The 121,896-nt window shown below is 51.6% G+C and overlaps 6 protein-coding genes across 21 annotated transcripts; 3 read left to right on the forward strand and 3 right to left on the reverse strand.

Moving 5' to 3' along the window:
• Positions 1 to 546: 546 nt before the first annotated feature.
• Positions 547 to 7,920, reverse strand: Tspan17 (tetraspanin 17). Of its 3 annotated transcripts, none has more exons than XR_015045424.1 (9): positions 7,640 to 7,920; positions 4,640 to 4,690; positions 4,413 to 4,559; positions 3,933 to 4,103; positions 2,137 to 2,262; positions 1,857 to 1,900; positions 1,210 to 1,326; positions 1,074 to 1,135; positions 547 to 724 (listed from the first exon to the last, which is right to left on the reverse strand). XR_015045424.1 is itself a non-coding variant. In XM_021180246.3 (9 exons), exons 1-9 carry the CDS (start codon positions 7,724 to 7,726, stop codon positions 688 to 690), a joined length of 846 nt encoding a protein of 281 aa, XP_021035905.1. In that variant the 5' UTR covers positions 7,727 to 7,920; the 3' UTR covers positions 547 to 687. The 3 variants fall into 3 exon arrangements, 2 of the variants coding, with proteins under 2 accessions (XP_021035905.1, XP_021035906.1); XM_021180246.3 differs by having other exon boundaries at positions 1,857 to 1,904; XM_021180247.3 differs by lacking the exon at positions 547 to 724 and having other exon boundaries at positions 799 to 1,135.
• A 996-nt stretch (positions 7,921 to 8,916) lies between these two features.
• Eif4e1b (eukaryotic translation initiation factor 4E family member 1B) lies at positions 8,917 to 13,083 on the reverse strand. Of its 3 annotated transcripts, none has more exons than XM_021180817.2 (7): positions 13,069 to 13,083; positions 12,581 to 12,768; positions 12,239 to 12,334; positions 11,607 to 11,670; positions 10,432 to 10,545; positions 10,174 to 10,313; positions 8,917 to 9,877 (listed from the first exon to the last, which is right to left on the reverse strand). In XM_021180817.2, the coding sequence occupies exons 1-7, from the start codon at positions 13,081 to 13,083 to the stop codon at positions 9,766 to 9,768; spliced, it is 729 nt and encodes a 242-aa protein (XP_021036476.1). In that variant the 3' UTR covers positions 8,917 to 9,765. The 3 variants fall into 3 exon arrangements, with proteins under 3 accessions (XP_021036476.1, XP_021036475.1, XP_085686869.1); XM_021180816.2 differs by having other exon boundaries at positions 13,066 to 13,083; XM_085830743.1 differs by lacking the exon at positions 8,917 to 9,877 and having other exon boundaries at positions 10,180 to 10,283; positions 10,428 to 10,545.
• A 20,972-nt stretch (positions 13,084 to 34,055) lies between these two features.
• Sncb (synuclein beta) lies at positions 34,056 to 41,796 on the forward strand. 4 transcript variants are annotated; one of them, XM_021180889.3, is made up of 6 exons: positions 34,056 to 34,342; positions 34,955 to 35,084; positions 37,678 to 37,719; positions 37,878 to 37,996; positions 40,691 to 40,780; positions 41,115 to 41,796. In XM_021180889.3, the coding sequence occupies exons 2-6, from the start codon at positions 34,964 to 34,966 to the stop codon at positions 41,145 to 41,147; spliced, it is 405 nt and encodes a 134-aa protein (XP_021036548.1). In that variant the 5' UTR covers positions 34,056 to 34,342; positions 34,955 to 34,963; the 3' UTR covers positions 41,148 to 41,796. The 4 variants fall into 4 exon arrangements, with proteins under 4 accessions (XP_021036548.1, XP_085687185.1, XP_029340877.2 ...); XM_085831059.1 differs by lacking the exons at positions 40,691 to 40,780; positions 41,115 to 41,796 and having other exon boundaries at positions 34,059 to 34,342; positions 37,878 to 38,221; XM_029485017.2 differs by lacking the exons at positions 34,056 to 34,342; positions 40,691 to 40,780; positions 41,115 to 41,796 and adding an exon at positions 34,597 to 34,732 and having other exon boundaries at positions 37,878 to 38,221.
• Positions 41,797 to 51,547: 9,751 nt separating this feature from the next.
• On the forward strand, positions 51,548 to 64,544 carry Gprin1 (G protein regulated inducer of neurite outgrowth 1). The gene is made up of 2 exons (XM_021180986.2): positions 51,548 to 51,652; positions 60,641 to 64,544. The coding sequence occupies exon 2, from the start codon at positions 60,795 to 60,797 to the stop codon at positions 63,585 to 63,587; it is 2,793 nt and encodes a 930-aa protein (XP_021036645.1). The 5' UTR covers positions 51,548 to 51,652; positions 60,641 to 60,794; the 3' UTR covers positions 63,588 to 64,544.
• A 39-nt stretch (positions 64,545 to 64,583) lies between these two features.
• On the reverse strand, positions 64,584 to 99,090 carry Cdhr2 (cadherin related family member 2). Its single transcript, XM_021180083.3, has 32 exons — positions 98,967 to 99,090; positions 87,979 to 88,041; positions 87,653 to 87,724; positions 86,595 to 86,734; positions 86,412 to 86,465; positions 85,125 to 85,211; positions 83,492 to 83,581; positions 82,795 to 82,920; positions 82,572 to 82,718; positions 82,401 to 82,476; positions 82,181 to 82,296; positions 81,853 to 82,086; positions 80,911 to 81,066; positions 80,644 to 80,805; positions 80,325 to 80,386; positions 79,468 to 79,711; positions 76,184 to 76,423; positions 74,652 to 74,721; positions 73,765 to 74,370; positions 72,675 to 72,746; positions 72,160 to 72,209; positions 70,018 to 70,166; positions 69,753 to 69,861; positions 68,003 to 68,091; positions 67,591 to 67,659; positions 67,425 to 67,502; positions 67,265 to 67,325; positions 67,048 to 67,172; positions 66,533 to 66,646; positions 66,375 to 66,452; positions 66,059 to 66,116; positions 64,584 to 64,797 (listed from the first exon to the last, which is right to left on the reverse strand). The coding sequence occupies exons 2-32, from the start codon at positions 88,028 to 88,030 to the stop codon at positions 64,654 to 64,656; spliced, it is 3,930 nt and encodes a 1,309-aa protein (XP_021035742.1). The 5' UTR covers positions 88,031 to 88,041; positions 98,967 to 99,090; the 3' UTR covers positions 64,584 to 64,653.
• A 6,176-nt stretch (positions 99,091 to 105,266) lies between these two features.
• Positions 105,267 to 119,823, forward strand: Rnf44 (ring finger protein 44). Of its 9 annotated transcripts, none has more exons than XM_085831065.1 (11): positions 105,267 to 105,288; positions 114,711 to 114,861; positions 115,049 to 115,238; positions 115,439 to 115,606; positions 116,004 to 116,180; positions 116,274 to 116,435; positions 116,523 to 116,644; positions 116,809 to 116,896; positions 116,989 to 117,110; positions 117,190 to 117,289; positions 117,412 to 119,823. In XM_085831065.1, the coding sequence occupies exons 2-11, from the start codon at positions 114,755 to 114,757 to the stop codon at positions 117,472 to 117,474; spliced, it is 1,299 nt and encodes a 432-aa protein (XP_085687191.1). In that variant the 5' UTR covers positions 105,267 to 105,288; positions 114,711 to 114,754; the 3' UTR covers positions 117,475 to 119,823. The 9 variants fall into 9 exon arrangements, with proteins under 9 accessions (XP_085687191.1, XP_085687186.1, XP_085687192.1 ...); XM_085831060.1 differs by lacking the exon at positions 105,267 to 105,288 and adding an exon at positions 105,382 to 105,529; XM_085831066.1 differs by lacking the exon at positions 105,267 to 105,288 and adding an exon at positions 105,382 to 105,529 and having other exon boundaries at positions 116,007 to 116,180.
• The last annotated feature ends 2,073 nt before the right edge of the window (positions 119,824 to 121,896 follow it).

Below are 121,896 nucleotides of genomic sequence, written 5' to 3' on the forward strand. Positions count from 1 at the left end.
TGCAGAACTGCAGGTGTGGAAGTTTTTAAACCAACCATTGACGGATCTCGAAACGGATTTCCCTCACGGATACCAGGCATTCACTGAGTAGTCCTCTTGCCCTTGTCCAGCACTCAGTCACTCTCATGGGCATTCTGACACCCACCAGCTGTACCCTCTTAGGGGTGATCTCCAGTTCCCTGTTCTTCAAATCTTTATGCCTTTCTTGAGGCTGAGACATAACAGCATTGAGGTGTATGCCAGGAATAACCTACAGAGGTTGGAAAGGTCAACTCTCAGATACTAGCAGTCAGGTACATAGAACAGACCAGGGGAGCTGCCTGTGTGTCCCATTGTAGATGACACAGCCATTGCCCAGGGGGAACAGGAGATGTGACATTTAAGGCAATATACCCGTTTGAAAGGCTGTCTCAAATGCATAGTCTACCCAGACCTAAGAGGCCTTGGTTGGATTCAGGCCAGGGTCCTCCTCACTGGAGAGCCCTGTAGAGGCCACGCTGCCAACAGAACCTTCGACGACGACGGTGAACATAAATAAACCACCACTGTTTTTCAAAGTGTTGTTTATTGAGTCGTTTGTAGCCATCGCCAAGTGTGATCCTGAGAGGCAAGCGAGAGAGAGAATTCTTGGACCCGTTTCAGAGGCTGTGACACTGAGGCCAAGGCAAGCTCCAGGCAGGCTCAAGGTCATGGTGAGTATGGAGAGGTCTGAGACAGCAGGCTCCTAAGCCACACACAGATACATCCCACAGTAGACCAGGGGACACAGGTGCCTGCCCTACCCTCCACCTGCCCCCCCCCCCCCGAGCTCTGGAAGGGCCACCACCTCACAGCAGCAGGGTAGAGACTCTAGGTGCACACACACAGGTACAGAGCTCTGTGGCAAACAGCCCCAGTCCAGTCCCCAATGGTTTCCTCAGCGGGTAATGAGCACCAAGGCCACAAAACCTCCAGCTCAGGTTATAACAGACATCTCACAGGCCTTGCCATTGTGACCGGGACAGAGTGTCCTGGGAGGCCCCCACTAGAGCCCCTCGGGCCAGGCACGTGGCCATCACCCCTGGCAGCCTCACCAGTTGGCCTTCACCGCCTTGATGTCACTCACGAGGTTCTGGGCCAAGCAGAGGCCAAATATCTGCAAGACAGAGAGCAGGTGAGGAAGAAGAAAGAGCTTCAGGCAGGAGGAGGGTGGGCAAGCCAAGGCTGTACCTGGAGGAGGGCGATCCCCACCAAGACTCCGGCCACCACGATCAGGTTGTCTTGTAGCCACTTCTCAAACTGGCCCACACAGCCTTTGGTGTAGATGGAGCCCTGCTGCTCGAGCTCCTGAGGAGACATGAGACCAAGCTCGGCCTGCCTGCCTCAGCTTAGCTCTCCCGCCCCTCTTCCACCTTGATCAGCCCACTCCTGCTCCAGTGCCCTCCCTGACAATGTCAGCTCCTTGGAATTCTGCCACAGGGCCTTTGCACAGACAGCTCCTTCTCTGGGTCTTAGCCTGGCTGTCTCCTCTGAAGAGGCTTTCCCTGACTCAGACTCTACCTGTCAACCTTCTAAATTCTCTCACCTGAGCTATCTCGGGACTGTCCATTTAATGAGCCTACAATTTCACATTTTTCTCCACCTATTCCCTGAGTGCAGAAATGACCCCTTAGCTCTGGATCAACCAAGGTCTAGAGCGATGCCAACCACAGCAGGTGCTCCACAGAGGTGGAATGAGCAATCCAATACCTCAAAACTACCCAGGGCCAGTTCCACCCTGAAGAAGCCCTTAGACCTTTCCACAAGACCTTAGGAGAGGTCCCCATGTCACCCCCTGTATTCCAGGCTACCCTCAACCCTGTCCCCACCCTTCTCACCAGTTTGAGTCGGATGTCATAGCCACACTGGGTATTGAGGACATCTTCCTGAGGGGAGACAGGCCATTAGCAATACGCTATGGGGATACCCACGGGCTCACCTGGGTCCTCAACTCTAGTGCCCCTCCTTCACAGAAAAGCAAACGGAAGCTTGGGTTTACCATGTCTGCTCATCTGCAGTGAAACCCCAGACTTCTTCGTTCTCTCACGGACACCAGAGCACACTGGCATGCACCTCCCTACTGCTAAGAGGTCCTCCCTCCTCCCAGGGCCCACTTACCGCTGGGTCCCTAACACAGCAGGAAAAGGGCACCCCACAGCGCTCACGGCTTGGGTTCAAGTCAGTGCAGTTGAAGTAGATATTGAGGTTCCAGTCATTGGGCCCTCGGGCGCCACAGCAAGACCACTAGGGGGAGAGAGGAGTCCAGAGTGAACAGCTGGAAACCAGGCCCAACCCTAGAGTCTCACCCAAAGGAGAAGGCTGGCTGGCTGGCTGGCTGGCTGGCTGGCTGGCTGGCTGGCTGGCTGGCTGGGAGAGCCAGCTTCCACTCCCCCCAACAAACAGGCCTGAGCTCCTAAGAATCTGAGCGGGTAAGGAGACCTCGAGAGGTGAGGCACTGAGTTGCAGGTTGTGGCTTCCTCGTGGACTCCCCTGAGGGTCAGGAGCAAGGCCAAGCCCTTCGAGGATCGAGGCATTCCAGACTCACTGCGTGGACAGGAGAGGAAGCCCAGACAGATTTCCCTCCCTACCCCCCCTTTCCACTCCACAAATGCTTGCTGGCATCCTGGTGGAGCCCCAGTTCGCCTCCCCAGAATGCGCTTGCTAGTCTTGCCAGATGTGGCCATGGCAAGCCCGAGTCTGTGGCACAAGAGCCTGGGACGGGGCAGAGCCCCGAGTGAGCCGTGCCAGCTGCTGAAAAGCTGGCCGTGAAGCTACAAAGGCTCCCAGGTGAGCGTGGGATAGCTCTAGTCACAGACTCAGACCTTGTGAGCACAGCCGGGGGTGTGACGCCTGGCCATGTGGCTTGTGTGTGCAGGTCTCAGACACAGCTGAGCCAGCACCTGCCCTGTCACCTGCCAAGTGCCTGCTGTCCCTGCTGGAGAGCCATCCTGTTCCTTATACCCCTCCTCACCGGAGGAGGCAAGGTCACACAGTTCAGAGGCTGCCCCGCCCTGCTGGCTCCCTTTCCACCCTCCCTGGTACGTTTCCCTCCCTCCTGCCCCCACCCCCAGCCCTAGTTTATATGTTCCGCATCCTCTCCCCAACACGCTGCCTTCACGAAGGGAACAGGCTGCACATTTTTAAACCACTGAATCTCCCCGCACCTGGCTCGGGGCCTGGTGTATGCCAGGCCTGTCCCAATTCCATACTGAATAGAGAAAGGAAGTGCAGGCTACAGGATTGCCTCTGCCCTGCACAGCTTCAGGGCACTGCTGAGCCCCAGAGCCAAATCTTGGTGAAGGTGACTGGGTGTGACAGGGGGTGGCCCTGGGGGATTATAAGGACTAGAATGTGCAGGTGGGGAGGGTTTCCGTGGCTCTAAGTACAGAGCGTGCAGTTATAGATGGTGCATGACGCTGGATGAAAATAAGCTAGGCTGGGGCTGGAGAGATGGATTAGTCATTAAGAGCACTGGCTGCTCTTCCTGAAGACCCAGGTTCAATTCCCAGCACAAACACGGCAGCTCACAACTGTCTGTAACTCCAGTTCCAGGGATCCAGTGCCCTCTTCTGGCTTCTTCAAGCACTAGGTACACACACACACAGTCAAGGGACATCAGCAACATAGCCCTGGCAGATACTCTGGGTGCACACTGAATAGAAAGAGAGACCTGGACTGTATACTCCATTTCCTCCTCTGGCCACAGTTTCACAAGCCTGTGTCTTTCTAGGACTAGGCACAAGGAAGCCTGCGGAATAAGCAGCAACTGGCTTCTCCTGGGACAGGGTCTCTCAAAGTTTCCTTCCCTGGCATTCGCTGGCCTGGGTGGGTTAGGAAACAGTCCGTGCACACACAGAACTTGCTCCCTCTCTTGTGTGTCCATCAGGGGTCACACGCACGAGGCCCACACTCACGTATTCCTGAGCAAAGTCGATAAGGTTCTGAAGATCGAGATCATCCCGGTAGGCTTTGACATTGTTGTTGATGAAGAGATTAAGTTGGTCTCGGATCCAATCCTTGAAGACGAAGGCCAGGATCCCCGCGGCCAGCTCCAGGAAGAAGATGAGGCCGAGGAACACAGAGAACTGGGTTGGGGGCACACAGATGATGGGCATTGAAGAGGCGTGGCTTCTGTGGACAGGGAAGAGCTCCCACTACCTCTGCCACAGGCTACAGGCTCCACCCTCTATTACTTAAGTGCTGCCCCCTACCGGCCCTGTTAGGCTACCACTGAGCTTGCTCCCTGCCCCTTAGCACCTTATTCTGTTGCTAAAAAACAGCGCGGGTTTTACCTGTTCCTTGCCTGGTCACCCTGACTAGGCAAAAACTGAATGGAAAGAGGTTAGGAGTCTCTGGTGGATCTGGGGTAGAGAGAGACTTAGAGAAAGACTCACGAACTTGAGCAGGAAGGTGTTTTCCCGGAGGGCCCCAATGCAGCCGGCGAAGCCCAGCACTGACATGACTCCCCCCACCACCACAAACAGCCACACGGGGTCAAGACCACCCAGATCTGTCAGCGCCGAGATGTTGGAGAGAACGCCCTGCACCGGGGAGCAGACAAGTGTGAGGGAGTGACACCCCTCCCCCTCCCACCCACCCCCCGGCAGCCCCTCCCTCTTACCTTCTCACCCCAGGCCCAGAGGCCAATGGCCAGGAACAGGGCTCCCAGCACCTACAAGAGCAGGGAGAGTTCAGGGCTGGGACCCAGCACCAGGGCTCTTGACCACCCTTGACCCATCCTTGGCCATCAGGAAGCTGAGAGATATGCCCCACACCCACCCCATCCCCAAAGCTGATGGGACTTAGCCCCGCCTCCACTCCCAAAGCTGTGCATGGAACTTAGCCCCGCCCCCACTCCCAAAGCTGTGCATGGGACTTGGTAGTGCATCAAGCAAGGACACTGTTCAGGGAGTCTTTCCCGCAGGAACAGAAGCTACCTCAAGCCTCAGGCTGGACAGCAGACTCTTCCTGGAGTCTCTGAGGACTCTCTCAACACGGAGGAAAATCCAGAGAGGCCCCAGTAAACATCAGAAAACATCTGGCCTCAGGCATGCTTGTACCTTTGTTTTGGCTTTTTTTTTTTTTTTTAAGATTTATTTATTTAAAGTATATGAGTACCCTGTCACTGTCTTCAGACACACCAGAAGAGGGCATTGGATCCCATTCCAGATGGTTATGAGCCACCATGTGGATGCTGGGAATTGAACTCAGGACCTCTGGAAGAACAGTTAGTGCTTTTAACCCGCCCCCTCCCCCAGCCATCTCTCTAGCCCTTATTTTGGCTTCTTGAGACAGGGTCTCATCGCAGTAGTCAAGGTTGACCTCACTAGGTAGCAAATGATGGCCATGGGGTCTTTGCCTTTTCTGGATGCTCTGCCCGGAACTCTTCTCCCTCTTGGTTCTCCTTGCCACTCAAACCCCAGCTGCCCACCGCCCTCTCCAGACACTTAGGTGTCTGTTTATTTGCTTGGTATTTCCTCTATGCAGGGGCAGAGAGGGCAGAGAGCAGGGCTAGCCTGTCCTCTAGTGTGCTCACAGGGCTAACAGTGCTAGGGCAATGAGGTGTCTGAAACAGGTGAGGGTGGGGTGTAGACGTGCGTGTCTGGAGCCAGGGAGATGTCAGGGTCCCGGAAAGCTGAAATAACTGTGGAGAGGAACCAGGTAAGAGGCTAAGCCCGGGGTGAAGAGCACAGAATGGGCAGAGGGAGGCTGATCAGGAGGCTGGGACATTTGACAAAGCAGCAGGAGGAGGAATGGGGTTAGGTTGAACAAGGAGGGGTTTGGGGAAAACAAAACATTAGCTGGTCTCTTGTCCAAAGATGAGGTGAATCAGACAGGATGAGGCAGGCGACATGATGCTTGGGGTAAGCCCCCAGAGCCAGCACAGAGAAGTCATTTCCAGAGAGCATACAGTAGGGGACAGAACCCAGCACCAGGGAAGGAAAGGGTAGGTGGAGGTGGAGTGCTAGTAGTCTCTCTACTCTGATGGTGTGCCTTCCTCAAAGGAGTTGCTAGGGGGTCAGAGATGAGAGGGTGGCTTGCCTTGACCATCAGGGCTCTCCAAGCAAGGAACTGAGGCTAGACAATGAGAAAGATTAAGGTGCCATCGGGAGAACAGGCTGCCCAGACGACACCTAGGTGGTGTCCAGAGGGCATACGTAGAGCTGGGCAGAGAGGCACAGACCTATAATCCCCACATTTGGGAGATGGGACATCAGGAACCCAAGGTCCCAGATTCCTTCCCATATCCAGATCCTCTGTCACCTGCAGCCACTGAGAACTGACCCCACCCTGCTTTAAAGCCCTGCCTGCCCCATGCCACCCAAGCATGGGACCTTAATGTTCTGTCCATCTTTACTCCCCTGCACAGACGCCCCACCCTCACCCAGGAACAAAGCTGGGGCTTTCACCCCCCTACCCCCAGAGTTACTTAGCCTCTCTTCCTTCCCTCCACCCACTGATAATCACCTGTTTCTTGAGACAAATAATTTAAGCTCTTACCGTCTATTCATTCAGTCCCCTATCTGTAAACTACAGATAATAATAAGGCAGTCGGGATAAAGTGCCTCATCAGAACTCATTTGTTACTAAGCTGGGTGTGATGCCTCACACCTGTAATCCCAGCACCCAAGAAACTCAGACAGGAAAACTGCAGCAAATTCCAAGCCAGAATGGGCTAGAGTGAGACCCTGTCTCAACAACAAAAAACTCTCGTTTAATCTAACAACCCAGAAGGATAAACTCCAATACTGGCCCCTCCCAGGCTGGAAAGCTAAAGCTGAGAGAGAGAGCAAAGAGGCTCGCCCAAAAGCCTCTAGACAAGGCCTGCTACACTCAGGCCCTTTGACTTCCAGGCCAGCGCTCCCTGTAGTTGCCCACACCCTACAGAACAGAAGACTGCTGAAATCCAATGACACCCACCACAGGGCAAACCCAACGGCTCGTGGGTGGAGAACAGAGCCGCTGAATCCTGCTGAATTCAAGTGGGAAAGGCCTGGCATAAAGGACAGCAAGCACAGCCCGGCTTTGGCATAGGATGGGGGAGGGAGAAGAGAAAGATGACTTGGCAGGACCAGGACACAGATGCCACACAGAGGGAAGCCTCTGTTTGTTTGGTCAGCTATGGAATGCTGAATTCTGTTCCCAAGGGACAGTTCCCTGTTCTCAACTGGAGTTCCTCTCCCTGCAGAGGCAGAGGCCTTGGCTTTCCTCTCTCCTACCCTCCTGGCTCACAAGCTTCTGAGCATCCGTAGGGTAGACTCGGGCTAGGACCCAGCCTCCCGAACCTCACCGCACCACGCTGGGAGCTGGAGTGGCCGGGAGGCGGGGCGGGACTGGTCCGCAACTACCGCGCCCCTGCAGTCTTCCGGCAAACGCCGCCCCCTTTTTCGCCCAAACTTGGGGCTGCAAAGAGAGACTCCCAGCACCTCCTGCTGAGACTGGGTCCCGCCCCCCAGCTATTCCAGTAGCTCCCCAGAATAGTTGGGGACAGGGCATCGGGGTGGAGGGGGTGGGGGACAGTCCCTGGTCGCAAGCTCCTGGGAAGGGATCTCCCTCACCAGCAACTGAGGCCCCCTCACCCCTATCCTCAGCGCAGAGCGAGAAGCGGACCCGTGCTCACCCAGAAGACAATGTTGAAGCCAAACAGGAAGTATTTCCCGCAGCAGCCGACCTCAGGGTCCTGGAATTGCTGGTGCTTGCCGGGCATGGTGAGCGGCCACCTGCCGCCCCGGGAACCCGAGCTGGGGACCGGCCCAGCCCTCTGCGGGCTGCCCAGGCCTGGAGCAGCCCCGGGCCTAGCCCGGTGGCTGCGGCTTCATGGTCAAAGCCACACAGCTCACCGGCTGCCCCGCCCGCTATGGCACCGCCCCCGGCGCTCGGACCGCCACACCCGGAGTGCGGTGCCCTCATCCCACCCCGCCCTCCAACAGCGCTCCGGCCCCGCCCACAGTGTCAGTCCACACCCCGCCCCAGCAAGGCTCGGTCTTCTTGGAGCCCCGCCCACGCCCCGTCCCAGTCAAGTTCAGTCCTCACGGGCCCCGCCCATAACCAAGACTCCGCCCCCGAGCCGGGCTTAATTCTCTCAGGCTCCGCCCATGCCTAGCCGCTGTCCTCCCGCAGTCCCGCCTACGCCCCGCCCAAGGCTCTGCCCTAGCCAACGTCTGTTCTCGAGCTCCGCCTCTAAACCGGGTCCCGCCTCTGATGAGCCCCAAACCCCGCCTCCAACCGGCCTCAGTCCTCCTGGAGCTCCGCCCTACTCAGCCTCAGTTCTGAGCCACAGTCAGCCTCCTTGGAGCCACGCCTAAGACATCGGGTTTTTTTTTTGTTTTTTGTTTTTTTTTTATGGTCCACAGGCCTCACTCCTCCCCAAGACCGTGCCTCTGGGCCAGGCTTTGGCTACACCCCAGCCACACTCAACCCCTCGCAACCCCCACCCCTGAAGAGTCCCCATCTCTCTAAGTCCTCCAGTTAGCTTCTCTCAAGTTCCCCAAGTCCTCCAGAGGCCCCAGATGAGCCAACTGGCAAAGCTGGTGAGCCAAGTGTGAATAATTACCGTGGATCTCCAGTCTAAGATTCAAAAACCAGAGGAGTCCACTCCCCAGGAATAAGTGGTTGGAAATAGTGGGACCAATGAACAGTGCCATGCATCCACACACAGTGTAGTTGAATACAAACAGGCTGGCGTGCCACACCTGTTCTGTTTTGCCTATTCGTATGGTCACCCCTGTCCCATACCAACTTGGGCTTTCTCTGGCTGCCTTGGTAGCTGGGACTCACCAGAGTCCTTCTGATGCAAAACAGGACAGGGCAGATGCAGGTTGAGGTATGTCTGATCTTAAATATTTAGATTCCAAGTTTGTTCCAGAAGTGTTTATTTAGATACAGAAAGGGCCTTAAGCATCATCAGTGAATCCCTTCTAACAAAACCACGGTGAAGCCCAACTACCACTGTAATCTCTTCACTCGTGAAGGTTTAATCCATCCATCACTTCAGCAGGAGGAGGCACACAGAACCCACAGGACTGTCTCCAGATGGGAAGGCTGTGCAGGGCATTCCCAGTTCCCAGTCCTACCTGTCTTTACACAAATTCCTCTCTAACCTAGTCCATACTTGGGGGCGGGGGGAGAGGGAGGGAAGGATGGAGGAAGGGAGGATGGATCCAATCACAACTGGTCTAGGGAAGAACAGGTTTTAGGATGGGTACCCAAGCTACAGATCTGATGAGGGTAACCCCATAATAAGCCTTTAAGCTCATGGAGAACTGAACTCCTAACCCTTAATATCAGTGGCCTGGAACCCTTCTCCCAAGACAGAAGAGCCTGCCTCAGGAGTCTGCTGTCCTTGTTTGGCAAGGTTGCGCCAGGACTTTGCTTTACCCTGCCCTTGGCAAATGTCCCGTACAGGGCTAGCGATTGAGAGTAGCTCATAAGCATTGGCCAGCTGCCATGAGGCCTGAGCCCAATACATGCTGAAGAAGTTATTATGGATGCAGGCATAGTGATGAGCTGTGGCAGTCCCAGGTCTGTAGGCTGAAGCAGGAGAGTGGCTTAAGTCCACAAATACAAGGCCAACCTGGGCAACAGGTGAGACCTTATCTAAGGAGTGGTGCTTATACTGTTCCAAGAGAGGTAAAGAACCAGGCTGTCTGCCTCCCCCAAGCCCTGCCCCAGAATCCACAGTGCAGTCTTCCTTGTCCATCAAACAGCAAGAGGAGGGTGCCCACTGAGTAGTGGCTGAAACCGGTCTCACACCACAAACTTGTTTGCTAAGTTGTTGCTCTTGGCAGCAGTGTCTGCATGGGCCTGGTACCCAATGATGGTCTTCGTAGAGATGCCCAGGCGCTCTTTGTATATTTGCCTAATGTTGGAGACAGGGTAAAATGGCAGACATAACCCAAGCCCACTTCTTCTGTTCAGATATATCTCCTTGGTTCCAGCTCCAGCCTCACCCGTTTTGCATGTCTTACTCATAGACCAGTACCCATCATAGAATCCCTCAGTGAAACTGACAACTTTCATTAAAAATAGTTTGGGTCTAAATTCCTACTTCTTTTATACAAGAGGGTGAGGAAGAAGGGAGAGCAGGTCTGAAGGGTGCCAGAGGTTTCCCTTGCAGCCCCCCAGTACCACCGGGGGTCAGGGGAGGATTCTCACCCGATCTGCATCACTCCGGCTTTGTCCTCTGCTTCACTCGTCCACAGGGCAATCTTGTCCCTCTTTGTGCGGATGTTCACAACAGCACCGCACACTTCCCCGTTGTATTCCTCAAAACAGTTCCCAACCAGACACAGCAACTAGGCCCCCAGAGAGGAACAAGCAGTAAGTGCCCCGGCTTGGATATGGGGTCCACTCCACCAGCTTTGAGACCTCCTGAGACCCACGCCTCTATCTCTTCACCTGCCCTCCACTCACCGTCTCCAGCCACAGACGGTCCAGTTCGAAGTGGCGCAGTTGTTTGTCAATGCTGAGCAGCCAGCGGCCACCCTGCTTGTTTCTGTTGTCTTCCCACATGGGCAGGATGCCTTCCTGTGGGGAGAGCCTGATCAACCGCCTCCCTTTGGCTTTTTTGTTTGTTTGTTTGGTTGGTTGGTTTCTCAAGACAGGGTTTCTCTGTATAGCCCTGGCTGTCCTGGAACTCACTCTGTAGACCAGGCTGGCCTCAAACTCAGAAATCTGCCTGCCTCTGCCTCCTGAGTGCTGGGATTAAAGGCGTATGCCACCACGCCCAGCCTCCCTTCGTTTAAAGGGAAGTGAACACCAAGCTTCCTCTGCACAGAGCCTAGTCTGCTCTGTACCCCGGCCTTAATTAAGCATGCTTCTCAGGGCTGGCGAGATGGCTCAGCAGGTGGGAGTACTGACTGCTCTCCCAAAGATCCTGAGTTCAAATCCAAGCAGTCACATGGTGGCTCACAACCACCCATAATAAGATCTGAAGCCCTCTTCTGAAGCATCAGAAGACAGCTACAGTGTATTATATATAATAATAAATCAATCTTTGGGCCGGAGCGAGCAGGGACTGAGCGAGCTGAGTTGACCGGAGCGAGCAGAAGTCCTAAAAATTCAATTCCCAACAACCACATGAAGGCTCACAACCATCTGTACAGCTATAGTGAACTCACATACATAAGAAAATAAACAAATAAATCTTAAAAAAAAAAAAAAAGCATGCTCCTTTTACCTACCCCCTCCCCCGCACAGCAGGGGCCACCTCCAACCACTCTGCCTTCCACAGAGGCCCCTTCCAAGACCCCAAAGCCTGCTGAACCCTGCTGAGCCCCACAGCCCTTGAGCTCCCCTGTTGCCACCTTTGGCAACTTCCTGCCTGAGCTTGTCAACTTTACTAAACAGGATTAAGGTGCTGATGATGGTACCTCCAAGGTGAGACCAGACAGGTGAGGAATACCCCCAACCCCCAGCCCACCCTGAACATGCATTTTTCATGTCCACACTAATTTAGAAGCCAGGCCAAAAACTTGGGCCCCAGCCTTGAGGCCCTCTCCTCTCCGGACTCACACATCCTTAGCTGCCCACGCCCCAGTCATCCATGAGAGAAAAGCCGGGGAATCACTTCCTGGAGCAGAGCCTACCTTGAACAGGGCATAGTCACAGCCAGAAGAGAGCTTGCTGGCCAGCTTGATATGGCTGTACATCCTGGAAAGACCCCACCCCACACAGAGGTTTTGGGGCTTCGAAGCACATGGTTCACCTGACTGTCTTTCCAATTCCTCTCTAGACCTAGTTTCCAGCCACCTGCTTCCTACCTCCCAGGGCCTCCCCACACCCTCCACATGCCCAAGGGCCCTGCCACCTGAAATCCCTTCTCTGGGAACTTATCTGAACTAAAAAAGCCTGGTGAAGTCTACCTCATTAGGGCGTTCCAGCTGGGCTTCCTTCCTGGGTTAGCCTGGCCTTTCTCAGCTTTCTTTGGCACACACACTAAGGCAGCGGCCTAATAATCCTTACTATAGCTGAGCCAAATTTCTAGAGAGGAAGAAACCCCGTTAGAGCCACAAAGCCACAGAGTCTCAGGGCTCACTCCTGCTTCTTCCAGTCCCCAGGTTCTCCTTAAGCCCTGAGAAGTTTTCAGGGGGGTAGACCATGACCTGGCAAGAACCCACCAACCCTCAGCTCCCAGCAAATGTTGACAAGGCCCTGAGAAGGTGGCAGGCTAAGATGCCTTTGGCCCCCAACTCAGCGCTCCTGAAGGCAGAACACTCACGCCCAGAAGTCCTCCACAGTGTTAAACTTGGTGACTAGCTGCAGGTTGTCCTGCCAGGCCCGGCTTCGGTCATTCTTGAAGAACCACAGAACCCACCTGGGGATTAGGAGATAGAGGATCAAGGTTCCCAGCCCTGCAGTGCCTGGACTGCCATGTTTGTAAAGTAGAAGGTGAGATCTGGGACACGCAGTCCCCACAAGGTGTGGAAAGTCAATTATCCCTACAGGCAGGGTAGTAAACCTCCAGTCTCCACATGGATAAATCCACCGAGTGGTGGAAGGCAGGATCCAAGGTCACAGAGGCTGGCCTCTCAGCAGGACAGTGTCTCTGTGGCCGCCTCACCTGTTCTGCAAGGGGTGTAGCTTGCTCAGAACCTCCGGTGGATGTTCTTTGTGGGCCTTTCTCCTCTGAGACTTAAGGGAGCCAGGAAGGTCTCTGGCTTCTCCTGTTTGGACTCCCTCCGCAGTTGCTTCTGATGGCTTTTCTTTCACCACCTCCTCCTTATGCCCTTCACCCTCAACTTTGTTCATCTGACCAGAGAAAGAAATAAGAGTGAGCTGTAGCCAGATAGTGGTGGCATACCCGCCTTTGATCCCAGCACTCAGGAGACAGAGACAGGCCCATCTCTTGAGTTCAAGGCCAGCTGGGTCTAGAGAGTGAATCCCAGGACAGCCAGGATTACACAGAGAAACCCTGTCTCGAAAAACAACAATAACAACAAAAGTGACTTGTAAGCTCTGATTCTAGCTGACCCCTGAAACCTGACACCCGCTTTTTTCACCCCAGCTACTCATTTGCTCTGGGAAAGGCGGATGGGGTAGACTCACAACCTCAGAAGTGGCCATGACAAGGCTCAAGGCTCCACCAGCAACTAAGAGGCCCACAGCTCCTTGCTTTTAACCTACCAGAGAAGAGAAGCCAGTCCCACCTGGGCAGACAGGTGAGCAGAGGAGATGGTGTGAAAGGGGGGAAAGGGGACGGGGAGTGGAAGAGGGACCTGTTAGAAGGTAATAGTTCATCACCCTACACAGCTGGGTCAAGAAAAACCTGTCCTCCAGCAGAGGGTGAGACTCAGAGAATTAAAAGTAAGGGCCAACATTTGGGGTCTGTTATTATGGTACTTGGGACCTACTCAGGAAAGCCTGAATTTGAAGCAGTCTAGGATGACAGAGGTAGCAATACACACACACACACACACACACACACACACACACACACACACACACGCTGGAGAGCCCTGTTCCATTTACACACTCAGTTTGTGCCCTCGATATTATCCAGTGGTATTTATCTGGCTCTAGAAGCAGCTGAGTTTGTAAGGGAGCGACCAGTGAACAGGCAGGTACAGGCTTTTGATCCTAGCCTCTGGGAGGTAGAAGTGTGGGCATTGGGAGTTCAGGGCCAGAACCAAGTACTGAGGGAGGGAGTTACCAGCCAGCCAGAGCTGTAAGAGAGCTTATCTCCAGAAAACAAAAGGGTAACCATTTGCTAGTGTTTAAAAGCACCATTTGTGATTTGTCTGAGAATTTAGAGGGTTTGGTACCCTAAGGCTTTCTATCTTGCAGAGCCCCCATCCATTATGTGATTGCCCTCTGTTCTGGCTGGCTTTGTGTGTCAACTTGACACAAGCTGGAGTTATCACAGAGAAAGGAGCCTCCCTTGAGAAAAAGCCTCCGTGAGATCCAGCTGTAAGGCATTTTCTCAATTAGTGATCAAGTCTGGGAGGGTCCATTGTGGGTGGTGCCATCCCTGGGCTGGTAGCCCTGGGTTCTATAAGAAAGCAGGCTGAGCAAGCCAAGGGAAGCAAGCCTGTAAGTAACATCCCTCCATGGCCTCTGCATCAGCTTCCAAGTTCCTGTCCTGTGTAAGTATCTGTCCTGACTTCCTTTGGTGATGAACAGCAACGTGGAAGTGTCAGCTGAATTAAATAAACCCTTTCCTCCCCAACTTGCTTCTTGGTCATGATGTTTTGTGCACCCTAAGACACCCTCCTTGCCTCTTGCCAAAAACATTCACCTGAGTGTTCTTCACCTGGATGTCACTGGCACAGTGGCACTGTCACCCAGCACGTTAAGTTCTTCCCTATGCTGATCCACATTCCTGAACCCGGGGAGCCTCGTTCCCCTCAGCTTAAAGATCAGGAGGTGGATGTGAGATCCAGAGAGTAAGGCCTGGCTCACTGCTCAACGGAGATCAGGTGAGAGCTCTCCCTGGGCAGGGGGGGGGGGAACAACTAGGAAGAGGGGGGCAAGAAGCTTTGCAGCCTCCCACGATCTCAAACGTCTCAACTGGAGGCACACATACACGGTTGTCAACCCACATCTCTAACCACACCATGGTACCTGGGGCACAGGGCTCTACACTGGCATGCAGCAATGAACACTAAATTCGTGGGTGGAGCTGAGCAGCCCTGGGTTCCAGCCCTAGCACGGTTTATTGTTGTTGTTGTTGTTGTTGTTGTTTTAGCCGTACCCTCTGTGCTGGGGTCTGGTGGGGACCTGCACAGACCTCAGTCAGCACAAGCCTCTAGGGCTGTAAAGAGATCAAGTCTAAGATCTAACCTGAGCCTTGCTGCAAGGCTTGTAAAATTCACTGCTGGGGGCTGACACCATGGCTCAGCAGGTAAAGGCACTAGCCACCAACCCTGAGGATCTGAGTTCATCCCCTGCCACCTACACGGTAGGAGAAAATCGGCTTCCTTAAGTTGCCCTCTGACCTTTCAATGATAGCCCCCTGTGCACGCACGCTCCCAAGTTTCTGGTTTCTTAGGTCTGGGCTCAGCCTGAAGACTTGTGTTTCTGAATAGTTCATTTGGCTCACACGTCCCAGGAATCAGTCTTTCTTGTCTGGGAAGGCACTGCCCACATTTTCACAGACCAGAAAGCAGAGAAAGGCAAACATACTCAGCTGGCTTCCTTCTCCCCTTTTCTTCACCTGTGACCCTCAGCTAGCCCACAGAATGGTGCTTCCCATATATAGGCAGCCTTGCCCTCTCAGCCAGTCCTCTCTGGACATGAGTTCACAAACACACTCAGAGGTCTATGTCACTAAAGCCTTGGGCATAGCGGCTTATATTCCAACTAAATAAACAAGCATAATTAACCACCACAAAACTGGGCATGATGTCGAATACCTTTAACCCCAGCACTTGGGAGGCAGAGGAGGGAGGATTTCTGTGAGTTCGAGGCCCGGCTAGTCTACAGAGGGTCTACAGGACAACCAGAGCTACACAGAGAAAGCCTTGGGGGGGGGGTGCAGGGGTTGGGGGGCAGGGATTAACCACTTCAGTCAGGTTCTCAGGCTACTGCAGGAGACTGTCACCATGAAAATAATTGAGGGCGCCCACCAGGTTGTTAATATGTGTCAGCTGGCAGGAGCAGCAGAGAAGATGGGAAGGTGTTAAGTCCAGACATATGGGAAGAGGAGAGAAGAATTGCAATCCACTTACCCAGTGCCACATAGCACAGCCAAGCTTAGTAGCCTACAACAGTATTGTGCTTGCAGATCTATAGTTTGGGCAGTACCTTTGGGTGGGGTCAGCTCATCTCTGCTCCAAAGCAAGATAGGCTAGGCTGGCTCACAGCTCCGGGCTGAGGGCGGCTGTCATCCACACGGAGTAGCTAGTGTAACTGTAGGCAGAAACCTCAGCTCCATGTGATTACTCATCTTTCACAGTGTGGTGGCTGGGTTCCCAAGGCAGACGTCCCCAGAGGCAGGAAGGACATGCTGCCAGACCCTTAAGTCTCAGGTCTGAAACTGGCTCAACCCCAGGCCTGCTGTGTTCCCCTCAACTACCAGGATCCAAATTCAAGGCGGGAATAGAGCCCTTCAACAGTCCTGTGGAATGCCTTCAGCACTGGCAGCCCTGGAGGAGGCCAGGCAGGGCGATGCAGCGGATCTGTATTTGGTAGAGAGTAAGGGAGCAGCTCTCTCTAGGGCTGGGCATGGTCTCAGCTGCCTCAGAGCCATGACCTCTTCCTGGCACCAGAGTGGCTTCCAGGCATAACACCACCTTTTACATTGACCAGCCTGGAGCAGCCACTGGATTGTGGTGACTAAGGAAAGGCACTAAAAGCAAGTCCCTAAGCCTGCTGGGAATCTGGCTCTTAGCCAAAGTCAGCCTGGCCTGTCTTCCCAGAGTAGCTCAGTGAGGCTGATGAGCTGAGGCTCTTGAATTCCAGCCCTGCTCTGAAATTCCTCTCTTTCTTTTTAAAACTTTTACTTTGTTTCTATTTACGCTTTTGGTCAGTCAGTATCAGACTATGAGCCTTTTGTTTAGGAAGCCTGAGCCACTTAGTATTCTAGTCCCTCAATGATAACCATCCCCCCTCAGAGTTCCTTATCCTTTGTCAGTTTGCCTTAGTCATGGTTTATAAATGAGGACTCGTGTGTGTGTGTGTGTGTGTGTGTGTGTGTGTGTGTGTGTTGGGGGTGGGGGTGGGGGGCGGGGGAAGTTGTCCGAAAACCAAGGGTCTATATGGCAGTGCACAAGCCAACAGGAAAAGGTAGGTAAACCTGGACTAAAGTCCTGTGTCAGATGGTGACACTGACCCACCATTACAAGAAGAACCATGTGCCTTGCTGATGGCGGGAGAGGAGAGAGTCTTCGGGATTGTGAGAAATGTGGCAAGGGAGGTATGAGGCATTTGTGACTTAGTGGATAGAGAGATGGCTCAGTGGTTAAATGCACTTGCTGCAAGTCCTTTGATTCCCAATACCCTCATAGCTAACAGGCATCTGTAGCTCTAGTACCAGGAGATCCAGTACCCTCTTCTGGTCTCCATAGGCACCACTGCATGCATGTAGTGCACCTACAGACCCGCAGGCAAAACACTCTCCTATACTTAAGATACAAATAAGTAAATCTTTGTATAAAGACATGTCAAGTAGCTGAGCAGTCAGTGGTGGTGCAGACTTTTAATCCCAGGGCTCCAGAAGGAGAGACAGGCAGATCTCTGAGTTCAAGGCCAACCTGGTCTACAGAATGAATTGTAGGACAGCCAGGGTTACACAAAGAAGCCCTGTCTTGATACGCTGCCCCCCCAAAAAAAGGTCAAGTATATTTTAAAGCATACATTAATGAATTGAACACTCAGCTAGTTCCTTTCTTCAAATAGCCTGCATATTTAGAAAAAAAAAAGTTTTTCAATCTAAGGTTTTTATTTTAAAATTTATTTATCTGTCTCTATCTGTGTATATTTATGTGGGTGTCCAAGGAGGCCAGAAGGGGACATCAGGTCCCCTGGAGCTAGAGTTATAGATAGCAAGTGCTCTTTACTACTGAACCATCTATCCAGAGTCAAGTTGCTTTATTATTATTATTATTATTATTATTGTTATTTAAATGACATTCATTTTCATTTTTATCATTTATTATTAAGTGGTTGTGTGTGTGTGTATATGTGTATTTTAGTTAATTTTATATTACTATGCAGAGACACATGACCAAGGCAACTTATATAAAGAAGCATTTAATGGGGGTTTATTGTTTCAGAGGGTGAGTCCATGTAACTACAGCAGGAGCATGGTAGCAGGCCAGCAGGTATGGTGCTGGAGCAGTAGCTAAAGGTTTACACCTAATTCACGAGCATGAAGTGAGAGAGAGCTAACTGGAATAGGCTGCACTTTTGAAACTCAAAGCCTGCCCTCAGTGTCACATTTCTTCCAATAAGGCCACAACCTCCCCCAACAGGCCACACCCCCTAATCCTTTCCAAACAATTCCACCAACTGGGGACCAGACATTCAACTATATGAACCTATGGAGGCCATTTTCATTCAAACCACCATTTTGTGTGTGTGTGTGTGAGTGTGTGTGTGTGTGTGTGTGTGTGTGTGTGTGAGAGAGAGAGAGAGAGAGAGAGAGAGAGAGAGAGAGAGAGAGGCAAGAAAGCACCTTTAATCACTGAGACATTAAACTGGTCCTATATTTGCTTATTAATTATTTGTAGTGGAGATTAGTGTAAGTGGGTGAGCATACCCAGCACACATGCAGGGGTCAGAGGACAACTTCTGGCAGTCAATTATCTCTTTCCACCATGTAGGTCCTAGGGATCAAACTCAAGTCATCAGGCTTGCCAGCAAGCACCTTTACTTGCTGATCCATTTATGGTCCCTCTGTCAAGCTTTGAAGTATAAGTAAGTTCAGAATATCTGGTAAAATTCACAAACTCCACAAGAATTGATAAAAAGGAAAAAAAGTCATTCTGAACAGCTCTCAACTACATTTTGACATCCAGGTCCGATGGTCACTTGGAAGAGTTTTGTGACAAGCATCAACAGAATTTCTGTAGTGGTGCCTGGAACTGACGCTGCATTGTGGGACTATTTTACCTCTCACTTAGAAGAGGGCCTGGTGCTTTGAAACTTAACAAAATCACTAGAACGGCTAAGACTGAGGGGAAGAGCTTGCAAGCCTCTCGGGGTTCCAAAGAGATAGTGGTGGATGCCTGTGCTCCGGGCAGCATCTCATGCAGTGTCTTCCAGATTGCTCTTCAGGTTCATCAGGAGTTACAAGGTATCTCTGTTCCCAGCTCCAGGATACAAGGAGGTCAAGAGACTTTCTGTTTGGGAGTTAATGTCTTCATCATGCTGAGTAACAAAGACTCCTCTGTTTTCTTCCACACAGGAGTGTTACTGTGCTACCTCCACTCCAGTAGTGACAAGCATGACAGGCCCCAAAAACCTGGGCGCTGTCCTGAGGCAAAAAGTTCAAGGAAACTTAGTCTCCTGGAATTGTGGCATCCTGTATAAAGAATGCTCCAATGTCCTTGCTTTAGTTGGTAAATGGATCTGTGTGCTTTCCCTTAATATTGCTTTATTATTGAAGGAAGAAAATTACTGAACTCTTCCTGAACTCTTCAACTCAGAGTCCTCCTACCCCTCCCATCTAGAGATTGTTCCCGGAACACTCCTGAACTTCTCACCCCAGAGTACATTCCTGAACTCTTCACCCCAGAGTCCGACCCCCTCCCAAATGAAAACTGTTCCAAGAACATTTTTTAGATTAGGGTCTCCTGGAACAAACCTAGTCCACCCCTCCCAACTGGGGACTGTGCCAGGAACATTCTTGAGATAAGGGAATGTTCCAATAGATCGGGTACATTGCCAAAATATAGGACACGACCCCTTGGTTACGTAAAGCCCCTTAGAAAGCCCCTTGGAAAAACCCTTGGCAAAACCCCTTAATGACGTAAATTTGTACTTTCCCTGCCCTGCTCCCCCCCTGGCTTTTTCTTATATAAGCCTGTGAAAAATTTGGGCCGGTCGTCGATTCTCCTCTACACCAAGCTTGGTGTATGAGTTTCGGCCCCAGAGCTCTGGTTTATGTGCTTGCTTATTGTTGCTATATTAAATCTTGCTCTCTGCATCTTAAAGTTCGGTCTCAGTGTCTTCTTGGGTTCGCGGCTGTCCCGAGACTTGAGTGAGGGTCTCCCTTCGGGGGTCTTTCATTTGGGGGCTCGTCCGGGATTTGCGCGACCACCCAGAAGTCCTAGACCCACTTAAAGGTAAGATTTTCTGTTCTGTTTTGGTCTGGTATCTGTGTTCTGTTTCCGTATCTGGTGCGATCGCAGTTTCGATTTTGTGCGACGCTCTGTGCTCAGTACGAGCACCTGAGACCGCGCTCCAGGCGGAACAGGGGAGGACCAGGGACGCCTGGTGGACCCCTCTGAAAGCCAAGAGACCATCACTTTGGTGGAAGGTCTAAATTGGCCGGCCTTGGAGAGGCCATCTGATTCTGTAAGTTGCCTGTGGTCGACGCGAAGTCGCCGCCGTTTTTGGTTTCTTTTTTGTCTCAGTCTCGTCTCCGCTCTTGTTGTGTCTGCTATTATTCTAGAAATGGGACAATCTGCCTCCTCTCCCCTGTCTCTAACCCTAGAGCATTGGAGAGAGGTGAGGGTCAGAGCTCACAACCAGTCGGTGGAGGTTAGAAAAGGTCCTTGGCAGACCTTCTGCACCTCCGAGTGGCCGACATTTGGAGTGGGCTGGCCACCAGAAGGTGCTTTTGACTTGTCACTAATCGCCGCCGTCAGGCAAATTGTTTTCCAGGAAGAAGGAGGCCACCCTGATCAGATCCCCTACATTGTGACCTGGCAGAATCTTGTTCAGTTCCCACCTCCGTGGGTCAAGCCATGGATCCCAAATCCTTCGAAACTGACGGTCGTGGTTGTCCAGTCCGATGCAGCTGAAAAATCCAGTCCCTCAGCACCCCCCAAGATTTATCCAGAGGTTGACGACCTCCTCTGGATGGACTCCCAACCTCCCCCTTACCCCCTGCCCCAGGAGCCGCCTGCGGCTGCCCCGCCACAGGAACCAATAGCGAGAAGGGCTCAGGGACCAGCGGGAGGGACTAGGAGCCGCCTAGGCCGAAGCCCTGGGGAGGAAGGGGGGCCAGATTCAACAGTCGCTTTACCACTTAGAGCACATGTGGGAGGGCCAGCGCCAGGACCTAATGATCTCATTCCTTTGCAGTACTAGCCTTTTTCCTCTTCTGATTTATATAATTGGAAAACTAACCACTCTCCTTTCTCAGAAAACCCCTCTGGGCTTATTGGGCTCCTTGAATCGCTTATGTTCTCCCATCAACCCACTTGGGATGATTGCCAGCAACTTTTGCAGGTCCTCTTCACCACGGAGGAGAGAGAAAGAATTCTGCTGGAAGCCAGAAAGAATGTCCTGGGACAAGATGGGACCCCCACTAATCTCCCCAATCTCATAGATGAATCGTTCCCCTTGACTCGCCCTAATTGGGACTACAACACCGCGGAAGGTAGGGAGCGTCTCACGGTCTACCGCCGGACTCTAGTGGCGGGGCTCAAAGGGGCCGCACGGCGACCTACTAATTTGGCCAAGGTAAGAGAGGTCCTTCAGGGACCAGTGGAGCCGCCCTCTGTTTTCTTAGAACGACTAATGGAAGCTTACAGGAGGTATACACCATTTGATCCCTCTTCAGAGGGTCAAAAAGCAGCCGTGGCTATGGCTTTCATTGGTCAGTCCGCCTCTGATATCAAGAAAAGGTTACAAAGACTAGAGGGGCTCCAAGATTATACTTTACAGGATTTAGTGAGAGAAGCTGAGAGAGTGTATCACAAGAGGGAGACAGAGGAAGAAAAGCAAGAGAGAGAAAAGAAAGAGATGGAAGAGAGAGAAAATTGGCGTGATCGCCGCCAGGAGAGAAATTTAACTAGAATTTTGGCCATAGTAGTAGGTGGAAAAAAGGCAGAAGAAGGACAGTCAGGACACCTGGGCAACAGGGCAAGAAGACCTCCAAAAGAACAGAAACTTCCACTTGAAATAGACCAATGTGCATACTGCAGAGAGAAGGGACATTGGGCCAGAAGTTGCCCCAAAAAGAAGTCAAGAGAATCCAAAGTGTTGAATATGAAAGAAGACTAGGGAAGTCGGGGCTCAGACCCCCTCCCTGAGCCTAGGGTAACACTTTCTGTGGAGGGGACTCCTGTTAATTTTTTAATAGACACAGGAGCAGAACATTCAGTCTTGACTAAACCGTTAGGACAATTAGGAAGTAAGAAGACTATGGTAATAGGAGCTACTGGCAGTAAATTTTACCCCTGGACTACTAAGAGAGTTTTAGAAATAGGAAAAAATCAAGTAACTCACTCTTTTCTTGTGATTCCTGAATGCCCTGCGCCCCTCCTGGGACGAGACTTGTTGACCAAGCTTAAAGCTCAAGTTCAATTCACCTCAAAGGGACCAGAAGTTACCTGGGGAGAGACCCCTATAGCGTGTTTGGTTTTAAATTTAGAAGAAGAGTATCGCCTCCATGAGCAGGGTCCCAAACAATTGCCAGACCCTAAATGGCTATCCGCTTTTTCTGGAGTCTGGGCTGAGCAGGCAGGGATGGGATTAGCTAAACAAGTACCACCAGTCGTGGTAGAGTTAAAAGCCGATGCCTCCCCAGTCTCGGTCAGACAGTACCCTATGAGTAAGGAAGCTAAAGAAGGCATCCGGCCACATATTCAGAGACTGATAGAGCAAGGAATTCTAGTGCCTTGCCAATCCCCTTGGAACACACCTCTCCTGCCAGTACGGAAGCCTGGGACTAATGATTATCGACCAGTGCAAGATTTAAGAGAAGTTAACAAGAGGGTGCAGGACATTCACCCTACTGTTCCAAATCCTTACAACCAACTAAGTTCCCTCCCACCAGAGCGGACTTGGTACACTGTTCTAGACTTAAAAGATGCTTTTTTCTGCCTTCGATTACACCCTAATAGCCAGCCACTGTTTGCTTTTGAGTGGAGGGACCCAGAAGGAGGACACACGGGCCAGCTAACCTGGACAAGGTTGCCCCAAGGATTCAAGAACTCTCCTACTCTTTTTGATGAAGCACTCCACTGTGACCTTGCGCCTTTTAGAGCTCAAAACCCTCAGATTTCTCTCTTACAGTATGTAGATGACTTACTGGTGGCAGCCTCAACCCAGGAACTGTGCCTTGAAGGAACCAAGAAGCTCCTGAATGAACTGGGTGAGTTGGGGTACCGGGTATCAGCCAAGAAAGCTCAGCTATGTCGTACCGAGGTGACCTACCTAGGATACACCCTCCGAGACGGAAAGCGGTGGCTCACCGAGGCCAGAAAAAAGACTGTGATGCTGATCCCAACCCCTACCACCCCGCGCCAAGTACGTGAGTTTCTGGGGACGGCGGGCTTTTGCAGACTCTGGATACCAGGGTTCGCAACACTGGCGGCCCCTCTATATCCACTTACTAAAGAAAAAGTCCCATTCACCTGGACTGAGGAACACCAAAAAGCCTTTGACAGCATAAAGGCAGCCCTGCTTGCAGCCCCCGCTCTGGCCTTGCCAGATTTGACTAAGCCTTTTACCTTATATGTTGATGAGCGGGCTGGAGTAGCCCGCGGGGTTTTGACTCAGACTCTGGGGCCCTGGAAGCGGCCAGTGGCCTACCTATCTAAAAAGCTTGACCCAGTCGCCAGCAGTTGGCCCTCCTGCCTGAAAGCCATTGCTGCAGTGGCCCTGCTTGTTAAAGACGCTGACAAGCTTACTCTGGGTCAGCATGTGACTATAATCGCTCCCCATGCCCTGGAGAGTATTGTACGACAGCCCCCTGACCGGTGGATGACTAATGCCCGGAAGACCCACTACCAGAGTTTGTTGCTAAATGATCGAGTAACTTTTGCTCCACCTGCCATCCTCAATCCTGCCACTCTCCTCCCCTTGACGGATGACTCCACTCCTGTACATCAATGTGCTGATGTCCTGGCTGAAGAAACTGGAACGAGGAGGGATCTGACTGATCAGCCTTGGCCAGGTGTGCCTGCCTGGTACACAGATGGTAGCAGCTTTGTGGTAGAGGGAAAAAGAAGAGCAGGAGCAGCGGTGGTGGATGGAAAACAGGTAATTTGGGCGAGTGGTCTTCCAGAAGGAACTTCGGCTCAGAAGGCTGAACTCCTGGCACTAACCCAAGCCCTGCGGTTGGCTGAAGGTAAGGCGATCAACATTTACACTGACAGCCGCTATGCTTTCGCTACAGCCCATATCCATGGGGCCATCTACCAACAGAGGGGGCTACTTACCTCAGCAGGTAAAGACATTAAAAACAAAGAAGAAATTCTGGCCCTCCTAGAGGCTATACATATGCCAAAGAAAGTGGCTATTATCCATTGTCCGGGCCACCAAAAAGGACAGGATCCTGTGGCCCGAGGAAACCAGATGGCTGATGTAGCAGCAAGGCAGGCAGCTCAAAGAGTAACAATAATGGTAGAAAAAGGCAGGCCCCTGCCAGAGCCCCCACCGGCAACCAGTCCTAATTATACCTACTCTGATGAAGATTTTAAACTATTAGATTCCATGGTTTGTCGCAAACAGGCGCAGGAATTCAATTTTAGGGGGCTAGCGCGGACTGTAGATGGGCGTATTATTTTACCTACAAAAGAAGGAAGAGACTATGTCCAAAAATTACATCAACTGACTCATCTGGGATCTGATAAACTCCTACAGCTGATCAAGGGTTCAGATTATTATATTTTGAAACTTAACTCGGTAGTACAACAGGTGATTGACTCCTGTCAGGCTTGTGCTCTCACCAATGCTGCCCGACCTTACAAAGAACAAGGAAAGAGACAACGAGGAGATCGCCCCGGAGTTTACTGGGAAGTGGACTTCACTGAAATTAAACCAGGAATGTATGGCAACAAGTACCTGCTGGTGTTTATAGACACTTTCTCTGGATGGGTAGAGGCTTTTCCCACTAAGTCTGAAACCGCTCAGGTGGTGACCAAGAAGATCCTTGAAGAAATCCTACCCAGGTTTGGGATCCCCAAGGTAATTGGCTCAGACAACGGGCCCGCATTTGTTGCCCAGGTAAGTCAGGGATTGGCCTCACAATTGGGGACTGATTGGAAGTTACATTGTGCTTATAGACCCCAAAGCTCAGGACAGGTAGAAAGAATGAATAGGACTTTAAAAGAGACCCTAACTAAATTAGCTATTGAGACCGGCGGTAAAGACTGGGTGACCCTCCTTCCCTTTGCGCTTCTTAGAGTCCAAAACACACCTGGACGTTTCGGTCTTACTCCTTATGAAATTCTACATGGGGGACCGCCCCCCTTGACTGAGTCTAGCGGGATATTGGATCCCTGTGTTGACTCTTCCTCACCCTCTGCTCTGTTTACCCATTTAAAGGCTTTAGAAGTTGTCAGAACACAGATCTGGGACCAGATCAAAGAAGCTTATGCACCGGGGACTACGGCAGTGCCCCACGGGTTCCAGGTTGGAGATTCGGTCCTTGTCAGACGACATCACACCGGCACTCTTGAGCCTCTGTGGAAAGGACCATATCTGGTGCTGTTAACAACTCCCACGGCAGTAAAAGTAGACGGAATCGCCGCCTGGATCCACGCCTCCCACGTCAAGAAGGCTCCTAGCCAGAGTAAAAGCAACCATGAAGACAACTGGATGGTGGCAACTACTGACAATCCTCTTAAATTTCGCTTGTGTCGCGGGTGCCACCCTAAGCCTAGGGAACCACAACCCTCATGCCCCAATTCAACAGTCTTGGGAAGTGCTTAATGAGGAGGGAAACATTGTATGGGCAATCACTGCAGTCCTTCCCCCTTGGACTTGGTGGCCTGATCTCACACCTGACATCTGTAGGTTAGCAGCAGGATCTCCCAATTGGGACCTCCCCGATCATACTGATCTTGTTAACCCACCCCCTGAACAGCGATGTGTTCCGAATGGGATAGGAAACATGATGGGATGTTCGGGGCAGTTCTACCGAGCTAATCTTAGAGCTGCACAATTTTATGTTTGCCCCAGTCAGGGTCGGAGCGGAAGGCTTCAACAGGAATGTGGAGGGGCATCAGATTACTTTTGTGGTAAATGGACATGTGAAACGACAGGGGATGCCTACTGGAAGCCTTCCTCTGACTGGGACTTAATCACGGTAAAACGAGGTAGTGGTTATGACAAGCCAAACCAAGGGGAAAGAAACCCCTATAAATATCCAGAGAGTGGGTGCGCTTTTAAAAACAGCCCCCCAGGACCATGCAAAGGCAAATACTGCAACCCTCTACTTATAAAATTCACCGAAAAAGGGAAACAAAATCGGTTGAGTTGGCTAAAAGGGAATAGGTGGGGTTGGCGAGTATATATTACACCAAGAGACCCTGGGTTCATTTTTACGATCAGATTGACAGTGAGAGACCTGGCGGTAACACCCATAGGGCCTAACAAGGGACTAATACTTCCCTCATGAAGCCAACCTTAGTTTCCCCACCGCCCCTAGACACAGAGAGCCGTCTGGTCAGTCTAGTCCAAGGAGCTTTTTTAGTTTTAAATAGGACTAATCCTAATATGACTCAATCATGTTGGTTATGCTATGCCTCTAGGCCCCCTTATTATGAAGGAATTGCTCAGATCAGAACTTATAATACTACTTCAGATCATTCTCAATGTCTTTGGGGAGAAAACAGAAAGTTGACTCTGGCAGCAGTTTCAGGAAGTGGGCTTTGTTTAGGCCAGGTACCTCAGGATAAAGGGCACCTCTGTAATCAGACCCAGAACATCCAGCCTAACAAAAGTGGTCAGTATCTAGTGCCCCCCATAGACACAGTATGGGCTTGCAATACCGGTCTCACTCCTTGTGTATCTATGTCTGTTTTTAATAGTTCCAAAGATTTCTGCATTTTAGTTCAACTTATTCCTAGACTCCTGTATCATGATGATAGCTCCTTTTTAGACAAATTTGATCACCGGGTCCGCTGGAAAAGAGAACCCGTTACCTTAACTCTGGCAGTACTTTTAGGATTGGGAGTAGCAGCAGGAGTAGGTACAGGGACCGCTGCCTTAATTAAGACCCCCCAATACTATGAAGAATTACGTACAGCTATGGATGTTGATCTTAGAACTATAGAACAGTCTATAACTAAATTAGAAGAATCTTTAACTTCCCTGTCTGAAGTAGTGCTGCAAAATAGGAGGGGATTAGACTTATTATTCCTTAAAGAAGGAGGACTTTGTGCTGCCCTAAAAGAAGAATGTTGTTTTTATGTTGACCATTCAGGAGTAATCAAAGATTCTATGGCCAAACTTAGAGAACGCCTAGATACACGTAAAAGAGAAAGAGAAAGCCAACAAGGATGGTTCGAAAGCTGGTTTAATAAGTCCCCTTGGCTCACCACCCTCCTCTCCACCATAGCAGGACCCTTAATTACACTTATGCTTTTGCTCACTTTTGGCCCCTGCATCCTCAATAAGTTAGTAGCTTTTATTAGAGAAAGAATAAATGCAGTGCAAGTTATGATACTAAGGCAACAATATCGGGTCCTCCAGGAGGCCGAAAACTCGCTCTAAGATTAGAGCTACTTACTAAAAAGGAGTGGGGAATGAAGGAAGAAAATTACTGAACTCTTCCTGAACTCTTCAACTCAGAGTCCTCCTACCCCTCCCATCTAGAGATTGTTCCCAGAACACTCCTGAACTTCTCACCCCAGAGTACATTCCTGAACTCTTCACCCCAGAGTCCGACCCCCTCCCAAATGAAAACTGTTCCAAGAACATTTTTTAGATAAGGGTCTCCTGGAACAAACCTAGTCCACCCCTCCCAACTGGGGACTGTGCCAGGAACATTCTTGAGATAAGGGAATGTTCCAATAGATCGGGTACATTGCCAAAATATAGGACACGACCCCTTGGTTACGTAAAGCCCCTTAGAAAGCCCCTTGGAAAAACCCTTGGCAAAACCCCTTAATGACGTAAATTTGTACTTTCCCTGCCCTGCTCCCCCCCTGGCTTTTTCTTATATAAGCCTGTGAAAAATTTGGGCCGGTCGTCGATTCTCCTCTACACCAAGCTTGGTGTATGAGTTTCGGCCCCAGAGCTCTGGTTTATGTGCTTGCTTATTGTTGCTATATTAAATCTTGCTCTCTGCATCTTAAAGTTCGGTCTCAGTGTCTTCTTGGGTTCGCGGCTGTCCCGAGACTTGAGTGAGGGTCTCCCTTCGGGGGTCTTTCAATTATAAGTGCTTCTAAGGATTGATTTTTTTTGATATATAGCTAAGTTAGTTTCTAGGCAGTCCTTGAGCCAACCCTGGGCATGGATAGCTAAGTCACTGCCCTACACAGGAATTTACCATTATCTAGGAAGAAGGAAGTTTGTGATCTAAGGAGGAACCAGAGTAGATACTTAGAACTATAGATAGCTGAGTTACACCCATACACAAGTATTTACAATGGCCTAGGGGGAAGGTGGACTATACAATAGACTAGAATAGGAACTATGGCAAGGGCACGAAGCCCTTGCCCCTGACTTCTAAGATTAAGTGGACCTTATGTGGGGCTGCTTTTGATTCCCAGTTGTTAACATTGAATTTTATCTCATTTGGTTCCTGCCAGCCCTTCTGTGTTTGCATTCCTCTGTTTTATGTAAGAATCCAGTAACCTCATTGTACCTTGCCGGTGTGTCACCTTACTTCCCCATTTTCTTCTGTATAAAAAGTTTGATGCTCGATTTGACAAATTACATTCAGATCCACACTCCCTTGTGTTGAGTCTGTTTGTCATGCCTTCTTCTAGCTGACTCTTTGCCCACTTGTAACCGGAACCCAAGTTTTGCCCGTGGATGGAGAACCCAAGTGAGGTTCGTCTGCGGCATTACTGCAAGACCCCTACGCCCCCGTGCAAATCCAGCTCATGGACAGTGGCTAAGCGTCCACTTTGGCTGCTCAGTAAAGAGGGCAATGTTCATCTTCACCCGTCGTGATGTTGTTGTGAGTGGTCCTCTCGGACAGTAGCCTCCTCTGTCCTGAAGCCAGATAATTCTTCCCAGTGGACCAAAGAAGCAATCTGCTTAGATCTATCTTTGTGTTTCTTTCCTAGAAACTGAAGCCACTCCATTTTCTTTATCTCATGCCTCGTCATCCTCAGAAAGGGCCAACAAAGTCTCTGCACCTGGATTTCCATTGTCTATTCTGTTGCTTTTCTTTCTGTTTTTACTAATATTCTAGACCAAAGCACACCAGTTCTAGGGAATCGTCTTTCTGGAGATGGGTTGTCTACATTATTTTATCCATTCAAGCCTCACACAGAGAGAAGGTCTTCTGTGAACCCCACTTCCTGTTCTGAAACTTTCCTGTTTGCTTATTCCTCTCCCTGTGCTGTCCCCACCAGCTCTGGCCTTGGCCACAGCACCACCGCATGAGTCTTTCTGAACACTCTGTCCTTGCTTTCCATTTTGCCTACTTACAGAACATTCTTTGTGTGTCTCAGAGAGGTCGTCTGCTATTGATCTGAGAGTTTAACTTTTTTGTTTAAGGCCTTCCTAGACAACCAGAATGGGATCCACAGTTCAGGCTTGAGGCCAGCGTGATCCCACCTCACAGGGTCCATGAGATGCTCCTCCCACAGGCCAAGGCCATTCTGCCTCAGCCTTTGCTTTTGAAATTCTCTCCCTCTCCCTCCCTTCCTTCCCCATCTCTCCCTCCCTCTCCATCTTTTCCTCCCCTCCTTTCACCATCCCTGTCTCATGGCCCGCGCTGGCCACAGATTCAAACTTGTTATGTAGCTGAGGATGATCCCAAATTCTGATCTTCCTACCTCCACCTATGTACTGGGATTACAGGTATGTGCCACCACCCCTTATATACAGGGTGCTGGAAATGAACCCCAGCTCTCTATCCACTGAGCTATACCTACAAGCCCAAATCTTTTTAAACAATTGATTTTCCCTCTTTGTCCTTCAGAGTTTAGTTAGCTTAGTTAGTTAGATAGAGTTAGCTCCTGCCCACTCTATCTAAAAGACTTACTGTCCCCAGGATCTCTTCAGGCCACCCCTCCTTTTGCATCCTTCTTAGCATTGAGAACCACTCATTGAACTATTCATCAGCAAATAGAATACCCACTTGAGCCAGACAGACAGATCACCAATGACAGACCAAAGACAACTCCACCATGTCCAGCTCATGAACTAATGGGTTTATTGGGCTTATCTACAGGAGGGTGGGTAGCCCCAAAGAGCCACGTTATAGAAGAGCCCCACCACAGCATGGGTGACAACCCCCCAACCAACCTTCTACCTAATATTATCGTAGGGCTCCAGAGATTACAAGAAGACCATATGCAGCTGGGGACTGGGCAGAGAGAGACTCACTATTTCTGGTGACCTCCCCATCTGCTCTCACACAAGAAAATGTTAGGAGGCCCAGTCTTGAGAGGGTCTTGTGAGTACTGCTCTGATTTTCAGATGTCAGTGGCCAGGTGCTGCCAAGAAAGCTGTGCCCCACACCACAACCTACCAGCTCCGCTGTGTAGGCTCTCTGGAGAGCACAGCCTCCTCTTTGATCTGGGAGGTTTCTTAAGTACTGTCTTAGTTGCATTTCACTTCTGTGAAGAGACACCATGACCAAGGCAACTCTTATAAAGGACAACATTTAATTGGGGCTGGCTTACAAGTTCAGAGGTTCAGTCTATTTTCATCAGGGCTGGAAGCATGGCAGCGTCCAGGCACAACCAGGCAGACAGGGTGCTGAAGACGGAGCTAAGAGTTCTGCATCTTGATCAGAAGGTATCCAGGAGAAGACTGTCTTCTAGGCAGCTGGTCGGAGGGTTTGAAAGCCCACCCCCACAGTGACACACCTACTCCAACAAGACCACACCTCCTAATAGTGCCACTCCTTGGGCCAAGTGTTCAAATCACCACAGGTCCTTTCTACTCTGTCTCCATGTATCTTTTCACACCCTCCCTGGGCCTGAGCATCACTGACATACAAATGGTGATCTCTCTGGCCCTGACCTAAAATACAGAAAAGCATATCCAACCGCCTGTATGAGGAATCCTTGCGTGTGTCCTGGTGACTCTGAGCCAGACCCAAGCTGCCACCCATGCCCAAAAGCTGCTTTCTCCCAACACAGCAGCAATTACAAAGTGAAAGTGAAGATCAGCCATGATGGTCCAGACTTGCGATCCCAGCACTCAGGTATAGATGAGCAGGAAAGTCACTAGACTCAGAAAAGCTGGGACTACAGCAAGGTCCCATCTCACAGAAGGAGGAGAAAAGAACAGAAGATAGGAAGAGAGAGGAGAGAGCCCCATCTCCTATGGCCACACAGTGTTCCCACATGTTTCTGGTCCTCCTCCTGCATCCTCTCTGGCTACCTGCTCTTTGCTGTGGTCACTGTGTGACCACAGGCCTGCAGCTCTCATTGCCATACCTGCTCCCACACCACAAGGGACTGTAGCCTTAAACTAACTTAAACAGTAGAAATTTAGTCAGGCATCCCTTTAATCAGAGCACTCGGGAGGCAGAGGCAGGTGAATCTCTGCAGTCTGGACTATATAGTGAGATCTTATCTCAAAACAAAGAAAAAACAACAACAAAACCACAAACTCCCCAAATCATCCCATGTCTTGCTGTTCCCTACTCCGAGGCACAAGGGTCCATCTTTGTCCCCTCCCTTCTCTGTCTTGACCCGCTTTCCTGCACTCTTCCTCTTACCAGCATTCTGCACACAGGCCACAGAAACTCTGACCAGCTCATCTAATAGACATCCACAACCAAACACCGACTGGCTCCACCTCTGGGAAGACAGAAAGCTCCACAGCGACCGTGCAGCCTGCAGTGATGCTGAGCCCACTGCCCGGCAGTCCATGGGGGGCTTCCCAGACACCAGGGTTGGGGTCAGCAACTGTGCTTGCTCTGTTGATGCTGGACACTCTAGGAAGGGTGGCACTGCTGTCCATGGCCACTAGCAAGGGCTGTCACCATCACCTCTACCCCTCCTCATCAGAACAGACCCCTGTGTTCCTGCTGAGACTAGTCTCCAGCCACAAGTGCCAGCTGTGTGTCCTGCATGTGAGGAAGCTGAGGTAGCAGAGGTTGGCAATGTCTGTCTGTAGAGGAGGAGGGGGTAGGCTCTGCCTCAGAAGGTAGTGAGTCCCCAATCACAAGAGTGGACAGTTGCAATGTCATGAAGCTACGCATCTCCCAAGCTAGGGAAAATAACCACGCAGCACAAAGAAGAAAGGTGATGGAAGCAGAGCCGTCTATCCTGGGCCTGCCCTTTTCTGTCCACTTCCCAGGCAATTCAGTTATAATTTTGTGGCTGTCATTAAAGAGTCCTGTCTTTCCTGGCGATGGATGTGTACAGACATCCCTGGGTACCCTCAGAGATTGATTCCAGGACCCACGGCAGGCACCGAAATCAGTGGATGCTCAAGGCCCTTATGTATAATGGTGTGACAATGTACATAGGCTGCACCCCACCTTCTGCAGACTCTAATCACCCTGGAGGACTTCTACGACCTGACACAGCAGGGTGCTAGGTAACTATCACTTAAAAGATAACGACAAAAAATTATGTGTTCAGCATAGATAATGCTTGTTTACATAATTTTCCTTCTTATTTAAAATTTGTTTTTTTAAATTCTGTATATGTGTGTGTATGTGTGTGTGTGTGCGCACGTGCGCGCGCGCCCGCGCGCGCACACACACACAAGAGCACATTCCACAGGCCTGTATAGACCAGAAGATTCCCTTGAGCTAGAATTATACCTGGTGGTGAACAGCCTCATGAGGGCACTGGGAACTGAACTCTGATCCTCTGGAAGAACAGTCACTGGGCCACCTCTCCAGATGGTCTTCTTGATTGGTTGTTGGTTGAGTCTAAGGTTGCAGAACCTTTTGATAGAGAAGATCAACTATATGTGTATATTTGTATGGCACATGTTTGTATATAATACATATGGTCTGTGATAAACACTTATAGTGTGCGCATATACACTTATTATATCTAATGTATACAAATACATTACATACAGATACAATAAACATATTGCTATGCATAAAACTATATTCTTACATATAACTTGTTAAATATGTAAGTAAGTAATATAATTTTCTATGTATCGAAATTAGCTTGCTCAACACCTACAATCTTTGCACTGGCTTCTCACTAACGCCATCTTGACTCATTAGTGTGTTGTTGGTACATGGAGGGGGGGCAGCTCATGGTTCCTAACCACACCATCACACTGTGCCACTGGGTGGATGTGCTATAAGGAAGTAACCAGACCTCTAAGAGGACGTTTAGAACATTGTCAGTGTTTCCTACAGTGACTGTCCCGGCCCACATGTCAGTGTGCACATGCAAGAATAGAGATCTGCAGGGTGAGTTCCTGGAAGGGGCACTGCTGATCCAAAAGGAGCGTGCATTTATAGTCCTAGGAAACACTGCCAAACTGCCCTTCTTAAAGCCTCTGCCAACTTACAGCCCTACCACAGCCATGAGCATTTTCCCACCCGTGCCCTACTGTCTGCCGTTGGCACACCTCATCTCTTAAACGCCCAGACCAGCACTTCTGCCACCACTGCCTTCATCTGTGTTATATATCGTTAGCTTAAAACGCTCTTCTGCTCTTGTTCCCGAGGGAAAACCTTACCCACCCCACAAGCCCCAAACTAAGCGCCACCTCCTTTTTACTTCTTTCCCTGACTCCCTGAGCTCACAGGGTCCCTTTCATCTGGGATGCCACACCTGCGTGGGTATAATTCTTTTATAGAATTGACTGAGGTCCTGCCGTGCAGCTGGAATGCCCTCCCATAACCATAAACCAGATGCTCTTGTCTGGGTCTTGAGCAGGCTGCCCTGCATCCTGACTGCCCGTCAGCATGGTGGTGCCTCCCGGCCTTTGCCCTTGAGGGTCTGGTTCTGTGGATCTCACCCTCGCCTGTCTAGGCCTATCTTGTTGCTTCTCCCGGATCTCTCTATTCCAAGTCGTTTCTTGGAAGAGGCCTTTGCTGTCTACCTACTTTGCCTCAAGTCCATTTCTTACATCAGCATTTCTCTGTCTTCCTAACTCCTCTCACAGGCTGAAGTAACCCTGTATGATTCAAGTGTGGATACATTGATTTTGTTTCCTGCCTCTTGTCTCTGCACAGCCATGAGCGCATCTCCCTGAGATACGAACCCTGCTTTTCTTTAGCACTGTTTCCACCCAACCTGCACCACCCATCCAAGCGGTGCCTAGACGGGCATTGACTCCCTCCTTTGGTTCTACAGAAGAGGAACCTGGCGTTTCAAAGGCGAGGTAGGCAGTTCAAGATCCCACAGCTACTAACAAACGCAGCTAGGATTGGAATCGCTCTGAACTTCCAAGCCAACCGTATCATTTCTACATCAGTCCTCGCTCGCCGCATTGCCACCTCCCACCCTCCTCAAAGACTACTCGTCTCCAGCACTAGGGTCCCCGGCTGCACGTCAGAGGCCCTCCCCTGGAGGCTCGCCTGCTCTGGGGAGATGTCACCCTCCCCGCCCCCTGTCAGTCAGGCGGAGGGGGCGGCGCGGCCACCAGGGGGGAGTGCTGAGCTCAGAGCTGCCGCAGCGCCGGAGCAGGAGCCGGAGCGGAGCCGGAGCGCGCGAGTAGCATCCTTGGTGGCAGAGCACCCAAGGCCGGAGCACTGCTGCGCTCCAGCTCAGGGAGGGTGACTCAAGAGCCTGACCACGGCAGGACCCCACTGGCCCCGAGTCCATCCATACCCAGCGTAGCCCAGCCCCGCGCATCTGCTCGCAGTAGCAGCCGCTGCGGCCACCACAGCTCCATCCCCCAGCCCGGCCCCGAAACCCAGGTGAGGCTCCGGAAAGAGCACCGAACTGGGGATCCAGGGGGATCTGGGGTAAGGTGAGGAGCGGGATGGAGATTGCCCTGGGAGAAACGTGGGCACAGAAAAGGAAAGCGCTAAGCGGGCGCGGGCAGGTGCACTGCAGGATGCGCGTCTGTCCTCTCTGATTGCTACAGTCTGGGTGGACGTGCGGACGTGCGTCCGTGCCCGTGTGCCGGAGTGTCCATGCGCTTCTAAACGCCCCGTGTTCTGTGTGTGTGCACGTGAGCATGTCCGTGGTGTGTGTTTGTATGCAGAGCGTGTGACTGTTGTGTGTACAGACAGGCCCCGGTGTTCGCGCCGAGCCTAGCTTCCGGTTCTGCGGGCCTGCAGGTTGCAGATCTCCGGATAACTGAGGTGCTGGCCCCTCCCCGCATCCCGGGGTTTCAAGGACGCTAGGACTCGCCGCAGCATAGCTCTGAGGCCTAGACCTGGGGAGTGGAGAGGGTAGGAGGGGGCTCCCGGCCCAGAAGCGCGCCAAGTCTGAGGAAGGGAGGGAGGGGGCACCAGGTCCCCCGGGAGGGCCCGAGTGAGGGTGCAGAGCCAGCGCCCCGGCACTTGTGTGTTCGCCCTCCCCAGGCCGCCAGGATGGACGTGTTCATGAAGGGCCTGTCCATGGCCAAGGAGGGCGTTGTGGCTGCAGCTGAGAAAACCAAGCAGGGGGTCACCGAGGCAGCAGAGAAGACCAAGGAAGGCGTCCTCTATGTCGGTGGGCAAGGGGCTGCAGGGCTGGGTATCTTCTGAGGGTACCAGAAAGGGTCCTCAGAGTGATTGCGGGGTCTGGGCATGAGAATATGAGTCAGCAGATGGGCGAGGTCAGTAGGGGTCACTGGGGACACAGCCAGTCCATGGAATTGGGAGGTGGGAATGGGATGGGAGCTGGTGGAGATGATGTTCAAATGAAAGACCAGGGACCAAGGTGGTGAGCTCTCCAGGGTTTCCTTTTTCTTACCCCGTCATCACTATTAATAGTGACCTGATGGGGAACCTTTACTTGAGGCCAAGTGCAATGAAATGCTATAGCATCTAACATTCTTGGGCTAGTCTACAGATCAGCGACTCTGGGGCCCTCTGTTCACCACTCTGCCCAAGGTCACACAGCTGGTAAAGCCAGAAGCCCGGGTATAAATCCCGCTGGAAAGCCCCACTTTCCTGGTTATTGGCGGGCTCTCTCCAGCTACCAGCCCCCGCCCCCCCCCCCACACACACACACTCACAGCCTGTGGTTTTACCTTGGCAGTCTCTCCAGTTCATCCTCCCAGCAGCTGCCAGCTGGTATCAGGACAAAGGTCGGGAGGTTAATATCTCTCACCCAAAGTGTGAAAGGGGAGTTTGTAAGGGTTATGCATATAACCCTTAGAAAAGGGCTGGAAATGGAAGCTCACCCCTTGTTTCGGGGCTCAGATCATAGGTTAGGGCTTGCTCTTGTGGAAAAGAGCTGGATGTTTTGCCCAAGGTCATTTGCAGGCTTGGATTGTGACCACTAAAAGCATACTGTGTCTCGAGCGAGCGTTGTGTGGATGCTGAGAGGACAATGGAGTCGGAGCCCTGATCTCCTCATGGCAAGGCGCAGCATTTCAGGGGCAGGATCTGACATGGAGCAGCAAGTGTGGGGATCATTTGGGGGAAGAGAGCAAAAAGGGGAGCTACTGTCAGGTGGTGCGCAGGATCAGCCCTGCACCTTACTTAAGGGTCCTGGGAAGGCAGAGAGGCAGGATGCAAAGAACCATAGAATGGGCGGAAAAGCTCTTGCTGGAAGAGCTCAGATGGGCAGTCAAGAACCAATCCGTAAGAAGGCCACATAGGCCAGGCTGAAGCATCCTTGTGATTGCTGTTAGAGGCTACAAGTGAGAGACTGACATGATCTGACTAGTTCAGAATAGTTCCTTGGACCTTTGGGGACCAAGCAAATTGCAGGGAGGCCAGGACGCATTGCCACCTGAGACAAGAGCAGTAGTAATTAAGCCCAGCAGAAGAGTGTCTTGAGCTCACATCGGCCTAGCAATGCCAGGGCCTCCCTTCTTTACCTGTCTCTCCTTCCTATCCTTCCTTAAACCCCAGGACCACATTATTGACTCTGCTCATAGGCTCGGCCTCTCCCGGCTGTGGTGTCTCCCCCCAGTAGGTGCTTTCTTCCTTCCTCCCGTGCCCAAGGGAACCTCTGTGTTATGGCCTCTGCTCCTAGTGCCTGGCATGATGCGTCCATCATGTCTACCTCCGCCTACATTCCCAGCATGGCTTTTACCATACATACCTGGTCCTCAGGTAGAGTCCTGCCTGCCTGCTTTTGGGTTCTTCCTCCCTAATCTCTTTTTAGAATACCCACGTGTTCCCCATTTCTCAAGGCCTAGGCATTGTCCCCACCTCTTGCAGTCCCTTGGAGTCTAAATATCCTCTCCCTACTAATTAAGGACAGAGAGCGAGCCATTGGCCCAGGCTTTGCACATAAAATGTGCAGACAATCTGTTGGTGAGTGAATGAATAGCATGCAGGCAGACTCCTGTCCCTTGGGCCTCCAGAGTCTTGTTGGCCTCGCCTTTTCCTCTAGCCAGCTTAGATTCATCCCCTCTGTGGTGGCCTTAGCCTAGCCTTTGGTTGCTAAATCTTCACACAACAGATTCCCCAAGCCCTGGAGGATACATACATTGTGGTCAGAATGTCTTGCCTCTTCCAATGCTACCCAACCATCCTGGTGAAGACACAGCCAATGGCATGAGTGCCTTCTGCAATCTGAACCTCACCTTTAGACTCACCTGCACCTAACACTCTCCACTTTAGCCAGAGGAAGAGCTGGCCCTTTGTTTGGAAGAGACAGACTAGCAGAAGTGCAGCAGGGGCCAGGGCATGGGGCAAGAGCATGGCCATTCTTCCCAGCATCACTACCTCCCATACTGGGCTACACCGTAGCTGGGAACAGTTTCAAGTCGGCCTTGGATGCTCACCCAGCCACTAACTGCAGGGCCCTTACTGTGCTTCTGTTTTCCAACTATGAAGAAAGAACAACACCCCACCCACCATCACAGCCCAAATGGTAAACTAAGAGACGCTAAGAGCTTTACCCTGGTACTCAGTCGGCCGCTGGCCTCCACTGGTGGGGTGTGGGTACTGGGATAGGGAACCAGAGACCTAAGGAAGTATGTATAGGGACTGAGTGTAGTTAGCATGGGGGTGAGAGATGTGGGATGGATGGGGTTCATGGAAGGGTTCAGGGGACTCATTGCTACCTGGGTCCTCTGCTTACTGCCTAGCCCCAGTGTTAGGTTGGAATCTTTGTTCCATATGTTCTTCTTTCTTCCCCATAGGAAGCAAGACCAAAGAGGGAGTGGTACAAGGTGTGGCCTCAGGTACCAGACCAGTACTAATGCTTTATGGGGGGTGAGGGGCATGGGGACTACTGAGGCTTCTGTTTGGGGTTGCCCCTGGAGAGGGAAGACTCTGGGACACTATGTGGGGGGCGGGGACCTGGCACTGAACCTTTTTCCCAAACCCCTCTCTACTCCAGTGGCTGAGAAAACCAAGGAGCAGGCATCGCATCTGGGAGGAGCTGTGTTCTCTGGGGCTGGGAACATTGCAGCAGCCACGGGCCTGGTGAAGAAGGAAGAGTTCCCCACAGACCTGAAGGCAAGTGCCTACCCCCACCCCAACCCCACAACATGTCACACATATCAGGCTGGCACACACATCTGCCACCATCCACTCCACCTTCACTTCCCCAGACTGGGGCACAAGCTTGCTTGCCTCCCTTCCTACAAGTCTGTATACACTCAGCTAAAAATGAAGCTGTGGGGAGGTGTCTATAGATCCTGTGAAGGGATCCCTGTCAGTGCATAGCTCACTTAGCAGCATGACCTTAGATATTCCCAACCACATCTGCACACACCTATGCTTGCTCTTTTCATTGGCTGACTGTCCCTATCAGTGAAGGTTTGTCCCTCGTAGCTCCACAGTGGGCTCTGTGCATGCTACCGAGGCATTGAGAGCCCAGTGCAAAGCCATCCAGTATGTATGATGATATCAGATGGGGCATGTGTGTGCGGTGAAGAAAAAAACACTGGGGGGGGGGGGCGAGGGAGGGCACACACTGTGACAGGTCTTCTTGAGCCATGAGAGGTTTCCTGGGAGGTGCCATTTGAAGAGACACAGCCCTGAGATGTCCCAGAATGGTATCCCAAGAGGTTTTGAACAGGAAGCACAAAGGTCCTGGGGCAGAAGTTAGAAGATGAAGTATACAAGGGACCTTAGTGCTGCAGTTCCAGAGACCACATCTTGTGAGCTCCTGAGATAGAAATTCTGACCTGCAGACCGAGATCAGGACGGCAGCGAACACAGGGCCTGCCAGGGCTATACAGGGCCTGCCAGGGCTATATGAGGCTCCGTCTATGGGACTAGAGAGGTGGCTCAGCAGTTAAAACCTCTTGTTGCTCTTGCAGAGTAAAGTTCCCATCATCCACACTGTAGCTCACAGCCATCTACAACTCCAGTTCCAAAGGACCGAGTGTCTTCTTCTTTCCTCTTTAGGCACCAGGCATGCACATGGTACACAGATGTACATGTGTCACACACAGACACACATGAGTAGCAAGCACTCACACACATAAAACTTTTAAAAATCTTTTAAAAAATAGGTATAGAATAGAGTTTATTCAAGAGTGGGAGGGAGATGGAGGGGGAGCAAGAGCAAGAGGAGAGAGCAAGAGTGCAAAATAAATCTCTTTTTAAAGGTTGCTTTAATGCTCCCCCCCCCCCAAGACAGACACTTTAGAAAGCGATTTCCTAATGAAGCCAGCGGCCAGTTCAAGACACAAAATGCCTCCAGCATTCTTGCACTCTGCTGCCTTTAAAGACTCTTACCCTATCCAGGACTGCACGTGGCAGTGGAACATGCCTGGTTCATGGAGGGAGTGCCTCCCAAGCATTTGCATCGTGTGTAATCACTTAGCTTCCTTCTGCTGAGGCCCTGCCTACCCCACCCACTCACCACAGTCCAGGGGTCCCTGCTTCCAACCTCCATCATTGCAAACTGTTTGGGTGCTCATCAATGTCATGTGCATGTCACCGAGAGGAGTGTGCGCTCCTCTACATTCTGTTTGTCCTACTCTACAGCGTGACTTCTAAGACTGCCACTGTCTGAGAATGGCGATTCTCCATTCCTGCTGGGCCATGCTCCACTGTGGTTAGGCCCAGAGCATTCTACTCTCCTGCTGTGTTCATTTCCAAACAAACGGCTCCAGTTGGGGGTTATTTGTGGGCAGGGATGCTGAAGATTGAGCCTAAGATCTTCAGCATGCCAGACACACATTCTAGCCTGAAACTATACCTTCAAGGCCTGGAGCTGGGACTTTGAACACTGTGTCTTTCCTGGGTTCCCATCACAACTGGGTAACTTGGGACAAAGCGACGTTTGTTATTGCTTTGGTCATCTCCACAGAGAGAGGAATGAGCCCCCATGCTCATTTACGGGAGATGCAAAGCTCTGTGCCCACAGAAGCAGCAGTAGACAATACTCCAAGGGGCTAAGGCAATGGGCAGTGCCAACTTCTCAGTACCACAGCTCCAGGGTCCTCCTAGTCACGTGCCAGCCCAACGTGTGGTCTTCTACAGCCATGAATACACCCCAAGTTATCCTGTGTTTACATATATGTGCTGATCTGCAGGCGGCCAGCCATGTGTCTAGCAGACCTCCACATGCGTGCTCATTGGTCTGTGCCCATCTGGGCAGCAGATGCAGGGGGGAGGGGAAGAGTCTTAGCTCACACATCCAAGCAACACCATGAGCTGTTGCTTCCAGCTTATCTTAAAATAGCTACAGTGAAGAAATCAGGCCAAGCTCAGCCCTGGGGGAGGGAGGGATGGGTGGAGGCAGTGGAGGGAACCGCACAGAGCCCCTTTCCAGCCCCATACCTGAGACTCCAGTTCCCTTCAGCCCTGGAGGGGAGCTACCAGAGTTCTCTCCTGGGTCCTATAGTCAGTCCAGCAGCTTGTGCCTAAAGGGAAGAGCCCTGTGCTGTCTCCCCATCTCTCCAGTCTCAGTGATAGGGGTAGAGACTGTCAGGTGGTGGCCTGAGCCCCTCAGAGCTCTCTCTCCACTCTCTCCACTCCAGCTTCCCCTGATGATTGGCTGGGAATTCACTGTTCACAGGTCCCTCTCACCTCTCCCTTCTAAGACCTCCAAATAAACAACTCACCTAACCATACCTGGCACTGCCAAGCCACCCTAGAGATCCCACGCTTCCAAGCAACCAGTAGCACATCATCATGGAATTTCTTTAAGGGCTCTCCAGCTGCCCACCCAGCCCTGCCTTTCTCTGTTCACAGCCAGAGGAGGTGGCCCAAGAAGCCGCTGAGGAGCCCCTGATTGAGCCTCTGATGGAACCAGAAGGGGAAAGTTATGAGGACTCACCCCAGGTGAGAGGGCTGCAGGGCTGGGGTAGAGGCGCCCCTGAAGACTTGAAGCCACCCCTAGCTAGGTGGGTGGTCCCTAGCATAATAAAGCTAGGCGGTGGGGGAAGGGCTTCAATAACTCAGGGTCCAGGAGGCAGAAGAAGGGAGTGGAGGGCAGATGGCAGATGGTGCCTAACGCCAGGCCCCCAGGCACAACTGCCTTGGACTGTCTCAGCTGGCCCCAACTCCATGTTTCTCCCTGCCCAGGGGGTGGGACAAACATTGTTCCTCCTTGATGGGGAGGGATGTGGGCAGGCTACCCTTGACCTCTCAGTCTCCAACCCTTCCTTTGATGCAGGAGGAATATCAGGAATACGAGCCAGAGGCGTAAGGGGTCCAGGAGGGCCTCGCACCAGCAGCACAATTCCTTCTGTCCCTGTCCCTGCCCCATCTCTCTCCCTCCCCACCCCCCACCCCTCCACCCCCCAGAGCCAGGGCTGTCCTTCTACCTTTTCCCCCAAAAAACACGAGATCTTCCTTCGGCTCTGAGGCACTTCCTCGGGGCCTGTGTTAGTGTCTGCCCTGCCCTTCCGTCTTTCCTACTTGCCCGCGTTCATCCCTGAGGTGTGGACTGGAGTCGGGCAGAGAGGTCCGGCTGGGAGCCCCGCCCTACCAGTGTTGCCCCTCACCCTCCATTTGGTCCAGTGTCTGCTCGGATGTAGCATGTTCTATGTATTTTTAAACCAAGATGGGAAAACTATGGCTCCTTCCCCATCCTAACAGAGGTTCTCCAAGGGGCTCCCCCAGCAGCCCCACTTCGACCCCTAAAATGTTTTTGTTTTGTTCTGTTTTGTTTTTAACCCAAACCAGGAGCCAGGTCGTGCCATGCCCCCTCCCTCAGCCCGCTCGGTCCGAGCGCGGGCGTCGTTTGTTGTGATTGTGGCATGGAGAGTCCCCCCAACCCACCGTGTGAGCGTGTCCCGGGGTGGGCGGCCAAGCCGCTCCCCAGTGTGTCCATGAATAAAGCCAATCTGTCTGTAGCTGGCGCCGCCTAGGCAGGACTGGGCTTCTGGGCCCCAGACTGCCCCTTCGTTCCTTGAACTCTGACACACTAAACCCAGGTACAACGCTAGCTACCTGGGATCTCAGCTTCTCCATCTCCACACTGGCCCAGGACCCAGAGGGTGACTGCCCCCACCACCACCCACACTGAGATTGAAGTTGACTGGGAGGTGGGAAGTTAGCATCAGGCGCCACCTCCTGACAGGAATGGGAGTGCAGGACCAAAAGAAGCAACGACCGCACGGGCATCATGAATACGCATGCACGCGCGAGAACCGGCGCCAGTCTCTACGCGCGAGCTCGCATGTCAGCACCAAGGCCAGAGCGCACTTGCAGACTTGCGCTCTTTGGCCCGGTTGCTGACGCGCCGCAGAAAGAAGTCCTTAACCGTTGTCAGACCCCTCCCACTCCAGTCCTGTCCACACTCATTTACTCACACCCGCCCAACGCAAGCAAAACCGATGGCGGCAGGCCCAGGAAAGGGCAGAGCTCCCGGTAGGCGGTACTCTCCTCTTACTGAAAGTTTGAGATTTCAGCTGGAGTAGGAGAGGGTCTGCAGAATACTGGGAAGCCTGCCAGACACCGGGAGCACACCACGATCAGCACTAGGGGGCTCCCGCGGACTCAGAGTAAGATGGGGAACCTCGATAAGATCCGCAATGCGTGGAGGTTCCGCCTCTGCAAGTAGGAAAACGCCTTTATTGGCACAGGGTCCGCCCCAGTCTGCGCAGCGTTTCCAATTGCAGGTGGTCAGGTCTGCGTTCCCTGCGCAAGAGCCATATTCTGGTTTCCTGCAGAGAAGCCCCCCTGAACATCGTCTTGAATCAGCTTACTCCATTCAGTCATCCTCTTTCCCGTCGTTGGCGGAACAATGGCAAGTCTGGGAAAGCCATTAACCCTACAAGAGACCAATGTGTTCTGGTCACCTGGGCTTTCACGTCTGGTAGCAGAAAGCAGCTAACAGATGACCGTGTGAAACAAACCGGTGGGCTTGGATGAGTGAGAGAGATAGGAGCTAGAAGCCCTTTTCGGCTCAATTACCACACTACCTACAACCCGCTGCCTTCCGGCTGAATTTTGGCTTAGATACAGTTAATTTACCAGCACTATATATTTTTCTAAGTTTGAATACCCTTGGATTGTGCACACCTTTTCCATTTGGTCACCAGCCCTGACTGCCCTGAGAAATGTCAAAAGCCCACACTGAGTCCTATGCTTGACTCCAAAGGCCAAGACCTTTGGAATTTCCAAAACCTGTTTTCTCTAGCCTTCAACAGGCTACCTGGCCAGGCCTGATTGCTGAGAAATGTCAAAAGCCCACAGAGTCCTATGCTTGACTCCAAAGGCCAAGACCTTTGGAATTTCCAAAACCTGTTTTCTCTAGCTTCAAAAAGAGACAAATGGAAAAATATGGATGACAGGCAAAGGTAAAAACAGAAAGGTTTTATTACACCTAGCCCCTGCACGTGTGTGTGTGTGTGTGTGTATGTATGTATGAGAGAGAGAGAGAGAGAGAAGAGAAAGCGCTGATATCTGTAAACCAGCACCTGAATTTCCTTATTTATTTATTGGCTCTCCTGTTATCTCCAGCCCCTGGTCCCCATTTTTAGATGTCAAAACTAGGTTTACCATCTGGCCTGTGAAAAGATTTATCTCCTCCTTTCTACTTGCCAAATCCTACACCTGGCCCCACTGAGAATGGTTCTGCTTAGAGACCAACATTCTCACCTGCCAGAGTCACTTTAAATGCATTCCGGGCACAAGTCCAGAAGTGTCAGCAGAAGATGCCAGCCGATGTCTAATGGTGTGTGTGTGTGTGTGTGTGTGTGTGTGTGGTGTGGTGTGTATCCTGCTCATGGGGTCTGAGCCATTTCCCGAGTTCTGGCTGTATCCCACATCCTTGGGATCTTACTTATCTTCACTAATTTCACTCAAAACCGCTCTCTTTTTTTCCCTCCGCTAGCCCCACTCGCTTCTGCCTAAAGAGTTATTTATTTATTTTAAGTATATTAACACACTGTAGCTGTCTTCAAACACACCAGAAGAGGGCGTCAGATCTCATAGGGATGATTGTGAGCCACCATGTGGTTGCTGGGAGTTGAACTCAGGACCTCCAGAAGAGCAGTCAGTGCTCTTAACCGCTGAGCCATCTCTCCAGCCCTTAAAACCACTCTTAATACGTCATTGCTGCAACCTCAACTCCAGTGGGAGAATAGGAGTTGGAGAGGCAGGCTACCTGGCCAGGCCTGATTGCTGAGAAATGTCAAAAGCCCACACTGAGTCCTATGCTTGACTCCAAAGGCCAAGACCTTTGGAATTTCCAAAACCTGTTTTCTCTAGCTTCAAAAAGAGACAAATGGAAAAATATGGATGACAGGCAAAGGTAGAAACAGAAAGGTAGAATGACAGACATGTTCAGTACCTCGGAGACTGTAGTGACACTGTGCCTGTTGAGCCGTCTGTGAGGACTGTCCCAGTGATATGGATGTACATGTGTGCTACGCTCGTATATCTGCTCAGGGTGTTGTCCACACGTGTTGGGTGCACCGTGCTCTGGTCTTACAATTGAGGGCTGTCGGGAAACCCCGGCATTCTGACAGCTCAAATCCCAGGGATCACAAAGTGGTCAATAATGTCAGGTGTGGGGTTGAGCCAGGAGGATGGTGAGTTTAAGGCGAGCCTGTGCTACACAGCAAGACCCTGACCATCTCAAAAAAGAAAAGAAAGGGAAAGAGGATAAAGATAAATCCAAGCTTTAGGAGAAACACCAAAGGGTGTGGTTGAAGTCTGCAGGCGATGGCGATGTGCAACATTGAAAGGCAAGTCACTGAGCAGTGAGGAGGGTGCTTACTGCCAAGCCTGAGTTTGATCCCTGGAACTCAACACAGTTGGTGAAAACCAAAGTCAGAAAACTGTTTTCTGGCCTCCATGAATGTGTCTCCTTACCTACAAATGTAATAAATGTAAAAAAAAAAAAAAAGTCATAAAATTAAAAAAAAAATAAGTTGGCCAGGTCAAGTGTCTGAGGCAGAGCTGAAACTTGAATGAAAGGATGCTCCAGGAGGCTATCTTCTGGAAAGAGTGGATGTTACAGGTAGGGTGTGCCCGTCAGGGGGCTGAGACCTGCCAGGCATCCCCAGCTTCCCTGAATTCCCTGAAGTACCCAGCCTCCCCCTGATGGTCCTGGCTTTCTCTCTCTCTCTCTCTCTCTCTCTCTCTCTCTCTCTCTTTCTCTCTCTCTTTCTCTCTCTCTGTTTGCCTCCATTCTCTCCCCCTAAGCATCTGCTCTTGGCTCTGCCGCTGTGTGGAAGTGTGGAAGTGAAACCCTCTCTCTCCTGAGATTTCCCATCGCTCCGAAGCCATTTCCTCATGGCTGCCTCACCATGTTTGTCCACATCAGCACTCCGCAGACTCCTGCTGAGCAGCAAGCTGGAAAACCACCTCGGTCCCCTAATGAAGGGCTAGGGGCTGTCCCCATGCCCTTATCATGCCGTTTGTCTGTCTCCCCACCCCCACCCCCCAGCCCCAGTGATGTGGTTTCAGGGATTTCTCTGGAACTTTATTTTTGTTTTCTCCCTTTCCCTATTTTTAGCTCTCTCCCCTCCGAACCATCTCTGCATCCATCCCGTTGCCTAGAAACAGACTCCTGGGCTGAGGGTGGGGGAAGGCCAGACACAGCCCAGGCAGGGGGAAAGGAAGAGATGTCACCCACTCCCTGTTCAGCGCCGCCCCCAGGCTTCCAGAAGCCCACTCTGCCTCTGCCCAGCACCCATGGATGTTTGTTAACTGGCAAAGAAAAGTGTGAAAAACAGTAGCAGGCCTTTGTGGAGTCCCCCATAGCTTTGAAAGGGCAGGGTGGTGATTTCACTCAAGTTTCCCAATAGCTTTAGCAGAGGCCTGCAGTTATTTTGTTTTCTTTCAATATACGTTTTAAAAAACAAAAAACAAAATTGAGGTTTCTGGAAGGAAAGTCTCCAAGGCCGAGCATTTTCCAGGGAAACTCCATGCTGTGGATTTATTGGTCTTAGAATATTGGTCTTTGACAATGAAAGATTTGAAGGCACAGATATTTCTATAATCCATTAATTACAAGGAAATTAAAATTTAACAATCTTGCATGTACCATTCTCCATAAGCCTTGCCTCTCAGTGTCCTGGCCCTGGCCCAACTATGCCACACCACGGTATGCCTTTCATATCTCATCATACCCTCCAGGGCCACGCCCCTCGCCTTTCCCATGGCTACACATCACCTCACATACCCCACCCACCGCATTTCCACCAGGTCAGCCGCTCAGTCCTTACCTTCCACCGGCCTGAGCTTTTGCCCTGTGTCTATCACATCACCAACAGTGTGATATTGGCCAGCTCATACGAGCGCTCAGAACTTTGGTTTCCTCTGCTTCCGTGTGAGGGTGTCCATTTCCACCCCCAGATTAAAAGGTGCTTTATAAACTGCAGAGAGAGGGCAGTTAACTGTGAGTGATCAATTAGAATACTTAATGTTGGTGTTATTTTATTAGGGCTATAGGATGGGGGAAGGGAGCCAAAATGAGCTCCGGAATTAGCCAGAGAGCTCCTGGCCTATTTCCAAACAAAAGGAGCCACATTTCCTGGATAAGGAGTACGGCTTCCAGAGAAGCCCTTTTACACTGTGTCTACTTCTTAAGGACTCTGCCCCCTACCATCCCCCAACCTGCTCCCTGTTTCCCACAACACCAAGGCCCACCTCCTGCCTTCCAAATAGACTCTCTGGGCAGAAATGGGAGGGGTTATCAAGGAGCAGCTGGGCCATGATTCAGCCTGAGTCACCCGTCCAAATCCTGGGCCACCCCAGCCTTCAGCTGCTGGGGGTGGAGAGTTGCAGAGAGGTAGGGAAAGGGTCTGTGTGGGCATCAGATTGCGATTTTTCTCTCTTTCAGTACTGGACATCAAACCCAGGACCTTGCATATGCGAACCAAGTATTCTGCAGCTGCATTACAACCTCAGCTCGGGTGTTTGTTTGTTTGTTTACTTTACACAACCTCGGTCCATTGCTGATATCCTAGTCCACGCTAGCCTCAATCCTGCTCGATCCCAGAGCTCTCAATCCTCCTGCCTCCTGAATAGCTGAGATTGCATGCCTCTGCCACCATGCCCAGCTTGTTGGCTCACGACTCTTGAGGCAGCACAGTGAGGGCCTGGGAGCAAGGGGGTCAGGGGTCTTGTCAGGTGTGAGTTGTCTGGGCTAAGTTGGGGGGGGCTGCACAAACATGGGTGCTGCAGGTGTATCTGTAAAGCCACTATAACTCCCTGTCCCTCTGCTCACTGTGTGAGCCTGGTTATTTTTCTCATCTGTCTAAGTGGGTCTAATAATTCTCCATCTCCGTTGGCTTTCCTTAAGAATTGAATAAGATGAGGGAACAACTATGGAACACCTAGTGAGCACCACCATTGTCATGAGGGTGGGGAGCACGGTGTGCAGCCGGAGAGGCATGGAGCCTGAAGGAATCTGTGGTCTGGGTGATGACTTTTCTTTTTTAATTTTTTTAAAAAGATTTATTTATTTATTACATGTAAGTACACTGTAGCTGTCTTCAGACACTCCAGAAGAGGGCGCCAGATCTCGTTACGGATGGTTGTGAGCCACCATATGGTTGCTGGGATTAGAACTCTGGACCTTCGGAAGAGCAGTCGGGTGCTCTTACCCACTGAGCCATCTCACCAGCCCGGGTGATGAGCATGTGGACATGAGCTGTGCACATCTCTCTGAAGCACTGAACTGCGTACAAGAATAGTGCCCAAAGATGGCTCTGGGAGCTACTACACACCATAGTTCTAACTCTAACACATAACACACATCACATGCACACACATGCACACACACACATGTGCATACACACATGCACATATAACACACATACACCACACATCTACACCACACAAATGCACACACATGTACACATATACATATATACATGAATACACCTGCACACACACATACATGCACACAGATATACATGCACACATACACATACATGCACACACATATACATGAACACATACATACATGCACACACACCATCCCTGGAGGTTTTGATTTGCTAAAAAGCTGATCTTCAGCCTAGGTGATATAGCTCGTGCACAGGCAAAGGGGACAGAAACTACAGGTGTTATTAACTGCCCACCTCAAAGCTTTTCCAAAGCTTTCACTTCAAACAAAACTGGGATGGGGTTATCTGGCTAGAGCCCAGGAGTGGGTGGCCTTGGGTGTGAAACACAACTGTGTCTGAAATAGGCATGAACATGATATGGACACGGCAGAGGAGGAAGGGAGAGCATGAGACACACGTCATGTCGTTTGTGAGCATGTGCACACAGGCACTCAGGGTGGCACTGGGGGCCGGTTGCTGCCTCTGCTCTGATACAGTCTGCTTGTCTCCATGGCGCCGGTTGCCACACACACTCTCTTCTCAGAAAGTCATCTCTGGGATTGTTTATTCCACCCCCAGCCTGGGCACCCGCCAAGGAGCTGCAGGCACCTGTTTATCTTCTGGTGCATACGAATGTGGATGGCTCCCCAGCAGCAGTCCAACCTGAGGTATAAGCACATTCGAGAGTGCACACACACTCCACATGGGTGTGGCGGACCATGCAGGTTGGATACAAGGAGCCCAAGTTCCAGGCCTTGGTAGACTCTCCATAAAGGGGCACACATAACTTTCCAGGAGGCTTTAGGTAGGCAAGTCACCTAAAACTGTCAAGCTTGCTATTAACAAAGGTGTTCTCCACAAGATCTATACTCTGCTGGGCATTTGCATACCTCTGGAAGCTAAGTGTTATATACGGTAGCCTGAAGTTCAGAGACCTTGCGGTGACTGGCAAGGAACACTAGCACAGAGCACAAGAGTGGGGGTGGGGCACTGCTGCCACTGTTCTGCCTGTTTTCAGCTCCTCATCTGCTCCAGCAAGTGCCGATTGTCCAGAAATTTCAAAATATGTTCTTGTTAACAAGACTCTTTGGAACAGAAGCAGCCAGAGGATCCAGCAAGAGGACACAGATAGAAAGATGCCTTGACTGTGACCTCACAGCAGACCCTATTCAGACACGCCCACTAAGAGGACTCTCAACCATCTGCCACCTAAGTCTTTATCAAAGAGGCATACTCGTTCTGCTGGAACCATTTTGCCCGGGATGCCAGGGAAGAAACCACAGACCCACGAGCGCCTCCAAGCAGAAGGATTCTGGAGTAGACACTCACTCCATTTTCTAAGACTTCCCCACAGAACTAAGCTCCACTCAGCCACGGTGGCAGCTGGCTTAGCAACCTCACATTGGCTGGTTCTCCGGTCACCCTCTCACTTCCCTGCCAGTGCCCTAGCACCTCAAAAATGAGCTGCATACCCTCCATATTCACCTCAGGGCTCTCAGAGACACCCCAAGGGTCTGCGGCTCACTCTTCCCTCCAAACGCCTGCTCTCCCTTGCCGGCATTCTGTCGCTCCCTTCTGCTCTCTCCCTTCCCGTCTCAGTCTCCTCTGCCTCCGTGAAAGCTGCCACATTCATTTTTGTTCTTCTGTTCTCTCTTTTTCCCCTCTTATTATGACAAGGTCTTATGTAGCCCAGGCTGACCATAACCTCCTCTGAGTGGTGGAATTACAGGTGCATACCACCACACCTCTTTTTCTCTCTCAGGGTCCAGATTTCTTGGGAAAGATGTCTCCTTTCTCACTGTCCTTCCTTCCTCCCGTCTTCACAGCAGCCTTGTGGTCCTTGGGTGGTGCAAGGGCGTCCATGCTTGCCTGTTGGTTTAATACTTTTCCCGCCATGTGCTGACTCCCTCCCTACCACCTGTGTCCTCCACCATACCATCAGCTCTCAGTTGATGGGTTTCCTGTTGTGCCTCCAGCTGCCAAGCAGAAAGCTCAACTGTGAGCTCATATGTTAAGATAATCATCCCACAGGCATCTCCTTTCCCCAACATTCAGAATGTGTCCTTCATCCACAAGATGGAACCTCAGAGGACCAGCACAAGCGTCTCTCAACATCCAAGATCAAGACCACTTGACTTCCCCACAATAGGTAAGAGTCGCCTCCACTCCATCTTATCAAAGGCTTGCGGCTTCGTTTATAACCAGTCCTCACCTGAACCACTGCCACAGACTCTGCAATATATTTGGTTCTGCTCCAGGGTCATTCTGCCTCTGGGGAGACTGCTGTAAATCAAAGCTGGTTCTTGCCACTTTTGTGTGTCTCATGGACCTCCCAAGCCTCGATTCCTTCCTGCTTGCCAGAGAGCCAATAATACTCACCTTGAGGGGGCAGCTGGCGAACGGTGAAATGATGAATGTGGACCAGGGTTTGTAAATTCTGAAGCTAACTAAGGACACTCTTGGGCAGTGGAAGAACCATTTTCAGCACCAAGAAAATAGGAGAGCGACTCTTGCTGTGCGCTGTCCGTGGTCCTGAAAACGGGTCCGTGCTCTCCAACATAAATTCCATTGTTTTGAGTTTTTTTTTTTTTTTTTTTTTTTTTTTTTTTTTTTTTCCTGAGACAGGGTTTCTCTGTGTAGCCCTGGCTGCCCTGGCACTTTTGGAAACAACGTCTTGCTAGTTTTATTATATCAGTCTTGTCCAAGCTGATCAAGTACTCATTATATAGATCAGGCTGGCTCAGAACTCAGGATTACCGACCTCCTCTAGACACCTGAGTGCTGGGATTACAGGCAGTGTCGCTACTCCTGGCTTTTCCTGTGGATTTTAAATGTTCACTTGCCATCTAGATTTTCTTACTCTTATTAAGGTAAGGTAAACAGATAAGCAATGGTTACTAAAACATAAGCCCAAGTGTGGGGCTTCAGAAAGTGGCCTGTATAAATTTGCAACCCCAATTCGACCTACCAAGGAATGGTGTGACCACAAACAAGAAACTTACCCATATTTGAAAAAAAAAAAAAGTGCGTAGACTATTCACTTGGCCTGATTGGACATGGAAGCCATCGACACCTAAAAGTCAAATTTTAGCTCTGTGTCCCTGTCTAAGATTTTCAATTGCATTAGTAATCTAGCAAGTGGCTTCACAGTTCAGGCACAGGTATCTTTTTATCACTTCCAAGATATCACAGAGTTCTCATCTAAGAAGTCCAAGGAGAGGGTCCCACTCCTCTGCTCAAATGTAGAGAGAAACGGGCAGCGAGTCTTCACGCCTTCAGCGGTTCACTCAAGTGGACTCCTAAACACCTTCTTTCAAGCACTTTCTTTTTTAAGACCGCTATGAGGCGATTTAATACTAGTTACAGATGTAAAAACTGAGGCTCAAAGAGGCGAGGTGACTTGTTGGAGAGTATCCAGGAGGAGGAGACCGGGCATACCCAGACCAGAGAGGGTGGGCGGACTCCCCGTCGGGGAGGCTGCTGCAGGGAGGACGCCGAGCGCCTCCCAGCCCAGGGCCGCCACTCGCCGGAGCGTGGGCAGCAGCGAGACAAAGGGCCGGGGGCGGGGCGGAGGGGGCAGAGGCCGGAAGTGCGGCCAAGAGGGACGCGGGAAATTTCCTCGCCGAGGCAGCTGGCAAATCGGGAAGACCGGGATTCCAGTGCGGCCGCCGCCCGTGCGCCCGCGGTGCTCCCAGCTGAGCACCAGGCGGGCGCGCGGTCCCCAGGGCGGGCGGCGTCTGCCGGCCCTCGCGCGCCCCCGCGGCGCCCCCTCCCGGCTCCCGAGTGCGCCCAGCGCGCATGCCCGGGGCGGGGCGCCCAGCCGACCAGGGACGGCGCGGAGTCGGGTCCGCCCGCCAGCGCGGCCGGGGAGCACCGGGGTGGTCTGCGCGGCGCGAGCCGGAGCTACGAGGAGCCGGCGCCGGTAAGCGGCGGGCGCGCGTGGGGCCGCAGGGCGCGCGGACCGGGGCCGCTGTCCAGGGTCCTGGGCCGCGCCGGGCATCGGGCTCAGGCTGCGGGGCGGGGGCGGCGGGGCGGGGCGCGGTGGGGCGGGGCCCCGGTGAACGGCCCCGGCCTGTGGTGTGGGCAGAGGCCACCCCGCGTCCAGCCCCGCTGCCCGCCGCTTTGTTCCGCACCTCGGTGCGGGAGGGGGCGATTCCCGCCACCGGGGGGAGGGGCCGCTCTCATTGATTCATCCCACCCCGTCACACACCCAGTGTGGCACACAGTCCTGGACGTGGTCACACACCGCGTTCATGCCTGGGAACCTCATTTTTGGACGATGCCAAAGGTATACACACACACACACACACACACACACACACACGGGCTTTGGTCATTCCATCAGATTCACACATCCGGCCACCTGTGCAACCCACCTAGTGCAACCCAGGTGAGGCTACGCACTCAGAGCATCAATCCTGGATCCAAGTCAGCAATACTCTAACCGACATCCAGCCCCACTGCTCCGGCTAGTGCTTACGCCCCTCCTGTACCCTCCACCCTGGAGCAGGCTGTGACCCTGTGCACACCCTTGCATTGTCTCTTAGCCTGCTGCTCTTCTTCAACTGGCACTAGCACAAGTCCGCACACCCTTGAACATCCATCCTTGCCCTTCTGTGGCTTGGATGAACACATGGACAGATGGCCTGGGGAGTGTTTCTCAAAGAAGGCCTTTTGTTACAGACTCCTTCACCTGCGGCAGCTGCCAGGGGGGTGGTCGCCGTGGGGGGGGGGGGCACTAGGAGATGAGAGGACAAGTGGCAGAAGACTGGGATTTTTTTTTCAGTCACACTCACAGGCATACACAAGCCTTTGTCAGTCTTGTTACCATAGCAGGAGATGTTTGCAGGTGCCTAGAAGCTCTGGCCCTGGCTGGGGGTGTAGAGATGACTCCAGACTGGGAAGAAATCCTAGAGGAAATGGGAAAGCCAGGCTGGCCTCCTATCTCTGCATTCACAGGACTGCCCTGCATGTGAGCCAAACACAAGGACCTATGCACCCAGGCTAGCTCCCCCAAGGTGAGACTGCAAGGCACACAGGATCCCAGTGACCCTCCACAAGGCACACATGCACAGTACACACGGGTTATACAAAAGGCACACCAAGGTCTTCTTGATTAGGACACAGGAGCCAGGTCCTGGGCCCAGATGGGCTACTGCTGGTGTCTTCCACGAACAGTCCACTCACTCATTTGCATACCAGGTGAGCCGGCCATTCACCTACACGGTTATTTCAGCCTGCTGCCAATTCTGGATTACACACCCCAACAGTGAGAGGGAAGAGAGGAGAATCCCTAGGAACTGAAGGGCCAGTTAGCCCGGTGTAGAACAAGAAGACCTTGAGAGACAAGAGCTGACACCTGAGGTCGCCTTCGGACTTCCACGTGTGCATGAGAATGTGCGCGCCCACGTTCACACATACACACAAAGATTAAAGAAGAGAGCCAAGCATTAGAGTGTAGATGTTGATTCATAAACTGGGAAGAATCCAGGCTTTGAGATCAGACTCAATTAATTCTGAACCCCAGTCTTCCTCCCTTCAGCTTCATGCCCTTGGTGGTCTTTCCTCCCGACTTCTGTGTCCTCGTCTGTGGTACAAAATGGACAAGGGGCCCCATTGTGAAATTGCTGTGGCTAGAGTCTAGATGATAAAGTGAGCCTGAGAGTACTGAGTGCTGGATCCAGGGCTAAGCATGAGGAGCTAAGAAGGGAGCTGTCTTCTAGAGGTAGCGTGGAGGGAGAGTATGTGGGCCCCTAGCCTGGGCGCCTAGTGTCTGAAAGCTACTAAGAGTTCCTCCCAAACCAAGAAGGATTCAGCAAACTGGTGAGCAGTAGACCCTTTGGAATTTGTCTCTGGGGCACTGAAATGGGAGACAGAGGCTCCGAGTGTGGAAAACCCACACAAAGTCACAGAACAGATTAGTGACCAAGTTGGGGCTTCTACCCACATCTAGCCAAGCTGTCTGTCCCCTGTACCGGACCTGATCCCATCTCAGAAACCTAGAACTTGGAGTGGGAATTGGGACACCAACCTCTTCTTGGGAGGTTTTACAAAGTGGGGTATGTCAACACGTGGCCATGCCTGCCTGTCAAACTTTCTGCTTCCTTCTTGGAAAACAGGAGCATGTCACCTGCCTGACATGTGTACAGGCTGTGTATGTAGTAAGCACTTAGGCAAAGTCACTTCCTGCTTTTATTGGCATGTGAGGAATGTGTCAAAACTTGGGCTTCTCCGGAGCATGCAGGAGAGGCTGGTGATAAGAGAAAAGGCATCCACTCTCAGAGACTGGTGGTGATGCGCAGTTAGAGCTAGCGTCCTGGACACCAGAGGGCGGGTGGGGATTGTGGCTGCTTGCCTCCTCAGGCCATTCTATTCATCTCCAGCTGGCCGTTGCTCTGCAGGAAGCACACTCAGCTTGCCAAATTTTAGTTTGCCAGAATAACCCGGACATCAGATTTCCACATGAACTCTATCAGTGTTTAGATGTTGACGTGTTTGCTCCTTTATTTAAAATTGACTTAAAAGGACTAGAGAGAGTTGATGCCCTCCACCCACGAGAGAAAGAGAGAGAGAGAGAGGGAGAGGGAGAGGGAGAGGGAGAGGGAGAGGGAGAGGGAGAGGGAGAGGGAGAGGGAGAGAGAGAGAGAGAGAGAGAGAGAGAGCTGTGAAGAGCCAGAGACTGAAAGGTCCCTGGGCCTCACTGGCCAGCCACCCTAGCCTAATGGTGAGTCCCAGGTCCCAGTGAGAGAGATCCTGTCTCAAAAAACAAGGTGGGCAGCTACTGAGGAACAACACCCAAGGTTGACCTTTATTGTGCGCGCGCACACACACACACACACACACCTGATTTAAAAAAAAAATTGTTAGCATCATGGGCCAAACAAGCACGTCCTAAAGGCAGATTTTTTGCTGAGTTTTGTCTCTGCTGCAACCATTTCAGACTCAGCCCCCACCCCCACCCCCACCCCCTCCTGGGAGCACAGCTGGGCTCTGACAGACTGAGTAGATAAAAACAGGCTTTCCATGTATACAGCCTGGCCCTAACGTGAGCAGAACCATGCACACCCCTCATCGGCTCTAATTCTCACAACAAGCCTGATGGGGAAGGAGGTGTTGAGTTCGGTGGGGGTTGGGGGGCCACGAGAAGGGCCCTGCTGGAAGTCTCAGAGCTGCTGAACAGTGAACTGTTGGCACTCTCTGTCCAGGCCACACACAAGAAGCAGCAGGAGCTTATGTGCGGAGACACCTAGGGCTGGCTGGGTTACCAGCGTGAAAGGAGGAGTGGGGGCCACCCAAGGAACCCCTCCTTTAGCCCTTTCTGACCCTTCCTGGCTGTATTTCCCTCTCTGAGTTATCGTTGGGCAGTTGTCAAGTTCCTATGTTTCAGAGGAGGAAACAAGGAAACATGGCAAATAGACCTTGGTCTTCACTGGTTTCAGGGCACTTCCTCTTGCCCATCTGCCCAGTCACTCTGGCTTACAACATCCTTTCCCACAGTTCCAAGGACAAGATAGGTCACAAAATCGACCATGTTTTGTTTGGCCTTCGTTGTATGGAAAAGGAAAGAAAGAAAGAGCCAATACTTAAAAAATATTTTTTTAAAAACCCATATTTGTGACTTTACTCAGTGAATTAAGGGATCTGGCCACAGAACAGTTACACACACTTCCTGCTTAAAACACAGCAGTGTTTGCTCAGGAAAAGCCAGGCTAACCTTGTATCTCTGCATTCACAGGACTGTCTTGCGTGTGAGCGGAACACAGGGGCCTATGCACACAGGCTGGCTCCCCCAAGGGCCTATTCACACAGGCTGGCTCCCCCAAGGGCCTATGCACACAGGCTGGCTCCCCCAAGGGCCTATGCACACAGGCTGGCTCCCCCAAGGGCCTATGCACACAGGCTGGCTCCCCCAAGGGCCTATGCACACAGGCTGGCTCCCCCAAGGGCCTATGCACACAGGCTGGCTCCCCCAAGGGTCTATGCACACAGGCTGGCTCCCCCAAGGGTCTATGCACACAGGCTGGCTCCCCCAAGGGCCTATGCACACAGGCTGGCTCCCCCAAGGGCCTATGCACACAGGCTAGCTCCCCCAAGGTGAGACTGTAGGCTGAGGATGAGTCCCCACCGCTCCCCCAAGGCCTCACACAGTTGCTTGTGAGCTCAAGAAGCTGTTACTGCCTCTTCCTCCCATGTCCTGCCTGTCTGATTCTAGCTCCACTCCAGCCTCTCTGGCCTTCTCATGGGTGGCCCAGAACTTAGGGGGCCTTCCTTGACCGCGTGTCTAGACCAGCTGTCCAGTCCTTCGTCCTCACAGCATCTCATATCAGAAATGGCATTTCTTTACTTCTGGCTTATTACCCTTCTTTCTCTCTCTGGAGATCAGGGACCACCCCTTCTATGTCTCCTATGCTCTAGACCTGCATCCCACTTGTCTCTTGCATACCCTGCCCACAAACACAGAGGCATCCAGTCCAGCTCTCCAAAACCTAAGGCCTTAGAGTCCCCAGCAAGATGCCCTTCTCTATGTCCATCTTTCTGGTGACTGCCATCCTCCCAAGCCTCGGACATGAGATTTGGGGGAGACCCAGAGGTGAACAGTATCAGTTGAGACCCATTGGAAGTTCTATCAGGAACCCATGTTAAATGGACACACATACAGAGTAACAGAAACATGGCTGGGAGTAGGAAGAGGGCGTGGAACCTCAGAGGAAGCTGGTAAGCACAGAAGGCTTCCTGGAGGAAGGAACATCTAAGCCGAGAGCTAAAACTCTGATAAGATGCCAACAACAGAGGGTGTGTGGGGGCTGAGACAGGAGGGAACTCCAAGCCATGGGTGTACATAAGGCAGTCACATTGTGTGTGTGCAAGTGTGTACATGCTTGGGTGTGTGCACAGGTGTGTGTTTATGTGTGAGCTCACACGCACATGCACTTGGGTATGAAAGGGTTAATAAAAGATAAATACCAATAAAGGAAAGAAGTGATCTATGGGCCTTAGAAGCATGCTGAGGAGATGGACTGACCCTCACAGAGAACCATTTCACCTTCCTGTTTTTCAAAGAGGTGCAACCATGCAAAATGGAGTGAGAGCCCCCGACACCTCCTAAAGTACAAGTCTCCGTCGATCATTCTAATAGTAAGCTATCTACTGTGTTGCCAGGTCTATAGACACAGAAAGGGTGACACACCGGGATGTCACCTGACAGTGACCATAAATGCCAGGATTCCTGGTTCAGGGATCAATGTGATGCTGCTACTGCTGTTTTGTTCTTCCCAGGACCCTGCACACGCTAGCAATCGTTCTACCGCTGAGCCGCGTGCACAGCTCTTTGTTATAGTTATTTTAGAGTTATCCCCTTCTGCTTGTTTTTTAAAAGCTGATGAAGTGCTGGAGAGATGGCTTATCAGTTAAGAACGCTTGCTGCTCTTTCAAAAGATCCCCCTTCAGTTCCCAGCACCCACTGCTACAACACCTGTAACTCTAGCTTCAAGGGGATCGGGACACCTCTGGCCTCCTCCATATATATGTGCACATAACTTGATGAAGACAAACACCTACATACTAAATGTTTAGTTTAAAATAAGCATTTTAAAAATTAACTATAGACAGTATGCTATATTAACACTAGCATTTCAAGTATATTGAAACTCCTGGTTGCATCAAGAGCCACGGGAAGTTGCTGACCCATAATGTTTTGGTTGTTTTGTTTTGTTTTGTTTTGTTTTCTCAAGACAGGGTTTCTCTGTGCAGTCCTGACTATCCTGGAACTCACTCTGTAGACCAGGCTGGCCTCGAACTAAGAAATCCACCTGCCTCTGCCTCCCAAGTGCTGGGATTAAAGACGTGTGCCACCACTGCCCAGCAACCCATACTGTTTAGGACTGTCCTAAATATACCTCATGATATTCAAGCACCCACAAGCTCATCATCAGCACCTGCCTCTCAGGACACACAGCCGCTGTGACAGCACATGTGCCATGTTCCCCTGAAACCCAGATCCAGACACCACAAAGGGGCCCACAGAGCACAGGCTCTTCCACACTCAGACTCCTTCCCCGTCTTACTTTACAGAGGCCATCAGAATGAAAGTTTCAGGAGGTTTCATCCTGGAATTGTCTGGCTGTGTCTTTGCTCGCTCACTTGGTCGTGGGCATTCTCCTCATAACTCTACATGATCTAGTGTCTGTGGCAGGTCCATGTGAGTGTCTCACACACCCTCACCTCTTCCTGATTTCCTTACCACCAGGTGCTCTCATGTACCCTGATGTACCTACCATCAGGGTGTCTGCAGGAACACCCCTGGAAGGAGACTCTCTGGCTAAAACACTATGTGTCTTGTGCATGTGTGTAGAGATGGACAGATGCCCTCCTTAAAAGATCACAACTAATTTAATGTCCCAACAAGAGTAAGAAGGGTCTGGGTGGAGTTAACACCTCTAGTGTTACAAGTGTCGTTCAGTCCTTCTCAGAGCTGATGTGGACCAGGTCCATATGTGTGCCAGTCGTTCTTGTCTCTGATGTGTGTGTGTCTGTGTGCCAGTGTGTTTATGTGTGTGTCTGTGAGGGGTGGGAATGTCGTCTATGTCTGTGTGTGTGTATGTGCATGTGTATCTCTGTGTGTGTCTACGTCTGTATGTGTGTGTCTCTCTGTGTGTCTCTGTGTCAGTGTGTGTATGTGTCTCTGTGTATGTGCATGTGAGTGTGGTTTATGATTTCTTCTGAGGCCAGGTCTTGCTATAGAGCCCAGGCTGGCCTCCAGCTTGAGCTCCTGCTTCTGTTGCACACTAAGATTACAGGTGTGCCCCACCAGAGAGCTAGCATTCCATGAACACATATATCTATGACGAATCAGGCATCAGCCAGGTGTTCTGGATTTTAAGTTCAGTAAAAAACAACGCTGGGTGTGGAGTCCTTAATCCTAGCACTGAGGAGAGAGAAGCAGGCTGATCTCTGAGAATTTGAGGCCAGCATGGTCTATGTATCGAGTTCCAAGCCAGGCACACCATGAGTCCCTGTCTCAAAACAACAATAACAACAACAAAACTCAAGGTGGATGGAGAGGGACAGCCAGAATTGGAGATGGCTATTTTATACAGGAAAAACCTCAGAGAGTCACCATGCAGATACCTGCAGGGAAATGGTCAAGGAACCATGAGATATCCCTCTGAGCTAGAATAACAGAGAGAGGAGGGAGGAAGGGTCTAAAGAGGCAAGAGAATCAGCCAGTACCCAGGTTCTAGATGTGGTTTGACAGCAGACTTATTTGCTGATGGGTGGGTCATGGTGTATGAAAGCCAAGAGACACTGGAGAGCACCGGTTCTCAACCTTCCTAATGCTCTGACCTTTTAATACAGTTCCTCATGATGGGGTGACCGCCCACCATGACATTGTTATCATTGCTACCTCATACCTGTAAAGGCTACCGTTATGAATCGCAATGTAAATATCTGATATGCAGGATATCCGATACATGACATCAAGGGGGTCACAACCCACAGATTGAACACTGCCACTCTAGGGATTCTGGCCTGAGCATGGGCGAGAGAGTCTGGATGCTGGTAAGGGGCCATCACCAGCTCTGCTCATTTGGGCTGCTGCGTGAATAATGACAGTCTCTCCTAGGTCCGTCTGCCTGCTAGACCCTCTCCCCTAATGCGCCCGGGGCAACATGAATTCAGCTCATCCTAAACAGAGCCCCCTCTCTCCTCCAATCTCCATCCCAGCACTGTTGCCCAACAGTCCCCACCTACCTAGCATTCTACAGATCACCCCCGCTGTCACTCACTGCAGCCTTATACCGGTTCTTCAGCTCTGTTTCTGCCTTCAGGGTGGTCTCCCACCTAGGTCACTCAGGGTAGCTGCCCAGGGCCCACTGTATAGAAGGGGCTCTGAGAAGGACTGAAGCATCACTCACTGAGAGTCTGACTGGCTTCCTGCTGGATCTGAGCCAGCTTCTATCTCCTTTCAGCCGATTACCACAGTATCTCAGAGCAGTCTCTGAAAGCACACGACTCCTATGTCCTCTCCCTGACAGCTCCTCAGGGCCTACACAGACATAAACTGGTGGCCTGCAGACATGTTTTCTTTGGCTCGCATAGTGTTTGGGGTTTTTATTTAAATCTTGAATTAGTTAGCATATTTTACATCAACGTCCAGCTTTCTCTCTCTTCCTAAGACACTAGAAGAGCTTCTACAGATCCCAGGTTTCATGGCTCTGGGGGTGGCACTCTGGCCCTCTTGGAAAAGCCATGTCCTCTACCATTTGCCATAGTTATACCACTCCCTTTGTTTCCCTCACTCAAATGACCCATCTGGCCCAGTGACATTAAAAGTTTGCAGCCACTAGGCTTGAAGACAAATACATCACTCTTGGGAATGTGAGCTGAGGCTGATGGAGTAGGGAATGACAGTGAAGTTAAAAAGTCAGATTAGCCCATTGGACTTGCAAACTTTATATGCCCCAATATAGGGGAATGCCAGGGCCAAAAGAATGGGAATGGGTGGGTAGGGAAGTGGGGGGCGCTATGGGGGACTTTTAGGATAGCATTGGAAATGTAATTGAGGAAAATATGTAATAAAAATATTAAAAATTTTAAAAAAAAGTCAGATTATAGCCACATTGTGAAAGGTCACTGTGTCTGTCTGTCTGTTGGGGTTTGATCTTACTGAATAACTTGGCCTCAAACTAGAAAATCCTCTGCCTCAGTATCCCAAGTGTGGGAGTGTTGGCTTCCTGGATGGCTATGAGGTGTGATGAAGCAGGCAGTGATAGGATTGGCTTTGTATTTTTAGCTGAGACCTTCTTGACAAGGGGACCAGATGGGGACCAAGAATCCAGTGAGGAGCCTGGACAGACTGAGTCATTCCCCCTGGAGTGTCTCCTAAGCCTGAGTCTGTTCTCTGTTTCAGGACCAGATAGCTGACTTGAGCTCAAACACGACGATGAGGGTAGAGCGTCAGTTCTAAAGACCCAGCCTGGCTCCACCTGCTTCAGAAGGACTCCAGCCCCCTAAGTTCCCTCTGCTCCCCACAGGATGGGAGCCTGGGCACTGGAGGCCCGGTCATGAGGGACTGCTGCTCCTCTCCAAAGGCCATCCCTGCACCCCCAAGGCACGCCCTGGACCAGAGCTTAGGCATGGACCCCAGACACACCAGTTCCAGTGGGGCTGCGGAAGGGGCCTCCTGTTCTGAGAGGCCTGCTGGGAGCTTAGCCTGCCCTTCTCCTAACTGCAGCCCTCTCCCAGAGACATCGAAGGCACATGGAGCCTTGACCTCAGACGCCTCTGGAACGACTTTGTTTGGGAAGCCAGAGCCCATGTCCTCAGCAGAAGCCGCTCCCACAGCCTCAGAGATCAGAAATCCTGTGTTCTCGGGGAAGATGGATGGCAACTCCCTGAAGCAGGCAGACTCCACTTCCACACGAAAGGAAGAGGCTGGGTCCTTGAGGAATGAAGAGTCCGTGTCGAAGGGAAAGGCAGAGCCTATGATCTATGGAAAGGGGGAGCCTGGGACGGTAGGAAGAGTGGACTGCACAGCTTCAGGGGTGGAGAATTCTGGGTCCTTGGGAAAAGTAGACAAGCCATGTTCCAGCAAAGTGGATATAGTGTCCCCAGGAGGGGACAATGCTGGGTCTTTAAGAAAGGTAGAGATTATATCCTCAGGCAAAATGGATCCAAAACCAGAGAATGTCATGCATTCCAGAAGAGAGCGCCCTGGATCCACAGGAGAGGGAGATCTTGTGTCTTTGAGGGAAAATGATATGAAACCCCCGGACAAGGCAGATTCTGCCTCCACAAAAAAGACAGACCCTGAGTTCTCTGGGAAGCTAACTCCAGGATCATCAGGCAAGACGGAGCTTGCATCCTCAGTAACTGTGGCTCCTGTGACCTCCGAAAATGTGAATCCTGTATGCTTGGGGGGAGTAGGTCCTGCAGCTGTGAGCAATACAGAAAATTTGTCCTCAGCCAAGAAGGACCCTCAGTTTCTTGGAAAGAAAGAGGCTGTCTCCTCAGGAGAAGGTGGGTCTGTATCTGTGAGAATAGCAGAAACAGTGTCTGCCAGACAGCCAGAAGGTGTGTTTCCAGCAAAGACAGGTCCTACATCTTCGAACAGTACAGGACCTTCAGGCAGAGTGGACCCTGTTTCCTTAAGAAATTCAGAACTTGTCTCCCCAGTGAAACCAGAACACTTGTCCTCTGGGCAGGCAGAACGTGTGTCCTTGGTAAAAACAGAAACATTATCCTCAGGAAAAGAAGATCCAAGGTCTTCTAGAAGGGTGGATCACACGACTGTCACGGGAAACATGAAAACATCTCAAAAGGGGAATCCCGAGTCTTCAGGAAAGACAGACCTTGGGTCTTCGAGTTCAAGAGATACCAGGTCTCTGGGGACTTGGGGGTCCCTGTCTGCTGCAAAAGCTGAGGTGACTGAGGGGAAAGGAGACCCACAGCCCTTGGAGAAGGCAAGTCTCCCAGCCTCAGAGAAGACTGATCCCCTGGCTTCAAGCAAGGCAGGCTCTGCAAGCCAGGAAAAGGCAGAAACGGTTTCCCCTGGAGAAGTGGACGCCATGACTTTAGGAAAAACGGCCTCAATGAGTTCAGGAAAAACAGCTTTGGTATCCCCAGGGAAAGTGGATCTCATGGCCTCAGAAAGAGCAGAAGGCATCCCAGAGCTGAAGGCTTCAGAGAAAAGGAATCCTGGCAACTCCACACGGGAGGACACCGGGGCCACAGGGAGTACTGAGCCCAAATCTGGGGTCAAAGTGGTAACCCAGATTCCAGGTGCCACATCCCCGGGAAAGGTGGAAACTCCGTCTTTGCAAAAGGAGCAGCCACAACTGTCTGAGAAGACAGATCCCTCCAGAAAAGTCGACGCCCCCACGACTGTGGAGCCTGTGTCCCTGGGGAAGGCTGACTCTGCATCTCCATCTCCTAGAAAAGCAGAGTCTCAGACTTCGGCCAAGACTGTCCCTCAGGCCCCAGACAAGGCCACGTCCTCTCTCAGGCAATCAGATGGCACACCCTACAGCTCAGCCCAGCCCCAGAGAGATACCAGGAGCATCGGATCCCTGCCAGAGCCGGAGCCCTCTGCCAGCACCAGCCAGAAAGACCTAGCGGCAGCGGCGGCTCAGAAGAGCCCCAGCGCAGAGGCTGCAGCGCCCCCGCCAGGGCCACGGACTCGCGACAACTTCACCAAGGCGCCGTCGTGGGACGCCGGAGCGCCACCGCCACGCGAGGACGCGGGCACGCAGGCAGGCGCACAGGCCTGCGTCTCGGTGGCGGTGAGCCCCATGTCTCCGCAGGACGGCGCGGGCGGCCCGGCCTTCAGCTTCCAGGCGGCGCCGCGCGCGCCCAGCCCCGCACCCAGGCCACCATCGCGCCGGGACGCGGGCCTGCAGGTGTCGCTGGGAGCCGCCGAGACACGTTCGGTGGCCACAGGGCCCATGACTCCGCAGGCCGCAGCGCCGCCCGCCGTGCCGCCCGTCTTCCCCGAGGTGCGGGTGCGGCCAGGCTCGGTGTTGGCGGCCGCCATGGCGCCCCAGGAGGCGACCGAGCCGGTGCGCGACGTGAGCTGGGACGAGAAGGGCATGACGTGGGAAGTTTACGGTGCCTCCATGGAGGTGGAGGTGCTGGGCATGGCCATCCAGAAGCATCTGGAGCGTCAGATCGAGGAGCACGGCCGCCAAGGGGCGCCGGCGCCGCCGCCCGCCGTCCGCGCGGGCCCAGGCCGTGCAGGTTCCGTGCGCACCGCACCGGCGGAGGGCGCCGCCAAGCGCCCGCCGGGCCTCTTCCGCGCGCTGCTGCAGAGTGTGCGCCGGCCGCGGTGCTGCTCGCGGGCGGGCCCCACCGCCGAGTGATCTGTCCCCGTTTTGTAGGCCCGGGTTTCCAACCTTCTCAGGCTCCCTTCTCGAGGTCTGGCCCTTGAAAGCTATGTCCCCCCCTCAAGTGCGTCACGCCTCCGAGGAGTGAGCCGCCTTCAGGGGCTTCTTTCCAGTCCCTTCCTTCCCAAACACTGACGAAAACCCCATATCCAGACCCTTTGTGGCCAGGAGCCCACACACCCAGCCCTGACAACTCCACCCTGGTTCCCTCACAGCCTTTTGCTCCACTCCCGCGGGAACTACGGGAAGAGCACAGGGACCTGCTCCCACCCTTTCACCCTACAGCTGAGGCAGGCTCCTGAGATGGCCAGACTGGTGCTTTGAGGTTTCCAGTGAGCCAGGTCCCCAGAACGGGGAAAGACTGCATGCAGATCTTTAAGTGTTCTTTCACGTGTGCCAGGATTGATGTAAGGCCACCAGAAAGGCAGACTCTGAATAGGAGGAGTCTAGGGGGCGGGGAGGGAGTGAGTCTCTGAACAGTGAGGGGTCTCCACATGGTGCTGGCCCCATGGCCAGGGCATCTGTTGCATGCTGTTGGTAGTCCTACCCCATCCCTGTCTCTCCCCACCTAGCCCAGTACCCTAGTCCTATTTCCTCCCCATCCCAGTCACTATGCACAGTTCCCATAGAGGCCAAAGGCTAGGAATGCCCTGGGGCTCAACTGAGGAGAGTCATTGGAAAGGTCAGTGGGTCTTAGGACCAAAGGTCACTGTAAGGACGTCGACCACCTGGGTGACAGCTGGTCTTAGGTATTGGGAACAGGATGGAGGTCCCATTTGATATCCACGGTTGTCTTTAAAGGTTCCCCTCTTACCCCTCTCCCACACACAATGCTGTGAGCCCCAAGTTCCTTGTAACCACTGAGTGCCCTGGTCCCTCTAGCCTCCGTTTTTGGCTACTAACTGTCACAGTATACATTGGTAATAAAAACCTTTCCCCAACTCTTGTCTATGATTGACAGTAAGGAGCAAAGCAAGGCCATATATTATATTTTAGGGGAGGGCAGACAGTACAGTTTGAGCTCCAAGAATGACGGGCTCCATCACAGATCTGTGGTGTCCAGGCCAGGGTTGGTGAAGGACAGATTCTTTTTCTGCTGTTCACTCGCACCTGCCGACCTTCCTGAGAGCACTGCAGTGAGGGGCTCAGGGTCAGGCTCAGGAGGGTCTCCTGGAAGATCCTTCCTCTGGAGAGACAAGGAGGGGAGGGTAAGGATGGGGCTCTTGCCCCAGACCCTAGGACAGCCGATGTCTCCTCGGCTGGGGTTTCCCTGAGGCTTTACTCTGTTGGAGCCTCTGTCACCTTGCTGTATCCCAGAGGCAGCAGTGGCCAAGGGTGGGTTGGCCCCAGGGGGTGGTCTGTGGCCTTTGCCTAACCCCAGCAGAGCAGTGTTCTGGTATTCAGACCAGTCATAGACCAAAGAACAACTTTATCACAGTTCCTGCCCTAGAGCAAGCCATGGGTTGGACAAGGCCCCTCAATCCCTGACATAGCTGTAGATCCGCTGCTGAGAGAAGTGGAAACTGCTCAACCATTCTTGTGGATGTCCGTGGTACAACGGATTCTGCTTGAATTTGGCATCTCCCCTCTGTTCTAGAAACCTCACCCAGGATTACACCTATACCTGATCACGGCACTCACACATCTCTGCTGTCCTTCTTGCCCTTCCCCTGTGACATTAGACACTCAGCCCACCACCCACCCATTCCTCCTCACAGATACACCTTCCTGTGAGAGAGCCCAAGCCCTGAGCTAAGTTGGTCCACTGCAATGGCTGTATCCCTGTCATTTACTGGGTTCCCACTCTCTCCTTGGAGACCTTTGCTAGCCTCTAGACTTCTTCCTCACCGACTCCACCAGCATTTTTGTACAGAGATCAAAAACAGGCGGGACCAGTTTCTGGCTACGTGGTTTGGGCCAGGGCTTTTCCTTCCCTTGGTTTGGGGTTTTGTTGGTGGCACTGACACCTGACCCCAGAGCCTCAGCAAGGGCTCCACCATTACCCTACGTGCTTGCTCTGGCTTAATCTCCACAACACCCTTGCAGAGCATGCGTTTTGTTTTTGTTTTTGTTTTTTGTTTTTTTTTTGTTTGTTTGTTTGTTTTTCGAAACAGGGTTTCTCTGTATAGCTCTGGCTGTCCTGGAACTCACTTTGTGGACCAGGCTGGCCTCGAACTCAGAAATCCGCCTGCCTCTGCCTCCCGAGTGCTGGGATTAAAGGCGTGCGCCACCACACCCGGCTGAGCATGCGTTTTTGATTACCATTTACAGATGAAAGGAACTGAGAGCCCAAAGCAAGAGGCAGCCCACCAAGGGTCACAGTGCTGGGAATAGCAGTGCTGAGCCTCACTCATCCTGAGTTCCACCCTGTCTGAGAAGAGTCTCAAATACGAAGCCCCAGGAACCAACTCCTCCCACATCCTGCCTTAACCCCTCCCACATCTTACCTTGAATTCCTTACTGTCCATGTCCAAGTCCACAGAGTTCTCATCTAGGGAATTGAGGCTATGGGAGGAATGATTGAATTTAGATTGTTAGCAGGCTGACCCAGCCTCCCCAGTCTGTGGGCTTGCCACCACCACCACCACCATCACCACCAACATTATCACCACCAACATTATCACCATCACCACCAACACTATCACCATCAGCAACACCATCACATGACCACCAACATTATCACCATCATCAGCATCACCACCATCACCACCACCTCTGCCCCCTCTACAAACAACTCCTCTGGTAGTGAGAGATACAATTCACCTGTCATAGTCCAAGTCACTGGAGGAGGGGCACTCCAACCCCAGATCCTTGGTGGTGAGGTCCAGGACGGGGTTGGCCCTGAGGAGAAAGTTTGGTCAAGCAGCCATGGCCCTTAGCCATCTTACAAGGTCTCTTGCTCCCCTTTGACCCCTGCTCACCGATCAGTATTGTACACGTTAGTCCCCGGGATAGCAGCAGTTGGAGCTGTCGTCTCTATTGGTGTCTTTCGGGCCTCCTTGCCAGCCTTCATAGCTCGAAGCTTCCGGTGATAGCTGTTAAGCCGGGAAGAAGTTACATGTGCAACATACTAGCCTATGGGGGCCCTTCATTCAACTGTGGCTTCACAGGGATCCTGGCTGGTGACCATTTTAGCTGCATTTTGTAGGGAGTAGAAACCCATAGCCAAGGGAATGTGTCGCCAAAAGCCACACGGACAGCCAGAAGTAATAGCCAGAGTAAAACTCAGGAAGCTACCGCCTATGCAAGAAGTGGCAACAGTCTGGGGTATTCAGCCTTTCTACCCCAAATCCATGGAGGAATCTAGTGCAAAGTCCATTCTGCCGGTGAGGAGGTGGGGCTTGACCCCAACCAAGCTCTTTCTACCCACCCCCACGCACACTGGACCTCGGGGTCAGGGGAGAGCTGGAGACTCGGGGAGAAATACAAGTCGTACCTCTTCCGCAAACACACGAGGGCCGTAATCATAATCACAAGGACTAGCACCAAAGACACCACCAGTCCTATGATGACACTGGTGAGCAGTTTCTGCTGATCGGGCTCCTGGCTCTCCTGGGAGCTCTGGAGAAGAGGGAGGGTGAGGAAGCTGTGGGAGTCATACCCCTCCCCCACCTGTGACCTCTGGGGGGGGGGCCACACACACACACACTCACCACCACCACCAGCCCCAGTTGCAGCAGCTGCCTCAGTGCATCCTGGTCTTTCCGGATCATCCTGCCACAGAGCCCTGCTTAGACCCAAGGGTCACTGACCTCCCCCGGGGGCTTCTTGTTCTGATTTCCCCTGCCCACCCTCCCAGAGGGCCCCACTCACATATTCAGCTGAGTAAGTGTCAGGGCTGTCCCATTGGAAAAGACAAAGTAGGCGTCCATGTAGGAGCTGGCTCGGGCCCTGGAATAGACAAACAGCAGAAACACCACAAGCCTCTGTAACTACTGTCGTTTCCCTCAGCCCAGCCACTGGGCCTAGGAAGACTCACCGAGCCGTAGAGTCAATGTTCTGGATGGTCACAACGTAGACAGAGGTCCTGGTCGCCTGGATAAGAGCCCTACAAAGAATGCAGGTGTCACAGATACTTGGAGTGGGGACCTAAGTCTGGGATTGTGGCCAGGACGGTGCAGTGGACTCAGGAGTTGTGAGGACAGAAAGCTTGCTAAGTGGCTGACACCTCTGCACAAATCAGAAATGGCAGTTCTTTCTCCCAGGCCCCTGGCTCTTCTCTGGTGCCTGGCTTCACAACCACAAAGGTAATTGTGTTCACATCTTATTCTGCCTTCTTGGGGTACAGACACAGGACCAAAGGTGGGGACCAGGTAAAGTATGGATCAGGGACAGGGTAGAGAGGTGTTTCATCTAGTTCTTTGAGACCAGCCCCAACTTCCCAGACCTACTCCTTGATCTCCTCCACATTGGCACCAACATCCTCCTTGCTGGTGGAGAACTGCAGCCTCACGCGGTAACTCTGGTCCACAGTGAAGAGCTAGGGTAGGCGGGGCAGGCAGAGGGGATGTCAGAAACATGGGGCAGGCACAAGTTCATCACCAGCACCTGCCTCTCAGGACACACAGCTGCTGTGGCAGCGCATGTACCATATTCCCCTGAAACCCAGATCCAGACACCACAAAGGGGCCCACAGAGCACAGGCTCTTCCACACTCAGACCCCTCCCCCGCCTTACTTTAAAGAGGCCATCAGAATGAAAGTTTCAGAAGGTTTCATCCTGGAATTGTCTGGCTGTAGATAATCCCATGAACTTGTGCATGGTCTTCCTTGGCCACACGCTTAGAATCCTGGGTTATGCCGTCCTCACGTGTCTTTGCTCGCTCACTTGGTCGTGGGCATTCTCCTCATAACTCTACATGATCTAGTGTCTGTGGCAGGTCCATGTGAGTGTCTCACACACCCTCACCTCTTCATGATTTCCTTACCACCGGGTGCTCTCATGTACCCTGATGTGCCTACCATCAGAGTGTCTGCAGGAACACCCCTGGAAGGAGACTCTCTGGCTAAAACACTATGTGTCTTGTGCACGTGTGTAGAGATGGACAGATGCCCTCCTTAAAAGATCACAACTGATTTAATGTCCCAACAAGAGTAAGAAGGGTCTGGGTGGAGTTAACACCTCTAGTGTTACAAGTGTCGTTTAGTCCTTCTCAGAGCTGATGTGGACCAGGAATTGACTTTCCATGTGTGTGCTGGTTGTTCTTGTCTCTGATGTGTGAGTGAGAACATCAAAGTGTGTGTGTGTGTGTGTGTGTGTCAGTGTGTGTGTCTCTGTGTACCTCTGTGTGTGTGTCAGTTTATGTGTGTCTGTCTATGTTTGTGTATGTGTGTATCTCTGTGTGTCTGTGTATGTTTGTGTATCTCTCTGTGTGTGTCTATGTTTGTGTTTGTGTGTGTCTCTGTGTGTCTGTGTGTGTCTGTGTGTCACTGTATGTGTGTATGTATGTGTCTATGTGTGCATTTGTGTGTATCTCTGTATGTCTATATGTGTCTCTGTGTGTTTGTGTATCTCTCTGTGTGTGTCCTACTGTGTATCTAGGGGGGGAGTGGGTGTGGGAGCGCTGTGTCTCTGTGTGTGTGTCTATGTGTGTAATTATGTATATTTCTGTATGTGTGTATGTGTGTGTGTGTTTGCGTGTCAGAGTGTGTGTGTGTGTATGTGTGTAAGTCTGTGTGTGTCTGTGTGTATATGTCTGTGTGTCTGTGTTTGTGCATGTGTGTCTGTGTGTGTGTGTCTCTGTGTATCTCTGTGTGTGTCTGTGTCTATGTGTCTGTGTATCTGTGTGTGTGTGGTTTATGATTTGTTTTAAGGCCAGGTCTTGCTATGGAGCCCAGGCTGGCCTCAAATTCAAGCTGCTCCTGCCTTTGTCCCCCAAACGACAGGGTGACAGGTCCATCTGACTATGACAAGTATTCTGGATAAAACTTCAGTAAAGCATGCCTTTAATCCCAGCACTTGGTAGCCAGAGACAGTTGGATCTCTGTGAGTTCAAGGTCAGCCTCGCCTACATCGGTGCTCCAGGCCAGCCAGAGCGACATAGTGAGAACCCATCTTACAACAACATAATATAAAAACAAACAAAAGAGGAACACAGGCTAGCGGAGAACAGCAGGGGCTAGAGGCAGGGAAAGCACTCACATTCAGAGTGGTCTGTGTCTCTAGGGCAGGACCCACAGTGGGCTGATCTTGGGCCTGAACTGTCACCTGGTATGTGCCTTGGATAGTAGAATCAAGGTTGGTCACCAGCCTACGAGAGAAGTAAAGGCATAGCTTTATTCCATAAGCAAATCTGGGTTCTTACAGTCCTACTGAAAAAACACCTGTACACCTTCCAGGATGGAGACCTGCCTCAGCCTTGGGCTCCCTCTCCCCCCCCACTCCCAGGAGGCCATCACCACAGTACTCGATGCTGCCAGTGAACAGGCCAGCTTCCACTGATCTGGTAATCCGGAAGACCTGGACAGGGTTGGTAGTTCCATCTTTGCGGACAAATTCTGCTTTCAGGATGGAGAACATGATGATCCCATTGTCTTCTGAGTCCTCATCTCTGGCCTGGAGCAAGAGTGGATGTCTGGGGAGAGGCCAGGAAAGGCCTCCCATTCCCACCACAATCAGACGCTACAGTGGCCACTACAGAGCAGAGCTACCTTCTTATAGGTCTCACCATATAGTCCTGGCTGGCCTGGAACTCACTATTACACCAGAATGGCCTTGAAATTTCTGTGATCCTCCTGCCGCTGCCTCAGAAGACTAAAGAAATGTACATCACACCTGGCTTGGGCTTTTTAAAGATCAAGGTCACTACACATCCACATTTGCCTATGTTTTTTCTCGTGTACCCCAATATAACACCCAAAGCCCTCCTGTACTGAAAGCTGCCCCACTCTCTACTCAATTGCCAGGCACATACACACTCATTCCCAATCACAGCCTTGCTCAGCTCGAGCACCTACTGTGTGTACCCTCTCTCTCTAAAGCCCTCACTTCAGTCCTGTCTACATTCTCTAGTGGATCAGAAATGGACAAGAAGGAGGGACGAACATCTGGATTCATTCCAGTGTCTTAAAAAAGAATAAAACAGGTACATAGGGCTTCTAGCTCAGGGTGATGAATGTCTGGGCTTCTGGTTGTAAAAAGGAATTAATTTAAAAAAAAAAAAGCACTAGTTTGGAACCCAAGCAGTGGTGGCACACACCTTTAATCATAGCACTTGGGATGCAAAGGCAGGCAGATCTCTGTGAGTTCAAGAACAGCTCTACAGAGTAAGTTCCAGGAAGCCAGAGCTGTTACACAGAGAAACCCAATCTTGGTAAACAAAACAAACAAACAAACAAACCAAAAAAAAAAAAAAAACCAGCAGTGTTCAACCAATAAAATGCTTACCCTGCAGGCCCAAGGGCCTGACCTGTGTTTGGCTTTCAGAGACCACATAAAAGACCAGGTACATTGGGATACACTTGTAATCTCAGCAAAGGGGAGTTGGGGACAGGTGTATCCCTGGGCCTGTCAGCCTAATAGGCGAGTTCCAGGCTACTGTGAGATCCTGTCTCCATTTAAAAGCAGGGTGAGGGGTGGCTCCTAAGGAACAATGCCCTACACTGGTTTTAGCACACACATGCACATACAACCTACATGAATACGCAAATACACACACACACATACACTCTGTCCAGCACATGCATACACACCCAGGAGCATGTGAACCCACCTACACATGTGTTCCAGTGCATGTGTGCAAAAGAAAACAATTCAAAGCCATGACTAAACTGGGACACTGGCATACGGTTGGCTTGGAAATTAACTGGGTGAAGTCTTGAAAGAATCTAGAAAGAGGAATTTGCTGTCCCCAGGAGAATTCCTGTCCTAAGGACACCCTCAACTCTCTATGGGGACGGCCAGGCCTTTCCTAATGCAGGAGCCTCTTGTCAAAGAGGCAGACTGAGCTGGGCGCAGTGACCCATGCCTTTAATCTCAGTATTGCAGAATTAGAGGCAGGTGGATTCCAGGCAAAGCTGGTTTGCATAGTGAGTTCCAAAATAGCCAAGGCTACATGGTCAGAACCTGTCTCAAACTACACACAGAAAGGAAGGGAAACTTAATCCCAGAGAAGCACGGCAGCTCCAGCCTCGGGGCTCACCCTACATGGCTTGGCCACCTTCTAGACACACACCCACATCCATCACTGTAACAAATCGAAAGCATTGCTATAATTGTGCTCAGAACGCTATTTAAGTAGAAGAAAGCCTTTTAATTTACAATTGGCTATGGGTTCCTGATCACATTCAAGAATTCTGGCATCATCAGGAAAATGTAGCCTACAAGTAGTCATGAAATTTTTATGAATACTAAATTGCACAATTAGCAGGAGGGGAACTCATCGATTGGGCAAGTGCTGCAGCAGCTCCAGGCTTTGTGTGAGCCCGCGCCACTCTGAGCCCATCGGACCTAGGGTTAAAACATCTTTAGGGCACTTAAAAGGTCTGAAACCTTTAGTTTTGTCCCCTGGAGTTACTGTGACAGATAACCGCAGGAGCTGAGGACTCACCTGGACAGAAGCCACCTGCTGGTTGGGCAACACAAGCTCTGGGATGATCACTACAAATGCAAGCAGGAAGAGGTCAGTCAGCTGGGACAGTGCCCACCTGGCTAAAAGTACAGCTGGGAGAGTGCCCACCTGGCCATAAGTGCAGCTGGGACAGTACCCACCTGGCTAAAAGTATGACAGGGACAGTACCCAGTACTCCCTATAATCTGAGTCCACTCCACAAGTCCATCCCCAGTCCCTCTGCAAAAGTGACTGCATCTCAGCTGTCCCCGGGGCTAGAGTTGGCAAGGCACCCATCTCTTGTACAGATGGGGAAATGGAGACCCAAAGAGGAAAGACCTGCCTTAGAGCCAGCCATCAGCTGATACAGAGCTGGAAAGAGAACTCGGTGTCCCTTCCTGCTACAACCCAGGAGGCTTTCCGGAGGTGGGAGGGGGATGTCTGAGGGTAATCCCATGTTACAAGGTGTGTGTGTGTGCATACAAGATGAAGACGGGGTTGCCACATTCACTCACCGAAGGTCTGGTTGTTAGGCAGAAAGTAGGGGGCATTGTCATTCTTGTCCTTGATGTTGATGAGAAGGCTTCCTGGGGTAAGTAAGGTGCTGTGGATCAACGCTCTGAGCACAGTTCTCACGAGGAGAGCCTAAGACTGAGCCTGGGCTGGAGCCTCAGCAGGCTTTCTGCTGTGTGCTCCCTGCTCTGCCTGTCCTGTGCGCCCCTGCTCCTCGCCCAGGGGTCCTCACGGTCTCCTCCAGATGCTCTGACTGTTAGTATTGTTCCCACCCTCGTAAAGGCAGCCAGCTAGTCAGAGGCACACAAGAGAGGCAATCCAGGAGGTGGGCCTGTCTCTGCCCCAGCTCACCAGGCATGTTATACTTGGATGGGTATTGGTCAGTGGTAGCAAACTTGGTTGGCATAAGCAAGGTCCAGGGCTTTCTTAACACACCTAAAAGTGTGTGTGTATGTGTGTGTAAGTATGTATGTATGTATGTATATAAATAAATACTATGTATGTGTATGTCTATATTAATATGTAAGTGTGATATATACATTTTATGTCAGTTGGTCATTTGAACACTCACTCTGAGCCAGGAGTACTGACACACAAGTGTATATCCCAGTACTCGGGAGGCCAAGGCAGGAGGATTATAAATATGAGGCCAGCCATGGTCACAGAGCGAGACCCTGTCTCAATAAAACAAAATAAAAACCTCGTACCCAGTCTGTGCCTTGGCTTCTTCATCTTTAAGTTAGATGGATACTACGAGCTCATGGGACTGTGCAAGGATAAAATGAGCAAATGCTTTACGGTGCCTGGCACGGTTCCGTGCTGTGCTCACTGTTAACGTGGCCCTTGTGCCTGTGTGGAATGGGATGAGGATGCAAAAAGCTCCTCACAGAATGGCGGCCTTCAGTAGGTGCTTCCAGGCAATCCACTGAACACCATGTTCAAATGCTTTCACCCTCCACAGGCCGCCCCCCTCACCACTCCCCACTGGACAGATGGAGAACAGAAGCCTCGAGAGGACATAGCCAGAGACATGGTTGACAAGGGCTGAAGTGGTCCCCAGACCCTGAGCCTCAGCCCTGCAGACCTCCTCACCATTGCTGCTGTAAGCATCAAAGCGGGGATCCGTGTTGAGGTCATACGCCCGCACGACCAGCGTGACCAGGTGACAAGCCTCATAGTCGATGGCCTCACTCTGATTAATGTACACAGAGCCGTTGTCATTCACGGAGAACCAGCCATGACACACGCTGCCCACGTCAACCCCAGCCTTGGTGCAGATGACGTCCACCAGCTCTATCCTCAGCAACGCAGTAGTATCCTTATCCTGGGCTATCACCTGAGCCACCTGGCCATGCTCGGAGCCATTCTCAGTCACAGAGATGGCCTGGAGTGAGGCTGCGACCAGGGTAGGTGGCTCATCATTCACATCCATCACCGTCACGTTGACTTTGGCTGTAGAATCGAGGCCCTGGGGGCCTGGGTTCTCAGCACTCACTGTCAGGTGGAAGAACTTCTGTGTCTCGTAATCCAGGCCCACATCCGGAAGCAACCAGAGGCTACCCTCTGCCCACCCTTGTTCCAGCACATCGCCTTGGAGGGTAAAATTGTTGGCGCCAGTCCCAGACAGGCTGAAGCTGATGCGGTTGTTGGCTGCCGTCTGGTCAGCATCCCAGGCCTTCACTGTGCCCACCCATGCTCCTGTGGACAGAGGACAGAGCTTGGAGGGACACCTGTGCAGGCCTCGGGCACTCCAGGCTGGTCCTAATCATGGAGCTCTTAGCATGGCTCACTGTTTGGTGTCAGAGATGGGATGTAAACACACCTCTTCTCCAGGGTCCCCTTTCCCTAAGTTGTGCCTCACCAAAGGATGATACCTGCAGGAGCATCCTGCCTGTAGCCAAGGTGCTAGGATACATATTCCCCTCCCATCTGCACAGCCAGTCCAGGTATGGACCCCAACCAGCCAAGAGGGCACATACCTGAAACTCTCTCCAGCACAAAGAATTCATAAGAAGACTGGTTGAAGACAGGCAGGTTGTCATTGATGTCCTAAAAGGAAAGGCAGGTCTGAGAGCTAGAGACACTAGCAGCCCCAGGTTCACCCTCCCCAGAGCCATCTGAGAACCCAGAAATATCTCTACAGACAGAGCCATCGACTCCACATCCCTCGGACAACACTGACCACTTTCCAGATGTTCAGACAACCCTCCAAAAAAGAAAGAAAGGAAAAATCCAGAGTGCTCCTTCTGTTAGCCTGACCTCAGCCTAGAACTACTGTAAGTCCATTTTCCAGAACTATTTCTGGGTCTCTGTCTGTGACCCCATCTAGCTTAGCCTGAGGTCCCATCTCTCAGCCCCGTGACACCAGCTCAGTGCTCAGTCTGAGCTGGACTCTGATGCTTTCTGCCCTTGCTCACGCGCACAACTGGAACCCTGTCTTGTGCCTGGGCATGCCCTGAATAACCCAGCCCTCCCTTATCTGTGGGCATACATACATGCTTTGGTGGTCAGGTTTGTCTATGTAACCATAGGACAGAGACCTGGGAATGGAATTCTAGCCCTTCAGTGGGTGTACCTTCCCTCCTCCTCCTCTTCCTCCTCTTCCTCCTCCTCCCTTTCCTCCCTCCTTCCTTTCCCTTTGTCTTTCTTTTCTCTCCCCACTCTCTCCTCCTTTGTCTTTTTCAGGGATAGAGGTCACACCATGTAACTCATCTCCTGAGCTCCTGACAGTGACTCCTTAGACAGGTGCCACTGGCTTCCCTTAACAAGGCTGCTGAATTCTCGAGGTCATCCCCCCTCGCACGGGAGTGTCTAAGACGCCTGCTCTGCCTCTACCGTGGTTCTGGCCTCTTTGGGCTTCGGTGTCCTTATTTAAAAATAGGGTAGCTTCTGACACAAAGAGAATGTGAAGCTCACAGGGCAAAGGGGTCCCTCTAATCCAGTGAGTGTAACTCTTCCTTAGTCTTCTACTTTGTTCCCAAGAAGCCAACAAATCCTAAATCTGCCTCAGTGTCTCGATCATCGCCCAAGGTCACAAGGTCACAAGGTCACAAGGTCTGTTATATAGCCCAGGATGAGCTAAAACTCTCAATCACCCTGCCTCAGTCTCCCACGTTCTGAGATTATAAGTGTGTACCAGCCTGCTTGGGTCCTGATGTCCACCTCTTGGTGTGCAGGAAACTTAATTGGAGCCGGGTTCACTTGACTCTGGCTTTTTTCTTGCTGCCAGTCAAGATGGTTCCAGACAAGACCCCGTGCATGGCAATCAGAGCAAAGGCACTGAGAGCCCTCCCCAGGTGACACCCTCTTCAGGACACCTCCATTCATTCATGCTGATTTCACCCCCACCCCCACCCCCACCCCCACCCCAGTCTTTCTGACTTAAGGACAAGAATCGCCAAAGGCTCCGCAGCCGAGGTCCCAACCTCTTATCTCCCATGCTGTACGAGGCAGGAAGTAAAGCTTGTGCCAGAACCCGGAAGCTAGGCTATGTGGGAGTACCCGGTCTTACCTCTACCGTGATGGTGACATTGACATTAGTGCTCAGGGAAGGCTCGCCGCAGTCAGCCACGATCACAGTTAGCACGATGCGGCCCTCCAGGGCAGGGTCAATGGCCTCTCGGTCCAGGGGCCCAAGATTCCTGAGGAGCCCTGTGTTGGGGTCTAAGGAGAAGTTGCTGCTGTAGGGCCCAGGAAGCAGGCTGAAGAGCAGGAGGCTGTTGTTAGTGTCTGGCTGGTCATCATCATAGGCCTGTGGACATAGTTGGCCCCCAATCAGGTATATAGGCCTCAGGCTAACCCACCCCCCAGCACTGGTCTAAATGGCCACGGGCCATGGCTTCCTGCTGAGGCGCAGGGCATGGCCAGCAGAAGCTCGCAGTCTCAACCTTGAGTTTGTCCATCTCCCAGATAAGTGCTGAATGAATCCTGCAAAACTGGACCTGAGCTAAATCCTCAGAGGAGACCTGAAGTGGGAGTTCCTATAACGCTGACACAGAGAAGGGTACGGGAGACTATATACAGAGACTCAACTGGGCTTTGGGTTTGTTTTTTTTTTTTTTTAATATAAAAGTGTGAAATCCTAAAAGAGATTCTGATTTTACCACAATTGCTACGGTCAGCATGCTCTGTTTCTCTGTCTTTTTCTGTTACCCCCCCCCACACACACACACACAGTAGGCTATTTATTTATTTATTTAGAGACACGATCTTATGGAGCCCAAGCTGACCTCAAACTCACTACGTAGCCAAGGATGACTTTAAATGTCTGATCCTCCTGCCTCTACCTCCAGAAGGCTAAGATCAGAGCATGCACAGACACACCCTGTTTGTGTGGTGTTGGGAATGGAACCCAGTGCTTTTTACAGGTGCTAGGAAAAGCCCTCTACCAGCCAAATCACACCCCTATCCCAGCACTATATTTTTTCATGTTTAAAATTTAAAAGATTGTTTTCTTTTAGATCTGTGTTTTGCCCCCACGAAGGGAAGCACTCCCTGTGTGTGTGCAGTGCCCATGGAAGCCAGAAGAGGGCAGCAGATCCCTTGGAACTGCAGTTACAGATGTGAGCCACTCACTGTGTGGGCGCTGGGAATCAACTCCGGGTTCTCCACAAGAGCAGACAGTGCTTTCTCTAAACTGCTGAGCCATCCCTTCAGCTCCTCACCCAACTTACTTTGAGGCAGAGAGTCACTGTGTAGCCCAGGCTGGCCTGGAATCCACAGAGATCTGCCTGTTTCCGTCTTTCAAAGGTGAAATCAAAGGTACATACCACCACACCTGGCTATTGTGCTGTGCTTTTTTTTTTTTTTTTTCCAAGACAGGGTTTCTCTGTGTAACCCTGCCTGTCCTGGAACTCACTTTGTAGACCAGGCTGGCCTCCAACTCAGAAATACACCTGCCTCTGCCTCCCGAGTGCTGGGATTAAAGGCGTGCACCACCACTCCCAGCTGCTGTGCTGTGCTTTTTAAACAGCCCATTCTTCATACAAAGGGTTATACATGTAAACAAATGTGTTCTTGTCTGGTCAGGTCCCAAGCATGCTAGATTGTACTGAAGTGAACCAGCACAAAAAATACATGTTTTTCCATTCCCCTAGCCTCACCCTGGGCCCTTCTGCCTGCCTCCCAACCATGCTGTCATCCCTGCAGCTCCCTACACAGCCCTGCTACCTTTGATAGCACAGATGACATCATCAGTAAAGGTCTGCAACTTGCTTTAGTGGGAGCTCCAGAACAGAAGTCAGATTGGCTTCACCTCTGAGCACTGGGCTCAGCAGAGGACCTGGTGGGAAGCCAGTGCTGAGCCAGGGGTTGAGATGGAAGCTATTCTTTGTCTTTCCCCACTACTCATCCCACCATCATTGCCTTCTCTTCAGTTCTGTTGTCTTGCTTGGGAAATGAGCCCCTCATAAGCAACCAGAGGGGCTCTTCCAAAGGCAAGACCAATCCACTCCCACGAAGGCGCTCGGTACTTGGCCAGTTCATTCGCCAAACACCTCTCTGGATCTATAAGGATGCCATGGATCTGACAGATCAGAACGTTTCTTCCAGAAAACTCTTTAAGAGTAAAGACCAGGCCCAGAGTGCTGGAGAGATGGCCCAGAGGTTAAGAGCCCAAGCTGCTCTGACAGAGGACATGGGTTCAATTCCCAGCTCCTACACTGCAGCTCACAACTGTCTATAGCTCTAATACCAGAGGATCTGGCACCCTCACACAGACAAATGCAGGCAAAACACCAATGTGCGCATGTGCGCATGTATGCGCACGTGGGCGCACACAGAGAGAGAGAGAGAGAGAGACAGAGACAGAGACAGAGACAGAGACAGAGAGACAGAAGGAGCGAGTCCACTGAGATCTGGACTACAGCCCTGAGACTGCCAGAAAAGCCTTGGACCATCCATAGGAAGCCTCAGCCCCTGAGGGACAGAGGGACAGCCTGTCAGGACCCACAAGCCCCTTCTCACAAGATGTCCCTCCGGGTCAGCCTAAAGGAGAGCTCTTCTTAGCCTTATGCTGTCTTTGTGTTCTGGGTTTTACTATTGGCCCTTTAGTAATACCACCAATTGGGGCTGGAGAGATGTCTCAGAGGTCAAGAGCACTGACTGCTCTTCAGAAGGTCCTGAGTTCAATTCCCAGCAACCACATGGTGGCTCACAATCATCTGTAATGGGATCTGATGCCCTCTTCTGGTCTGTCTAAAGACAGCTACAGTGTACTTACATACATAAAATAAAGAAATAAATCTCTAAAAAAATAATAATAATATCACCCATTTCTTGTTATTTGTTCTTTGTTTGGATCTTGGTTTTTGTTTGCTTGCTTGGGTTGTTTATTGGTTTTGCTTTTCTCAAAACAGGTTTTCTCTGCATAGCCCTAGCAGTCTTGGCTAGCTTTCTAGTCCAGGCTAGCCTTAAACTCAGAGATCCCTCTGCCTGTGCCTCCCGGAATGCTGGGATTAAAGGTGTGCACCACCACGCTTTGCTTGGATCTTACTTTTTAAGTAAGCCACATCGAATCATTTTGGAATGATTTGGGAATGTGTATATTAAAGAGTGATTTGTTTGTGAAGGCCTGTTGCACACCAGCCCTGCACAGGGTACAATAGGTCCTTTGTCTCGTTATACCCTGCTGACCCCATGAATAAAGACCACAACGCTTGGTTTTCTAAGAGGAAATAGATGTCTAGAGAAATTGAACAACTTCCTCAGGGCCACACTGTAAAGCTGAGACTTTATGCAGTGGCGGCAACAGTCCCCTCCCCAACAGTCCCCGACCAGGTCCTGTGTGGCTCTAACCTGGATGGTCACAGAGACATTGCCATTCTCCTCCGGCACAAAGACATTGTAGGAGCCTCGGACCACGGGCGGGTTGTCATTGATATCCAACAGAGTGATCTCCAGGGCGGTGGTGGTCGACTGGTTGCCACCGTCAGTGGCCTGCAGCGTGAGGTAGTACACGGCCTGCTTCTCCCGGTCCAGCAGCGTGCCATTTTTCACCGTCAGATTCCCTGAGTTTGGCTCCACCTCAAACAGGTCTGCTCTGCTCGGGGTGGCCAGATTTAGCCAATAAAAGGACAGGGTGGACATGCACTTACTTTGAATTCCAGACAAACGATAACACAGACAAACATGACCCTTGTGCAGTATTCCCAATATACTCATGATAGTGGATTGGCCCAGCTGTGAGTGCTCTCATGCTTCCAGGTGTTGGACACTTGGTCCACAGTGTGTGATGATGTCAAGGGTTGCAGGAGCCTCTGGGAGGTAGGACCTTTTGGGAAGTTGTCCCTCACCCCTTCCCTTCCTCTGGTTCCCTATCTTGTCATGTGATCTCTCTGTGTCATACAGGACCCCATCATGTGACTCAGTATACTCTCAAGTCCTCACAGGGCATAGTGGATGACACCCCACGCCTCTGAGTCTCCAGAACTAAATAAACCTTTCTCTTTGTAGAATACCCTGCCCCCGGTATTTTAGTATAGTCATAGAAAACCAACAATTTCTTTCCGATTGTTTTTCTGGAATGGACACACAACTGGGCACTTTGTATTTTTTTTTCAGGGTGCTCTGTTGTTTCTCCCAGCCCTATGGCAAAGTAGAGAAGATTCCCATCCCCCACCCCATGCCCACCCCCACCCACCTTAAGATCTTACCCATTTCCTGGAAGCAGACTGTAGGTGATAGGACCCCATTCATCCCCATCCAGGTCTGTAGCCTGTAAGGCAAAGATGGCAGAACACTGGAAACAGGGCCATCTGTGTCACCAAGAGACCCATTTGACACAGCTGCTGTGCATCCTGGCTTCAAAGCTCACCATGTCTGCATTCACACCTAGACACTCCACACACCCAGATACATCGTACACATGCTCGCAGAGACCCAGTGTCACTGAATGAAACAAAGTCTGGGACAGTCTGAGGTCAGCCCTGCTCAGCAGCTCTCCCCCAGCATGATCCAGCCAACATCACTCACCTGGATTTTGTCAGTGACCAGATAACCTGTTGGACAGTGCTCTGGCACAGTGAGTTCATACAGGCTCTGAGAGAACACGGGCCTGTGGTCATTGATGTTTCTAAGGTGGATGGTCACCGTGGCAACAGAGTAGTCGTTGCTGACTGAGTCAGTGGCCACAACCTGAGGACAGAAGAGCATGCAGCGGTACAGGGTACAAGAGCCCAGTTGCCCATGGCATCTGTATCCCTCAGCATCCGCATCCCTCAGCATCTTGGCACACCATACCTCCACAACCATCACTGTCTTCTTCTCGTAGTCCACCATCTCTGAGTTTCTCACCACCACCTGCACACTGACAGACCCTGCCGCTCGCTCTGGGGACACATTGAAGGCTTCAGCATCCTGGCCATCCAGGGACAGCAGGAAGGTACCATTGTCGCCCTATAAAGGAGGGTGATATAATACGGACTATGCTGCTGCCATCACCTTCCTGCGTCTTTCCCTCCCTCTCCAAGCTCCGGCCTTCCACAGAAGCTCTGCCCGGTGAGACGGTGAGATGTACAGAGAGAGTCAGAAAAGACTGAGACAGTAGTCCAGGTCTAGGAAGTTGGGCTGGCTGCTCAGCTGTACCAACGCAGCCTCGCCCACCCTTCACCACTGCCAGCTGACCACACCCACCAGCCTACGCTCACCACTGATCAGCCTCCACTCCACCCCACGTCGTCGCCCCAGGGAACCGTGGTCTTCCCTGTCACTCACTACCATCCTTTCCATGGTAATTCCTTCCAGGTTGACTCAGATTACTTGGAACGCCACCTTTCTCTTAGGTTCCTTACTTCCCCAAACCACAGGCTACCCAGAGCCAACAGCACCCGAAACACAACCACCCACTGTTGCCTAGCACCTAATGTCAACCCCCACTCCACACAGCCTCTGCTTAGCATCCCTCAGCATTCCCCTGGACATCACCACACAGCACACAACAACAACCTCCTCTTTGTAGATCCGTGCTGCCCGCCATATTACCACCATATTATTACCTCCCCTCCCCGGACCCCACACATTGTCCTGCCTTGTGCTCTGTAATTCACTGCCACGTCAACCTCAACCACCATCGCTCTCTTTCCCTGCCTTCCCTTCCCCTTTGCTGCTCCCCTCCCACATCTGTGATCTTCCCCTTCCCCAGTCCTCCGCCATCAGTGCCCCTCCCCTCCCCCCTGCACCTGCCTGGTCTGGATCATAGGCCACCATGGTCAGATTATCGATGGAGATTCGGGCAGAGGCATGCTCATCCACGTAGCCTGTGAAGTTGACTTGGGCCTCCTGGGGGCTAAAGGAGCAGCCCGGGAGGCTGCAGTTATAAAATTCCGGCTTGTGGTCGTTGACATCTGTCACCCTTATTGTGACCCACATGCTTGCCTTGGCCTCTTGCCCATAGATGTTCAGATTCTTCTCGGTGGCCTGAGGTGCAGAACAGAAGCCAGCGAGCAGAGAGCGGTGCTCAGAGAGAGTGAGAGCAAAGGCCAAGGGGTAAGAGACAGGGAGTCCCACTCACCGTGACCTGTATCTGCACTTCTTCATTTTCCAGAAGCAGCTGTTCTCTGTCCAGGGAGCCACTGACGAAGATGACCCCATTTTCCCTGATGTTGAACCACCCAGGCCTCGTGGAGTCTGATAGAGGGGGGCATTTGCAGCAGCTGTTTGCAGGGGTTCTGACTACCACGCCCCACCCCAGCCTCACCGGAGCCCTCTCCAGGGGACACCCAGGTTCTCACTGGAGACACTGTAGGTCACAATGTCATTGATGCCTTTGTCACTGTCCACAGCCTCCACGGTCAGCACAGACGTCCCCTGGGAGGAGGCTCGGTGAATGCATCTGACCTTCTTCTCAGGTGGCCATGGCTACCCAGCACCCTCACCCCCACACCACCTCCCCCAGCACATACCAAGGTGGCATCCTCAGCCACAGAGGCTGAGTAGAACTCCCTGATAAACCGAGGGTCCAGGTCTGGCTCATCAATCACTGAGATGGATACGAAGACCGGCTGGGAGCATTGGGTTTTTGGCTTGTTATCCAATATTCCCCCTGAGTCCTGTAGGGGAGAGAAAGCCTTCTGTGAGCCAGTGCCACCATGCTGAGCCCCCTAGCTCTGCTTACACCCCACTCACACAGGCCTTCAGCTCCAGCTGGTAGAAGGCACTCTTGTTGTTGTAACTGAGCCTGTCATTCAGTACAATGGAGCCATTTTCCAGGATGCGGAAGAGATTATTGCTGTTGGCGGTACTGGGGATGACCTGTGATACAGAGAACACCTGGATGAGGTCCCAGTGACACCACTGTTCCTCCTTACTGGCAGAGACATGGGGTCAAATCCTGGCTCTACCATGGGCCAGAAACACAAATGTGTCCAAGGAACTTAATCTCTCGGAGCCTCGATTTCTCCCCTGGGCTGGTATAGATGCTGGGGTGGGGGGGGGGTTGAAACTAAGTTTTTAGTTGGCGTACAAAAAGTTCAAAACACACATGTGCCTCAGTTATCTCAGTTATCTATCTGGGTAAGTTTGAGCAGCAAGAACCCAGGGCCTCCCTGAGCCTTAAGCTCTCCTGGGAGCTACAAGTGTTTTAGCTTAAGGAGGCCTTGACAGTGCTGGTGAAGGGGGTGGAGGCAAGATTGGGTCCTCCCTCAGCAACTGGGAAAGTGACTGCTCCCTGTTGGGGGCTGAGGGGGGAGGTGGGGATGGGGGTGATCAGAGAAAGGCTGGGGAGCCAGGGTTATGGTTGTCTGTGAAGATGCTGCCCCCTGGTGGACGTAAGACACAGTGAGGCCGGCTCCCACCTGGGGCCGCAGGGACTCTTCACACTCACCTTTTCTATGAAATATTGCACCAAACCGGCTGCCCCTGTGTCCTTGTCCTCCGCCAGCACAGAAAACACCACAGAACCGACCGGCAGGGTCTGTAAGAAGGGGCTTTTCACCTGTATGTCCCTCCCACCCCAACCCTGGGCTGGGCCTTCAGCAGAGGCATCAGATGGTTAAGATGGGAATGCCCAGCAGGACAGCCCCACACACACATCCGATGAGCCTGAGATGTACAGTTAAGGCCATAAGTGAGAGAGCATCCTAGCCTGGGTATGGCTCTCCACTACGCAGATATTCCTGAAGGCTCCCTGTAGCCCTACGGCCCATGGCTACGGTCGGATTCCCTCACATGTGGCGTCTGAAAGTTTCCCATTCTTCCCAGAACATGGCTCAGACAGTTTCGGTGGCCTCAGAAGTCAAGCTGCTGCCTGGCTCTACCCTCCTCATGCTCTCTACCCTCCAGCCTCTGAGGCCCAGCCTCACCACTGCCTGAGGATCCCTGTCGCTCCAGACCTCTGCATCATCTCTAGGTGGCCTAAAGTGACTGGATGGAAAGCCAGGCCAGTGTGTGCTGAGACCACAGAGAAATGGCGAGTCTTTCTACTGAAGCTGCAGAGGCAGTGAGATAGCTCAGAGCCAGAGACACTAGGATCCACACCTCAGGGCAGAGGCAGCCAGTGACAGGGAGACAGCAGTGACAGAGAGACAGCAGTGACAGAGAGAGACAGCAGTGATAGAGAGATGGAGTGACACAGAGATGGAGTGACACAGAGAGACAGAGTGACACAGAGACTTCAGTGAGACAGCAGTGACAAAGAGTGACACAGAGAGATGGGATGGAGTAACACAGAGACTGCAGTGACAGAGAGATGGAGTGACACAGAGAGATGGAGTGACACAGAGATGGAGTGACACAGAGATAGAGTGACACAGAGACAGCAGTGACACAGAGACAGCAGTGACACAGAGAGATGGGATAGAGTGACACAGAGACTGCAGTGACAGAGAGATGGAGTGACACAGAGAGATGGAGTGACACAGAGATGAAGTGACACAGAGAGATGAAGTGACACAGAAAGATGGAGTGACAGAGAGACGGCAGTGACACAGAAAGACAGGATAGAGTGACACAGAGAGACAGAGTGACAGAGAGACTGCAGTGACAGAGAGATGACAGTGACACAGAAAGATGGCAGTGACACGGAGACAGAGTGACACAGAGAGATGGAGTGACACAGAGATGGAGTGACACAAAGACAGCAGTGACAGAGAGATAGAGTGACACAGAAAAACGGAGTGACACAGAGATGGCAGTGACACTGAGACAGCAGTGACACAGAGATGGAGTGACAGAGAGACAGCAGTCACGCAGATGTGGCAGGCATGGGGTAACACTGTCATCACCCACACTGTCTAAGTCAGCAACCGCCATTCTTCAGAAATATGCGATAATCACCCTTCTCTGTGTACTTTTCCTACAATTGAGAGATTTCTATTCTGAAGTGCTTTCCTGTAAAAAAAAAACAGTCCCTGTTGTTATGGCCCTGCACCTCCCAAACCAGTTTCCAGGTCTCGCTCTACTGAGTAGTATCTTGGATGCCCTCCCCATGCCCTGCCCCACTAAGACCCCAGAGATACCTCACTGATGTTGGTGGAGAATTCAGTGTTCAGGAAAACAGGTATGTTATCATTTCTGTCTTGCACAATCACCTGCATCTCGGCTGTCTGCAGATGAGAAAGCCCAGGTGAGGTCAGAAAATATGACTTATGATGCCAGGATAGCTTCAGGGATGCTACACAAAATGCTGCTATCTAGAAGTATGATGTATGCCCCTTCCCTCCTCCATCCTCCCTCTCCATCCTTCATGGTTATGCATGCGTGTGTGTGTGTGTGTGTGTGTTGTATATTAGGTGCATGTGAAGTTGCAAGCATTCAGTTTTTAAAATCTGGAACGTGTTTGCTCCATAACAGGGCATGGTTTAACACTTTTTCTTCCCGTACTGTAATCCTTGATCAACCTGAGTACCCAATGAAGGGAATCAACTAAAGTACCCTGAAGGGTTCCCACGCCGTGAAACAGACGTGATATTCTGTGCAACCTTGTGAGTGCCAGCAGAAAGTCTTTGACCAGATGCAGCCCCTTGGCACTGAGCCAGAACCATGAGCCATAATAAATCTGCTCTCTTAACTGCCTTTATTTATTTAAACAGAGCCTCACCTATCCTAGGCTGGCCTGAAACACACCGTAGCCAAAGGTGGACTTGAACTATAGATCCTTGTGCCTTTAGCTCCCAACCACTGCGATTACAGGCTTTTGCCACCAAACCACCATGACTTTAACAGGAGGATGGAGGAGGAGGGCTGGGGGAGCCACTCAATGAAAGAAAGAAAAAATGGGGTGTATGCAGAGACTTGGAGACAACATTACGCCAGTCACTGAGCAGACACAGTAACTTTGAGACAACAGACACAGTCAAGACCACTCTGTTGCTCTTCTAGAGGACCACCGCTCAATTCTCAACACCCATGTGGTGACTAATGACTGATGCGGCTCCAGTTCCAGAGGACCCAGCGCTCTCTTCTGGCCTCTGTAGGCATCAGGCATGCCCACAGTGCAGGGGCATACATGCAGGCAAAGCATTCACACACATGAGGTAAAAGAGAATAATTTTTAAAATCAGTATTTATATTAGTACAAACCAACACTGTCATTTTATAAGCCAAATACTTAGTAGCTAATAAATATCAAACGCTGGGTTATGTTGTATGACAAGGTAGAACACATCCTTTTGAAAATAATCAACACTGAAGCACTATCAACTGGGGTACTCTCTGCTTGCCTGAAATAGACATGCGATCAGAGGTGGACGCTTGGCACCGTCTGCCCCACCCCTGACCACCCTCCCCTCTCTCTTTTCACTTACTCTGATGTTGAGACCATCACTTGCGGAGATGGTGATCTTGAAGAAAGGAACTGTCTGTAGCAGCAGGGAGAGAAGAAGCCCGGTTCAGTGAGGGATCCTAACCGTGCTCCCAGAACTCTGGCTCCAAGCGCCGCCCCTGCCTGTTCCCTCTCCCCAGGCTTTCCCTGTCCCACCATCCTCTACCTCAAAGTCCAAAGGGCTGGCAAGCTTCACTTCCCCAGTGCTTGAGTTGACGGAGAAGTAGGTGGCATTTGGGCCACTAATTCCATAGGTCAGTTGGTCATTATCACTGTCTGTAGCCACCAACCAGAAGGCCACAGCACCTACAGATGAACAGGGCTGACCCAGGTCCATGGCTACCTCTTTTAGGGTAATCTGATTCAGCTGCCCACAAGGCAGAGGATGCAGATGAGACTTGAGAGCTGGAATTCTGATCCCCGCCCCCCATCACCACCAATTCCCCCACCCCATCACCACCAAGAGCCTCTCTTCCTGCCTCTGTGCACTGTGCTTCAGTAAGACTAGAAATGGCTGTAGTGTTCTGTGGAAGACGCACTCTTAGCTGGAAGGTACATTGGCCATTTAATGGCTGGTTTTGTCTTTTGGGGGTTTTTTGTTGTTGTTGTTAAAACTGTGTTAAATGACCATCTCATGATAAGAGAGACCCTTTCTCTCTTGGATTAGAAAATGCTACGATGCAGGGAGATATGATTCTGGCTCGAAGGAATGCTTATCTGAGGTGTTCTGTCCTCAAGCTGATGAGCAAGAGTCCTGACTGAGGTCCTCTGTCCTACACAACCTCAGAATCAACCAATCTCAAATGGATTAGCAGAAAGATTTGGTATCCAGAGAGACTGGTTCCAGGACACTCCTGAGATGCTGAAATCAGTGGATACCCAGGACCGTCATGGAAAGTGGTGGGGCTTTTGCTGTAGAACCCAAGCCTGTCTTCCCTGATTTCAAATCCCCTCTAGATGACTGTAACACTGACTATGGTGGAAATAATTGATTTATGAAGTAAGGACAAGAATAAAAGTTACTACAACCCCTCCTCCCACCCCCACCCCCACCCCTGAGTATTTTAGCCCCTGGTAGCTGAACCTGCGCTGTTAAACCATACATGCAGAGGGCTGACTGTACATGTGATCATTCAGGGGCTGTTCCTTAGACATGGGCAGGAGGTATGTGAGAATCTCAGGATAAACGCTGGGCTCTGTCTCAGCATAAAGACCCTTACTCACCCACTGGTAAGTCCTCTGGCAGGGTCACTAATGTCATATTGCTCCCAAACGATGGTGGCGAGTTGACTTTCACTGTAGGGACACACAGAAGAGGACGTCTGGACACCCTGCACCTCACCACCAGCTGGTCCTTTGGATGCCTCCCCCTTACATCCAACCTTCAGCCCAGACCACCCAACTAAGCCAAGACTCTTCTATAGTCCTCCCAGGGCCTACCTAGTGTGGGTCATTTTGTCTGGGCATTCACTAGTGAGACCCAAGTCCCACAAGGTCTTGCTGGGGGTCCCCAGTTTAATACTGCTCTTGCAGGGGAAGGAAGCACTCACCAGATACCGTGAAGGCAGGAAGCAGTGCACAAAGCAGCCACAGCCAGGCCATCTTGAAGGGACCTAAAAGAAAGAGTGTCACGAAAAGGCAATTAGGCACAGCCCTCCCTCCTGACAAAGCCCACTTGCCTAGGTCTGGCCCCAAGCTATCTGTGTCCTTCATTCTGTAGCTCTGCCAGGGTGTCTACCACCCTCTGTGCATCTTCCACAGGGAAGTCAGAGAGTAGGAAGGATGCTTGAATTTACACTTAACCCCAGAAGTCAGCACCAACTGAGCATGGGGTGCTGTTCTAAGTGCCTTGAGTGTGTGGCTAAGGCCACACAGAAAACAGTGACAGGACTGGCTTGGAAAGCAGGTCTTTTGACTCCAGCATTCACACCCTCAACTGCTGCTCCACCTTCCCTGTCTCACACACAACCTCGGTACTATTCAGAATCAAGGGTCCAGAGGGCCAGGTGGATGGGGAAGAGAGGTAGGCAGGGGAGCGAAGCTTTATGGTCATATGCCGTGAAGCACAGCTCATGGTCTGTCACAACTCACGTGTGAGGCTCACCCCTTCATATCTTAGCTCTAGAAGTATCGCATCCAATTTGTGCCCCCTCCATTCCACTCTACTGTGCCATATTGGCCACCTTCCCCGTGCCCCATGGTTAATATCATTGGTTGCCTCAAGGACTCTCTCCAACTCAAGCCTCATCCTAGGGCTGGAGAGATGGCTCAGCAGTTAAGAGCACTGACTGCTCTTCCAGGGGTCCTGAGTTCAATTCCCAGCAACCACATGGTGGCTCACAACCACCTGTAATGGGATCTGATACCTCTTCCGGTGTGTCCGAAGACGCTACAGTGTACTCATCATATAAATAAAATAAATACATTTAAAAAAAAAAAAAGAAAGAAATCTCATCTCATCTCCTTGTCTCCTGCTTAAAGCCCTGTGACGGCTCCTAAACAGAGCTTTCCAAGACCCCCAGTGACCTCCCTCGTCGCTAACGTTCCCACATGCCACTCTGTCCTACCATCCCTTTTCAGCAAGATCTCTGCCCCCCCCCCTACTTTCCAAGCTGACCTCCAGGGCCACTTCCTGTCCACACAGCTCAGTGCTTTCCAGAAGGAACTGACTCCTCCTCCCCCATCCTTACTGAAACAGGCAAACGATACCAGGAACCCCAAGCTGCCTAAGGCTAACATGAGACACCTAGAGACTCAGTGGGGCGGTCTGTGCAGCCCAGAGTCTGTGGACAACCCCTCTGGCCCTGGATTCCCCGTGAGGAAGGCACCCTGGCCTCTACAGTGCAGTGCCAGCTCCCAGTGAGCATAGAGCAAAGGCTAATGGTTACTCCCATGGAAAGGAATGCATCTCTTGCCCCTTCGCTACTGGTATCCCCACTCCTGGTCCCTCTAGTCCCCAAACTCTGCCGTAGCTGGCTCCCTTGCACTCAAGGTCCCCTCAACAGTTAAGTCTGGCCACCACCCCTTTGTTGTCCACCAGCTCCGAAGCCCCAGCGTAAGCCTCCTGTTTTGATTCAGATCGATCTTGCCTCAGTACAGTGGTTTGAGTAAGAATGGCCCCCACAGACTCAGATACCTGAATGCTTAGTCACCAGGGAGTGGAGCTTTTTGAAAGGATTAGGAGGTGTGGCCTTGGAGGAGGGGTGTGGTCTTGTGGGAGGAAGTGTGTCATTGGTAGTGAGCTTTGTGGTTTCAAAAGCCCAAGCCGGGCCCAGTGTCTGCTGACTTTGGGTCAGAGTTCTACAGAACTCTCAGCTACTTCTCCAGAAGCAGCATGTCTCCCTCTGTGCCACCACGCTCCCCACCATGATGATGGACTAAGCCTCTGAAACTGTAAGCCAGCCCCAATTAAATGCTTCCTTTTACAAGATTTGTCACCGTCATGGTGTTTCTTCACAACCACAGAACACTAAATAAGACACTCAGTTTTCCCCAACCTGATAGAAGACACTGAGGGGACGGGGTTGGGGGAATGGGCATTTTAAATGCCTGCTGACAGGCTGGCAAGATGGTTCAGCAGGTAAGAGCACTGACTGCTCTTCCGGAGGTCCTGAGTTCAAATCCCAGCCACGACATGGTAGCTCACAACTACCCCATAATGAGATCTTCTGGTGCGTCTGAAGATGGCTACAGTGTACTTATTTGTGAATAATAATAAATAAATCTTATTTATTATTGGGCCAGAGCGAGTAGGGACTGAACAATCGGGGTTGACGGGAGAAAGCAGAGGTCCAAAAAAAAAAAAAGATTTCAATTCCCAACAACCACATGAAGGCTCACAACCATCTATATAGCTACAGCATACTCATAAACATAAAATAAATCTTTTAAAAAATAAATAGCCGGGCGTGGTGGCGCACACCTTTAATCCCAGCACTCAGGAGGCAGAGGCAGGGGGATCTCTGAGTTCACGGCCAGCCCGGTCTACAGAGTGAGTTCCAGGACAGCCAGGGCTACACAGAGAAACCCTGTCTGTAAAGCAATGAATCAATAAATAAATAAATAAATAAATAAATAAATAAATAAATGTCTGCTGACATGTCCTGAGTGCACATTGCATGATGAGAGTCCCAACTTACTGGCTGCCACCTACCACCTACCATCTGCCAGATATATTCCAACCCTGGCAATACACAGTGATCATGCGTCATAGCACACAAGTACTTTCATTGTTTAACATTCCTCTCTGTAAGAAATGCAAACTATATTTGCTGCCCCATCACCCTAGCTGGCCCGGAACTTCGCCTGTAGAGCAGACTGGCTGTGAACTTGTAGCAATCCTCCTGCCTCTGCCTCCTGAGTGCTGGCTGAACCAGGCGTGCTTATTGTGGCTTTTTTATTTCCTGTATTTTATGATGCTCTGTTTGGGGTGTGGCTGGCTGGAGAGTTAGTGGAGCTAATTCCAGAGACAGCAAACAAAGCCTCCAGACACACCTTTCTTGTATAAATGGAACAATTCAGAGCCAGAGTGCCAACCACCCTTCAGTGTCTCTCACTCCAAATCCCGGGGCAAATACTACACAGGTGGGTGATTACCACTGCCACCCACAGCACCCAGAGATTATCCGCACACCCAGTCCTGACTGATTACTCTCTAGCTTCCTGTCCACCTTTCTTCCCATGAAAGAAATTACAAGAAAGCCCTTCCCCCTGTTTTCTGGCCCACGGTGGCAGGCTCCTTCCTCTGGAAGTGGTGAGCTGCCACACTTGCTTCCAATGTTCCTGTGTCACCACTCAGTCATCTCTTTATTGAGCCAGTAACATCCTGTGCTGGCCAGTTTTATGTCAGCTTGACACAGGCTAAAGTCATCCGAGAGGAGGGAGCCTCAACTGAGAAACTGCTTCCGTAAGATTGGGCTCTGGGCAAGCCTTCAGGGCATCTTCTTAATTACTGATTAATGGGCAAGGGCCCAGCCGATTGTGGGCGGAGCCACCCCTGGGCTGGTGGTCCTGGGTTCTATAAGAATATAGGCTTATTTTATATAAGTGATTTCTTAGTTCTTATGAGGGAGCCATGAGGAGCAGACCAGGAAGCAGCAGCACCCCTCCAAGTCCCTGCCCTATTTGAGTTCCTGTCCTGACTTCTTTCAATGACGAACAGCGATGTGGAAGTGTCAGCCCAATAAACCCTTTCCTCCCCAATCTGATTTTGGTCATGGTGATTTATCACAACAGTGACCCCGACTGGGACACATCCCATAAGAACAATGAGGACATGAGACAGGAGTGGCCATGAGAACGTGACTCCAGAGATGCCCTCTGCCAAGGCTACAAGACTGGTGGCCTCCCCTTCTTGTCTTTTGAGCCAGGAACACGGGACTGTGCTGGAAAGGAGCCTGAGCTGCCCTTGGATAGGTTGTCCCAGACCAAGCCTCTGTAGAGCTCACGTGGAGTGAAGTGACTGGCCGGCCACTCAGAGCTCCTGTTGGTAGTCAACACTCAGTGGCCACAGGCGTGAGGAAACCATACTGAATGAAACCTATGCCTGGCGATGCATCTCCACGAAGAGCCCTGCCCAGACTCAAGCATCCTGGACAGGATGGAGGTGGATGGGGTTTTGTTGTTTGTGTATTTGTCTCTGGCTATGTAGACCAGGCTAGCCTCAAATTCAGATCTGCTTTCTTTTGACCAAGTGCTGGAATTGAAGGTTGATTTTTCTGGGGTTTGTTTGTTTGTTTGTTTGTTTGTTTGTTTTTTTTTTGGTTGTTGCTGTTTTCACCCAGGGACTTTCTGTGTAGCTCTGGCTGTTCTGGAACTCTCTAGGTGGTCCAGGGTGGACTCAGGCTCACAGAAATCCATCTGCCTCTATCTGCCAAGTTCTGGGATTAAAGATGTGTGTTATGATGCTTAGCTGGCTCGTGTGTGTGTGTGTGTGTGTGTGTGTGTGTGTGTTTAATGGCAGTCTTGCTATACTTCTAAACCTTCCAAGTGCTGGGATTAGAGGCTTGTAGTAGCATGTGGCTATTGTTCTTTGCCAGTAACCTTTGTGATGATGTCTCACAACCATGGATAACAAGGACAGGAAGGGGAGATCTCCAAGCAGGTGAAGGTCTGAGGGGTGAGGGGAGGCCTCTGTGAGGAACAGAAGAGCTTCGTGGGGACCCCCTATTAGAACGCCACTAGAAAAGCAGTAGGGATAGTGGAAGCATAGAAGCTGTTGTCTTGGTGTCTGTCACCTGATCAAGCCAGTGACACTTGAAACAGAGTACAGGTGGTAGGAGAGTGCACCCCAAGAAGAAGACTTAAATCCCAGCAAGGCCGAAAGCTGTAGACTTCCCTGAAAGCAGAGGCATGGGGTGGACCGAAAGAAGGGAGTCTTCGGAGAGAAGCAATTGGACTTCTAGGCTCCATTGCCCCAGCCCCATGGGCAAGCGTTGTCCCATCTTCTACCCCGAGAATGTGGGTTCACTTCCACAGAGTCTGAATCAGACAGAGCTGAATCTGGGGACACCACAGAGGAGAAAGAGCCATAGTAGCGTGGGGTGATGTGAAAGGCTGCACCCTTAACGATGACGGAATGACTTCTCTAGCAACAACCAGAACCTGACAGCTGAGAACACTGGGCAGTGGAGGAAGCGCACTTCAGCTCAGCAGCAGAGCGCACACCTACTTTGTATGAGGCGCTGGGTTTCATCTCCAGCACAGCAAACAAAATAATAACGTGAAAACTTAAACAACCCAACCCTCCTAAAGGGGAAAACAAATACTAGATTCTGAAATGCGCGTGGGAGGGTCTCCATCGGGTCACCTTGTAGTGTGACCAGTGCTATCCATAGCCCGGAGCCACCAATCAGAGTTAGCTAGATGCAGCCATGGTAGGAAAGTAGGCAAACAGAATAAACTGTTTCAAACTCAAGGTGACAAGAGTATACAGTGACCAACTCTGGAGAAACATTATAATCGCGGATACCCCCAGAGCAGAACAACAGGGTCCTATGAGCACCAACATCCAAGAGCAGAAATGTCTCAGAATGTGGGGGTTGCTACCACATTCAGTATGTGCACACTAGAGACTGCTGCTGTACAGGCCTGCTCCCACAGAGATTCAGCAGCACAGGGGCAGGGGCGTGTTGAGCCCCTGTGGCTGCCAAGCGGTGAGGTGCCCGCTCAGTCCACCACTAAATCCTATCCGAAGCCTCAAATACCATGAACCGAGCTGAGCAGTTCTTGCTATAGCTAATCTAAACTCCTACAGAATCGTGAGCATTAATAATAGATTGCTGTTTAAGCCGCTGTGCTCTGGAATGTTTTATGATACCGTATTGAGTAGTCAGGACACCTTCTGCAAAAGGCTGAAAACAAGGTATTTCCAGCCTAGGAGACTGTCCATACCCACTAAAGCTGTTGGTCACAGAGTCTTAGACTGAACCCGCATTTTTACCTCTTAGAAATCTTTTCTCAGGAAGCCAGTATAGGAGTAAGACCAAGACAGGAGACTGGCCGGGCGTGGTGGCTCACGCCTTTAATCCCAGCACTCGGGAGGCAGAGGCAGGCGGATTTCTGAGTTTGAGGCCAGCCTGGTCTACAAAGTGAGTGCCAGGGCTACACAGAGAAACCCTGTCTCAGAAAAAAAAAAAAAAAAAAAAAAAAAAAAGACAGGAGACTGTACTGACACAGAAGTGGGTAGGTAGTGGACCCTGAAGCCTAGGGTCCCCCACATCCTGTGGGAGGTTTGCATCTCTGGCAGAGTAAACGGATTGACTTTTGATAATAAGCAGAAAACTGAGTGAAGAAAACCAGTGATGGGCTGGAGAGATGGCTTAGCAGGTAAGAGCACTGACTGCTCTCTCAAAGGTCCTGAGTTTAATCCCAGCAATCACATGGTGGTTCACAACCATCTGGAATGGGATCTGATGCCCTCTTCTGGTGTGTCTGAAGACAGCGACAGTGTACTCATATATAGAATAAAGTAAAAATAAATAAATCTTTAGAAAGCCGGTGACGGCGGACATGGAAGTCAATCCCCAGGTGACTCTCAGTGAGCCTGTGTTCTCCTCTGCTCTGTTTTGCCCTGCTCTGCGGGTGGGGTAACACCGGCCCATGTGCCTGTAGCTCTCAGGGGCTCTGCACACTCCAACCCCTCCCTTTTGCGCACCTTCACCATGACTTTCTTTGCAATCTCCCTAGGGTCATTGCGGAGCCTGCTCTTTGCTGGGACTCCATCCCCCATGCTCTGAGATTGAATGTAGAGGTCATAGTATACCAACCAGGGAGGGGCGAGGCTTGCCACAAATGAAGTCAAGGTTTGCATTTGGGAAAACATTTCTGGATGGGGTTGGGGGTGAGTGAATGAGACTGGCGTCTAGGTGGAGCTGGGGGTGGAGGTGCCGCCAGGGTGATAGTGGGGAGGGGGGAGCAGAGTGCCGATGTATATGCTGATGTGTATGCTCATGTATATGCTGATGAATATGCTGATATGTATGCTGATGTATATGCTGATGAATATACTGATGCATATGCTGATGTATATACTGATGAATATGCTTGTATATGCTGATGTATATGCTGATGTGTATACTCATGTGTATGCTCATGTATATGCTGATGTATATGCTGATGTGTATGCTCATGTATATGCTGATTAATATGCTGGTGTATATGCTGATGTGTATGCTGATGTATATGCTGATATATATGCTGATGAATATACTGATACATATGCTGATGTATATGCTGATGTGTATGCTGATGTATATGCTGATGTACGTGTGGAAGGTCCTGGGGCTTCCTGAGCTGGCCCATGAGCACCTGGTATCTCCTCAGGACTCTAGCTTTGAGTCTAACTCCTTTATCTCCTTCTTTCGATTGTTTCCCTTCTATTGGATGTAAAGCAACAGCCACTGGCTGATCAGTCGCTGATGTGAGCACAATTCATCCTGCCACATCACAAAGTTCACCTCAGCCCATCTCCTGGGAAGGAAGTTTCTCCACCCAGCTCGCCCTGGGGAAGGGAGTTAATGATGAAGGGCAGCGCTGGGCTGGCCCTTTGCACCTGTTATCACGTTGTTAGCAACGAAGCTTGAAGGGAACCCGCCACCGCCAGTAACAGGACTCCAATCCAAAGGCAGGCAGCCTGACTTCTCTCCAGTTGGGTGTGGTGGTGTGTGCCTGTCATCCCAGTCATTTGGAAAGCAAGACAGGAAGGCTGAGAGTTCAAAGCTAGCCTGGGAACTTGGAAAGAATGTATCTCAAAATAATTTATTTTTGAGACCGGGTTTCTCTGTGTAGCCCTGGCTGTCCTGGAACTCACTTTATAAACCAGCCTGGCCTTGAACTCAGAGATCCACTGCCTCTGGCTCCCAAGTGATGGTATTAAAGATGTGTACTACCACCACCCAGCTAAAAATAAGCCTTTAAAGGCTTAGGGCTATATGTCAGTGGTAGAACACTGGCCTGGTGTATTCTGGGCCCTGGGTTCCATCCTCAGCACTGGACAAACCCAACCCTGTTCTTGCCTTCTCTCTTCCTCCTCCTCTTCCTTGTTCTTCCTCCCCTTCTTCTCATTCCTCCCCCTCCTCCCCTTCTTCCTCTCCCTCCTCTCCTCCCTCTCTCCCCCACTTCCCTCCCTCTCTCTCTCTCCCTTTCTTACACACACACACACACACACACACACACACTTCTCCCCAAGGTTACACAGAACCCCCAGTGAGGTGCAGCTGAGGGAAAAGAAAACCAACTGGAACCTTCATTCCCCATGGCCCCTTGGGGGTTCCACTCAAGCCCCCTTCTCTGTCCCCTCACACTTCCCCTCCTGTCCTCCTGGTATGCCTCAGATGGTAGTGCCCCACACCTGCACACTCACATGCCACCCCTGTGGAGTCACTATCTCCTGGAAAGGAGAGATGGCTTACACACTCCTTTTTGCCTATGGGGACCCTTACACCTCCAGGAAGCTGGGTCTTCTGTCCAGCTATCACGGGGTCATGCCTGACTCATACCTAGAACTCCTTTTGATCCTTCTTCCTATACTGTATGAGTTGACCCCGAGTTTCACAGTCTTGTCCCCTTTGTCACTGACTTTTCACAAACGTACTCACTGACCATAATGAGGCCAAAGTTCTGCACTTGGCAGCAGCAGTATCTCCCAGACTCCATCACTTAAGAAAAATGTGTTGTGAGATAGGAAAGTACCAGGTGACCCACCTTACCTCTATAGGCACAGGCACTCTCAAGACCAGGCCCGTGCAAGGCTCAGACTGGCTGTGGGCCACACTTCCCACTCTTGGCAAGACAAATCCTTAGGGGACCTGGGTCTCACCTTCCAAGATCCAAGAGTGGCTCCCTTTCCCTCTGTGGTATCCAGTCCACAGTCCACACACACACACACACACCCTCTGTTCTCTTTACCCTAGATTTGCATGTGTCTCTTCAGCCCCAAAGGCCCTCTTGTGTCCCTTGCCCATGTGCAAATTCTCTCTATCCTTCAAGACTCACAGCCAGAGCCTCTGAGCTCCAGTCAGGGAACATATGCTACAGGTCATATGGAAGAAGGGAGGGCATGTGCCCAGGCACTGGAGCTGGGCAAACGTCCCCTAAGTGCCCTTTTCTCCTATGGAGGACCACAAGTCAAACGTAGGCTCATGTGAGACACCACTGATGCCAGTCCCCAACCACTCTGCTTCTTTAAGTGATGGGAAGCTGGGCCTGGAGCCCAGCCAGTATCCCAGTGCTCAGCAGAGAGGAGGCCCTCTGGTTCTATACGAACCAGCTGAGCTGTATTGAGAGACCTGTAAAAGGAGAGAGAAACAAGGAGGGAGGGAGAAGAAGATAGGGATAGTGGAGAAAGATGAGAGAAAGAAAGAACAGATCTAGAACCTAGAAATCCCAGGTCCTTGCTCCCAAGCTCCCAGCCCACTGGTTTGGGGCTGAGCAGAAGGCTCTCTACCACAGAGAGCATGGTAGCTGCGAAGGACACACCCTGGAATGTGGAGATGGTCTGCTGTACTCTATCAATATGTTCAATTACTTTATGTCAGTTAAAAACAAAACTGCACAGCTATTCACCTATAAAGTGTCTGAGGAAAAGCCAGGAGCCTAGGGGCTCCAGATCACTCTATGGACCCCCAGACCCAGGTCACGCCCTGCCAGGCCCGACACAGCAAGGGGTTTCCTCCCTCTTGTCTCAGGGGACGCATTGGCCACAGTTCAACAAGACTCCAGGAAACCAAAGACTCTACAAGTCAGTCGACTGGATGTGAAGACCCCAGGACATCTTGGAAGGCTACAGAGGAAGGGAGCCCTCCCTCCCCTGCTAATGGCTCAGCCACCGGCGGGCTCGCTAACCTCACAGCCACCCCACCCTGCCTCAGCCTCCACAGCTCCCTGAGCCCTTCCTTTCACTTCTGCTTCCTTCCCACAGCTGCCTCACAGGAAGCAGCTACCTCACAGTTACTGTCCATTGCCCTAAGAAAACGGCAGATCAGATCAGAGGGACAGTCAACAACAAAGATAGAAGGTCAGTCACCAGCTGCAGGCAAGGCTAGACCCAGGTACCACTCTGCTGAGCCTAACAAAGGTCTCTCCTAATTCCACCAGCCCAGCCAAGTGATCCAGCTCCCCAAGATAAGGACCCAGGGACCTTTAAGTCTCCATACTCCAGGAATACCAGGCTTCCTGTAGCCAGAGATGGTGCCTGCCCTCCTGGCTGCTTCCTCTGAGAGACAGGTATGGATTAGGCCCCAAGTTAGGATTTTAGCATTTCACATACTGTTCGTCCAGCACTGGGTGAGCCTCCCTTGCCCTCAGCTTCGGTTTTCCTCTGAGGAATAAGGTGAAAAGAGGCTATGGCCTAGGCTGATCAGGGGAATGTCATTATTCTCTGATATGCTACCTGGGACCAGTCAACAAGTAAGTCCTGTCTGAAGATGCAAGCTGGCCTGGCTGAGTCTCTACCCTATGACCAGGACAAGGACTAAGTTAGGGTTGGGACCAGCATCATTAGTCCTCCCTGAGGTGACCTAGCGTTTGATCTCTGAGTCTGTGAGGGACAGCCTCCGTACCCTGTCATATCTGTTTCACGAGCCCTCCAGGGGCTACTAGTACTGTGCCCACTCCACAGATGCAAAGACTGAGGCCCAAAAGCAGTCAGCAGCTCCCTCAAAGTCTGCATGGAGCTGAATGAAGATCTGAGCCAGGCGGAGTGGAGCCAGCCTTTCCTCCTCGGGCTCAGGGCCAGATTCAGCCATCTTCCTCAATTTCTCTTTTAGGTAACAGATGAGGTAGTCAATTCACTTCTCAGGGACTTAGGAAGGCAAACAGGAGGTTGCCACTGCCTAGAGAGGAGATCTTACCCTACATTCTAGAAGAAACAGGCTTCACAGGTAGCTTTATCAATTCACGCCCTCCCCGTGAAAAGTAGCTAATGCCACAGCTAGCTCTTCCCTTGGTGTTCCCTCCATACTCCAGATGCCAGGAAACTGAGTCTGAAAGACCTCAAAGTTTGCCTCAATCCCAAGGACGCCCCCCCACCCGGGCTTACCCTCGGGCTAAGAGCCCCCCCAGAAGCAGCTGATCTGGACAGCCCCTGGAAGGGGCCCAGAGGCAGTGATGTGCACCAGTCACAGGTGGGCGCCGTCTGGGGCTGGCAGAACACAGCCGCAGACTTTGGCACCATCTCCACCTCTTCTGAGCAATCATTAACCATGCAGGACCACACCTCCTCAGAAGGCGCTGGCTGTGACCAGAGCAGGCAAAACCTTGGAGGAATAGGCAGGCCCAGTGACAGAGAAGGGGCTAGGCAAATGCCCAGCCCAGGGTCTCGCTGCAAGCAGGCGGTGGTGACAGTCAGAGGACATGTCAGGACCTTCTGTCATCTCCTGGCTCATCTTCAGTAGCGGGGACCTGTGAAGAAAGAGGTGTGGGGAGATCTCTTGAGATGAGGAGACTTGACAGCTATCAAGCCCTGAGCCCTCAGGTCAAGCCACGAGGCCGGCATGAAGGGGCACCCACCCTGCAGCTCCAACAAGGCTTTTTCAGCCCTGTATTTGCCCCCTCTAAGCAGGACATCAAAGGGCAGGGCCAACACTGGGCATAGTGGCATATGTCCTTAATCCCAGCACTCAGAAGACAGAGGCAGGTGGATCCCTGTGAGTACCAGGCCTGGCTGGTCTCTATAACAAGTTTTTTTTTTTTGTTTTTTGTTTTTTTTTTTTGTTTTTTCGAGACAGGGTTTCTCTGTGTAGCCCTGGCTGTCCTGGCACTCACTTTGTAGACCAGGCTGGCCTCGAACTCAGAAATCCGCCTGCCTCTGCCTCCCGAGTGCTGGGATTAAAGGCGTGCGCCACCACGCCCGGCTAAGTTTTAAACCAGACATAATAAGATGTTATCTCAAAGAAACAAAAACAAGCCAGGCAGTGGTGCCTTTGATCCCAGGACTTGGGAGGCAGAGGCAGGCAGATATCTGAGTTGAGGCCAGCCTGGTCTACAAAGCTAGTTCCAGGGCAGCCAGGGCTATACAGAAAAACCCTGTCTCGAAAAACCAAAAAAAAAAAAAAAAAAAAGAGGATATGGGGAAGTGGACCTTTTTTTGTTTTTGTTTTTGATTTATTTATTTTTTTATTATATATATGAGTACACTGTAGCTGTCTTCAGACCCACCAGAAGAGGGCATCAGATCCTATTATAGATGGTTGTGAGCCACCATATGGTTGCTGGGAATTGAACTCAGGGCCTCTGGAAGAGCAGTCAGTGCTCTTAACCGCGGAGCCATCGCTCCAGCCCCCGGAAGTGGGCCTGTTTAGAAACAGTTCTTACCCGCGGAGCCATCTCCGCAGCCCCCTGAAGTGGGCCTGTTTAGAAACAGTTCTTACCCGCGGAGCCATCTCCGCAGCCCCCGGAAGTGGGCCTGTTTAGAAACAGTTCTTACCCGCGGAGCCATCTCCGCAGCCCCCGGAAGTGGGCCTGTTTAGAAACAGTTCTTACCCGCGGAGCCATCTCCGCAGCCCCCGGAAGTGGGCCTGTTTAGAAACAGTTCTTACCCGCGGAGCCATCGCTCCAGCCCCCGGAAGTGGGCCTGTTTAGAAACAGTTCTTACCCGCGGAGCCATCTCTCCAGCCCCCGGAAGTGGGCCTGTTTAGAAACAGTTCTTGGGGATCTTCCAATCTTCTTTCTCCTTAGTTCAGTCCATGAGTAAACACCAAACCCCGAACAGCAGCTACAGTCCAGTCCACTCAACAGACATCACACACGAATCAGAAGAAACTGGGAGTCTCACCAACGGGCTGGAGCTGGCTAGAGCTGGCTGAAGCCACAAGAAGCCACAGGAACCTCAGGAGTTCTTAGACGAGTTTCTCTCCACCACATGCAAAGCTCACCAACACAATGTAAGGCCAACGAATACATGAAGGTGGTCAGCGAAGACTAGCGCGTGAGGTGGAACCCATCAATGCTCGAGCTCCCAGTGTCTGTGGAGTCATATTTATCATCTTTCTAAACATCATGCGTCCTTTCATGTGTCTGCTTTAGCAAAACAGCCTTTCATGTGTGTGCCCCAGCAAAACATCATTTGACATGACTGAGTTTCCAAAGAAACCAAAAGTTTCCACTTCAACCTACTGTGTGCTTTACACTGTGTCTCACGGATGCTGGATACCACCAGAATTAAGGACTCTGTTTGCAGGGTCTACCCTCCCCCACCAAGGAATGGAGCCTAAATTCGTGCTTGTGTCCCTTGATGGCTAGTGACTGAGAGGAGCCCACTCTCAGAGAGAAAATGCTGCCCTCCTCATCACTCCCCCATGGGTGTCCTCTGTGCTTCTCCCTGCCCACAAAGCATTCCCCTACCCTGCCCTCCATCATGGGTACCAATGTGCAAATAGCCCAGGAGTCCTTATCCAGGGAATGGTCCTCTAGTTTCTTTTAGAAAACCCAGAAACGTGGCTCCTCCACTCCATGCTGGGCATGTGGCTAAAGCCCAGCCAGTCAGACTTAGGGCCACAGCAAACAGATGGGTTTGGTTATAAGAATGAGAAGTCGGCCATGTTGGCCTGTGCTTCTAATCCCAGCAGGAAGGGACAGGCAAAAGAATGACGAGTTCAAGGTCAGCCTGGGGGACGTGGTATCTTAAAATAAAAAGAAAGGAAAAAGAAAGAAAGAAAGAGAGAGAGAGAGGGAGGGAGGGAGGGAAGGAAGGAAGAAAGGAAAGAAAGAAAGAGAGAAAGAGGGAGGGAGGGAGGGAGGGAGGGAGGGAGGGAGGGAGGGAAGGAAGGAAGAAAGGAAAGAAAGAAAAAGAAAGAAAGAAAGAAAGAAAGAAAGAAAGAAAGAAAAAGAAAGAAAGAAAGAAAGGAAGGAAGAAAGAAAGAAAGAAAGGAAGACAGAGAGGAAGGAAGGAAGACAGACAGGGAGAGAGAAAGAGAGAGAGAGAGAGACAGACAGACAGAAGGAGAGAGAGAGAAACAAGAAAGACAAGCAAATTTAATAATTAAGCTCAAATAAGCGGCTTCATTTGGAATGGTTGAGAGCATGGATTCCCCCCCCCCCCACCATGTGGAGTCTAAACTGTAAAAAAATGACTAGGGCATCACACAGATGTTTTAATGTCATGAAGGCAAATAAGTGAGATACTCCAAGACTAAGTAAAACAGAGGCCTTTATCAATCCATTGCTCTGGAGGCAGACCCTGTCTAAAAACAAACGAATAAGAAAATAAAAACAATATCTTCTTGGTGACTTTCCTTAGCTCGTGAACAACCATGTTTGAAGTCATCTACTGTAGGATTCTTCACCTAAACCAATATGTTCCCTTTTTTCTTTGTGTATTTCATTTCTGCTCTGACTACATTCCCCTTAGCCGTTAGAGCCCCTGCTCCTTCAATACTCCACAGATGCAAGGACAGGAGTAAGAACTTGACTGTGGTCTCACCATCTCCTAACTGCTAAGCCTCTATCTGAAAGACCTCCTCTTTCTGAGTCCCTTAGCCTACATGAAACTGGGAGAGAAATCATCTCCCTCACTTCTCTTATTGTTTGTTTGCTTTTCAAGACAGGGTTTGTGTAGTCCTGGCCATTCTGGATCTAGCTCTGCAGACCAGGCTGGCCTTGAACTCACAGAGATTTGCCTGCCTCTGCCTCCCAAGTGCTGGGACTAAACACAGACACATCACTGCTCAGTGTCATAGGATTCTTATGAAGACTGGAGAAACATAGCCAGGGAGATGACTCAGTAGGTAAAGGAGTCTGCCACCAAGCCTGACAACCTGAATCAACCCCTAGGACCTACTTGGAAGAAGAGAGCCCACTTTGACCTCCATATATGAGCTGTGGCACATGCAGGCTCCCCAGATGTAACTAAAAATGGTCTCAGTAAACACCCGCTTTTGTTGTGGTGTAAGGCTGGTTGTTGTGATATTGTTACAAATGTAATTTCTTTCCCCACAACTCTAGAATAATCCTTTCTTTTATTACAGATGGAAAAGCTGAGATTCAGGGCCAGGCTATCAGCATAACACTATCTGGGCAACTATGGTTGCCTGATTCTCTGGCCACCGCTGTGATTCTGCTCTGGGAAGGAGAGACTAATCATGCGCTGTGGCTGGGGTGGTGGGAGGACAGGCAAGTGACCTCATTAGAGGCTTCAGCTATGCCTTAGACCTTGGGTCCAAGTACATCAGGCTGATCTCTGTGCCCAACCCAGTAAAGCAGGTGGACCCAGGACTTCTTCCTTGCTCTATGGCAGGGTCAGCAGCTCTGAGTCACTACTCTGGATGCCAGAAAGTGGACAAAGGCTAGATCTTTGCATAACATCTGCATAAGCTTGATAAAGCTGGCATATCTGCCCACAGTATCCTGCCCATTCGCTACCAAGGCAGCCTGGGAATTTTACTGGGCTTTGGGCTGTGATGATCCAGATCTGGATGAGACTCATGTCCAGTGTCAGTTTCAGGGGATGGGGAGTAGAAAGTAGAGTGAAGAGACAGGGGTGACCAGGGACCTCAGGCCTACCCACAGCCTTATCACCTTAGGTTCTCAGGTTACCTCAAACCCTCGCCTGGAAACTGCACATGAGGACAGGATCCAATTCATAGAAATGTAGTCTGGTAATGTTTGAGAGCATCGAGCATGGCAAGCGACAGAGCAAAGTTCACATGAGTAACGAATATACACCAAAGTCCTTCGTAGTGCTTGCGTTAGTGTGTGCTCAGAAAGACAAAGTCAGCCGGGCAGTAGTGGCGCTCGCCTTTAATCCCAGCACCCGGGAGGCAGAGGCAGGTGGATTTCTGAGTTCGAGGCCAGCCTGGTCTACAAAGTGAGTTCCAGGACAGCCAGGGCAATAAAGAGAAAGAAAGAAAGAAAGAAAGAAAGAAAGAAAGAAAGAAAGAAAGAAAGACAAAAGTCTTTGGGGAAACCTTTAATGGTTCACACCTTTAATCCAGGAACTTAAGAAGGCGGAAACACACTGTTATCTGTGAGTTCTTGGCCAACCTGGTCTACACAGCGAGTTCCAGGACACGGACAAGGCTATTAGAGAGACCCTGTCTTTTTTTTTTTTAATATCTATTTATTTATTATATGTAAGTACACTGTAGATGTCTTCAGACACTCCAGAAGAGAACATCAGATTTCGTTACGGATGGTTGTGAGCCACCATGTGGTTGCTGGGATTTGAACTCAGGACCTTTGGAAGAGCAGTCGGCGCTCTTAACCGCTGAGCCATCTCACCAGTCCAACCCTGTCTTTTTTTGTTGCTGTTGTTTTGTTTTTCGAGACAGGGTTTCTCTGTTTTGTGCATCCTCTGGGCCCAGAAACCGGACAAGAAGAAATCTAGTTGTAGTTTGTCTCTGGCAAGCTCTATGACACTGCTTTAGGGGTGACCGGGAGAGCCATGACCAAGGGTGGCTCCTTGGTGGAATGTGTTCACGCCTTCATTCCCCATGCTCCAAGTTCGTTGCACTTGGCAGGTACAAAGTCTCTTCGGTGCCTGTACAGTAAGGACGCCAGTCCGGAAACAGGTCAACCTTAGAAACAACTTTCCAACCCACACCTGGCCTCAGACCCTAGGTCCCTTTCAGAGAACATCCCCTTTAAAGCGCTCTTGTCAAGAGGAAGCCAACAAAAGGAGGCTTTAAAGGCCCAGTTAATGCTGAGGACAACGAACCACAGAGAAGCCAACCAAGTCTTGGTCTGAGATCCTGAAAGCCTTGGGGCAACCCCCAGGGCAAGGTCCGCGGGAACTACAACTTCCTGCATGACCCGCAGCACGGTCCCCTGGGAGTTGTAGTCCTCACCGACCCGCTTCCCCGCGAGCTTAAGGAAAGGTCCAGGCAGGGTCTACCCCCTCCTCTGGAGTCTGTGGAATATCTGGAGTCTGTGTCCTCTCAAGTGGACACAGAAAGGCCACAGAGTCGTATTTAACTTATTTTACAGGAGAAATAGGGCCCGCCCTCATGCCGGGTCAAAGAGGCACTGAGAGCGCGACGGCTCCTACGCGCTTCGCCCGCGCCTCTGGGGTCGCGCCAAGGGGAAGTGTCCGAAAGCCCCGCCCCACCCTCCCCGGGTCCGCGATGGTACGGCCCGACCGGAGCATTGTGCGCCGCAGGGGGAGACGACGTTCTGCTCCTTGGGTTTCGCCTGCGTTGAGGGGGCGTGTCCAGATTCCCCGTTCCCGGCTTCCCCCGCTCCGCGGTAGTGAGGCCCGCCCCGCCCATTGCGCACATCCCGCGGGGAGTTCACTGAGGGGGCGTGCCCGGAAGCCCCGCCCGAGCCCTCCCCCTGACAGCGCTGGTACGGTCCGGCCGGCCCACTGCACGCTGTGAGGCGGGGCGGACCATTCGGCTCGGGCGCGTCGTCCCTGCGGTCCCCGGAAGGTAGTGTGCCCAGACGCTCCGCCCTTTCCCCCCCTCCACGATGGTGCGGCCCGACCAGCCCATAGCGAGCACTGGGGATGGGGGAGGCGACGAGTGGGTCGTCGCCACTGAGAGGTTCCATTGCGGGCGCAGGGGGAGGGCCGCGGCCGGCGGCTTGCGAGCCGCAGCCGGAGCCGGACCGGGCTGCCCCGGGAGCAACGCGCCGCTGCCTATTCGGGGTGGAGCCCAGTCGTGGCCCCAGGTAACGCCCGGGCGCGGGCCGCTGTGGACGCGGCGGGAGGTGCGGGAGCTTCGGTGAGGCCTCGCCGGCCCTTGTCGTCGCCTCGGCTGGTCCGCTCGGTCCAAGTGCTAGGGCGCCGAGCTGGACGAGTTCCTGTGAGCTCTGCGCTTGGATGGTGGGACTCCAGCGAGGATCCTGTGCCCTGTGGCCCCGTGAGGGTGTCCCTAACATTTCACCCCTTGGCAGCCAGAGTGGCAGGAGGTCCAGGGAACAGAACAGCACTGACACAGGGTCATCACTGCATTCGCGATGTCCGAACCCCGAGGGGTCGGGTAGGTTTGCATTTTGCCCAGTCGCAAAGCTTTTGCTGTCTGAGCCCCAGCTTGAGTGGAGCCCGTGCTGGGGACCAGAGAAGAAAAGAATTGGGGGTTGATACGTAAAACACAAGGAAGTGGGGTATTCGGGCCTTACAGGCACTGCACTCCTGCAGCCCCTAGTTTTCTTCTCAGTGATCTAGTGCTTTCATATCCGACTGCAGACTGAGCGATCCCAGTGGTGAGGTGCATGCGGTGTAGGGGTGAATGAGGAAAAAGCCCCCCAACCCCCCGGCATACACACAAGGTTCACACATCCCACTGCAGAGACAGAACCAGGGAGTCACACCGGTACATGGCCATCTGCATATTCATTGAAAGCCACGTAGGTACAGGGTATTCTCATCCAGTGCTACCCCTGGACAAACAGCCTCTGGGAGGTTAGGGAAGACTTCAAGGTCACAGAGCCCCTGAGAGCCAAAGCTGCCTACGTGTAACCATTAGTGCAGTCTTAGTAACATTCAGCAGGTGAACGGTACCTCAGTTATTAGTGTTGTCATCGCCCCATTTTACAGATGAGAGCTTGAGGTGTGAGGGAAGATAACCAACCCAGCGTCTCAAAGCTGAACTCAGATTGGTGCCCTCATGAGCACAAGACCCAGAACCTATCTGCACGTACCCACACTCTCTGCTCCTGGCCCATCTGCACAAATGGTTGAGTATTTGGAGAGGCAAAGCTTGGGGTTCATTCTTGCCCAAAGCAGAGAGGATGTAGAAGAGCCTTTTTAACACTCTCCCTGGTGTCTGAGGCTCTCTCCAATCTGATGCTTGGTAGTATTTTGAGAGGTCTGAGTCCCAAGGTATGTGCTGTGTGTCCCAATGTCCCAGTTGCATGTTTTCTTAGTTTGGGGAAGGCTACTGTGCCCCACCTCTATGGAGGAAGACCTGAGGAGCCAAGGGAGAAGAAACCAAATACTTCCTGACTCAGAGAAGGGAGGGAGCCAGTTTTCAGGCTCTGATGGTAGGTGGGAACCCTGGCTGGGCAGGGCCCCTCTAGAAAAAGAGTGCTGGCACCTTCTTCCTGCCTCAGCCTGCTGGAGCCCTGCTCCTGTGCAGATGAGGCCTGCAGAAGGAGGCTGGAATGTCCCAGCAAGTGCTTTGCACTTGGGTCCTGCTGAGCCGGAGCTCCCCTTCATCTGTGTCATCTCAAACCACTTACTAGGCCCTCTGCTTCTCTGTGGTCTTCTTTCGCCCGAGGGACATGTGTGCTTTTGATCTTTGCACAGAGATATATATAGGCTGTCACCTCAGTGATCTCTTCTGTGAATGTAGTGGGGCAAACACTAGTATCTAACTCTTAGTTCACTGTGAGATGATCAAGGTGTGCAACCTGAGGACAGTCTACCAAACCTCTTAGCACTTGCAGGAACAGAGGCAGCTCCCCAGTGTGTACTTCTGCAATTCACTGGGCTACCCTTCTGGGTTCTGTGGTGAGGGCAGTTACTTCCTCTCTGAGAGTAAACAGTACCTGCCACTTGGGGAGGATGGGCTATCATAAGCACACAGTAGGTATAAGGGCCACACCTCACAGGGAATGGGTTGTGATGAGGAAGTGGCACCCAGAGGGCCACACTGGATTCCAAAGCATAGGATTTTAAAGAATAGTCTAGATTTCTGGCTTCTGTAGAAAACTTGATAAAAATTCTCCTCCTTTCTGCCCATAAAATTTTTGCATGTGGCCAGGAAAGATCTTCAGATTTGGAGGAGGTGGTCTTGGGGAGAGATTGCCTGAGGGTTTCCAAGGCCAGGCCCAGGGAGATCAACAAGAGGGCCTTGTATGAGAAAAGATGAAGGGTCTAGCCAGGTAGGGACAACCTAGAGTCTTTGGGTATTTGTGGCACAGTGGGAACCAGGTCCCAGATGAGTCTGGACCCTGCTAGGAACTGCAGAATGACCACATGAAGAAGATAGCCCCATCTGTTGAGATGCAGCGTGATCATGGGTCTTTGGGTCTGGGAAGCAAAAACAAACCTAACAGGACAGAAAAGGTACAAGGGAGATATCTGGCTTAGTTTAGAGCTTGACTAAGAATCTGCCAGAGGTGGGTATGTGGTATTGAAGACATATTAGACAGAGGAAATTATACACAGGCCAGGCATGTGCTTAAAAGCCCATAACTGAACTGTGAATGGAGGGTGAGTGTGTGTTTTGTTAGTGCACATGTGTGCTGATATGTGGTGGCTGGTGGTCAACCCTGGATGTCATTCCTTAGTCAGTGTCCATCCTTTTCAAAGATGGGTGTGTAGCTAACCAGTTAGTCTAGGCTGGCTGGCCACCTGTCACCACATTTATTTTTGTGTGTGTTGTGGGGATTGAACTCAGGCCCTCAAGCTGTGTCCAGAGGGTGGTTTTCTGGGAAAAGAAATTAGTAATGTGCTTGGGCAAGTCACTTCACTTCTGTGGTTCTCAGATCCTCACCCATAAAGTGGGTTAGCCCTGTGATGCCACATTTCTAGCAGAGGCTGATCTCAGTTCACTTAGTAGGCGAACCCCTTCAGCCAGGAGATTATTGAGGGAGACAGTGACTGGGGCCGGGGTTTGTGTGATTAGTTCACACAGTGAAGGTCTGGGTCCTATCAGCCCTTGTAAAAGGGAGGGGGGAGTGGAACGCTGAAGGAAGGAGGAACTGATCTGTAGACTAGGAAAGGCTCTTCCACCAGAAGGGGCCAGGCTCAGCTGGCAGAAGGAGTACCAACATGGTACAGGAAGGGCTTAGAAGAGGTGAGCCCAGAAGATTGGCAGGGTGAGCATATTAGATGCACCTGCAGGCTCCTCCTGAAGCAGCAGCAGGCAGGCGGATTTAAGTGTCTTTGAACATGGGCAGGATTTCTAGGTGCTTGTAATTGGTGGAGATGAGGTTGAAGGGGACAGGGAATTGATATGGGGCCAACAAAGAACGTCATTGTGCATGTCCGTCAGTTCATGCGCATTCGTGGGAAATAGAGTGCCATCCCAAGTATCGCCTGTGCCACTACGTCATTACCTTGATGTCCTGTTGCTCAGAGATCTCTGCACATTGCCCCTGTACCACCTTGCCTTCAGCATGTTGTTGGCTGCACATCATCAGTGCAGTTAGTTGGCTAAAGGGTGTTCTGAGCCAAAGGATGGATCCCCCCCCCCCAGTTTTCTTCTAGATTCTTCCATTGGCTACTTTTCCTCAGGAGAGATTTTCATTGTAAAAGAAAAGTTTTTATGTCTTAAAATTGGGCTTAAAGGACTGGAGAGGTAGTTTAGCAGTTAAGAGCATTTGCTGCTCTTCCAGAGGACCAGGATTCGATTCCAAGCATCTATATCAGTTGATTTAAACTGTCTTTAACTCTAGTTCTCAGGGGTCCAATGATCTATTATGGCCCTTACAAGCATTGCCTGTGAGTTGTACAAACATAGGCAGACACACCCTCATACATATACATAAAATGATAAAATCCTTTAAAAATAAGCCTAAGATAAATTGTTTTATAGGTTTTGGCAATTTTATTCAGTGGGTTGTACTGTCTAGAATTTGTATTTTGAGACAAGATTCCTGTGTAGCCCTATCTGTCCTGGAACTCAGTCTGTAGATCAGGGTGGCCTCGAACTCAGAGGCCACCTGCCTTTCCCAGTTTCTGGGATTAAAGGCATTGGCCACTAGAATTTGTCTAGGTTTTGGGTTGTTTTTTTGTTTTTTTGTTTTTCGAGACAGGGTTTCTCTGTGTAGCCCTGGCTGTCCTGGAACTCACTTTGTAGACCAGGTGGGCCTCAGAAATCCATTTGCCTTTGCCTCCCAAGTGCTGGGATTAAGGGCGTGCGCCACCACACCGGGCTAGAATTTTATTTTGAATAGAATTTTATGTGTATTGGTGTTTTGCCTGCAAGTATGTCTGTGTGAGGGTGTCAGATTCCTTGGAGCTACAGACAGTTTTAAACTGCCCTGTGGGTGCTGGGAAATGAACCCTGGTTCTCTGGAATAGTAACTAGTGCTCTTAATCGCTGAGCCATCTCTCCAGCCCTCTGTCTAGAATTTTTAAAAGCAAATACACAGTTACCAAATTTAAAAAATGTAAACTAGGAGTGGTGGTATATGTCTGTAATCTCAGCACCTGGGAAGAGGATCAAGAGTTGAGGCTGCCTGAGATAAAGGAGATGATGTTTATAAGCAAACAAAAACAATAGTAATACAAAGAAAAATTTTAAATCTGTCCTCTTTGCCGGGCAGTGGTGGCGCATGCCTTTAATCCCAAGCACTTGGGGGGCAGAGGCAGGAGGATTTCTGAATTCAAGGCCAGCCAGGGCTATACAGAGAAATCGTCTCAAAAAACAAACAAACAAATCTGCCCTCCTGAACAGGTGCACCCTAATGAGAATTCCTGAGTCTTTTCCCAAATCACTTCCCACTGTATGCAGATACAATATTCAGTTGAAATTGATAATATTGTTACACCTTGTTAGCAAATTGGTTTGTTTGTTTTTTAAATATTTGGGATTATGGGATACATCCACAAAGTACAGAGTGTCACCCATCTGTAGCCCCAGAGATTTAACAAATGCTGCCATTTTCTACTGACACCCTGTTCTGGGTTGGTGGACGCTGGAGTAGTCCGTCCAGTTACTACAGACCGTCCTAGTAGACATGAGTGCTTTAGGTAATGGTGATGCTCTGCTTATATAATCGATGCAGACACACCATACCCCACTTTGTATGTTTGCCTGGCGGGGGGGGGGGGCATCCTAAGAGGACACCGATGTCTGCCCCCCCTCTCGCCTCAGCTGTGTTACTATCTGGGTGTGTGATACTTTTGTTGTTTGTGTTTTGAAGACAAGGTCTCTGTAGCTATGAAGACCAGGCTGTTCTCGAACTATTGATCCACCGGTCCTGGGGGAGTGACTCTTCTTTCCGGTACAGTGGCCTGCTTGTTCTGATCCCTAGGCTCTCAGCCGTTGGGAAGCTTAGGGAACTAAACTGCAGAAACTTCCCTGGGCCTGGTTCACGAGATCCCAGCTTTTCCCACTTCAGCTGAGCTAGAGCCTCTCCACCCCTTTTCCCGGGCCGCGCTAGGGGCGGGGTGCCGAGATGTTTCTGTGACGTCAGCACGCGCAAGACCAATCCCCCTACCCGGGAGACGTTAAATCATTTGCATGGCTCCTCAGTCATTGGTCTCTTCAGCCCTGGGTTGTCCCAGCTGTTTAAAGGCGCCGCGTAACGGAACGGAAAGCGAGCGAGTTGAGAGGCGAGGTGAGCTATGAGGTCATCGCAGGCCTGCCGGGCTTGGGGTGACGTCATCTCCGGGAAGTGTGCTTGCCGAGCTAAGAGCGGTCCTCTCACCTCGGCTGCGTGAGAGGCTGCGTGCCCCACAGAGGCCGCGGCCCTAAGAAGGTAACCATGACCTGTTAGTGCGTGCCTAGTGCGTGCCACGGTCCCCGGACCTGGGGTCGCACCGATCTTCACCTGCGACTCGGCCTTGTAGGCTTTGAAGTATGAGGTGGGGGCGAAGAGGCTTTTTTAGCCAGCCTTTCAAGATGGCGACCCGCTAGTCACGTGCCGCTCGCAGGACGCGATTGGCCAACGCACGGCGCGGGGCGGGGCCTGCGGGGCGGGGCGGGTGCCGGCTCTTGCCGCTACTGTTTGCTTGCGCGTCCTGGCGCGCCCCCGCGAGCCGCCTCCCGCGCTGCGCGCCCCCGCCGCTCCGAATGTTGTGAATCAAAACGTGGGGCTGGTTCCATCCGGCCGCCGCGGACAGTTCTTAAAGGGCCAGTCCGCCGGAGAGCACAGCTGCGTCCTGCGCCGCCCTTCTCTCGGCCCGGGCTGGGGAGGCGGAAGACAGAGCAGGCTTGCGAAGGAGCGGGCGCTTCACCGTCCGCACCCCGCATCGCGAACAAAGGAGCCCGCGTGTGATCGGACGGCTGCCGGTGAGTCAGGCCGGGCCTCTTAACTTCGGACCCGCACCCCGGAACTACGGCTCCTTCGGGGACGCGTTGTTTGCTGGCCTCGTAGGCGTCGATCCCGGGCTGAGGGAGTGGTGGGAGACGGCGGCGGGGCCCCCAGGCCAGGTGCTGCCTGCGGCTACCTAGTCCGGGCCGCTCTTCTGCCTTGCAGAGCGCTGCGGTGGAGGGGAAGGAGCCACCCCCTCCCCCTGCAGCCGCCACTTCCTTTGTTGTTGCTTTTGTCTCACGCCGAGCACATGGTCCGGGATCTTCGGCTCTTAAAGTCACAGCGCTCTAGCCCCAGCGGTGCTGCCTGCCTTTTCCCCTCAGTGTTCCTCCGAGTGCGGCATTACGGAGTAAGGGGAACAACGGAGGCCCCTCCTGGCACAGGTGTACGAGCTTCGGTCCCATCCCCAAGGAGGGGTAGCTTTGGAAAATTGCTGGAGCCCCACGGCCTGCTTTGGGGAGGAGCCTTATCCTCTGGGACTTTGTTTTCCTTCCCCATAATGTGAACACCTAGTTTCTTGTCTGTGGCTTTTTTAGGGGCGCCCTGGGGAGATTTCAGTCCCTACTTTATTGTAAATAAGGCTTAGCCGAAACTAAAGGAGTTCTTTAACCAAGGTCACCCAGGGAGTCTAAGCTGGCCAAGGTGTGGTGGTTCCGCCCTAAATCGCCTCCTCGGCCTTTGTGGGAGTTGGGAAGCTCCTGCTTAGAGGGAGGTACGGCGAGCATGTAGAGGAGGGGAACTTGTATTCCCGCCTAAGCCTGCTCATCTGCTAGAGGGAGTGAATCTTTCTGCAAACCAACCCTATTCGACCCTACTCAAGGGTTAGAATGTGTGCTTGGGACTCTGTACTTGGCTGGCGGGGTTGTGGACCCATGGGGCAAGATAGACTTAGGGGAGTTTACACAAACTTGATAGAGAGTAGTACAGTGAAGAGGGGTGTGGGAAAGCAGTGGTGCTGGTTGACCTTGAGTGTGTTGATTGGTCCAGCTCAGTCACTCTTGCGTCTCTGGGACGCTACTCACTGAAGTACTCTGTGGTTTTCCCTCCGACCACTATTGTTGAGAGTACTAGGGCTTTGGGTCTAGGGAACCAGCCAGGAGGACCAATTGTGTTCCCCGTGGTCTAGAACAAGACCTTGGGGTTTCAGTAACTGAAATGGGTGTGTCCCCTCTTTACCACTTTAGTTTCTGGCAGGAGTTACAGAACCACCTTTCCTTCCTCGGGTACACTGCTGGACACCTCCTCGTGCTTAGGGACTTGTGTCTACCTAGGGTAGGGGTGCAGGAGGAGGCCAACCATTCACACCACAGCTGGCCTTCACTTAAGGCTGCCTCTTCTCTTCCCTTTAGAGTGGCCTTTGATGGGTCCCTGAGAGATCGTTCTTAGGTTCCCATTTTTACAGAGGAGGAATCTGAAGTTCAAGGAGAGGAAGTGATGGGCCTAAGTCCCTGGCAAGAAGTTGGGGGTGATGTTTGTTGGGAGTGATGCTGTTACCTTTGGCTCCATTGCTCCCCACTAGATGCCCTACTGTGTGCTGGGTTGGGATAGGCCAGGCATCTTGTTTCAGGTATTTGCGTTTTCCCTGACCTGGAATCTCAAAAGTGGGGGCCTATGTGTCAGGGTATCTTGGAGAGAAGGCCCATTTTCTGACTGAGGAGGGAGAGCAAATGCAGTTGGGTCGTGTTTGTATGTGTGTGTCTGTCCGTCCATCCGTTCCTGTATGCTTTAGCCTCGTTTCAGAGACTAAGATTTGGGGAGAGTGATTCATTTATAACCTCCCATTGTTTACTCTGACAACACCCTGTCATTGAGGCTTCTTCAGTTGAATCCCACCCCTGCTGAGTGCCTGAGCCGGCCAGTAACAGCAATGAATCCAGCTGGTGTTCCCCAGGTCTGTGGCTGAGGCCAGGCACTGTTGGGAAACATGGAGGAAGCATTCTTCCCTGCAGACTTGGAGAATTGGGGCCCAAACTTGGCGAGTCCTGGGTAGAGGAAATGGTTCTGACCTTTGCAGGACCAGCTGAGGTGCTTAACTGGAACTGCTCTCCCTTGCTGTGTCAGCAGGGGGCAGCATTTGAAACTGGACATCAGATGACCATAGGTTTGTTGGCTGAGAAAGAGTGAAAAGACCACCTGTGGCACAAGGCTGGCTGGTCCAGTGTGATACACTCTTCAGTGTCGCAGGGCCTGGCCTGATGGGTTCCAGCGTGTTCCTTGCCATGGCTTCATCCTGACTGAGTTAGTTGCAGAAGCCTGAGGTTGGACCCGCTCTGGGGTTGTTACAAGACATGGGTGTGTACCAGGCCTTGCATGCTGCCAGTCGCAAGCTTCTTCTAGTCTCTGTGGAGCCTTGAGACGCCCTCCTCTATGAGCACCAGGGTGTAGAGACAGGCTTGAAGCCGCCCATTTCCTAGCTTTGACATGTGGAACCTGGGACAGTGAATCTGTTCTCCCAAGCCTGCTAAAAGCTTTCCTTAGTTGTGGGGTCACACCCGAGTGGGCACTGGAGGGGAGGGTTCGGGAGAGAGAACAAGTTCCAAGGCTGGGAAGCAGGTCAGACTGTCTTACCTAGCCCTTCTCTAGAGGGGAGTTGAGTCCTAGGTCTCTCTGGACTTCCTCTTCAGCCAGCCACATGAAAGGGGAACCTGAAGCTCCCCAAAAGTCCCAGCTACCTGGGGCTCAAGATTTAGCCCTTGTCATGAGGCAGAGGAGGAGCTTACTCCAGCCTGAGCCGCCTCTGGCCAGCTGGCCCTGAAGAGATTTGACCCCATTTCACAGAATAGGAAACTAAGACTAGCCTGTCAACGTTGGACCCCTGGCTTCAGAGGACCTGTCCAGGTTTTGCCGGTTTCCCAGGTCCTAATTATACAAACAACTGCCTTTTTCTATTCCTCCATATCTTTCTCTAATTACCTCCTAGGGTTGTGAGCCCCGGCACAGCCCCTCCACCTCCCTGCCCTCCTGATGAGACCATGGACTCTGGCAGTGACTAAGTGGCCACCTTCTGCCCCTGTGGGTCACTGGCGAGTCTTTACAAGGCTTAGCAGCAGTCCAGGCCAGCTCTGGGGAAGGTAGGAAGAAGTCTCTATCTCTTAATTCAAAGGCAGCCAGCTTGGCTTGGGTTCAAGGGCAGAGGGGTGGGCCCCAGGGCTCTGAGCTACTTGGCTTCCTAGTGTGGGTTATGACCCTGGCTTCCCTCCATGAATTATAAATGAGTGGTGCCCCTCTATCCTGTTGGGGCTCCTCTGTGTGGTACAGCCTTGGCCACGAGGGGCCCCTGGCCAGCCCACCTGCCCAGGATGAGCGCTTACCCTCCCAGCAGCTGCTGCCCAGACCATCAAACCTCTCTGTAGAGGAGCACCGAGCCTCAGCTCCTGCCGGCAGGAGCCCCCGAATGCTGCACCCAGCCACCCAGCAGAGCCCGTTCATGGTTGATCTCCACGAACAAGTAAGTACAACTACCTCACCCACTGCCCCCCAACTTATTTCTACCAAACTGGTCTAAGGAGTAGAGGTGGCAAAGATGAGTTTTTGCCATACTTAGCATATGTTATCCCATGATGTGGATGGAGAAATTGGGCTCCAGAAAGGGGAAGGGTCTTCCTCCCCAGGTTTCCTCCCTCTAGTTCTCTGTTGCTCTCTCCACAGGTGCACCAGGGACCTGTCCCTCTGTCCTACACGGTCACCACAGTGACAACCCAAGGCTTCCCTTTGCCTACAAGCCAACACATCCCTGGCTGCAGTGCCCAGCAGCTCCCAGCATGCTCCGTGATGTTCAGTGGGCAGCACTACCCCCTCTGCTGCCTCCCACCTCCGGTGAGTGAATGACTTCTTCCACCCAGGTACAAGTCTCACTGTCCATTCCAGCAGACATAGTCACAGGCACCCTTGGGAACTGAACCAGATGCTTGGGCAGTATACTAACTTGGCCACCTGCCCTGGCCCCTTCCAGAGCAACATGTGCCTGTGTGGGCTTCCACCCAGGTGTAAGGCAGTTTGGAGTTGAGGGACTATCTGTACCAAAGAGCCTGCTGCAGGCAGTGGCAGCGGTGCTGCAGTCGTGGTGGTACTGTGACGTCCTGCCCAGTCACTAGAGCCAGGGTGGGACTGAGCTGCTAGAGGCTCCAGGCTGGGCATGCATAGGAACCTGTAGCTGGATGGTGGTCCCTGGCCTGGGTGGCAAGCATAGGCCCAGCTTCTCTACCTCTCTCAGCAGCTGATCCAGGCGTGCACCATGCAGCAGCTCCCTGGGCCCTACCACACCTACCCCCACCTCATCTCCAGTGACCACTACATCCTTCATCCACCACCGCCAGCCCCACCGCCCCAGCCTACCCACATGGCACCGCTTGGGCAGTTTGTATCCCTGCAGACCCAGCACCCACGTATGGTGAGTGTGGGAACTGGAGGGAGAGGGGAGTGTAGAGTAGGAAAGACCTGGGCTTGTTATAACCAGCTGACTGACTGGCCTTTCCTCGCTTAGCCCCTGCAGCGGCTGGATAACGAGATGGACCTTCGAGGAGACCAGCACCCCTTGGGTAGCTTCACTTACTCCACCTCTGCCACTGGCCCAGCCTTGTCGCCCTCAGTGCCCCTTCACTACCTACCCCATGATCCACTGCACCAGGAGCTGTCCTTTGGTGTGGTGAGTGGCCGCCCCTATCTGAGGCCAAGCTTGGGCAGTGGGCAGGTGGGCCTGCCAGTTGACCTGTGCTTGGTTCCCTGTATGCAGCCATATTCCCACATGATGCCACGAAGACTGAGCACACAGAGATACCGCCTGCAGCAGCCGCTGCCACCACCCCCGCCGCCACCACCACCATCTTACTACCCAAGCTTCCTACCCTACTTCCTGTAAGTGCCAGCATAACTGCCCTAGTGCTGTTAGGCCTTGTTCTCTGAGGGTCTCCACAGCTCTGGTAGCCCCAGATCCTGAGTATGAACTGTGCACATGGAGGAGCAAGGGTCACTTTGTTCTGCCTCCACTGACCTGCATTCTGGCCTCCCTCCCTGTCTAGTTCAATGCTGCCAATGTCACCGACCACCGTGGGCCCCACCATCAGCCTGGACCTGGACGTGGATGACGTGGAGATGGAGAACTATGAGGTCTGTGGAGCCCGGGCCGGGCTGGGCCAGGGAGGGGTGGAGTGGGAGACCTATAGCCTCAGGCGCTGCTGACCTCCCTTGCCTGGTTCTAGGCTCTCCTGAACCTGGCGGAGCGGCTGGGAGACGCCAAGCCCCGGGGCCTCACCAAAGCAGACATCGAACAACTGCCGTCGTATCGCTTTAACCCTGACAGCCATCAGTCTGAGCAGACTCTGTGAGTGTCACCCTGAGAGCCCAAGGAGGGCCCTCTGCTGCCTCAGCTGTCACTGTGCTGACACTGTGCCCCTCCTCAGGTGTGTGGTCTGCTTCAGTGACTTCGAGGTGCGGCAGCTGCTCCGAGTCCTCCCCTGTAACCACGAGTTCCATGCCAAGTGTGTTGACAAGTGGTTGAAGGTAAGGTGGCCTGAGCCGGCTCCTGGGTGTCTCTAGGGGCAGGTATGGAGATTTTCTCCAAGTCAGATAGGTGGGGGAGGGGAGGTCACACAATGGGGTCTGATGTGTGGGTATTCTCCCAGGCCAACCGGACCTGTCCCATTTGCCGGGCGGATGCCTCCGAGGTGCCCAGGGAGGCCGAGTGAGGCTCCACAGCCACCCACAAGATCCCTGCCCAAAGCTCCAGAATTGGGTGGGGGGAGCTGGGCATGGCCCGGGGAGGACTGTGAGGGTGGGGCCAGGCCTGTCAGCGTTCCCACCTGCCACTCCAGAGCTGGTGCCATGGTCAGTCTGGAGAAGCCCCTGCAATAAGCCCCTGCATTGCCAAGCTCCAAAGACTCCTTCCCCAGTCTGCCTGCCTGCCTGCCTGCCCGCCACGGAGCTGCCTGAGTGTCCCCAACTCAGTCTGCTTCTTATCTGCCCCTGGGTCCTTCTTCCTGCTGGCTCTGGGAGGCAGGAGTCCATTCCCCAAGTGGTGGCTGGTGTGATTCCCCAGACCCCAGACGGACAAAGGAATAGCCACCCTGGGTCAACTGGTCTCCTGTACTGAAGTGACGTGTCCTTCCCTGCCCTAGTGGGACTGCCAGGTGTGTGGGCAGGGAGTAGCCAGAGACCATTTCCTGAGTTCTCCTTTTTGGTTTCAGACAGACATAGGCAGTCAGCTCTGCCTCTGCTGCTGTGCGGTGTGGGTCTGACTCCCTAGGACCCTTACCCCAGGCACAGCGTTCCAGCCCACCCCCAGGCTGGAGAGTATCCCAGCCAGGCTCCATGAGCAAATGGGCCAGGGCTCCAAGCTGGATACATTGTGTTCTTCAGTAGCCTCCCGTGATCTGGGCATGTCCTTGTGTTCCTGGTGGCTGCCCCTCCACCAGTGACAGTGTCAGACCCATGCTCGATCTTCCCCCTCTGTCGTTTTGCATGAATGTGAGGAACAGCAGTTTTTGTTTATTCATTTGGCCCAAAATTGCGTGTAGGGGGTGTGGATATTTAAGAGGTGTTTAGTTTTTTATTCTCTTGCTTTCCCTTTGGTTTAATAGGAGTGGGGGCATAGGGACCAACCGGGACCAAATGCCCAGGGGGCAGAGTAGGGTCAGGTTGTGCCACACCAGGCCTCCACATGAGTGTGTGCCGCTGGGACTTATCTGGGTGGCTGGAAGTCACGGGGCGGAGTTTGGGGGGGTCTGTGCTCAGCTGATAACTGCCATGCACTGTACTGCACATGTCCCTAGAGCCTACCGGGACCGTCTGCTTTTCAGGGCATCTCCTCTCCAGCCAGGGCCTGTGTCCCACCTGCCTGGGTGAGTCTCCTCCTGAGCAATCCTGTGAGGACAGGGGTCAGGGAGGACGTGAACCTCCACCTCAGGGGGCCCCTCCTGGCCTGATTCCTGCCCTCCAAGGTCTGGAGGAGGCTGTGTTCCTTACCCTCCTTTCAGGTCCCACTCCTTTCCTTTCCTACCGCCAACTGGGGTTGCTGCGCTGCCTGGAGTGAACGAACCGCGTGTGGGGCCGGCACATCCTAGCAGGCAGCCATTGGCGCCTGCTGCCTCAGGGATGCTCCAACCACCCTCGTTCTCACCGCAGCCCTGCCCCCACCCCAGCCTGCCAGGCCCCATTGGCCTGGTCCCACCCCACAAGAACCCAAAGTCTTACTGTATATAACTCCAGGTGATGTTTCTATATTTATAGCAGTGTTGAAAATCCACGTGTTTTACACAGAGAACCACCTTCTCCAACCCCCATCCCTTCCTCACCCCAAAAAAGGTTTTCAAACCCTTGTGGTTCCTGGGGCAGCAGAATTGGCTCATGGATTGTGTCGGCTGCAGTGATGATTCCAGCAAGCAGCTACTGGGGGGAAATACACCCTTTTTGTTTGTTTGTTTTTAATCATTTAAAAAAGATTTATGAAACAATTACTTAGGATGTTTGTGATTTGCCAACCTTGCTGTAGATGCCATGTTACCAATGATTTCCTGTGGTGGGGGCTTGGCATTGTTTACTCTTTATTTACCAACTTCTGGCCTAGGCATGACAGTGGGCACCTTCCCCCAGCACTGCTGGGCCCAGCGCCTGTGTTCTGTGTTAGAAAAGTTTTATATATATATATCTAACTAAACACACACACATATATATATATATATAAAAACACATGTGATTTGGGGGCCCTGTTCCTTGCACATCTTACAGTTACCTCATTTTTCCCATGTATGTATTTGAGAAAATGCTAATATATAGAGACAAATGGTTCTTAAAGCTTAAATGTGTGGTTTTTTCCATCCCATTGGACTCACATTGGTTTGTAGCATTTAACATAACTAGTATGTTGTATTATATATGTGTATACTGATTGAAATTTTTAACAGATTTGTACTTTTTTTAAAATGAAAGTTGCTAGTTCTGCTTGACCAAGTAGTGCAATCATTATTTTTTTTAATATTGTTGCTGATTTCAGAGGGATATTCACTAATAAATGTATGATGTATACGAGTGCTGCCCAAGCTGCCTCTGGCTGCTCTCTGTGTTCTTTCCATGAGAAGTGGGGAATGGGGAATACCTGGAGACTGGGGGTTGTGCTCAGTGGGGTAGCAAGCCATGAACTGACCAGAAACATCTGCCTAGAGTGGAAATGGGTTGTGTTGGCAAGTTACAAGATTCCATCGAACGAATGTGAGAAGGACACCTGGTCGTCCTAACTTCTAGGTTGTTCTTGGCATTTTGAGGTGATCTCATGTAGCCCAGGCTGGCCTCAGATTCAAATCTGTAGTTGAGGATAAACCATTTTCTGAGGGAGTGGGCTGTGTTCAGTTCAATGGTGGGTGTGCTACCCTGGGCCTCATCCATCCCCAACATGGTGCAGTCCAACTGCGTTTCTCCAAAAGGGGAAACCTTGGGAACTCCATTAGACATTGGACAACTCTGGGTGCAGTCTCTCTGTTCAGCAGCATGATTGGCCAGGCCACAACCTGAGGTAGACCGGTACACTCCTTGCCTCTGTTCCCTGCCTGAGAGGGTCTTCATTTATCTCCATGGTGGCATTGGGTACAGGGCTTCAGGGGTGAGCATGCCAAACAGCACGATTCTGCAGGCAGTAACTTACGTGATGCCACTAACCAGAGCTCTGGTCAAGTGCTTTTCATGGAGTCTGAATCATTGAGAGAGAGAGAGTGTGTGTCTGTGTAGGCAGAATCAGCTGAGGTGTTTAGAAGTGAGGAAGTCCACTAGGCAGTATCATGGGATAAGGGCTCTGATAGTCTAACTGGGCCTTGCTCGGACCTGTGCTGTAAATCTCTAGAGTTGATTATGAAGGCTGTGTGTCATGTATTTGCTTTGGTGTACTGGGACATGGTAGATTATGTGTTGCTGCAGCTGAGTTCCAAGGCTCTAGAACAATAAAAATCCAAAATGAGGAGGAAATGGGTTTTAGAAGCTAGCAAGTAGGCCAGGCAGTGGTGTCAAATGCCTTTAATCCCAGCATTTAGGAGGCAGAGGCACTAGGATTTCTGAGTTCGAGGCCAGCCTGGTCTACAGAGTGAGTTCCAGGACAGCCAGGGCTACACAGAGAAACCCTGTCTCAAAAAAACAAAAGAGGGGCTGGTGAGATGGCTCAGTGGGTAAGAGCACCCCACTGCTCTTCCGAAGGTCCAGAGTTCAAATCCCAGCAACCACATGGTGGCTCACAACCATCCGTAAAGAGATCTGACTCCCTCTTCTGGAGTGTCTGAAGACAGCTACAGTGTACTTACATATAATCAATAAATAAATCTAAAAAACAAAACAAAACAAAACAAAAGCTAGCAATAAATATGTGAAACATACTGAGACAGCAGAGCATGTGTCCTAAACCAGCCTGCAACTTAATAGCAGAGGTTGATCTTTGCGACTTCCCCTCCCAAGTGCTTGAGTTCTAGGCACTCCAGCATGCTGGGCACTCAGCTGACTGACTGACTTGCTAACATTAACCTAGACACGTGAGAATATAATTTAAAAGCAATATTATTTCTAGGGGTTGGAGAGATGGCTCAGCAGTTAAAGAGCACTAGACTGCTGCTCTTTCAAAGGTCTTGAGTTGATTTCCCAGCAACCACGTGTTAGGCTCTCAACCATCTGTAATAGAATCCGATGCCCTCTTCTGTCATGCAGGCATATATGCAAATAGAGCTCTCATATAAACAATGCTATTTCTAGCCAGTCAGTAAAAATTTGGGCCTGTAAAGATGGCTCAGCAGGTGAAAGTGTTGAATATTACAGAACAAAAAGAATGCATACATTGGGGCTAGAGAGAGAGCTCAGTCTTTAAGAGTACAGGCTGCTCTTACAGAAGGCCCAGGTTTGATTCCCAGCAACCACATGATTCAATGGAACTCCTGGCCTCCACGGGTACATGGTGCACAGACGTATGCACAGTCAGAAACACAAATGTTGTTTGTCTTTAGTCTCACTGTGTAGTGTGGCTGTCCTGGAACTCAGTCTGTAGACCAGGCTGGCCTTGAATTCAGAGATCCACTTTGTCTCTGCCTCTAGAAAGCTGGGATTAAAGGTGTGGGCCTCCTCCTCCTCCTCACTCAGCTTGG

This window comes from Mus caroli, unplaced genomic scaffold, assembly GCF_978045245.1.
Source record: "Mus caroli unplaced genomic scaffold, Mus_caroli_1 scaffold_15, whole genome shotgun sequence".
Taxonomy (NCBI): Eukaryota; Metazoa; Chordata; class Mammalia; order Rodentia; family Muridae; genus Mus; species Mus caroli.

What these genes read in the sequence shown, in the direction of transcription:
- Cdhr2 (XM_021180083.3), bottom strand. Translation starts at nt 88,030, where the DNA reads ATGGCCTGGCTGTGGCTGCTTTGTGCACTGCTTCCTGCCTTCACGGTA. An exon ending in GTGATGGTCTCAACATCAGA is followed by an intron (nt 85,212 to 86,411) that starts GTAAGTGAAAAG and finishes TCTCATCTGCAG; the next exon opens with ACAGCCGAGATGCAGGTGAT. An exon ending in ATGTCTCTGTGACCATCCAG is followed by an intron (nt 76,424 to 79,467) that starts GTTAGAGCCACA and finishes CTATGTCCACAG; the next exon opens with GCCTATGATGATGACCAGCC.
- Sncb (XM_085831059.1), top strand. Translation starts at nt 34,964, where the DNA reads ATGGACGTGTTCATGAAGGGCCTGTCCATGGCCAAGGAGGGCGTTGTG. An exon ending in GGAAGGCGTCCTCTATGTCG is followed by an intron (nt 35,085 to 37,677) that starts GTGGGCAAGGGG and finishes TCTTCCCCATAG; the next exon opens with GAAGCAAGACCAAAGAGGGA. An exon ending in GGTACAAGGTGTGGCCTCAG is followed by an intron (nt 37,720 to 37,877) that starts GTACCAGACCAG and finishes TCTCTACTCCAG; the next exon opens with TGGCTGAGAAAACCAAGGAG.
- Tspan17 (XM_021180246.3), bottom strand. Translation starts at nt 7,726, where the DNA reads ATGCCCGGCAAGCACCAGCAATTCCAGGACCCTGAGGTCGGCTGCTGC. An exon ending in TCTGGGCCTGGGGTGAGAAG is followed by an intron (nt 4,560 to 4,639) that starts GTAAGAGGGAGG and finishes TCCCCGGTGCAG; the next exon opens with GGCGTTCTCTCCAACATCTC. An exon ending in AAGGCGGTGAAGGCCAACTG is followed by an intron (nt 725 to 1,073) that starts GTGAGGCTGCCA and finishes TGTGTGGCTTAG; the next exon opens with GAGCCTGCTGTCTCAGACCT.
- Rnf44 (XM_085831065.1), top strand. Translation starts at nt 114,755, where the DNA reads ATGAGACCATGGACTCTGGCAGTGACTAAGTGGCCACCTTCTGCCCCT. An exon ending in TGGTTGATCTCCACGAACAA is followed by an intron (nt 115,239 to 115,438) that starts GTAAGTACAACT and finishes CTCTCTCCACAG; the next exon opens with GTGCACCAGGGACCTGTCCC. An exon ending in TCTGCTGCCTCCCACCTCCG is followed by an intron (nt 115,607 to 116,003) that starts GTGAGTGAATGA and finishes TACCTCTCTCAG; the next exon opens with CAGCTGATCCAGGCGTGCAC.
- Eif4e1b (XM_021180816.2), bottom strand. An exon ending in CTACACCCCTTGCAGAACAG is followed by an intron (nt 12,335 to 12,580) that starts GTGAGGCGGCCA and finishes CCTAATCCCCAG; the next exon opens with GTGGGTTCTGTGGTTCTTCA. An exon ending in ACTGTGGAGGACTTCTGGGC is followed by an intron (nt 11,671 to 12,238) that starts GTGAGTGTTCTG and finishes GGGTCTTTCCAG; the next exon opens with GATGTACAGCCATATCAAGC.
- Gprin1 (XM_021180986.2), top strand. Translation starts at nt 60,795, where the DNA reads ATGAGGGACTGCTGCTCCTCTCCAAAGGCCATCCCTGCACCCCCAAGG.